A 144,179-nucleotide genomic window follows, 5' to 3' on the forward strand; every position below is an offset into this window, starting at 1 on the left:
CATCTAGATAATTTATAAATTTTCTCGTTTTGCGAAAAATGATTTTTCCGGGCCCCATTGGGTGTCAAAAACCCCACAAAAATCACATTTTTATTTTTATAAAATTATAGTACTTTCATTTATATTATTTCTTTGCATTTTTGCATTATTCACAATTTTTGGGAATTTTTGGCATATATATTGCATATATAAAATATTTATAAATTAAATTTTAATACTCAAAAATTATAAAAATTAGGGCCCAATATTTTTATTTAATGTATAATTAGCCCCTTAATTTTAATTAGGAGTATTATTTTTTTTACTATAAATAGCCTAATTTTTATTTAATTAATTATAATTAATCATTAAAATCTGCAAAATTACCAAAAATTCTCTGAAATCGGGTCGGGAAGAATAGGTTCGGGTCGAAGAATCAAGTCGTGATTTCTCACTAATTACAGCATCTAATCGTGTGATTCAAGTACTCAAATCGAAGGTTTTGATCCGTTCTTTCTGTTTCTTGCATCAATTTCACGTTTTATTGCATCGTTTTTATTTTTGATTTCTAGGGTTTATGTTCGAATTAGGGCTTTTTTATTCTGGGGTTATTATGATATTTTGATGATTGATATAGCTTTGTTAGATGATTTACAGTCGATTCATGGTATTTAATTGATCAGACGATACTCAGATAGCAAAGTACGATTTCTAGGGTTTATAGCGAATTTTCAAAACACAACTCGATGATTTCTGTGAATCTTTGGTTCCTGAAAGTTTAGGGCTTTGCTTGTATGTATTCATAGCTTTAATTTGCACTATTAAACGTTAAGTTTCATGTACAAATGAATGATTTCATATTTTGGCCGGAGTTGAAGTCGGTTTTGACCGGAGATGGTGATTCCGTGATGTTTGTGGTTTGTTTTGGCCTGAGTCAGATTGGGGAAGTTGTTTTGAGTTGAAACCCTGTAAAAATCAGTACAAACGGTACTGATTTTGGCCTGAATCGTGGTTGCCGGAGTCCGGGGAACCCACCGGAATCTGGAAAATTTCCGGTGTGTTCATCCCGACCCGGATTGTTCTTGGCAACCCGGTTTCTGACCCAAGTTTAACCCGCCTTTCATCCGTTTCTGACAGATTCTGGTTTCTGACAAATGTTTATGTAATTTATTTTATTTTATTTTTTATTTTAATTCTAAAAATCAGATTTATTTATTTTATAAATTGATTAAATAATTGTTTAATTAATTAATTTATATTATAAATAATTCTGAATTATTTTCTAAAAATCAGATTGAATTATTTTCTTAATTATTTATTATTTATTTATTACTTATTAATTATTTAAAAGTGATTAATTATTTGATAATTATTCAAATAATTTTCAGTAAATCACAATAAATTCATTTTAATTTCAAAAATTATAGAAAAAATATTTTTAATTCTGATTTTCTTAAATAATGATTTAAAAATTATTTTTGGGTTTTAAAAATTAGTAATAATTATTTATAATGATTAATAAATGGAATTTTTAGTATTTAATTAATAATAATTCAACCGTTAGTCCGTTTTGCGTGAAACGAAAGCCTGTTAACTCAGAAAAATGAATCATTTTCATTAAAAATAATATCAAAGCTTAATGTCTTTTAGAAGTTAGTTGATTTTGTGACTTGTTTGATTATCAGTCAAGTTACGTGCCGAGACAAGTCCGAAAAATTCCGGAAAAATGGGAAACGAGTCAGATAACGATCAGTTGAGCGATCAGCGAGTCGATTTTGGTTTTAAAAATTATTTTAACCATAAAAATGATTATGTGCTTATGTGCTTATGTGTATTACGTGGTCAATCGAGTCTTACTTGCTTATATGTAATACATGAGTCAGTCATAAGCGCATGGGTAGATGTTAGGATCAGTTTGAAGTCGATTCAAGATGCAAATGAAGTACAACGTGACTTAACCAGTTTGTTTTGCCAACAGAAGCTAAGCCAGCCAGGCCAGCTGAGTCGGTAATAGTCCAAGGTGATAGACATAAGTGATTTAATTGCAGTAAGTCGCGCAGAAGGCAAGTTTTTCCTCTATTCTACTTTCAGAATAGTGATATTGATTCAAATATTTATCACATTTACATTCTCTTGATTATTGTCCTTGATCACTAATATACAATCCCTATTCCTTTGTTCATATTTTATTTCAATTCTTGATTCATATTCTGTTGGTAACACATGGAGATTGATATATTCTAGTGTTTGGAATATATCAAAGCATACCGATTGTCCCGGTTGCTAAGCGATAGACTGGATAATGATATTTTGGGATTGAGTGTGTCTTAATCCTGAGGACCGGGATGACTGGTGCCTCGACGTGGGTCGTAGTGCCTGGGTACCCGACTGGATCTATATACTGAGATATGGATCTGCATTATATTCTGACTGATCAGCATAATATAGATGCGAACTTGTGTTCAGTTTAGTTTATTTGTACTCGCCAGTAATGGCCTTCTTTCTATTCTCGTGAGGTTATATCTTGACAGATATACCTGGGATGGCGGATTCATTTAAAATGCTTTAACACTGTTTATATGTTGTGGACTTGTTGAGCACTTTTTGGCTCACTCCTTTTGTTGTTATTCACCTTATTGTTTTCAGTTAAGAAGGAATATGAAACCAATCAGGACTCGAGTGGTAAAGAAGCGAGTCAAGCCTCGGGATCCTCTTATACCCAAGGTGGTGATCCCAATCCAGGAAGAAAGCATTGAGTTTCCCGAACAGGTGGAGTGTTGATATATAGTAGGTGTGTGTATTTGAATAAAAGTTGAACTTAGCTTAAAATGAATTAGGCAATGGTTTATAATAAAGAGAGTTCGTGAAACTTTGAATGTTGGGTTGTAATAAAAGTAGTTAGTGGTTTTTGTTTTCATACTTCAACCTAAAAAGATCCTGGTTAGTGTTAAAGGGGTTTAATTTCATTTCTTTATTAATTGTTAATCAGATTGTGTAGGTTTGGTGATTATCTAGTAACCCCCAGACTTATACCCCGGGTCTGGAGGGCGTTACAGGTTTGACATCAGAGCTGTAGGTTTGGTCCCTGAAAACAAGAACATTAGGATTAAGATTGGATAAGGAGATCACATAAGATAGGGATAGTCAAATTAGGATGAATAGTGTTAGGATTTAGATCAGATTAGAATAGGGAAATAATCTTAGGATTGTTAATGACCTTTTCTTTTCTTTGGTATATTATCAGATGGCATCTTCTGGTTATTCTGCATCTTCCGAGATGACAATCATTGGGCCAGTAGCACCAGCCATACCTCCAGTATCTGAGCATATGTTTCCTCCTCTACCACCTCCACCACCATTACCACAGGAGTCGGTACCACCAGTAAAGGGGATAGTTCATGACCCCATAGAGATGTTTGACCCATTTGAGTTCTTCGAGCCGATGGTTCCTTTACCTATTGAGCACCAGTTTATACTAGGTATTGAGCAGGAATTACCACCACCACCATTGTTACCTCCTATACCAGTGCATGCCTCAGAGCCGGACATAGTTCAGATAATTCCAGTAGAGGGGATGGGAGAGCATGATGTGGATCTATAGTTAGGTTTACCCCAGTAGGGTGCAGGTATTCCGAGGGTTCCTTCTCAGGAGTCAGTAGGTCGGATTGCTCAGCCGCATATGGTACCATACCATGAGTATAGAGTTATGAGGGATGATGTGGAGTATTGGCGGGCACAGTGTCGGGAGATTATGCATCTGTTTGATCAGAGGGATAGAGGACCGTTAACGGCCCTACAGCCGGATTATTATATGAGACAGCGATTACAGTCAGTATTGATGAGTGCTACTTGGGAGCTGGATGATTTGACTCATGATGGACCTCCTTCTTTTGCAGAGTTCTACAGGGTTTTTCGCTTGGCACAGACTTTGGTCCAGGCACTTAGAGAGGAGCTTAGGCGTACTCCGCCTGGGTTCTGAGAGGGTTTGAGACGGTGACTCCAGAATGCATGTGTATATAGAGGCAACATAGTATAACCTAGTGAGTAGTGTGTATGTGTGTATCAGTAGTTTAACTTGTAGTAGTAGTTTAACTTGTAGCGATATTGTGACTTGTAGCCGTAGTGATGACTAGTAGCCCGAGACTTTTTGTATCAAGCATTTACACCTGAAGCTGGTGTCACATATATATAAGATGAACTTTTTCAAATTTTTTTTATTTAAATTTCAGTCTTTACAGTTTTATAGCATTTACTTTCACTTTACAGTTTTTCATATTATAATTCATGTTGAAAAAAAAACAATTATTTTATTTAACTGTTTACATTTCCAGTCTGTATACTCAGCAACTGTTTTCTTTAAATAAACCATGTTATGAATACAGGATAAATTGTTTTCCATACATATTGTCGATTGTTTATTAAACTGTTAAATAAATATCACCTGTTTTATTATCAGAAGAAGATGGCACCAAAAAGAAAGACTAGGGCTGAGACCTCTAACAGCAATTCTGAAAATCAGACTAATGAGACCATGAACCAAATGTTCCATCTGATGCAATAACAGATGGTAATGATGCAGCAGCAGATGCAACATCAGCAACAATAGATACAACAACAAATATTACAACAGCCACCTCGTCCTGAGCTTCAATTACCACCAGTATTACCTGTTGTTACTTTTAAGCAGTTTCAGTCAGTTAAACCTCCAGAGTTTGAAGGGACTACTGATCCTATTAAAGCTACCACCTGGTTAAAAGAAGTAGAGAAAGCGTTCGCACTAGTGAAGGTAGGTGAGGACCAGAAAACTGATTTTGCTAGTTACTTGTTGAAAGGAGAGGCGAATTATTGGTGGGAATCTAAAAAGGCCTTAGAGGGTGAAAAAGTTATTGCATGGGATAGATTTAAAGAGTTATTTTTAGAAAAGCATTTTCCTCACTATGTGAAGAATCAAATGCATATTAAGTTTCTAGAACTGAAGCAGGGAAATATGTCTGTGGCAGAATATGAAGCCAAATTTACTGAGTTGGCTAGGTTTGTTCCAGAACAGGTTGACACTGAAGAAAAACTAGTTCAAAGATTTCAAGAAGGATTACGACCATGAATTCGTGGCCCAGTTGCAGTTTTCGAATTAACGACGTATACCGCCGTAGTTCAGAAAGCTTTGATTATAGAAGGGGAAAGTGAAAGATCTCAGCAAGACAAGGGACAGGGAAGTTTCCAAGATCGCTCCAACAGAAAGCCGGGATTCCAAGCCCGGGCAAATTTGAATTTTAAAAGGATAGGACAAGGTTCACAGAAGGCAGGTAATCGTTTCCAAACCTCCAGTCAGCAGGGAATGGTCAGAGTTCCAGTGCCGTACTGCAAGACATGTAATCGAAAGCATACTGGTGTATGTATCAAAAGGGATGTAACGTGTTATCGGTGTAAGCAGAAAGGGCATTATTCTAACGAATGTCCAACAGGTAGAACAGCAGAAATGACTTGTTTCCAGTGTGGAAATAAAGGGCATATCGCCAGAAATTTCAAAGGATCAGCTATGGCAGCCAGTGTTCCGAGAATGTTAGCATTACCTCCGCCGCCGCCTAATCAACCCAAAGCAAGAACTTTTAACATGACCATGAAAGAAGCGGTGCAGAGTCCGAGTGTTATTGCAGGTACACTTTTGGTGAATTCTGTAATTTCAAAAGTACTAATTGATTCTGGAGCTACTCGTTCATTTGTTTCTGAAGAATTTCTTGATAAGTTACATTGTGAAATCGAATGGTTGGGCGAAATGTTAATTATTAAATTAGCGAATGACGACCAAGTTCCGGTAGATCGAGTATGTCCTGCGTGTGATATAGAAATAGCCGGACATCATTTTTCGGTAGATTTAATTCCTTTTAAGCTAGGAGAATTCGATATTATCTTGGGAATGGATTGGTTAGCATGTCATAACGCTCAGATAGATTGCGCGAATAAGAGAGTCAAATTGCGAACTGCGGAGAATGCTACAGTAATATTCAAAGGCGAAAAATAGCAGAAGAAATTTCTTACTGTGATGCAGACTAAACGATTGCTTCGACAAGGATGTGAGGCGTACATAGCTTACGTGTTAGATACTGAAAGAGGAAGTCCTAGAATAGAAGACATTCCAATTGTGTGCGAGTTTCCAGACGTCTTTCCAGACGAGCTTCCAGGGTTACCACCAGATCGAGAAATTGAGTTCACAATTGATCTAGCACCAGGTACAGAACCAGTTTCGAAAGCTCCATATCGGATGGCTCCAGTCGAAATGAAGGAATTGTCAATGCAACTGCAAGATCTTCTAGACCGAGGCATCATACGACCTAGTGTATCCCCATGGGGTGCACCGGTGTTATTTGTGAAGAAGAAGGACGGCAGCATGCGATTATGCATTGACTATAGGGAATTGAATAAACTCACTATCAAGAACAAGTATCCCTTACCGAGAATCGACGATTTGTTCGATCAGCTAAAAGGAACATCATGGTTTTCAAAGATAGATTTACGATCAGGCTATCATCAATTCAAGATTAAAGCTGAAGATATTCCAAAGACTGTGTTTCGTACAAGATATGGGCATTACGAGTTTTTGGTAATGGCATTCGATCTGACAAACGCGCCAGCAGCATTCATGGATTTGATGAACAGAGTATTCAAGAAATATTTGGATAAATTTGTGATTGTATTCATTGATGACATCTTGATTTACTCCAAGTCAGAAGAAGAGCATGCAGAACACTTGAGAATAACTTTGGAAATTCTGAGGAAAGAGCAACTATACGCAAAATTTTCGAAATGTGAATTCTGGTTAAGAGAAGTACAATTTCTAGGACATATTATCAGTAGAGAAGGCATCCAAGTCGATCCAGCGAAGATTGAAGCTGTGTTAAATTGGGAAAGACCAAGGATGCCGACAGAAGTTCGAAGTTTCTTGGGATTGGCAGGATATTATCGAAGGTTTGTCAAAGATTTTGCGAAAATAGCAACGCCGCTGACCAAGTTAACTCGAAAAAGTGAAAAGTTTGAATGGAGTGATAAGTGTGAAGAGAGTTTTCAAGAGCTGAAAAATCGGTTAGTAACCGCACCAGTACTTGTATTGCCAGACGAGCTAGGAAATTTCATCATTTTCAGTGACGCTTCATATCGCGGGTTAGGATGTGTACTGATGCAGCACGGTAACGTCATTGCATATGCTTCGAGACAACTTAAACCTCATGAACAAAAATATCCCACTCATGATCTGGAATTGGCAGCGATCGTATTTGCGTTGAAGCTTTGGAGACATTATCTCTACGGTGAAAAATGTGAAATTTACACAGATCATAAAAGTCTAAAGTATATCTTTACACAAAAGGAGCTGAACATACGACAACGGCGATGGCTGGAATTGATAAAGGATTACGAAGTCATGATTAGTTATCATCCAGGGAAAGCAAATGTTGTAGCAGATGTGCTGAGCAGGAAAGAAAGATTGAATCGGTTAACTTCGTGTGAAGACGTAATTAAGGAATTCGACAAATTGGAAATTGAGATTCGTATTCCCAATGAATCTGCAGAAGCTATCTATACTATGACTTTCCAACCGGAATTGTTAGAAAAGATTCGCTGCTGCCAAAATGAAGTAATGAGTCAAGATGACGACCTGACGGGAGAAGAAATCACAACTCAGAAAGATAATGAAGGAATTTTACGCTTTGCGTCGAGAATCTGTATCCCTAACATAGTAGAATTAAAAGAAGAAATAATGCGAGATGCACACAATTCGAAGTATTCCATTCATCCAGGAAGTACAAAAATGTATCGTGATCTGAAAGAAAACTTCTGGTGGCCGAACATGAAGAAGGAAATAGCTGAATGGATAAGTAAGTGCTACACATGCCAGCGAGTTAAAGCAGAACATCAACGTCCGAGTGGATTATTGCAACCATTAGACATTCCAGAATGGAAATGGGAACATCTAGCGATGGATTTTGTGGTAGGACTACCAAGGACAAAGGCAAATCATGATGCAATATGGGTAATCATTGACAGACTCACGAAGTCGGCACATTTTCTACTAATCAATGAAAGATTTTCACTCGACAAGCTAGTGCACATATATCTCAAAGAAATTGTGATGCGATATGGAGTTCCAGTATCTATCGTGTCTGATCGAGATCCTCGTTTCAACTCAAGATTTTGGAGACAATTTCAAGAATGTCTTGGAACTAAATTGAACATGAGTACCGCTTATCATCCGCAAACCGACGGGCAAAGTGAAAGAACTATCCAAACGATTGAAGACATGCTACGAGTTTGTGCGATCGATTTTGAAGGCAGTTGGGATGAACATCTACCCCTAGTGGAATTTTCTTATAATAACAGTTATCACGCCAGCATTGGAATGCCACCGTATGAAGCATTGTACGGGAGAAAATGCAGATCACCAGTATATTGGGATGAAGTTGGAGAACGCAAAATTTTGGGTCCAGAACTAATTCAACAGATGAAAGAAAAGATTGAACTCATTCAAAAACGACTCGATGCAGCGCAAAACAGGCAACGCAAATATGCAGATCAAGCCAGGAAAGATATAGACTATCAGGAAGGAGAAAAGGTACTACTCAAAATATCGCCATGGAAAGGATTAACCAGATTTAGCAATAAGGGTAAATTGAAACCACGTTACGTTGGACCGTTTGAAATTTTGAAGAAAGTGGGAAAAGTTACATACGAATTAGCTTTACCGCCTCATATGCAGCATATTCACAATGTGTTTCACGTGTCCATGCTTAAGCGATATAATCCTGATTCTAGGCATGTAATCGAGTATGAGCCGATAGAAATCCAACCTGATTTGTCTTTTATAGAACAACCGGTAAGAATTTTAGATCGGCGAGAAAAAGTGTTGAGAAATAAGTCTGTATATTTAGTGCGAGTGTTGTGGAGAAATCCTATGGTTGAAGAATCAACCTGGGAACTCGAAAGTGAAATATTAGAAAAATACCCTCATTTGTTTTCATAAAAGATTCTGAGGACAGAATCCTTTTAAGGGGGGGAGGATGTAACGACTGGGAACTTTACGTGTATATTATATCATGATTATAATAAAATATGTGAATTAATGTGTCATTTATGTGTGATTATCTGATAAACCCTAACTGTTACGTGATATGTGTATTCCATGTCATTTCTGTATTTTTAAGGTATTTTTCAGATATTTTATTATGCATTTATAGGTTTTATTTCAAACATTTTATGACCCAAATGATGATTTTAAAGCCAGTATTTCAAATAAAATAATGGGCCTTATTTTTCATCAAATGGCTTTTACAATCGCCTTGTTCTGAACATCTAGATAATTTATAAATTTTCTCGTTTTGCGAAAAATGATTTTTCCGAGCCCCATTGGGTGTCAAAACCCCCACAAAAATCACATTTTTATTTTTATAAAATTATAGTACTTTCATTTATATTATTTCTTTGCATTTTTGCATTATTCACAATTTTTGGGAATTTTTGGCATATATATTGCATATATAAAATATTTATAAATTAAATTTTAATACTCAAAAATTATAAAAATTAGGGCCCAATATTTTTATTTAATGTATAATTAGCCCCTTAATTTTAATTAGGAGTATTATTTTTACTACTATAAATAGCCTAATTTTTATTTAATTAATTATAATTAATCATTAAAATCTGCAAAATTACCAAAAATTCTCTGAAATCGGGTCGGGAAGAACAGGTTCGGGTCGAAGAATCAAGTCGTGATTTCTCACTGATTACAGCATCTAATCGTGTGATTCAAGTACTCAAATCGAAGGTTTTGATCCGTTCTTTCTGTTTCTTGCATCAATTTCACGTTTTATTGCATCGTTTTTTATTTTTGATTTCTAGGGTTTATGTTCGAATTAGGGCTTTTTGATTCTGGGGTTATTATGATATTTTGATGATTGATATAGCTTTGTTAGATGATTTACAGTCGATTCATGGTATTTAATTGATCAGACGATACTCAGATAGCAAAGTACGATTTCTAGGGTTTATAGCGAATTTTCAAAACACAACTCGATGATTTCTGTGAATCTTTGGTTCCTGAAAGTTTAGGGCTTTGCTTGTATGTATTCATAGCTTTAATTTGCACTATTAAACGTTAAGTTTCATGTACAAATGAATGATTTCATATTTTGGCCGGAGTTGAAGTCGGTTTTGACCGGAGATGGTGATTCCGTGATGTTTGTGGTTTGTTTTGGCCTGAGTCAGATTGGGGAAGTTGTTTTGAGTTGAAACCCTGTAAAAATCAGTACAAACGGTACTGATTTTGGCCTGAATCGTGGTTGCCGGAGTCCGGGGAACCCACCGGAATCTGGAAAATTTCCGGTGTGTTCATCCCGACCCGGATTGTTCTTGGCAACCCGGTTTCTGACCCAAGTTTAACTCGTCTTTCATCCGTTTCTGACAGATTCTGGTTTCTGACAAATGTTTCTGTAATTTATTTTATTTTTATTTTTTATTTTAATTCTAAAAATCAGATTTATTTATTTTATAAATTGATTAAATAATTGTTTAATTAATTGATTTATATTATAAATAATTCTGAATTATTTTCTAAAAATCAGATTGAATTATTTTCTTAATTATTTATTATTTATTTATTACTTATTAATTATTTAAAAGTGATTAATTATTTTGATAATTAATCAAATAATTTTCAGTAAATCACAATAAATTCATTTTAATTTCAAAAATTATAGAAAAATTATTTTTAATTCTGATTTTCTTAAATAATGATTTAAAAATTATTTTTGGGTTTTAAAAATTAGTAGTAATTATTTATAATGATTAATAAATGGAATTTTCAGTATTTAATTAATAATAATTCAACCGTTATTCCGTTTTGCGTGAAACGAAAGCCTGTTAACTCAGAAAAATGAATCATTTTCATTAAAAATAATATCAAAGCTTAATGTCTTTTAGAAGTTAGTTGATTTTGTGACTTGTTTGATTATCAGTCAAGTTACGTGCCGAGACGAGTCCGAAAAATTCCGGAAAAATGGGAAACGAGTCAGATAACGATCAGTTGAGCGATCAGCGAGTCGATTTTGGTTTTAAAAATTATTTTAACCATAAAAATGATTATGTGCTTATGTGCTTATGTGTATTACGTGGTCAATCGAGTCTTACTTGCTTATATGTAATACATGAGTCAGTCATAAGCGCATGGGTAGATGTTAGGATCAGTTTGAAGTCGATTCAAGATGCAAATGAAGTACAACGTGACTTAACCAGTTTGTTTTGCCAATAGAAGCTAAGCCAGTCAGGCCAGCTGAGTCGGTAATAGTCCAAGGTGATAGACATAAGTGATTCAATTACAGTAAGTCGCGCAGAAGGCAAGTTTTTCCTCTATTCTACTTTCAGAATAGTGATATTGATTCAAATATTTATCACATTTACATTCTCTTGATTATTGTCCTTGATCACTAATATACAATCCCTATTCCTTTGTTCATATTTCATTTCAATTCTTGATTCATATTCTGTTGGTAACACATGGAGATTGATATATTCTAGTGTTTGGAATATATCAAAGCATACTGATTGTCCCGGTTGCTAAGCGATAGACTGGATAATGATATTTTGGGATTGAGTGTGTCTTAATCCTGAGGACCGGGATGACTGGTGCCTCGACGTGGGCCGTAGTGCCTGGGTACCCGACTGGATCTATATACTGAGATATGGATCTGCATTATATTCTGACTGATCAGCAGAATATAGATGCGAACTTGTGTCCAGTTTAGTTTATTTATACTCGCCAGTAATGGCCTTCTTTCTATTCTCGTGAGGTTATATCTTGACAGATATACCTGGGATGGCGGATTCATTTAAAATGCTTTAACACTGTTTATATGTTGTGGACTTGTTGAGCACTTTTTGGCTCACTCCTTTTGTTGTTATTCACCTTATTGTTTTCAGTTAAGAAGGAATATGAAGCCAATCAGGACTCGAGTGGTAAAGAAGCGAGTCAAGCCTCGGGATCCTCTTATACCCAAGGTGTTGATCCCAATCCAGGAAGAAAGCATTGAGTTTCCCGAACATGTGGAGTGTTGATAGATAGTAGGTGTGTGTGTTTGAATGAAAGTTGAACTTAGCTTAAAATGAATTAGACAATGGTTTGTAATAAAGAGAGTTCGTGAAACTTTGAATGTTGGGTTGTAATAAAAGTAGTTAGTGGTTTTTGTTTTCATACTTCAACCTAAAAAGATCCTGGTTAGTGTTAAAGGGGTTTAATTTCATTTCTTTATTAATTGTTAATAAGATTGTGTAGGTTTGGTGATTAGCTAGTAACCCCCAGACTTATACCCCGGGTCTGGAGGGCGTTACATAGTAGGTGACGTTTTTGATATAGCCGAATTCGGCCCTGTTTTTCAAATAAATATTGTGTTTTTGATGTTGATTTTTAGATGTTAATGATATGAGTATTGGATTGTGACACCCTTGTACCTCATTATATTTATATAATTTAATCTAATTGAATATATACTAATAAAACTAAATAGATTCAAGCGCTCAAATTTTAAGTTCACAAAAAACATATGTATTAATATTACAAACCCAGATTCTTCCTTAAGTTATACAAACGGAGTTTGACGCAAAATATTACAAACAACTTCCCAAAAGACTTGGTTACATATAGTTATATATACAAGTGCGGAAGAGTAGGGAGTCTGGAGCGTTAGCTGGCCGACCTGCGACTTAAGCCTGTATTACTACTCCAAGCTTGATATTACACAAATGTCTAGTTTCTAGGATAACCTGTAAAGTATTTGCATTTGATATGAGTTGTAACTCAATGAGCATAAATCATTATAACTTTAATCTAACGGATTTAACAATATAATATAACAATAAAATACTTGTGCTAGGTACATGAATACATATGTGTTAATATTCCCTTGACTTTTATTATTGTGACCAATCAATATTTTAGTATCATTCCGGAATTCACATTATTTCACGTTATTTGCCTAAGCGGCTGTAATATCCCGTAATTTTTTAGAATTCGATTAATAAAAAAATAATAGAATAAAAAGGATAAAAATTAGATAAGGACTAGGATTTAAAACTGGGTTAGACTATTGGGCCTAAAATTTGGATCAGATTCTAATATGGATAACTTGTAAGTTAAGATATAGGATTTTGTATCGTTATAAATACATCATATTCGTTTTCCTCATTTTTAATATCAAAATTCGTAGGGGCTTTTCTTCATAAATCAGCAGTTTTGTAAAATTTGTAGTAAATTCATCGTGAGTCAGAATTCAGTAATTCTGGACTTTTCGGAAAGAACTTTTCGTTCTCTACAACTCTTTGTGTTTTCCAGGAAAACATCATTTAAAGGGTCAAAAAGGCTCAATAAGGATCTGATCAGAATTGGAGTCATGGAGAAGATTGAGATTTTAGATGTTTCATTTTTGATGGGTTGCTAAGGATTGATTGTGTATTCTAATATGAATTATCTGTTTGCGTGATTGAGGCAAGTAACTTTCGTTGCTCTGTATTATTTGTTGCTTACGTGTTCTGTAAGTGATTATTCGTTGTTCCGTATATTTTGAAACTTGAATTCTCTATTTGATTACGCAAGTGAATCTTTATTGCTCCGTATTATTGTGTAATGTATCTTATATTGTTTGATTCATGTGCTCAAATATTTGTTTTGATTTTCGTATGTATGAAATTAATATGTGATTGATAAGAAATGAATTCAAATAAATCCCCAGTCTTAATCACGTATAAGAATTAGAATCCGATCACTGGACAGTGTGATACTTAAAACTTAGAACTAGTTTGCGCACGTTCTGGAACACATCAATACCTTGTCAAGCTTTGGTTGCACTTGACGAGGGACGTGAACTAGCCCCCCCCCATCGAATAAGAATTAGAACCCGGTCACTTGGGAAGTGTGGCATAAAGTATAAGATGTCGGTCACTGGCAAAATGTGGCATAAGGTGTGATTTAGGACTGTGGGACTAAAGATAAGAATTTGTTATTAAGATTTATTGATTGATTAAGAATTTTGATTATGTGGATTATAGAATGTGTTTGATTATGATTATTAATTATATCGTGTGCATCTTTGTTCACCTTGTTATCGAATATATGTGTGATTTTGTGTGATCTGTGTTATGTGTCAAGCATGTTTAAATTCTGTTTTCGAAAAAGATTTAAAATATTATTTTGAGCCGTCAAATGGTAGTTGCTTGCTGGGCTTCACCACTCATTCTTTTAATATTTCAGGTTTCGTCTAAAAGACTCGAGTTGGTTAGTATTGGAGTTCGAGGACCTTAGAATTAGAGTAGATTGACTTTTGGACTCCGCTTTTAGCTGTGCGTTTGTAATAGTCACCTTTGCAATTGAATTTCGATTAGTATATTATAGTTTGTATTAGTTTTGATTTATAACTAATGGTCCGGAAGTGCGGGCTGTTACAGTTGGATCAGAGCAGGCTGTCCTTCGGAGTGTATTAGGTATGAGACTAGTACATTCCCTAGGATTCGATCTTGTGGACCATAGTTTAAGTTTGTCCTGTAGGAGATTAGCGAGAGTAGACGCATAGGTTTGTTGTGAATTTGGGGACCAAATTCTTTTTAAGGAGGGTTTTATGTAATATCCCGTAATTTTTTAGAAATCGATTATTAAAGGATAATAGAATAAAAAAGATTAAAATTAGATAAGGACAAGAATTTAAAATTGGGTTAGACTATTGGGCCTAAAAATTGGATCAGATTCTAATATGGATAACTTGTAGGTTAAGATATAGGGTTTTGTATCGCATCCTATTCGTTTTCCTCGTTTTTAATATCAAAATTCGTAGGGGCTTTTCTTCATAAATCAGCAGTCTTGTAAAATTCGTAGTAAATTCATTGTGAGTCGGAATTCAGTGATTCTGGACTTTTCGGAAAGTTCTTTTCGTTCTCTACAACTTTCGTGCTTTGTGTTTTCCAGGAAAACATCATTTAAAGGGTCAAAAAGGCTTAATAAGGATCTGATCAGAATTGGAGTCATGGAGAAGATCGAGATTTTAGATGTTTCATTTTTGATGGGTTGTTAAGGATTGATTGTGTATTCTAATGTGAATTATCTGTTTGCGTGATTGAGGCAAGTAACTTTCGTTGCTCTGTATTATTTGTTGCTTACGTGTTCTGTAAGTGATTATTCGTTGTTCCGTATATTTTGAAACTTGAATTATCTATTTGATTACGCAAATGAATCTTTATTGCTCCGTATTATTTTGTAATGTATCTTATATTGTTTGATTCATGTGCTCAAATATTTGTTTTGATTGTCGTATGTATAAAATTAATATGTGATTGATAAGAAACGAATTCAAATAAATCCTCAGTCTTAATCACGTATAACAATTAGAATCCGATCACTGGACAGTGTGGTACTTAAAACTTAGAACTAGTTTGCGCACGTTCCGGAACACATCGATACCTTGTCAAGCTTTGGTTGCACTTGACGAGGGACGTGAACTAGCCCCCATCGAATAAGAATTAGAACCCGGTCACTTGAGAAGTGTGGCATAAAGTATAAGATGCCGGTCACTGGCAAAGTGTGGCATAAGGTGTGATTTAGGACTGCGGGACTAAAGATAAGAATTTGTTATTAAGATTTATTGATTGATTAAGAATTTTGATTATGTGGATTATAGAATGTGTTTGATTATGATTATTGATTATATCGTGTGCATCTTTGTTCACCTTGTTATCGAATATATGTGTGATTTTGTGTGATCTGTGTTATGTGTCAAGCATGATTAAATTCTGTTTTCGAAAAAGATTAAAAATATTATTTTTAGCCGTCAAATGGTAGTTGCTTGCTGATCTTCACCACTCATTCTTTTAATATTTCAGGTTTTGTCTAAAAGACTCGAGTTGGTTAGTATTGGAGTTCGAGGACCTTAGAATTGGAGTAGATAGACTTTTGGACTCCGCTTTTAGCTGCGCGTTTGTAATAGTCACCTTTGTAATTGAATTTCGATTAGTATATTATAGTTCGTATTATTTTTAATTTATAACTAATGGTCCGAAAGTGCGGGCTGTTACAGCGGCTCATAATTCACGTTGATAGCCAAAAAGGCTAGGAATTCACATTGATAGCCACAATGGCTAATAATTCAAGTTGAAGGCTAGCTAGGCCTATCTTTGATACTATAATATTGATGGTCACAACGCCTTTAGTTAATCCAAGTGCTTATGTATCTTTATAGCTTGTTAGAGAGAATTCAGGTAGCAGACTATACGATAATAAATAAATATAAAACAGTTCACAACCAGCACCAATATTAATACAGTTAATTTAAACAATATATCCAAGTAATATTTTTTATAATCAAGTAATTAAACGACTTAGAACACATAAGTATATTATATCAAGATTTCAATTTATACTCACCTGTATTGATTATAAACTAATTGGCTAATCTCGATTCTCTGAACCGGCGGCATGTAAGTTAACAGATGAAACCAACAGGATCAGTCCAAGTTTGCTTCGTCAAGTTTTAAATATTGGAGTTTGTTTCTCTCAGACAGTCTTAGCCCTCTCGCTTCAATAAGATGGTTTTTATGTTCAATTTCTCCCCCTTTTTTTTCCAGCCCCTTTCTATTTGGCACTTCTATTGTTATAAAAGTGAAAAAATGACAAAAATGCCTATTTTTTTAAACTTTGTGACAAGAATACCATTTTTTGAAATGTTTGACCAAAAATACTGTTAGGAATATGTGTATTAGTTTGATGATAAGTTCAGCAAAACACTTAAGTAGAAATCTAGTGTTTGTAGCCTCAACGGATAAGACCATCTTGGCTATCCGTTGAAGGAGTAGCCTTACTTAGCAATAAGTTTGGTATTGTAGCACATCTCACTCTCTGGTGTCAAGCTGTAATTTTTAGATGTTGTTAGGAGATAATCAGTCATGTTGACTACTAATGGATGTATAAGTAGGAGGGCTAATTGTAAATATTTCATGCCTTGTAATTTTGTATAAGTGAAGAAGTATCAACTGATATTGAAGATCTTCAACGGATAAGAAACTAAGCTTCAACGGATGTCTCTAACGCTTCAACGGATAAGTGCTTCAATGGATAAGTGCTTCAACGGATAAAGCTTCAACTGCTAGAGCATCAACGGATAAAGCCATCAATGGATGAAAGCTTCAACGGATGCACTGCTAGAGCATCAACGGATAAAGCCATCAACGGATGAAAGCTTCAACGGATGCTCAGTCTCATAGCAGTTGATAGTGACAGTTAACAAAGCTGACAGAGGCACATGGATTGACAGAGATGTGGTAGCCTATTTCAGGAACAGCAAAAAAAGCAGCCGTTTTTAGTCTGGTTCAAAATGGAAAGTCAACAGATAATTCCATATTACACTGGATAAAAATGGAACAGAAACAAGTGGAGAACTATTGTCTTATTGTACTTTATCTTTGTCTTCACTTGTAAACTTGGGATATATAAACCAAGCAGTAGCTAGTAATTAGACATGAATTTTCCCTGAGCTGTTTAGAAATATCAAGAGAGAAAATCATCTAGTTTGTACTAGGAAGCAGCTGTGATTTAATTTTGAATCACAGATTTTCTGAAATAACACATCTCTGGTGGAACAACAAATCCACCAGAAAAGTTTTTAAGTTCTTTGTGTTCATTTCATTTGTGTTTGAATATATATCTGTCTGCATCAGCTCCAAGCAATTCACACACATTTGATCACTCAAACACTTAGTCTTACAAATTGCTCAAAACTTGAAAAAGTTTTGAGATTTACATTCAACCCCCCCTTCTGTAAATCTCATTGTTAGTCCACTGGGAATAACAATTGGTATCAGAGCAAGCTCTTAACATACAGAGAGTTTAAAGATCTATTCTGCAAACATCATGAGTAAGAAGGATATTGGTATAAAGATTCCAATCCTGGAAAGAGATAACTATCATCACTGGAAGGTGAAGATGTATTTACATCTTCTCTCTCAAGATGAAAGCTACATCAACTGCATTGAGAATGGTCCTCACATCCCACATAAGGTGGCCACAGCTGCTACTGCTACAGTTGCTGTTGGACAGTCTATTCCCAAGCCAAAGGCAGAATGGACTGTTGAAGATATTGAAGAGGTCCACAAGGACAAGAAAGTCATGAACATTTTGTTTAATGGCCTGGATCAAGATATGTTTGACAATGTCATCAATAGCCAAACTGCTAAGGAAATTTGGGATACTGTGCAGCTTATCTGAGAAGGCACGGAGCAAGTTAGAGAAAACAAAATGCAGCTTCTCATTCAACAATATGAATATTTCCACTTTGAAGAAGGAGAATCATTGAATGATACATTCAACAGATTTCAGAAACTATTGAATGGATTAAAGCTGTATGGGAGAATGTACCAAGTCAAGGACTCCAATCTAAAATTTCTAAGGTCTCTACCAAAGGAATGGAAGCCTATGACTGTTTCTCTAAGAAATTCTCAAGATTATAAGGACTTCACACTTGAAAGATTATATGGAATTTTGAAGACTTATGAACTTGAGATGGAGCAAGATGAGCTGTTGGAAAAGGGAAAGAGAAAAGGAGGATCAGTTGCACTTGTAGCTGACAGTGAAAAAGTTGAAGCCAGAAATGAGGAAAAGACAATGCCAAGTCTCAAAATTGGCACAAGCAAATCAGAATCAAGCAAGGGTAAAGAGCAAGTTGCTGAGGATGAAGACAATTCCAGTCAGGATGAATCTGATGATATTGATGAACATCTAGCCTTTCTGTCCAGGAGGTTTGCAAAGATGAAGTTCAGGAAAAACACAAAGTTCACTAAGCCAAACAAAAACATGGTGGACAAATCAAAGTTCAAATGTTACAACTGTGGCATTAGTGGACACTTTGCAAGTGAGTGTAGGAAGCCAAATTCTGAGAAAAAGAAATTTGAGCAAGTTGATTACAAAAGGAAGTATTTTGATTTGCTCAAACAAAAGGAAAGAGCTTTTCTCACTCAAGATGATTGGGCAGCAGATGAGGTAAATGAAGATGATGATGTGGAATATGTCAACCTAGCCCTGATGGCTAATTCTGATGAAAATGAAACTAGTTCATCAAGCAACCAGGTAATTACTACTGATCTCTCTCAGCTTTCTAAACATGAATGCAATGAAGCCATAAATGATATGTCCAATGAATTATATCATTTGTGTGTTTCTCTTAAATCACTAACTAAAGAAAACACTAGGATCAAAGAAAATAATGTGTTTTTAAGTGATAGGAATGCTGTGTTAGAGAGTCAGGTAATTGAGCTTGAAAAGATTAAACTTAAATGCTTGACTGTCGAGAGTGAACTAGAAGAAGCTGTTAAGAAAGTAGAAATTCTTTCTAAACAGTTAGAAAGTGAGCAAGAGGTAATCAAGGCCTGGAAAACATCTAGGGATGTTGGTGTTCAAATTGCCAAGGTTCAGGGAATTGAATCATTCTGTGAGGATGCCTGGAAGAAAAACAAAAAGAAGTTAGAATTAATTGATGGATTGTCAACGGATGTGGAATCAACGGATGATGAAAGTTATCCGTTGAAGGAAGAAAAGGAGCATCCGTTGAAGGCTCATCAATTAAAACAGGCAAGTTCTTTTAAAAATAAAAAGAATGATTCAACTCTCAAGAACTTTGTCAGAGAAGGAGCTAGTACATCCAGAGATGTCAGTAAGGTGAATATAGGACACATGACTTTAGATCAGTTGAAAGATAGGCTTAAGTTGGTTGAGGATAAGAAGGAAAGTAAAAGAAAATCTAAAAGAAATGGGAAGGTAGGGATTAATAAACATAACAACTACACACCTGATAGGTATGCTCCTAGAAAAAGCTGTGTACATTGTAAAAGTGTTAATCACCTATCTGATAATTGCAAATCTGTTAAAAATGCTCCCATGCCTTCAAATCCCTCCATGCCTAACATGTCTATGTCACCTCTGCATGCTATGCCTGTTATGTCTCACCAGAATCTCCATGCACATTTTGCAAACATGCCATACATTAACAATCCTGACTTTACTGCATTTAGTATGCCTCAAATACCATACAATATGCCTATATGGAATAACATGTTTGCACAACCTATGCCTTATCAAATTCAATCAAATGTGTTAAATGATTCTGTGACTAACCCTACACTTCAACCAACCACATCTGAGACCAAGGTTGACCCAAAGTTACCTAAGTCAAAAGATGCAGGAGGAATGAAGTCTAGGAAAAAGACTAACAAGGCTGGACCCAAGGAAACTTGGGTACCAAAATCAACTTGATTGATTTTGTTGTGTGCAGGGACAAAGAAGGAATCTATGGTACTTGGACAGTGGTTGTTCAAGACACATGACAGGAGATTTCACCCTGCTCACAGAATTTAAGGAGAGAGCTGGCCCTAGCATAACCTTTGGAGATGACAGCAAAGGATTCACTATGGGATATGGCTTGATTTCAAAAGAAAATGTCATCATTGATGAAGTTGCATTGGTTGATGGTCTCAAACACAATTTATTGAGCATCAGTCAACTATGTGACAGAGGGAATACTGTTTCCTTCAATTCTGAAGCCTGTATTGTCACAAGTAAAAAGGACAATAAAGTGGTTCTAACTGGAGTTAGAAAAGGAAATGTGTACTTAGCTGATTTCAACTCTACAGATGCAGAATCCATTACTTGTCTTCTCAGCAAAACAAGTCCAGTTGAAAGTTGGCTATGGCATAAGAAGCTGTCCCATTTGAATTTCAAGACAATGAATGATCTGGTCAAAAAGGACTTAGTTAGAGGAATGCCTCTAGTGGAATTCACAAGGGATGGACTGTGTGATGCTTGTCAGAAAGGAAAGCAAAAGAAAGTATCATTCAGTAAGAAGCTTGAATCTGCAATTGATGAACCACTGCAACTTCTACACATGGATCTCTTTGGACCAGTCAATGTATTGTCAATTTCAAGGAAAAGATACTGCCTAGTGATTGTAGATGATTTCTCAAAGTTTTCATGGGTTTATTTTCTTGGATCAAAGGATGAAGCTAGTGAAATCATCATCAATCATATCAAACAAGTCAACAATCATCCTGATTTCAAAGTAAGGAATATTAGGAGTGACAATGGAACTGAGTTCAAGAATTCAACCATGAAGATGTTATGTGGAGTAAATGGGATCATGCATGAGTTCTCAGCTCCAAGAACTCCACAACAAAATGGTGTGGTGGAAAGGAAGAACAGATCACTAATTGAAGCTGCAAGGACAATGCTTGAGGAGTCAAAGCTCCCAACTTATTTTTGGGCTGAGGCTGTTAATTGTGCATGTTACACTCAAAATATTTCTCTAATCAATCAAGCAAAATGCATGACTCCCTATCAATTATTCAAGAGAAGAAAACCAACTTTAAACTTTCTACATGTCTTTGGTTGCAAATGTTACATCTTAAGGAATCAATCTGATCACAAAGGAAAGTTTGATGTAAAGGCTGATGAAGGAATATTTGTTGGTTATTCTGCTGGAAAATCTTATAGGGTCTACAATCTAAGAACCAACATTGTCATGGAATCTGTACATTTTGTGTTTGATGATAAGAAGATTAATAGACTAACAGATGAGGGACATCATGAAGGACTCAAATTTGAAAATAATGAGATATATTGTGATGATAGTGAAGATGAGAATGATGAAAAAGACATCTCAAGAAGAAACCAGAGTCTGTCTTTGGATAATGCACAGAATGCTGCATCCGTTGAAAGTCAAAATTCAGCTTCCGTTGAAAGAAGCAATGCAGCATCCGTTGAAAGACAAAGTGCATCATCCGTTGAAGTTCATAACGAAGCATTCGTTGATCACAGTCTGTCAACGGATAATCACTTAACCTCATCAGTTGATAGAACTCCCATTTCCTTTCAAAGGATCAGCAACTCAGGGGGAGTTTCAACAAATCAACATTCTATCTCACACCATGACAATACTGAGGCAACCTCATTAAGGGCTAATCTACCACCTCAAAGGAAATGGACCAAGAATCACCCTTTTGAACTGATCATTGGTAATGTTACATCAAAAGTACAAACTAGAAGGGCTACTCAAGATGAATGTCTGTATAGTAGCTTTCTATCACAGGAGGAACCTAAGAGAGTGGAAGAAGCTCTATTGGATCCAGATTGGATTTTAGCAATGCAAGAGGAGCTAAACCAATTTGAGAGGAACAAAGTATGGAAGCTGGTACCCAAGCCAAAGAACAAGAGTTCTATTGACACAAAATGGGTATTCAGAAACAAGATGGATGAAAATGGCATTATCATAAGGAATAAAGCCAGATTGGTTGCCAAAGGCTATTCTCAACAAGAGGGAATAGATTTTGATGAAACATTTGCTCCAGTTGCAAGACTTGAAGCCATCAGAATCTTTCTAGCCTATGCAGCTAATGCCAATTTCAAAGTCTATCAGATGGATGTCAAGAGTGCATTTCTAAATGGGGAATTGGAGGAAGAAGTTTATGTAACCCAACCTCCTGGTTTTGAAGATCCAAATTTTCCAGACAATGTGTATTATTTGTTGAAAGCACTCTATGGACTAAAGCAAGCACCTAGAGCCTGGTATGAGACTTTATCAAAGTTCCTTCTAGATAATCACTTCACAAGAGGTACTGTTGACAAAACTCTCTTCTTTAGAAATGTTAATGGCTCTAAGATACTTGTACAAATTTATGTAGATGATATTATATTTGGATCTACAGATGATAAACTTTGTAAAAAGTTTGCTAAATTAATGCAAAGTAAATATGAAATGAGCATGATGGGAGAGCTAACTTACTTTCTTGGTTTACAAGTTAAACAAGTTAGTGGTGGAATTTTCATTAGTCAAACTAAATATATTTATGATCTTTTAAAGAAGTTTGACTTAATGGATTGTTCACCTGCAAAAACTCCCATGGCCACTGCCACCAAGCTTGAATTAAACAAGGCTGAAAAGTCTGTGGATATTACAAGTTATAGAGGCATGGTTGGCTCACTTTTATATTTAACTGCCAGTAGACCTGATATTATGTTTTCTACATGTCTCTGTGCTAGATTTCAAGCTGACCCTAAAGAATCTCACTTCGTGGCTATTAAAAGAATTTTCAGATATCTCAAAGGGACTCCAAATCTAGGAATTTGGTACCCTAGAGAGTCTGGTTATGATCTAATTGGCTACTCAGATGCAGATTATGCAGGTTGCAAATTAGACAGGAAAAGCACAACAGGCACCTGTCAATTTCTAGGAAACAAGCTTGTATCATGGTTCAGCAAGAAGCAGAATTCTGTTTCCACATCAACAGCTGAAGCTGAATACATTGCAGCTGGTAGTTGCTGTGCACAAATACTGTGGATGAGGAATCAGTTATTTGACTATGGTATAACTGTTGACAAAATTCCAATATTTTGTGACAACACAAGTGCCATTGCCATTACTGAAAATCCAGTGCAACACTCAAGAACCAAGCACATTGATATCAAGTACCACTTCATTAGGGAACATGTGATGAAAGGTACAGTGGAACTTCATTTTGTTCCAAGTGAAAAGCAGATTGCAGACATATTTACCAAGCCACTTGATGAATCAACATTCACAAGATTAGTAAGTGAGTTAGGTATGCTTAACTATTCATAATCTATGTCATCTATGTAATCCGTCTTGTAGCCTGAAATGAATTTGCTACAAGAACAAAGTTGGCTTTAATCAAGACTTATCCTATCAACGGATATTCCCTATCCGTTGAAAGCCAAAATTGTTCTATCAACGGATATTCATTATCCGTTGAAAGACAAATACATTTCTGGTAATTTTATCCTTCAACGGATAAAATAGTGTTGTTCATCAACGGATAACTATTTACCTTATCCGTTGATGTGTCACGTTAGTGAGTCACAGCCGTTGATTCTTTTACTCAACCGTTGATACAGATATACAGTGTTGTATGTATTTGTATTTACGGTAATTTTCAGAATTTCTACAGTTTCTTTTATTCCTGAACGGCTTTCACTTACTTAAAAGTATCATTTAATTGTTTTAATTTGTGTTTTAATTCAAGAAAGTATAAAAGCCCAATTGAATTCTTATTTTCACTTTACGCTTTCTTGCAATTATCATTCTCTTTTTCTCTCAATTCTCAAGTTCTTCTCTGCAACCTCTACTCACAAAAATGGCACCAGTAGTCAAAATTATGTCTCAAACAGGATTTGTTTATGAAAAGAATAATTTCATAGTCTTGGTTGAAAAGAAGGAAGCCCATTCTGATTATCACAAGATGATGGACTTCATCAAGAACTGCAAACTGAGCTATGCAATGCTGGAAGCCCCAACCATCTACTGTGAAGTGATTGAGGAGATTTGGACAACTGCAGAGTTCAACTCCACATATATGACTATTGCCTTCTCTCTCAAAGGTAAGGACTATTGCATTAATTGTGATGATTTACAATCTTGCTTTAAGTTGCCTGAGAATAATGCCATGACACCACACACTGATAAAGATGTCTCTGCTATGCTAGATTCCATAGGCTATGCTTTTGATTCTACTAGTTTAGGTAGTATTAGAAGGAAAGGCCTTAGGAAAGAATGGAGTTTTCTTGGAGATGCCTTTATTAAGATTTTCTCTGGGAAGATTAGCAATTTTGATGCTATCACTTCATCTCTTGTTAATATGCTCTATATGCTAGTTTCTGATAGGTACTTTAATTTTAGCAACTGTGTTATGCTAGAATTAGGTTTCAGATTAGGTAACAAAGCTAATAGACCACATAACATCTACTTTGCTAGATTCTTTATGTTATTGGCTAACCATGTTGCTGAAGGTTTGGTTATATCCAATGAGAATAATAAACTCAAATGCTGGGCACAAGAGAAAAGGGTCCTTGCAGACCTTTTGAGAATGAACCTCAACAGCCAGGTGCCATTGGTATACTTTCCAATCATGAATGCACCACAGGTAAGTGAGGTAAATGTTTCTATAACTCCTACTATTTCCAACCCCAATGTTTCTTTGCCTTCTAGTATGGCTATGGAACCTGTGTCATTGTCCAAACAGGCTCCTACCAAAGCCACCAAATCTAAAATCTCCAAAGTCAAGTCAAAGAAACCTACCTCTGTTGTTTCTCAAAAGACAACAGTTGTAACAACTACCATAAACCCTAAAGGGAGTGAACAGGGTGTGAGTGGTGAGGGGAGGGGTGAACATCAAAAAGCCCCCCAGGATAAGGTGGGAGCGGTGAGTGGTACCCATTCTAGCCAAGCCACAGTCTCTCAAAAGACTGTAGTGGTTCAAAAGGAGTCCAGCACATCCCTAGTTGCATCCTCCCAAAAGGATGTAACTATTGAAAATAGTCCCCATCCAGGGACACAGAACAAAAGAGGGAGGGACACTGAAGCTACACATTCACCAATTCAAGCCTTTTCAAGGAAGAAGAAGGCCAAAACCCTAGTTTCCACACAAGGGGCACACACAGCACAGATACACCAACCAGTATATGTGCCTTCTCAAATTCAGCTTGATGTGATTCCAGCAAATGTGGAATCACAACCCCATTCTCTCAATATAGACACACACCATTCCTCAAACTCTCCTACACCCTCTCTGGATGTGGATATGATATTCACATCAATTCCTGATTCTCCCTCATTAAAACTCAGGGAGGAGCCCCACTCAAAACCTGGTGATCATCATCTTTTAGATGATTTGTTGGATCATCAGCCAATTCTTTCAGATGTAGTTACAGAATCTGTGTCACCTCACTTAAAATCAATCCACACAGATTCAACAATTATATCACTTTCTATCTCTACATCATTTCCTTCTTCAACGGATATCTCTCATCCGTTGACAAGTGGTTGTTCTTCAACGGATAAGCTTAACAGCAGTTATCCGTTGCTACCATCAGTTTCCACTTCAACGGATACGCCCTATCCGTTGATGGCCTCTACACACTTAACAGAAACAACTCCAACTGTAGAGGACATGGCAACTGTACAATCACTTTTAGGCTTGAGGGAAGGGAGTGATTTTTTGAGTGAGAGGCTGGGTTGCTCCCAGGCAAAAGGAGAGGTTGAGAGTCACCAAATGCATGCTATTTCTTCCAGCATGACAAAAGTAAGTGAGAGGAGTGCCACCTTAGAAGGTGAAGGTGAGGGTGTGAGGGTGTGTGTGAGCCAGGGGGAGCCCCTGATGCAAGAAAAGAGAGAAATTGAGAGAAAGGCAGGTATAGAAGCTATAAGGGTGGATCCAGCCATTGCTAGTGAGTTAATGAAAGTGGATGATGCAGATAAGGGAAGACAATTTCAGCAACACTACAAAGCTGTCATTGATAACATTTCCTTGGATGCTGACACTTTTACTCACCCTGTTTCAGCCTATCAATTATTGGCTGCACAGGGCAATGTGGAGGCAGAACAGACACTACACATTGTACACACTTCAGAATCTCTTCTAAGAGACAAAGCTGTTGTCAACAGGCTGCCTTCTCAAGCTGGTGAGCCATCTGAAGAATTTGGAGTAAATTCTAATGATGATGACTCTAATTCTTTGAATGAGAGCATGAACTTAGGGGGAGTAGCAGGCCCAAGTTCTGTTCCTAATCTTCCTGCATGGGCATGGGCCAAACCATCAACACCAGGAGAGTTTGGTGTCACTTTGGTCAAACAAGTCATGACAATTCAGCAAGCCATTCAGGAGAATCAGGATGCTGGCACCAAGGCAATTCTTCAAGCTCATCTGGAATCTCTGCATCTCTTGCAGTTGCAGCATTACCAGCACAATCTAAGTGTGGATGAGCTCAAGCTGGACATTGCTGATCTGAAATCCTACAATGCTGAGAAATTGGATTCAGTTATACCCTATGGTACTATGCAAGATTTGTTGGGGAGACTAAGGAAGGCCTCTGATGCTGATAAAAGGTTGGCCAGATTGGAAGATAGGGTTCAAATAATTGAAGACTCTATGGTCACCATTCTTCAGAATCAACAAACTCAAACAAATCTCCTCATGCAGCTGGCACAAGCACAAGGCTTGACCCCTACCCTTGATGATAACAAAAAGGGGGAGAATAAAGGGGAAGGGGAAGGAGAGCCATCTACAACAGTTCAGATTTCTCAAGTGCTAGTTCCTGTCATCACAACTTCTCCACCAATTCAAGTCAAAGGAAAGCTAGATGGCATTGATCTAATCCAGATAGCAGCAGCTGAATTGCAAGTCAAAGAGCAAAGGAAGAAGATTGATGAAAAGATGCAACTAATATTTGGTTCTACAACTTCTCAATCACAATCTGTGAAGCATAGCACAAAAGTGGAATCAATTATTATGGAACTCAAGCCAGTAGGGAGGCATAAGGATGGAGAAACTTCTTCCAAAGATTTGCAACCTATGGTTCTCAAGCCCAACAACAGATCCAATAAGGACTCTACAAAGAATCCTCTAAAAGAGGTGGATTTTCCTCTTCCAAAAGCAGATGAGGACAAGCTTTTAGGAAGAAGTATTGCATATCTCAAAGAGACCATGGATGAGGTTGTAAGGAGAAACATGGCTATTATTTTCAGAGAGGGAAAGAGCATATGTGTGATGCAAGGACATCCCAAATTCTCAATAGCCAAGAAGGAAGAAACCAAAAGGTTGAAGGAAGAAGCCAAACAGCTAAAGGCTGACAAAAGAGCACAAGCAAAGCTTGAAAAACAGCTAGAGTCAAGTCAGGCTGAAGATTAGAAAGTAATTGAAGACAAAGGTGAAGATGAAGCTATGGGGGACATGGTTGGTACTAAGATGGAGGAAAGAAGTAAGGAAGAATGGCAGAAAGGGAAAAGAAAGAAGGTCAATGCAAAGAGAAAGAAGGTAGATAAGACTGAAGAAACCCAATCAATATCCAAACCACTACCCTCCATTCCTGAACCCATTGTACCTGACCCCTTCATGAACATTCATGGTGAAATAATCATTCCCAAGGAGGAACCAATTGATTGGGACACCATCAAATTGCCCACATTCCTAACCTCTTCTCCATCATCAAAGAAGCAGAAAAGAAGAATCAAATCAACACCCTCTAAAGCCTCAATCAAATTCACACAGAAGCCTAAGTCCAAACCTCAAAACTCTAAAGATGATTATGTTCACATCTGTGACATAAAAGAATTTTCAGACATTGAACTCTATCTGGATGAGCTGGAGGATGTAAGGGGAATAACTGCCTACATACAACTACCAGAAAGACTAGTGTTCAAATACAAAGGAGCTGGGGAAAGAACATGGCCTCTTCACAGAATTCTGAATGAAGGCTACACTACCTTGATTAGAGTCTACTCAGCCATACATAAGGATTCTGGCTTTACCAGAACTGCCAGGACTGAGATTCTCAACAAGATTGCCAACATAAGGAAAACTTGGAGGGAGCCCAATGCTTTGCCTAGAACTTTACTCATTCAAGAGAGAGGTATCACAATTCACAAATCACCTCATTGGTTGATGGAGTTCAGAGACAACAAAGGAGTCAGAAGATTTTTCAGAATTGAAGATCAGCTAAAGATTGCCAGTAATGAAACTCTCAAGGATATGCAATCTAAGTTAGATATCAATGAAGAAGATGAAGCTGAATTCTACAGACAACTTCAACTTCAAATGGAGGAAAATGACAGGAGGCTAGGAAAGAAAACCAGGGATCAAAGAAAAAGAAATTAATTTGCTCAAGCTAAAGGAGCACCCTTGGAAACAATGTATTTCTTCAATTTCATCTCAGCATATACACTTTTGCAGCACTTTTGAATTTCTGCTTAGTTACAGTTTATATATTTGTTAAGTGTTTTGTTATCATCAAGCTAAACCCAAATTTATGCCTACAGTTATAGTAGACATAAATAGGGGGAGATTGTTAGGAATATGTGTATTAGTTTGATGATAAGTTCAGCAAAACACTTAAGTAGAAATCTAGTGTTTGTAGCCTCAACGGATAAGACCATCTTGGCTATCCGTTGAAGGAGTAGCCTTACTTAGCAATAAGTTTGGTATTGTAGCACATCTCACTCTCTGGTTTCAAGCTGTAATTCTTAGATGTTGTTAGGAGATAATCAGTCATGTTGACTACTAATGGATGTACAAGTAGGAGGGCTAATTGTAAATATTTCATGCCTTGTAATTTTGTATAAGTGAAGAAGTATCAATTGATATTGAAGATCTTCAACGGATAAGAAACTAAGCTTCAACGGATGTCTCTAACGCTTCAACGGATAAGTGCTTCAACGGATAAGTGCTTCAACGGATAAAGCTTCAACTGCTAGAGCATCAACGGATAAAGCCATCAATGGATGAAAGCTTCAACGGATGCACTGCTAGAGCATCAACGGATAAAGCCATCAACGGATGAAAGCTTCAACGGATGCTCAGTCTCATAGCAGTTGATAGTGACAGTTAACAAAGCTGACAGAGGCACATGGATTGACAGAGATGTGGTAGCCTATTTCAGGAACAGCAGAAAAAGCAGCCGTTTTTAGTCTGGTTCAAAATGGAAAGTCAACAGATAATTCCATATTACACTGGATAAAAATGGAACAGAAACAAGTGGAGAACTATTGTCTTATTGTACTTTATCTTTGTCTTCACTTGTAAACTTGGGATATATAAACCAAGCAGTAGCTAGTAATTAGACATGAATTTTCCCTGAGCTGTTTAGAAATATCAAGAGAGAAAATCATCTAGTTTGTACTAGGAAGCAGCTGTGATTTAATTTTGAATCACAGATTTTCTGAAATAACACATCTCTGGTGGAACAACAAATCCACCAGAAAAGTTTTTAAGTTCTTTGTGTTCATTTCATTTGTGTTTGAATATATATCTGTCTGCATCAGCTCCAAGCAATTCACACACATTTGATCACTCAAACATTTAGTCTTACAAATTGCTCAAAACTTGAAAAAGTTTTGAGATTTACATTCAACCCCCCCTTCTATAAATCTCATTGTTAGTCCACTGGGAATAACAAATACCTACCTATTACACATTTTAAAATTGGGTATTAGTAATACGCATTTTAGAAATGGGTAACTTGTGTAAAAAAAATAAAAAATAATTAAAAAAAAATAATAATTTTGGATACACATTCGTGAGATGTGTATCATGACTTTGCAAAGCATGATACGCATGTCAGGAATGCGTATCATGATTATATTTTTTTTTGGTTTTTTTAAATAATACTCATATATAAATAATACTCATATATAAATATTTTAAATAATACTCATATATAAATATTTTGCACATTTAATACTAAATTCCACCAACTCATTGTTAACAATAACAAGTAACACAATTAAAATTTAATAAAATATAAATGGCTTATTATTATATATTAAATGCATGCGCGTGTGTGCCTCTCGAATAGAGATGTTACATGGATTATAAATTTTCTCAGCTTTAAATTCGTATATGGATTGTTGGTTTTAGTTAAGAAACGAAGGAATTAGTGATTCGCCGAAATTGGTGTTCGTGGTCACCGGCTTTAATGGAGTTATGAACGGAATTCCATCTTCGATGACTGATTCTTATAGTTATTGTTGTGGTTGTAATAACGAGATGATGTACGTTAATGTCGGACTGAAATCAGGGGGAAAGGGGAGTATTTCGGGGAGGTTCGGGCTCGCCGGAGTTCGGCTAGAACCGCCGAAAACTGGGTTTAATCCCAGAATCAGGTGTGTTCATGCCCGACCCGGATGGGTCATGAACGACCCGGTTATAACCCATTCCCCTAACCCGCCTTTGATCCCCTTCAAACCCAAAACCTAATTTCATACTTGTTTGTGACATTTCTTTTTTTACTTTTAATTGAAAAATTCCTTTTGTTTTTCTAAAAAAATCATTTATTTTAATTTTAAAAATCATTTACTTATTATTTTAAATTTTAAAATTATTTATTTATTTATTTTAAATTCCTAAAATTATTTTCTTTTATTATTTTCAAAAATATAATTTGATTTAATTATTTAGAATTTATTTTAGTTAAATATTTATGAATTTAATTAATTGATTAATTCATTTAATCAATTAATTGTATTTATAAATAGTTAAATAAATGTAAATTATTTATAATTAATTCAGTTAATTCCTAAAATTTATTTTTAAACTTTTAAAAATTATATTTTGGTATTTAAAAATCAATTAATATTATTATTAATTGATTTAATTCTCTTTATTTCTTATTTTACTCGTAATAAAACCGTTCGTCTGTTTAATATGAAAGAAACGCGTATAGACTCAGAAAAATATTACGCTTTCAATAAAAATACCTTTGAGACCTAATTTGTTTCGTATTGCAATGTCATTTGATTGGTGAGTTATTCTGAGTCGGTATCTGATCGATAAACACTGTTAATGACCCGATTTCAATTCTGAACGTATTAAAACATATCTTTTAATGATCTGACTTATATGTTACATGAAATATGTGATTATGTTTTATGTGAATACCATGATTACTTTCTATGTGATATGCATGCTATCTATTTACAAGTTTTTAATGCTATGATTAGTTATAAATGATCGGATAGATGTTAAGACGTATAGTTACGTCGATTGAGTTTGCTTCTGTCAGTTAAGATAGTCCTTTTATTTATAGAATCGAGTCGCAAGGAGTGCGGTCAAGTGTTAGATGGAGTTAGTAGCCATCAGCTATAAGCAGAGTTATAGTAAGAGGTTATCAAGCATACCAGGCAAGTATATCTACCTTCACTTATTGTTCAAGTGATTCTATTATGAAGTCTATTCTGCAAGTATCTATACCTTCACTTATCGTTCAAGTGATGATTATTATGACTCTATTATTCAATTTCTATACTATTCTAAGTTCAGAATAGTTAAATGTTTATACATTTCGCTATAAATTACTCTATACAGTGAAACTTTGAATTGAGATTAGTGAGTAACTAATTGTTTTGGTTATTTCGCCATCGGTTGTTGAGATAGCTCTGGACCATGAGAAATAGGGAGTTATTTTGTTAAGGATGTCATTTGTTTCGGCTCCTTTGATCAAAATGTTTTATGGATTGGATGAATGCGTAAGTGACTGGGACGAACGGTCCAATGGAGTGTTATTTCTAAGTGTTATATGAAATGTTATGACACAATTTGTGCCACAGGTAGATATATTGCCTTTTATTTGAGTACTCATGTTTGGGGATATGTTTATATGAATCATGACCTTGTGCTATCACACGGGTTGATCAGCATGTGATAGTACGTCCGTCGGAGTTAGATTACAATCTAAAAATTATCTTTTATTGTTGATAGCTAGTTCGGCTTTTATTGATTGATCAAATATCACTGATTTTATCCTGTAATTCAATTATTATTAAAATATGGTTTATCATTTCAAGCCCACTTTATACTACTTGCTGAGCATTTCTTTCGCTCATACTTTTTTATTATTCTAATCTTTCAGCTAAGCCAGAGCAGGATTGAGTTCCAGGTTTGATCAGAAGTCGAGTGCTTGTAAATAGTTTGGTGTGTTTTCCAGGTAGACAATTTGGGATGCTTGAATAGTCTAAAGGTTTGTAATAAAATTTGAATAAGTTGTAAAACTAATTAGACTTATGGTTTGTAATAATACATGGTTTATTTTAGTGTTTGTTTCATAATATAACTTGTGATCGATCCAGTTGCATGCAAGGGGTCATATTTAAAATTTTATTCCTCTGTGACTATTATATTATGATTTAGTGTATAGTGACCCCCAAATCTAGACCCGGGTTTGGAGGGCGTCACAGGTTGGTATTACAGCTGCAGGTTATGGTCACTAAAACAGGCTTAGGGTTGTCATAAATGAGTCATAGGAAGATCACATAAGATAAGCGTGTGTAGTTTAGCTCTTATAGGGTTAAATTTAGGTTATTGGGCTGGGTTATAGTTAAGTTGTTCAGGTTTCCTATTTTCTAGTTTAGCTTTTGGCTTTTGTGCCATTGCTTTGCTATTTTGCTAGTTTATGAGGATAATAAGAAGTGATGAAAAAGAGGTTGGAAGGTTGTGTTGCAATCCTATCCATCGTTTATTGGTTTATTTGAGATTTTGAGCAAGGGTTTAAAAGGTTTGGATAATTCTTCATTAATTTTTCTTTGTGTTATTATTCTCAAGACAATAAACAGGAGTATGTGATAATCATGTAGCATGTGTTAATATGGTAGCAAGTTTATGATATTTTGAAAAGAGATCATTCTTGAGCATTTTGATATGCTAAAGGATTGCTACATATTTGACACAATGCTTGACAGATTATTATATATGTTGCTTATTTCTAACCAGAATAATGGCACCAAAGAGGAGGAATATTTCAGGGGAGGATCGTACCGAGAGCCATACAGATCCAGCGATTATCCAGATGTTGGGACTGATGCAGCAGAAGGTGTTGCATCTTACACAACAACAATAAGAGCGGAAACAACAAGCAGCAGCACCACCTGCAGTGAATTTTAAGTAGTTTCAAGCTGTGAAGCCACCTGATTTCAAGGGAAGTGCTGACCCCGTGGAAGCCAATGCATGGCTCAAAGAGATTGAGAAGGATTTTGACTTAGTCGGAGCAGGAGCTGAGCAGAAGAACAAATTCTCCAATTACTTTCTAAAGGGCGAGGTGAACTATTGGTGGGAATCCACACGAGCATTGGAAGGAGATGAGTTTGTGACTTGGGAAAGGTTTACCGAGCTGTTCTTGGAGAAGTATCTCCCAAGGTATATGAAGAATCAAATGGATGTCAAGTTCTTGAACTGAAATAGGGTGATCTTACTATCGCGGAGTATGAAGCTAAGTTAACTGAATTGGCGAGGTTCGTGCCAGACCAGGTCGATATAGATGAAAATAAAGCAAGAAGGTTTGAACAGGGATTGGAGTTTTGCATTCAGAATAGAGTGGCCATGTTTGAGTTGACTTCATATGTTGAAGTGGTTCAGAAAGAAATGGTGATCGAAAGTAGAAGCGACATGTCTCAGAAAGGAAAGCATGGGAAGGAAAGGAAAATTGAAACCTCAGAAGGAGGTCAGCAGCAAGGTAATTTTCTGGGCTGTTTCAATAGAAGGCCAGAGTTTCAGGGTAATAGGAATGTGGGATTCAGGAGACCAAAACCAGGGAATGGAGGCCAAGGCAGCCGTTTTCAGAATTCAAATCAGCTAAGGTCCAATCGTCCACCAGTACCGGATTGCCAGTTTTATGGTAGAAAGCACTTTGGGAATTGTAATGCTAATGTGACGTGTTTTAAGTGTGGCAAGAAAGGACACTTTGCTAATATGTGTCAGAATCCGATCCAAGGCCAGAATTTGAGAGCTGTTTGTTATAAGTGCAGAAAGCCAGGGCAAATCGCCAGAAATTGCCCAACACAAGGTACAATGAGTAACACACCAAACATTATAGGTACTCCATCTCAGAGTGTGCCAAGGATTGAAGGACCACCAGCTCAACCCAAATCCAGAACATTTAACATGACAATGAAGGATGCTGTTTAGAGTTTAGACGTGGTTGCAGGTACGCTTCCAGTCAACTCCGTAGATGCTAAAGTTTTAATTGATTCTGGAGCTACAAGGTCATTTATTTCTCAAGATTTTGTCGATAAACTGCATTGTGAAGTTGAATTGTTAGAACAAGCGTTAATGATAGAAATAGCTAATAAGAACCAAGTTCCCATCGATCGAGTGTGCCCAAGGTGTGATATTGCGATAGGAGGACATCACTTTTATGCCAACTTAATACCTTTTAAGTTGGGAGAATTTGATGTTATCTTAGGAATGAATTGGTTGTTAGAGAATAACACTCAGATTGATTGTAAGAATAGGAAAGTGAGACTTAGACCTTGGATAATAAAAAGAAGGTGATATTTCAAGGAAATAAGCAAGAGAAAAAGTTCTTAACGATAACTCAAGTGAAGAAGTTATTGCGTCAGAATTGCGAGGCGTATTTGGCCCATATGGTAGACACTAGCAAAGAAGTTCCCGTACTCAAAGCAATTCCAGTTGTCAATGAGTTTCCAGATGTCTTTCCAGACGATCTTCCAGGATTACCTCCCGATAGAGAAATTGAATTTGCAATTTATTTAGCACCCGGAACAGAACCAGTTTCTAAAGCTCCGTATCGGATGGCACCAGTGGAGATGAAAGAATTGGCAACTCAGCTGCAAGATCTTTTGGAAAATGGAGTTATAAGACCCAGTGTATCTCCGTGGGGCGCATCAGTGTTGTTTGTCAAGAAGAAAGATGGGAGTATGCGACTGTGTATCAATTATCGGGAATTGAATAAGCTAACCATCAAGAACAAGTATCTGTTACCAAGAATCGATGATTTGTTTGATCAACTGAGAGGCGCTGTATGGTTTTCTAAGATTGATTTAAGATCTGGATATAAACAACTGAAGATCAAGCCAGAAGACATTCCGAAGACCACATTCAGAACCATATATGGGCATTATGAGTTTCTAGTGATGGCATTCGGATTAACCAACGCACCGGCAGCTTTCATGGATCTGATGAATCGAGTATTCAAGAAGTATTTGGATAAATTCATGATCGTGTTCATAGATGACATTCTGATATATTCCAAGACAGAAAAAGAACATGCAGAGCATTTAAGGATAGTATTGGAGACACTGTGACAGGAGAAATTGTACGCGAAGTTTTCCAAGTGTGAATTTTGGTTAAAAGAAGTACGATTTCTTGGGCACGTGATTAGCAATAAAGGAGTTGAAGTGGATCCGGCAAAGATTGAAGCCATAATCAACTGGGAGAGACCAAAGACACAAACGGAAGTAAGAAGTTTCATGGGATTAGCAGGTTAATACAGAAGATTCGTGCAAGATTTTGCGAAGATAGCTACGCCGTTGACGAAGCTCACCAGAAAGAACCAGAAGTTCGAATGGGATGAGAAGTGCGAGGAGAGTTTCCAAGATTTAAAAAATAGATTAGTATCTTCACCAGTGCTAGTTTTGCCAGATGGTCAAGGCAATTTTGTGATCTACAGTGACGCGTCGTATGAAGGATTGAGATGTGTTTTGATGCAGCACGATAAAGTAATAGCCAACGCTTCAAGATAGCTGAACCACATGAAGAGAAGTATCCAACTCATGATCTTGAATTGGCAGCTATAGTGTTTGCATTAAAGATATGGAGACATTATCTGTATGGAGAAAAGTGTGAGATCTACACGGACCACAAGTGTTTGAAGTATATCTTCACCTAGAAGGAATTGAACATGAGGCAAAGAAGATGGTTAGAACTGATCAAGGACTACGACTGTACCATCAACTATCATCCAGGCAAAGCAAATATGGTGGAAGACACTCTGAGCAGGAAAGAAAGGTTAAATATGATCATTTCATTTGAGGAATTGATCAAGGAATTTGAAAAGCTTGAAATAGAGATCAGTACCCCAAGTATGTCTACAGATGTGTTTTGTGCAATATCTTTTCAACCAGAACTATTAGAGAAGATAAGAAGATGTCAGGAAGAAGTAATGAGTCATGAATGAGACAGTCTGACAGGAGAAGAGATAGGGATTCAAAAGGATGATAAAGGAATCTTAAGATTTTCTTCCAGAATATGGATACCCAACATAGCCGAGCTAAAAGATGAAATTCTTCGAGACGCTCACAACTCCAGATATTCAATTCATCCCGGGAGTACGAAGATGTATAGAGACTTAAGAGAAAACTTTTAGTGGCCGAGCATGAAGAAAGAGATTGCTGAATGGGTGAGTAAATGTTACATTTGCCAGCGAGTCAAAACGGAACTTCAAAGGCCTAATGGACTGATACAACTATTGGACATTCCAGAATGGAATTGGCAGCATATTGCGATGGATTTCGTAGTTATATTACCAAGGACCAAGGTAAATTATGACGCTATTTGGGTTATTATAGATAGATTGACGAAGTCAGCGCATTTTCTTCCTATCAATGAAAGGTTCTCATTGGATAAATTGGTTCAGCTATACCTGAAGGAAATTGTGGTTCAACATGGAGTTCCAGTATCCATAGTTGGAGACAGAGATCCTCGGTTTAATTCAAGATTTTGGAGAAGTTTTGAAGATTATCTCGGGATGAAGCTGAACATGAGTACCGCGTACCATCCGCAGACAGACAGTCAAAGTGAGAGGACAATTCAGACTATTGAAGATATGCTAAGGGTATGTGCGCTAGATTTTGAAGGAAGTTGGGATGAATATTTGCCATTAGTTGAATTCTCCTACAATAACAGTTATCATGCCAGCATTGATATGCCACCTTACGAAGCTCTATACGGGAGAAGATGCAGATCTGCAATATATTGGGAAGAAGTTGGTGAGAGAAAGATTTTGGGTCCAGAATTAATCCAGCAGACAAAAGAGAAAGTAGAACTCATTCGGGAAAGATTAGTGGGAGCTCAAGATCGTCAACACAAGTATTCTGATCCTGCCAGAAAAGATATGGAATTTGAAGTCGGAGAAGCAGTGCTATTAAAGATTTCACCTTGGAAAGGTTTATCCAGATTTGGAAAGAAAAGAAAGCTGAGTTCGCGTTATGTTGGCCCTTTTGAGATCTTGAGGCGTGTGGGAAAGGTTGCTTACGAGCTAGCTTTACCACCTCACATGCAGCATATTCACAATGTGTTCCATATGTCGATGTTGAAGTGTTATTTTCCTGATTTCAATCATGTAATAGAATACGAGCCAATCGAGATTCAACCAGATTTGTCTTTTGTAGAGCGACCAGTGCAGATTTTAGATAAGAAAGAAAGAGTGCTTAAGAATAAGTCTGTGTCTTTAGTGCGATTCTTGTGAAGGAATCCTAAGGTTGAAGAGTCGACTTGGGAGTTGGAAAGTGAAATGCGATCCAAGTATCCTCACTTGTTTTTCTAGGCTGATTCTGAGGACATAATCCTGTTAAGGGGGGAAGGATGTAATATCCGGGAAAATTATATGAATATTATATGTTAAATGAATAAATATTATGTGTTTATGTAAGTTAAAATATTTATTGTCATGATATTACGTGTTTTAAATGCTATTTATGTTTCTGTGCTAACCGGAAATTTTTTTGAGTAATTAATATGTGTTTAAACTGTATTTATATGAATCGATTTGCAATCCGGACGCGTATTTTTTGCGTTTTATCGAGATACTCGCTTTATCTCATTTTATGTGCACTTGAATGTATTTTAAGTATTTTCGGGGTTTATTTTAAAATTTAGAAAATATTTTGGTTTCACAAAAGTTAACGGACCGGGACCCGACCGGGACGTAAAAGCCCACAAAATCTGTACATTTATTTTTATAAAATCGAGGACTTTGTGAATAGCCCATATTTTGTATTTTTAAAGTGTACCTGATTTTTAGGGAATTTTGATATAAAGAGTGTAAGTATATATAAAATATATTTTAAAAACATTTTCCCCGTAAAGTATTATTTTGGGCTTGTGATTTTAAATTACGAAATAAAAACCGTATCAATTTATGATTTATCGGGATAAAATACTGCGTATAAAAAAAGCCTCAAGGTTTATCTGTATCATTTTATAAAAATCAAAAACTAAGCAGATAAACACAATTTCTTCTTATCTGATAAACCTCAAGAACCGATTTCAAAGATTCAATCCTATCCGATGAACCAGTCATCCGTTTTCACTGATTTTAATCTTAATATTCAACCTGCAATTTCCCGATCATTTTGGCACCAAGATCACGAACTAAGGTTCGATATTCTGCTTATTCCGTATTCGTCAAAATCGATGAAAACCGGGACTTCTAATTTCGTGATTGTTTGAGTATTTTGATGATTCCATAAGCTTCCTTGTTTGATTTGGAATGATTTTGTATATTTACTTGTAGTAATCGAGTACCAGGAGCCATAGGTCGAATTCGACTTATGCGTTCTTCGTTTGTTCTTCGATTTCTGAGATCCTGATTCATTGTTTGTTAGTATAATCGATAGTTTTAGATTATAGAAAGCATGAGGATCGTTTTGGTATACGATTTGTATATAGTAGGTGACGTTTTTGATATAGCCGAATTCGGCCCTATTCTTCAAATGAATATTCTGTTTTTGATGTTGACTTTTAGATGTTAATGATATGAGTATTGGATTATAAATTTTTTCAGCTTTAAATTCGTATATGGATTGATGGTTTTACTTAAGAAATGAAGGAATTAGTGATTCGCCGGAATTGGTGTTCGTGGTCACCGGCTTTAATGGAGTTATGAACGGTATTCCAGCTACGATGACTGATTCTTATAGTTATTGTTGTGGTTGTAACACCGAGATGTTGTACGTTAATGTTGGACTGAAATTAGGGGGAAAGGGGAGTATTTCGGGGAGGTTCCGGGCTTGCCGGAGTTCAGCTAGAACCGCCGGAAACTGGGTTTAATCCCATAATCCGGTGTGTTCATGCCCGACCCGGATGGGTCATGAACGACCCGGTTTTAACCCATTCCCCTAACCCGCCTTTGATCCCCTTAAAACCCTAAACCTAATTTCATACCTGTTTGTGACATTTCTATTTTACTTTTAATTCAAAAATTCATTTTTTTTCTAAAAAAATCATTTATTTTAATTTTAAAAATCATTTACTTATTATTTTAAATTCCAGAAATTATTTACTTAATTATTTTAAATTCCTTAAACTATTTTCTTTTATTATTTTTAAAAATACAATTTGATTTAAATATTTAGGATTTATTTTATTTAATTATTTATGGATTTAATTAATTGATTAATTCATTTAATCAATTAATTGTATTTATAAATAGTTAAATAAATGTAAATTATTTATAATTAATTCAGCTAATTCCTAAAAATTATTTTTAAACTTTTAAAAATTATATTTTGGTAATTAAAAATCAATTAATATTATTATTAATTGATTTAATTCTCTTTATTTTTTATTGAGTTTATAGTTTGGTTCTGTCAGTTATGATAGTCCTTTTGTTTATAGAATCGAGTCGCAAGGAGTGCGGTCAAGTGTTAGACGGAGATAGTAGGAAGCAACTATAAGTAGAGTTATAGTAAGAGGTTATCAAGCATACCAGACAAGTATACCTACCTTCACTTATTGTTCAAGTGATTCTATTATGAAGTCTATTGTGCAAGTATCTATATCTTCACTTATCGGTCAAGTGATGATTATTCTGACTCTATTATTCAATTTCTATACTATTCTAAGTTCAGAATAGTTAAATGTTTTTACATTTCGCTACAAATTACTCTATACAGTGAAACTTTGAATTGAGATTAGCGAGTAAATAATTGTTCTGGTTATTTCGCCATCGGTTGTTGAGATAGCTCTGGACCATGAGAAATGGGGAGTTATATTGTTAAGGATGTCGTTTGTTTTGGCTCATTTGATAAAAATGTTTTATGAATTGGATGAATGCTTAAGTGACCGGGACGGACGGTCCAGCGGAGGGCTATTTCTAAGTGTTAAATGAAATATTATGACACAATTTGTGCCACAGGCAGATATATTTCCTTTTTATTTGAGTACTCGTGTTTGGGGGCATGTTTCTATGAATCATGACATTGTGCTATCACACAGATTGATCAGCATGTGATAGTACGTACGTCGGAGTTAGATTCTAATCTAAAAATTATCTTTTATTGCTGATAGCTGGTTCGGTTTTTATTGAGTCAAATATCACTGATTTTATCTTGTTATTCAATTATTATCAAAATGTGGTTTATCATTTCAAGCACACTTTATATTGCTTGCTGAGCATTTCTTTCGCTCATACTTGTTTATTATTCTAATCTTTCAGCTAAGCCAGAGCAGGCTTGAGTTCCAGGTTTGATCAGAAGTTGAGTGCTTATAAATAGTTTGGTGTGTTTTCTAGGTAGACAATTTGGGACGCTTGAATAGTCTAAATGTTTGTAATAAAATTTGAATAAGTTGTAAAACTAATTAGACTTATGGCATGGTTTGTTTTAGTGCCTGTTTCATACTATAATCTGTGATCGATCCAGTTACATGTAAGGGGTCATATTTAATATTTTATTCTGCTGTGACTATTATATTGTGATTTAGTGTATAGTGACCCCCAAATCTAGACCCGGGTTTGGAGGGCGTAACAGGGCAAGAGTTGAGTGAAATTTTTTTTTTATTAAAAGACATTTCAATTTTTGTTTAGGAAAATGTTTTACGTTAGGAAACAAATTACTGAACTATAAAATATATTTTTCCAGTTACTAACATTACATTTGAAATTTGATTATTAACATTCTGTTAAGTTGCCATTAGGAGAGCATACATCGTGTATATATCTTGACGACGTGCCTGAACTAGTGTATCTTTATATCATTATATATAACCAGAATTTTATATAGCAATAATGAGTATGCTGTTCAAATTTCGGGGAGAAAATTAGGGTTCATCATCATCAAATAATAATTTTTAAGCAAGATACAATACATATTGTATCATTGTTGGTGGACTAAAAAGGTTGAACTTATGTACGTGTTGAAGAAACATTTTTTATTAGAGTAAATAAGGTATGGTTCCATAACTTATTTTTAAAATTTTCTATGACTATATATGAACATTATAATGCGTGTCGATCAATGTCTTTCAAATATAAACAATTTAGGGGGACGGGGGGGGGGGGTTTATATATGATATGTCCTGGTCACAAAATTAGATGACTGGGTACCAAGAATGAAAGGCTTTTATAACAAGTATTGGAAGACTTGTACAGTATGTATGTGTGTTTTGCTGGTTAAATTTGTGGTGAAATACACACACACAGACATTGTATCACCGAGAGCAGATGCTTAAGTATTATTTGATTTAGACATCCTTAATTGATTAGATTAAGATTAATAATACAAGTCGTGATACGATTTTTTTCACATCGTATAATTTGTATGTTTATGCTCAGTATTAGTTGACTGAATCTCGTATTTTTTTATATTTCTCTCTACATTATTAATTATCATTATTAAAAAAATTTAAAGTGATAAGCTCACTTCCAACTCAAGTAGCAAAAAAGTTAAAAACTGTTGTGCAAGACATGTATGTACAATAAGAAGACTAAGTCACATTGACAACCCTAAGATTAGGTTGTTTGATAATCAATTTTGTATTAAGTATTGTATTTCTTGAGTCTGTAGAAATGGTTAGAAGATTAGAGTGGATGAATTTTCTGTGAACATATTCAAGCTAAGAAATAAACTCTGGAAGAAGATCAAGCCATGATCATGCCTCAGAGAAAAGTGTAGAAGCTTGGAGTTGAATAAAGCTGTTTTATGAAAAATGTTCTAAGTCAAGATATCGACAAGTCACATATCAAGTTATATCAAGAAGTCATTCGAGAAGTCCAAAATGGCTTATAGAGAAGTCTCAGAGATATCGATAAGTCAAATAAAGATGTAGAGAATTGGAGATATCGACAAATCATTTATGTACGTAGAGAACTCAGAGATATCGACAAGTCAAATGAAGATATTAAGAATTGGATATATTGATAAGTTAATTTCTCATATAGAGATCTCGGAGATATCGACAAGTAATTTCTACATGTAGAGATCTCAGACATATCGACAAGTCATTTCATATGCAAGGATCTAGAGACCTCGACAAGTCAAGTATACCTATAGAGAACACATAGATCTTGACAAGTCATTATACTTATCAAGATGTCACTTCTCTATAGAACAAACTGGAGATCTCGACATACTTCTCAAATACAGCATGCAGAAAAGTTCAAGATTCAAGATTATCATTCAATAAATGATCTATCCATTAGATTGAAAAGTCTACAAAGTAGCTTGGAGAATACAAGATCAAGGGCCAAGATTAACTGAACAAAGGATGGTCACAGACCTGCAAGATTCTGCACAGTTTTGCTAAGATAGAAATGGAAATAGAAAAAGATTACTTTAGAAAGTAGTTTAGTACATTTTAGTGCAAGTCTTGTAAACCCGTGCTGCTAGTCTATAAAGCATGCACTGGTCTTTATTTCAGAAGTAACAAACAAATCTATATTTTCTTGTATTCTCTCAAGAAAGAAGCTGAGTTCCTATTTTCTTAAGAACGCAGAATTTGTAGCAATACCAACTTAATTAATACAAATTAAGTGAGTTCTGCAAAATCTAAACTGCTTTGTTCACCTAATCCAAACAAGTTCAAAAAGGTTAAAAATCTAAGAAACAGATTCACTCCCTCTGTGTTGCATTATATATATAACAAGTCATATCAGAGCAAAATCTGAAAGTAAACAGATAAAAATCTTGGAAGTATGAGTCCATTACAGATAAGGAGTATCAAGATACCAGCCTCTGATAAAATCAACTATACACTTTGGAAGAAAAAGATGGTTTTCTTCATAAGGATGGCTAATCCCATGTATATCCAGATTCTCAAGAATGGCCCCTTTATACCCATGGAAAGGTTTGATGAATCTACTGATGGAGACATGGTCATTCTAGCTTATTTTTCCCCTAAAGACCCTTCAAAATATACAGAGCCTGAAAAGGAAAAGGTTTCCCTGGACAGTGGCCTGCAACTAATACTAATAGAGTCACTTGATAATGTTATGTATAACAATATTGTCAAATGTGACACAGCCAAACAATTTTGGGAGAAGATTGAAATTCTGTGTGAAGGTACGGAGGAAGTAAGGTCTAATCAAAAGAGAATACCGGTGTCTCAGTATGAGGGTTTCATAGCAAAGCCTAAAGACGGAATTACTAAAGTTTTTGAAAGATTCAATAAATTAATAAATGACTTACAACTTCATGATAAATATATGAAGCTGAGGAGGTTAACCTAAAGTTTTTGCTAGCCCAACCTGACCATCTTGAACAGAAGATATCAGCTATTAGAGAAGGAAGAGACTAGAGTAGAATGACACTGGAAGTCTTGTATAGAATCTTGAAAATATATGAACTTGAGATGTTACAAAGAAAAACATTAAAGGCAAACCAAGGACATGTGATTGATGGATCCAGTGCCTTAGTAGATAATGACAGTGAAGAAAGTGAAGATGAACAAAATGCTCAAGTTCCAGTCATTCATGCTGCTGAGCAAAAGAATAAGGGACCTCATAAATAAGTTGTATTGGAGATGGAGGAAGATGAATTCTACACCCTTGATGAGCTAGATGAGATGGATCAATCAATGGCTTACCTGGCTAGAAAATTCTCTAACAAGGGGTTAAAAAGCCAAGGTTCTTCAAGAACAAGGGACAGTCTTCAAATAGAAACAACTGGAAACCAAAAACTCAGTTTAACTCAGCTAGCAAAGGTGACTACAAAACTAGATCTGTTGACAGATAAAAAATAAGGTGCTTTAATTATGATGAGTTGGGCCACTTTGCAACTGAGTGCAGGAAGCCAAAGAAAGTGAAGAAGGATAAAGCCTGTTAGATATATTTAAAATGTCATGTCTAATATGTTTCATGTTTAGTTTTCAGATCTTAACAAACAGGAAATATCAGTACTTACTGGAATCAGTACTTACTGGAAGTCAGAACTTAAGGATATCAGAACTTAGGTTATCAGAAGATAGATATCATAACTTAAGTACGGGAGGACTTACAGTTAAGGAAGGAAGCTGACTTACAGGATAGAAGATCGAGACTAATACAAAAGAAGATATGCATGGAAATAGTTAGAAGATAAGAAGTCTTGTATAAGATATCTGATTGATATATTTTAGGAGAAAGAATTATATTCCATATTAATTAGAAGTTATCTTGTAACTGTGTACTATATAAACACAGACATAGGTTTACACTGTATGTGTTATCATTATCGAGAAGATCATACATTATAACCTAGAAGCTCTCGTGATATTTGTTCATCACTGAGAGAGAACAGTTCCATTGTAACAGAGTTTATTATATTGCATAAATCTGTTTACTGTTACTTGTGTTTGAAATCAATTTGATTGTCTTAAAACTATATTCAACCCCCTTCTACAGTGTTGTGTGACGTAACAATTGGTATAAGAGCTTACCTGTTAACACACATACAGTAAAGATCCAAACAATCATGTCTGAAGAAGCAGAAAATCTAACCAAGCCCGCCAAAACTGAAGAAACTAAAAATACTCAAATCCATAGTCGATATGAGACTATTAGGGTTCCCATACTGAGACCTTCTGAGTATCCCATATGGAAAGTGAAGATGGCTATATTTCTGGAAGCTACAGATCTAGAATACCTTGACAGAATTAATGAAAGACCGCATAAGCCAACCAAGCTCTCTGTTGTAGTTGCAGATCAGCCAGCAAAGACCATACCAAAGGAGAAAAGTGAGTATACATCTGAAGATATATCATCCATTGCCAAGGGTGCAAAGTTAAGGCATTTGCTACATAATGACATTGATAATGTCATGTCAAACAGGGTAATTCATTGCAAGACTGCAAAGGAGATATGGGATGCTTTAGAGACAAGATGTCAGGGAACTGATGTAATCAAGAAAAACAAGAGGACTATACTCACTCAAGAGTATGAGCACTTTGACTCAAAAGGTGATGAGTCATTAACTGACTTATATGATAGGTTTGTCAAACTCTTGAATGATCTGTCACTGGTGGACAAGGAATATGATCTTGAAGATTCAAATATAAAACTCCTTTTAGCTCTTCCTGAAAGTTGGGATTTGAAGTCTACTACTATAAGAGACAACTATGCTCTTGATGAAACTAGTATTGATGAAATTTATGGTATGCTCAAGACTTATGAACTTGAGATGGATCAAAGGAGCAAGAGGCATGGGCGAAAGTCAAGGACGGTTGCTCTTAAAGCTGAGGAGGAATCCCCTAAAGTGGCTGTCTCAAAGAAAGGCAAAGTAAAGGCTCTCATCATAAAGTCTGATTCAAAATCATCAAGTTCTGATCATGATGATTCAGAAACTGAAAGTTTACCTGAAATAGATGCTGATGAAAAGATGATGAAATTGTGTGCTCTTATGGTGAAGGGTATCACAAAGATAGCCTACAGGAAATTCAGAAGGGGAAAGAAGTTTTCCAGGAAAAGTGTAAGTGCTGATAAGAAAGGGTTCAGAAAGTCTGAAGGCAAAAGTGCAAAGTCTGACAGAGGAGATAACTCAAATGTCAAATATTACAATTATGGTGAAAGAAACCACAAATCTTCTGACTGTAAGAAAGGAAAGAATGACAAAGGCAAGGCACCTGTCACAAAGAAGAAAAGCTGGACAGACTCTTCAGATTCAGAAGATGAGGTGAATTATGCTTTAATGGCAACTGCGGATGGCAGCCCTGAAACTGCTGAATTGAAGGTACCTCAAACAACTTATGCTTTTCATACTGATGATATTACTGAGTTGAGATTATATCTTAAAACCATGTTTATTAGCTACAGAGATCTAACCTTAACATGTGAAAGATTAACTTCTAAAAATCTTGCTTATAAGAAAAGGAATGATTATTTAGAAAAAGAGTTAGTTATGTTCCATCAAACTCAGAAAGAAAGAGATGATGCTTTTATGTTAGAGATGAATTGCTAAAATTGAATAAATCTCTAAAAACTGAGTTAGAAAAAGAAAAAGAGATTATCAGGACTTGGACTAACTCTAGCAGAACAACTCAGAATTTATTAAGTAGTGGAAACTGGAAAGAGGTCTTAGGTTATGAAGATGATAAAAGTGAAAAAGGAACTGAACAAATTGAGCCAATTGTTGTTAAACAAACTGCTATGCCAAAGGTAAATCATGTTAAGTTTGTAGCTAAAACTGTAAAGTCTGATTCTGAAAAGATGAAAGAGTCTGTGACAGAAGTTATGGAGAAGTCAACTTCTGACAAATTAGAACTGGATAAACCAGCTGAAGTCAACATAGGCTTAATGATAAAGAAGCAGCTTAAGCATAAGCTGAAAGAAATAAGGAATGTCAACAAGGTAAAGGCAGCTAGGAAAAATAGGAATGGAAAGGAAGGTGTGAATAAAAGCAATAATTATATGCATGTTCCTAATGCTCCTAGAAAGAAATGTTATAATTTTGGAAACTCTAACCATCTTGCTTCGTTTTGCAGGAAGAATAAGAATATAAAATCTTTACCTCCTAAGTCAGGAGTTAAGAGTCAGTCTGTTAGGTTTAAGACACAAAATCCTTGTTTTCATTGTGGTAGTTTATGGCATTCCATTTATACTTGTAAGGAATATCATAGTTTGTACTATGATTATTATCAAATAAAACCTTCTTTGAAGAAAGTTGCTTTAATTCCTTCTAGTATAAAGTCTGATGCAAAGTCTGATATAAGTTCTGATAAACAGAATGTTAGCATAAACTCTGATATTAAATCCGCTGCAAATGCTAACTTAAAAAGGGCAAAGGATCCAAGAAAGTCCGGGTCCTTAAAACTAACCATTAGTGGTCTTTGTGATTGCAGGGAAATAGGAAAAACATCCTAGTACTGGATAGTGGATGTTCAGGACATATGACTGGAAATAAAGCCCTGCTCTCAGACTTTGTGGAGAAAGCTGGCCCAGGAATTTCTTATGGAGATGGCAACATGGGAAAAACTCTGGGATATGGCAATATTAATCTTGGCAATGTCATCATTGAATCAGTAGCTCTTGTCTCAGGACTTAAACACAATCTGCTGAGTGTGAGTCAAATCTGTGACAGAGGTTATCATGTGGATTTCTTTGAAGAAGACTGTGAAGTTCTAATCAATTCTACAGGAAAAGTGGTTCTGAAAGGTCACAGGCATGGTAACATTTATGAAGCCAGACTTTCAACAAGTTTTGATGGTTCTGCAATCTGTCTGTTGAGTAGAGCATCAATTGAAGAAAGCTGGAATTGGCACAAAAGACTCTCTCATTTAAACTTCAACAACATAAATGAGCTTATAAAGAAAGATCTTGTGAGAGGACTGCCAAAATCAGTATTTGCTCCTGATGGCCTTTGTGATTCATGTCAAAAGGCAAAACAAAGAAAATCTTCTTTCAAGAGCAAAACTGAGTCATCAATTCTTGAGCCTTATCACCTACTGCATGTTGATCTATTTGGTCCAATCAATGTCATGTCTATTGTAAAGAAGAAATATGCTATGGTTATAGTGGATGAGTTCACAAGGTACACTTGGGTGTATTTCTTGCACAAGAAGAATGAAACTGCATCTACTCTAACAGATCATGTCAGACAGCTGGATAAGTTGGTCAAAGATTCTATTAAAATTATAAGAAGTGATAATGGCACTGGGTTCAAGAATTCAATCATAGAAGAGTTCTGCAAAGAGCATGGAATCAAACAGGAATTTTCTACACCTGGAACTCCACAGCAAAATGGAGTTGTAGAAAGAAAGAACATGACTCTCATTGAAGCTGCATGAACTATGCTTGATGAAGCATAGCGGCCTGCTAGGAACCACGGACTTAGGGTGTTACTACATTTTACAATAAAGATTATGAAAAGAGGATTACCTTGTTAATGGTTGATTCTACGCTCTTCTATTGTATTCCCAAATTCCCTTGAGCGAAGTGTGGCCTCCGTCTTCTCAAGTTATCCTCTCTTCTTGCTCCTTGGTCGCTATAATATGTTTTCACACAATCCCAGGCAAGAAGAGAATAAGAATATATATAGGCTACAATAGGGACCATGGATAATTAGGTTGGGCCTTCTAATTACATCTTGAGCCTAGCCCAATGTAATTAAATATTAATTCAATCCACTAAAGAATTAATATTTGCACTACCTTTCCTAATACCGTAATTTAATTAATTCGGTTCCAATATTATTTGCTTATTAAATTCCCCATGTTTAAAATATCATATGTCCATTAATTAAATAAATTACTGATAATTTATTTAATTAATATCTTTTATCCTTGATCATCCACTCAACCTTTATTTAATTATGCCAGAATAAATTCCACCTGCAGGGTTTCACATAATTAAATCTTTTTGAGCTTTCAAGGGGACATCACTAACCCGAATATTATCAGGACATGGATTCCTTCAATAAATAATATCCACCATGTATATAATTCCATCACCCAAAATATAATGATATAATTCAAAAGAATTATTTCATATATAAATCAAGGCATGTAAATAATATACACGTGTCAATTACTATTTCCGGATTAAGAACCTAAGCATTAATAATAACATAGAATCTTAGTTCTCCTTTTTAATCAGTATTAAGGGAACAATTCTAAATTTGATCATGTTCAATATACACAAAGTATACTAGCATTATTTATTAGTCAATATAAACTAATCTAAATAATACTACAGCCATACCAGTGGATTGTCCAACACCACATGTGCTGTGAACCTTATTATATTATATAACCATATTTAACAATCTAATATTCTGTATCCCATTTGATACAAGATTGTTCACAATATATAATATTAGACAACATGTAAACATTCAAATGATTCTCAAATAATCTGGCCAGAAATAAATGTACATACTTCAAATAAATATTTTTAGTATACACTAACACGGCCAACCTACTTTTGGGCTGAAGCTGTGCAGACTGCTTGTTTTACATAGAATGCTACACTTATAAACTAGCATAGAAAAACACCATATGAGATGGTGAAGAAAAAGAAGCCAAATCTGAAATACTTTCATGTATTTGGATGTAAGTGTTTTGTTCTTAAAACTCATCCTGAACAGCTGTCAAAATTTGATCTAAAAGTTGAAGAAGGAAGTTTTATTGGATATCCACTTTCCATAAAAGCCTTCAGAGTCTACAATTTAAGAACAAGGGTTGTCATGAAATCTATCAATGTATCTTTTGATGATAAGAAGATTACTGGACTTGAAGATTTCAATGATCACGGTCAGCTGAGATTTGAAAATGAAGACTTAAATTCTGATTCTGTAAATTCTGATAACTTAAACTTTAATCTTGTAAGTACTGATGTCATTGAATCTGTGGTAACAACTCCAAAGGAAAATGCACCTGTCCAGGGGGAGCAAGCTGAAGATCCTACCATATCTCAAGACTCTCAAGAAGCATCAGAACCTGTCACTAGCTCTTCAAGTTCTGATTCATCTAGTTCTGATGAGCCAAATTCTGATTATTCTGGAAACTTTGATACTTGAAATCCTGAAGGATCCAAGTCAAATTTTGAAGTCTCAAAGAGCATAACTACAGGGGGAGCATCAGAAAATGCTGATGGAGACAACATGGATCATGGGGGAGGATCCAGTTCTAGAAGTTAACTTCAATCTGCAAGGAAGTGGACCAAATCCCATACACCTGACTTAATAATTGGAGATCCTGAAGCAGGTGTCAGAACTAGAACTGCAACATCAAATGAATGTCTCTATCATTCTTTTATATCCCATACTGAACCAAAGAAAGTGGAAGAAGCTCTTCATGATGCTGATTGGGTGCAAGCAATGCAGGAGGAGTTAAATGAATTTGAAAGAAATAAAGTCTGGACCCTAGTGCCAATACCAAAGAACAGATCAGTAGTTGGCACAAAGTGGGTATTCAGGAATAAAACTGACAGTGATGGCATAATTATAAGGAACAAAGCAAGGTTGGTTGCTAAAGGCTACTCTCAACATGAGGGTATTGATTATGATAAAACATTTGCACCAGTTGCTAGATTGGAAGCCATAAGAATCTTTTTGGCTTATGCTGCTCACAAAAAGTTTAAAGTCTTTCAAATGGGGTGAAAAGTGCTTTTCTTAATGGAGAATTGGAAGAAGAGGTCTATGTTGAACAACCTCCAGGCTTTGTAGATTCAAAATTTCCAAACCATGTCTACAGGCTTGACAAAGCACTTTATGGCCTTAAACAAGCTCCCAGAGCATGGTATGAGACTTTAACTCAATTCCTTCTAGAAAGTGGATTTCACAGAGGTACAATTGATAAAACACTATTCTACCCCAACCATGGAAAGGACTTACTTTTGGTACAGATATATGTTGATGATATCGTATTTGGTTCTTCAAATGCCAAACTCTGTGAGAGGTTTGCAAAGCTAATGCAGTCAAGATATCAAATGAGTATGATGGGAGAACTTAGTTATTTTCTGGGCCTTCAAGTCAAGCAAAATGAAGAAGGTACTTTAATCTGTCAATCCAAGTATACCAAAAATTTACTCAAGAAGTTTGGAATGCAAGACAGTTCAACAACATCCACTCCCATGGCCACTGCAACCAAGTTAGATAAAGATACTGGTTCATCAGTTGATATTAATAACTACATAGGTATGATTGGCTCTTTACTCTATTTAACTGCAAGTAGACCTGATATCATATATGCTACCTGTCTTTGTGCAAGATTTTAGGTTGATCCAAGAGAACCTCACTTAATAGCTGTGAAAAGAATTTTCAAGTATCTTAAGGGTACAGCTGATCTGGGATTGTGGTATCCTAGAGAATCAGATTTTAAGATGATAGGTTACTCAGATGCAGATTTTGCAGGATGCAAAATAGACAGGAAAAACACTAGTGGAAGCTACCAATTTCTAGGAGGCAGACTGGTTTCTTGGTTTAGCAAGAAACAGAAGTCAATTTCCACATCAACTGCAGAAGCAGAATATATTGCTGTAGGAAGCTGTTGTGCACAGATTCTTTGGATGAAGAATCAGTTACTGGATTATGGGTTAGAATTTTCTAAAATCCCTATTTACTGTGATAATCAAAGTGCTATTACTATGAGAAGTAATCCAGTTCAACACTCAATGACAAAGCACATCAGCATTAGGTACCATTTCAGAAGGGAACATGTGATGGAAGGTACAACGGAATTACATTTTGTTCCAACAGATCAACAACTAGCAGATATCTTCACAAAACCACTATGTGAAGCTACTTTTACAATACTGGTAAATGAACTTGGAATGGTTTCAGGTTCTTTCTCTAAATCTGCTTAGTTTTTGTTCTCATGCATCATACTTTATGATCAGTGTTTACAAATTATTTTATTTTCATATAATTTGTGCTTTAATTAAAATTCATTAAATGTTGATTGTTATCTAATGTGGATCTATATACTGTGATAGTGTTTTGAATGTTATGTGACTATTCAATCTAATGAGGATAACCGTGTTAGATGCTGACCTAGTAGTCTTTAACATACTAGAAATCCCATGTTTGAATTAGTTGTTTATGTGGAAACTCGTTAACACAGGCAAATTCTGATTTTGAGCTTAGTTAAGTTTACTTTGTGTATCTTATTACTAAGTCAGAGACTAGATTCTTGCTTCTTATCTGTTAAATTCTGATGTCAGTAAATCATAAGGATGAACTAAATGCTGATAAGCCTCACTTATCAAAAGAAAAGAAAAAGAAAATAAAAGTCAGGTACTCCTTTGAGATTTAGAGTAAATATGTGGAAGGGAAGACCCAAGTGCATTGCTGGTATTAAGTAATATGCATTAGAAAAGCAAATAAATTTTTCTTAGTGACTTTTCACATTCTCTAATTACTAGAGAAATACTCTGATAACAACATAAATTCTGATAAGCATTCGTGACTCACTTACACTGAGAAGCCACTGTAAAAAGGAATTTCAAAAGATGCATAAAATGAGCACAAACAGTTGAGGCGGACTCTTGCATAAATTTGTTCTATAGTAGACTTCATGATTGATGACAGATTTTAAGCACTTTTCTTAGTTATGCCTTATTTCTAAGATGTACTGAAGTTTATCAGACTTTAATCTTTATCTGATATTCTGCTGAATGCACACACTTTCACTCCATATGACTGATGAAAATTACTGTGGTGAAAAAGTTGTTTTTGACAAATAGTAAAGTGTTATTTGCATAAATTCTGAGGACAAGTTCTGATGAAAGTTCTGATGATTAAACTCTAAAGAATCAAGTCAGTATTTGTATGAAAAATCACATAAAAAGATATTCACTTTTTGAGTACAGAAGCCATATTCTGATGACTGTTAAAATCTGATATAAGTTAAAGTTCTGATATTAAATCCTGATGGAATCCTTGATGCTTACGTGGCATTATTCTTTACTTGACTTATTTATGGTAAAAACTGAAACAGTCATATTTAATCCGAATATATTTAGGTGAGATAAAAAAATCATAATCATTAAGGGTTAGTGGTAAACATGTAAGTCCTGAAAAACTGCATGTGCACGGTAATTATTGCTTATTTCCTGTGCCCATTAACTCCTGCTTTAACGTTTTACTGACTGTTCACACGTTGCCAGTTGTAATTTGTCTGCCATGCTTCAAATATTAAATGTTACCACATGGGCTGTATAAATAAGAGAGTTAAAAGATTTCTAATCTTTTACCTACTTTTCTTATTCTCTCATCTCTCTTATTTTCTCTCACCCACTAGTATTCACTGAAGCAGTTTTTCTTACAGGCATTTTCACAAACACCTTTCGAGCAATATATTTTCTCACTTAATTTCTTACAGAGATGGCACCAAAAGACTTGATTTTCAATGGAGCTAAGTTTATTCCTAACAACTACTTGTATATTCTTAGCAAGGCTGAAGCTCCATCGGAACTTCACTTTATTCAGGATTTCCTTGCTAATTCTGATATTGGGTATGCTTTGACCCAACCAGAAGTAATCTCTGGAACCCAAGTGCTGGAGTTTTGGAGAAGTGGAATCTATGATGATGGTGGTGCTCAAGGGTCCCCAAGTACAATCTTTATAACAGGGGAGGATGAGCATGTCGTGACTTTGGCTACAGTTCGCCAAGTATTGCAGTTGCCTGAGAACTGCGCTTATACAACTATTGAGGAGCCAGTTCTTCAAAATATGATGGCCAGACTGGGGTATGAAAAGACATTGGAAAATCTGGGTCAATTGAAGAGATCTTACATAAGGAGGGAATGAAGTTTCTTCTTTGACTGCATCACAAAGGCCTTTGCAAACAAATGTTCTAATTTCGATGCAATCCCTATATTCAGTCAACAAATCGGGTATGCTCTCATTAATCAAACTGATTTTGATTATGCAAGTGTTGTTTTAGGCTTTATTGGGGATAGGATGACATAAGATAGGACTACTGTTTATTTTGCTAGATTTTGTCAGCTTATTTATAGTTTTTGTTGTGCTGATAAGCCCCAATTAGCTAGTGAATCAATTTCACCATTTAGACTAGATAAAAGAGCTTTTAATGACGTATTATCTACTGATAATAAAAAGGCTGTGTTGAGACCCCTCCAAATTCCTTTATCTGTCAAACAAGCCTTAATAACCTATGATCCTGTTACATACACTGTACTATATCCTGATGTCCAATCATCTGAACCTCAACCATCAACACCTACCACCAATACCCAAACACCTCAAACTTCTCAACCACAACCAAAATTTACCATCAGGACATCTTTCAAACCATCAACTCATTCATCTCAACCTGAATCATCAGCACATACCATCAGATGTTCATCTTCCAGGCCAAAGAGGACAAAGTCTGTTCCTCAACCTCCACAAAAGAGAAGGAAGATGATTCTCAGAGATGAATCTGATAATGATGAAGAGGACATAGTTGAAGCACAGGTTTATGCATCAGAACCCGTGATAGTTGAAGCTGAGAATGTTACTTCTCAGAAAGAAACAGCAGCTCAAAGTTCTGATACTTTGAAGAGGAAATCCGTAAGTTCTGTTGCTGCTGAAGCAACTCCTTCATTGGCAAGGAGATTGAAGAAAATGAAGGCTAGGAGGTATTTGGCTAAGGCTCCATCAGAAGATATTGAAGAAGCTGAGGAAGGGGAACAGGAATCTCTGATCTCACAAGAACCAATTATCATTGAAGTCCTTCCAGCTCAAGCCAAAGTCACTGCTAATGATACAGTGGTTACCCCTCCTATCTCTCCTATTAAAGCTACAGATGATGCTAAAGAACAAACTGAAAACTCTGAGATAGATATTCACTGTAATAACTCGAATTTTTGAGACCTTGTAAAACGTTTAAATGAATAGTAACCCTGACGGACGGGAAAAACTTTTAAGCCCACACTATGTAGTGCATGAGAAAATGAGTTTCGGAGTTGATATTATGACTATACGTACCAAATAAGTGTATGTAAACGCTATTAGTTTTCGAAGAAAACGAACTTTGGAAAACGACCGTATTTACGACTTATCAAGGATTATGGGAATCACAATATAATTACGAGATTAAAATCATACGGACTTATATTCAAGTAAGATAAATAAAAATATAAGGAATAAATATGAAAGGAATTACTTCGCAAACCAATTACGAGTAAGTATTACGGAGAACGTTTAAGGAACCGAGCGAACGCGTAAACGATTAAATAAACGTAACGCACTAACTAAACCATGGTAAGGAAGTAACCATGGTTACTTCATCAAATAGTGAGCTAACCATAGGATGATCAAGCTAGCTAGCAAAATAGTGTGCTAAGGAAGCTAACCTTGTAGTTTAGCTTGTAACCTAGTAAGCTACAAAGATTTGTCCCTAAGATATGCAACCAAGAATCAACCTAGAATGCTATACTAGGAGAATAAAATCAATTGCAAGGATATCACCTCATCTTCCTAGAAGCAACATAACAAAGAATCCAAGAAAAGCAACCAAGAGGAGTATAAATACCCCCCCATCACATGTTCCATTCAGCCATATTGAAGAGAAAGGGGAAATCCAATTCAAAATCTCCAAGCTCTAGCTCTTGCAAAATCACCCAATTAATTCTAAAGCCTCCTAGAAACTAAACTAAGGTAAGAAAATTCTTTCATATCTTTTTTATCAAGGTTTGATGGGTGGAATAATTTCAAGAAACTCACTAGTGAATAGTGTGAATAATAACCTCTCTTTGGTTTCTTGATTTCAATGGTGGTTTTAGGTTCTAAAAATCATACCAAGCACTTCCAAGCCTCCACTATCCTCAAGAACACATCTCAAGCTTTCAATAAAGGTAAAAATCTTTGGCCCAACTTTATTTAAGATTCATTTTTAAGATCCATTTAGTATATGGTAGTAAACCTAGTGTAATGAGTGTTATTGATGAAATCTTGATGATTAAGTTAAGTAGATTTAAGGTTGGTTGTTTTTGCCACAAGAACATGATGTTCTTGAGAGGAGTTTGTGTATTGATGATTATATGATGATTGTTGGTGGTTGTGTAAAGAGTTAGGGCGTAAACGAAACCCCGTTCGTAAACGTAACTTTGTTAAAACCAACAAATCGTAACTTTAAGTTTCTGCAGAAAGTCCCGAAGTTGTAAACTGTAGATTCTTGAAAAATAAACTTTGTTTAGGATAGAAAATTTTATAAGGATCCTTTAGGCGCTTGAATCGCTTAATTCCGATTTAGGATCAAAAGTTATGGTCATTTTACTAAAAGTGATTTACGCGACAAAAACTGCTACGAATTATGAAATTTGAAAATATAAAGGATAGACTTAAATGTGTTCATAAATCATGAAATTTTTACAGAGAGTAACATATTGAGTTTCCTAATTTCCATAAAAATTTCAAGTGAAAATAATGATTTCTCAATTTTATAAAAATATCGGAGCTGAGACCACGCGAGTAGAAACCGTAAGAATCCATAAGCGGAGCCGACGGCGATAATAAGAATGAACTTAAGATACTTAGGAAAATGAAGCGACCATAGTGTGAATATGACTTAAAGGAATAATAAGGGTAGTATAAGTTGAGAGGGTGCATAATAAGTAGCGCGTGATTGCGAGTTACCGTAAATTAGAACCGAACCTAACGAAATGAAATGTGTTTATGGTTGTAGATTTCTGAGCGGAACCTAGAGCATCCTCCACCTCGAGATACCCAGGCAAGTTTATGAACCCAACTCCATTTTTTACTGTTGTGTTGTGAAAAGATTGTTTTACTATCATTGCATAAATACCATGATTGCCATGATACGTAGTTGTTGAAATTTCACATAATATAGCGATGTTGTACGATAAAGTATATATCGTAAAATGTTATTTCGCTTTAAGCGTTACGTATTATATAAGACCGAGAGTCGGTCGGGATTTAAGATAAAACCCGGGAATCATTTCGGTGATATTATAGGACGGTTATAAGTCCATAGTAGTATGTTTTAAAGGGAGTCATCGTCCACTTACGAAACATTAAAACACCTCGAACTTTTATTAAAATGATTTCCCAACGATCATATTCCATCAACTATATTTTATTGTTCAAATAATAAATATTATATACTTATTCCTTTATTATGGGAGTAGTATACTCCAACAATTATTTATTTCAAACCCGATTAACCATTATAGATTATTAATTATGTAGACACAAACTAGTTGAGGAATATTATTTTAAATATTCTTTTAGAGAGTAAACTCATTCGAGATTTAATTATTTATCGATTATCATGTAAATAATTATTATTCTTAAAGGGTTTATTATTGATTTAAAAATCATAGATCCTGATTTAAAATATACTTTCTGATTTCAGAATATCATTCGAATAATTTCAGATTGTCGGTGAATATTATCCCGACTTATTTACTATTTTGAATATAGTTTCAAGGAGAAACTTTCCCCCCTTATTAATTATCTATTGACAACGGTCAACTCACATCCTTAGTACTTCCTCCAAAATTCTCGGAAGTACGTATATACATATATACACTTATATCTTAGAGAGATAAGCTATTTCTATCAACAAGCAAAACGTTTGGGGAACTTCGATGTGGTTCTGGTTCTCGAGATTGACAGAATTCTTTTAAAGGACACAGGAGGGGTAGACTCTGGTACTAAGTGTGCTAGATGGACTACCAAAGGTATCACAGGCGAAGGTACTCAGTGTACTCAGGAACTTGTGAAGTATGTGTATACCCGAAAATGGGACACGTAGCCCGAATGCGGCAAGGGTGATAATCGGGATACGAAGGTGTCGTCCTTCTACTAGTAGAAAAGATTACTATTATCGTATTACGACTGATCATCGTATATGGTGGCTCCAACGAGTGTCCTAATTCTTCCAATTGGAATTCAAATGCAATACCATAACCCAAGCCTAGGTGCTGGGATTACTATTAAGGTATTCGCAAGATATTAAAATCCCTTAAAGAATTGTTTTCATAAGAAGGTGTGTATCACCAAGGAAAACTATTTTCGAATAAAACATAATTATCATATATGATGTTATCATACAGTCATTTTCATAATGTACATTATTATGTTGGGCATTATAGCTCACACTCGTTTTCTTAAATTGACACAACACAACAATGAATCAAGATGCCTGCCATGAGAACCACAGCCAGAAAACGGGTAGGAAATGGCCAGCTGTTCCGTAGATTGTTTGGTATTGTACCACAGGTAGTCAGAATAAGCTGGATTAGTTTTTAGTTATTTATAGTTCGGCTTATATATAAGTATGACTTATGTAAGGTAAGAAACAAGAAACGTATATTTGGCAAGCGGACTAGCCTTACCTAAAGGTCACTCCCCGGTAAGATTAATTACTTTTGGGTTGTAATAAATATCAATGGATGGTTAACAATTATTGTAGTTATGATGGTTCGTTTCCAAGACAATAACCTGTAAGTGTGTGTGTGTGTGTGTGTGATAAGTGTGGGGTCGTGAAGCGTGACTATTTATATATTATAGTGTGAGTTGTGTGGTTGTAAGAGTTTAGATGGCGTGGCTTCCGAAACTACTGACCCCGGGTTTTGGGGCGCCACAGAAATGGTATCAGAGCCTTAGGTTATCAAATCTTGGAAATGATAGGACATAAAATACGTAGACATAAGAATAATAAAATAATCAATTAGAGCTCAAGTCGAGTTCGTCGTCGGGCTACACGGGTAGTCTTGACCGTTTTACCCTCAAGGGAATTCCAACTCTAAGTTAGTAACACTTTGCCTATTATGTCAGGTACCAGTGGAGCCTAGGAGGGAGGTAGATCCTTGTTAGGTCTCAATATGTTTGTAGAAGGGGGTTGAATACAAACAATACCGTTTAATCGGATAAAATATGGAATAAAAAAGTGAAACAAGATTCAAGTTAAATAAATTATTATTAAACTTGAAAGGTGTTACAACAACGGTATCGTTTACAAGGGATTAATCTCAAATAAATTATCATAAATCTAGAATAAATTCGACATGAACTTTTTCTATTTTTGCAATAAAAAGATGAAATGCTAAAAGCGATTTGAGATTAAGTTCTAGGGATTTCAATCCGCTAGATAGTTACACAAGAACAAGAAAGGTATTTCTAGTGGATTGGATTTAAAAATAAATATTAGAAATAAATGATCTGTGAATTTGCAATAAATTCTCTGCAGGTTTCTTTTGTTTTGTGTTCTGCTGAATGATATTCAATACTCTGCTTTCTGTTAAATGATCTGCTTCTTTTTCTTTTTATCAATCAACCCGAGAGAAAAGAGCTGGCATGACAATCCAATTACCTCAGCAAGACTTTCGGTAGGACTATCCTTAGAACTAGCAAGACTTTTGGTAGGACTATCCTTAGAACTAGCAAGACAATCAGAATGAACTAGCAAGACTTTCGGTATGACTATTGATTGTCATACCGATTGTCATATTAGTACAAAAGATTGTCTTGCTGAATTAAAACAGATTTTTAATCAAATAATAATTCTGAATTAATTAATCAATTAATTCAATTAATCAATAAATTATTCTTTGCAGATTTAATTTATTTTCTTAATTAAATTATATGACTTAATTAATTAATAGAGAATTAATACCAATCTTGAGCAGCAACCATTCTTCTGAAAACCTTCTGAAAATCACTGTTAATTACGAATCAATTCCACCACTTCAATGTTGACACTCGATGTACTGTCTGGTTCATGAGTGACTAACTTCCGTGACGTTTCTTCATGCCTTGACCTTGATACTCTTGATTTTCTTCAGACTAAATCCTTGTAATTAATTGATACCCTGATGAGATCTCTGTCACTTGATTAAATCCACAATCTTGATTTATATCACTGAGGCTTGATCAATTTCTTGAGCTTCTTCCAGTGAATTAAGGCATCAAGTCTGTAGAAGAGCAATTTTACTTAATCCTTTGACTTATGTTACTCTGAGAGATCTCTCTGACGATAGAACCACTTTTTACTTGTTATATTCTTATTTGAGTTGAGTTAAATCCTCGAATAAACAAATAGGCTATGACATATGCCTTTCAATCTCCCCCTATTTGTTTGTTAGACAATAACAACAAATACCTAGAGGATAATTCAACTAAAAAATAAGAAAAAGATATAAACAATAATGCAAAGTAAATAGCAGAAAAGTTTTGGATAATATTTAACATTTTCTAGATTCCAAAAGAAATTTACAAGTGAATACAAGATAGATGTTCCTCTAGCCTGAACATATAACTACATTAGTCTATCTTGATTCATAAAGCTCTAATCATATTATATTGAGTTTTGAGCCAATTGAATTCAGTTGTCTTCCCTTCCGAATTCACCTTCTTCCAACTCTTCACCTTCTTCCAAATCTTGAAGCAACTCCTTGTCAAAGACACGATCCTTTTCTAAAGTGAAGTTGTCTAGCCTGACTGGTTGAACTCCAACTGTCTTTAGCTTATTCTTTAACTGATTATACCTTTTAATATTCTTTTCACAATAAGCTTGAATCAGATCAGCTGCTTGAGTTTTCAACATGGATGAATATCCAACAGTTCTTAAGTGATGTTCCATCCAGACCAGATGCTTAGCTGAGTAGTCTTTAAGAGATTGTGAATCGAGCTGGCAGATTTGAAGACAGCCGGACTTAAAGAATCTTACCTGATGAGGATTGTTGACCACTTGAGGACTAGCCCTGTTGGCAAACTCTTTGAGCCTTTCTCGAAGAACTTCATTCAATTATGAGCTTCTTTTGACTTTGTTGAGAAGAACCCAAATCTCTGACAAAGAACGATTCTCAAACAGATGAAGTGACACCATGAAAGATCCTTCGCTCTGACAATATACAAATATGCTCATCTCATTTAGGGATCTGTCAAAGGCAGCTGTGATCCTTGAGACTTCAGTCTTTATAGCATTCATGTACATATCATTGTTTGAATTAGAGATCTCCAGCTTGTCCAGAAGATATAGAAACTGCCTATCATTGTTTGTGCTCAGCTGAGGCATATCAAGTACTCTCCTAGCTTCATCCCATTTTTCACCAATCTTCAGTCTGACATCTCTTCTCCTTTCTTGAGCTTTAATGTCATGAAGACGTTGCTTTTGAAGAGTTTCTGTTCTTTGTATGTCTTTCCTCATGTCAATGATCTGGGATACCTTTTTAAGTTCAACGTCTTTTCTTTTCATCTCTGACTGTTGCTGCTGAAACTCTTTCTCAAACAGAGGATCCACTGGAGCTTCCTCTTCTCATTCTCCAAAATCACTTTCCTCCTCAGCTTCAAAGACACCATCTTTATCTCCCAAGACTGATTCAATGGGAACGTCACAAATATCAAAGTCATCATGTTCTCCACTATAGTAGATATCATCAGGCTTCCCTGTGCCTCGAGCAGTCGAATCTTTTTCTTTTCCCTTTTCACTTCTCCCTTTCTTCTCCCCCTTAGTTGAGGAATCCTCTACAGACTTTCCCTTAGATCCTCCATGACTTCCATCACCTCCCGAGCCTGAGCCTCCACCAGACGGCCCTTCAAAGAAAGTCCTTTGTTCTTCATTGGGACAGTGAGAATTTTTGATCATGAAGTACAAGTGCTTCATCCCTTCATTCAGATGTTCCATACCCGTCTCTATCTTCAGAAATCTGGAGGAATCCAGTGAATGATTCATTTCAACCAAGTCTTCAAGAGAAGTCATTCTTGTATGTAGAGAGCAGAAGTTTGAAATGTCGTCAGCTGATAACATTGGAGATGCCTGGATTGAGTTAAGCTTTGGTACAACAGATGTCTTCAAATCTGATATTTTAGTCCTGATGAGAGCCAGCTGATTATTGACAGAGGTGGAAGAAGAAGACCGTTCAACCACTTGTGCTTTGAATGATTGAGCTTCAGCCTGACTTTTTGCAAGTTGTTCCTTGAGATCAGCAATTTGAGCTAACAGATTTTCAGTGTTTGTGTCTGTGTGTGTGCTCACCCGAATATCTCTCCTATTTGATTCACTCAACTCACGTGCTTGTGTATCTCTCAATATAATTGCTCGTGAGGAGTCTTCCTGATGCTGATCTTCTGTACCTGCAGTTGAAAACACCCTAGCCTCTTCAAGAGAGGTCAGTGGTGGTGCAATGGGAATTCGCGAGTCCCGATCCTCAGTCAAACCTATCATTTCATGTGAAATAGATGTCTGAATTGCTTCAGGGATAGATTGACCGAGTTGCCCTCCACTTTCTCCAGATAAATCTGCGAGTGGAGAATCCCGTGAGGGAGCCAGAGGTGTTGGATCTGGGAAGGGAGAACTATTAAAGGTGGCTGAGAGTCAGATTTTCCCTCAGAAGCATGTGACTGCTCTTCTGCCGTAACTATGGCAGGCACTGTAACCGACTCTATGTGCACTCCTCGCTCTGTGTCCTGAGTATCATCTACTGGTCTGTATGCTTCCATTGTGACTAATGGAATTGTGCTTGACTCAGTACAGGATGCCATGGCCCTATGGCGAATTTCAATAGATTCAACCTGTTGAGAGAATGTTTCTAGTAACTGTTCAGTGGCCATTTCAAAGTCCATGTCCTGTTGGGAGGACAAGGATGGGCTTTCAGATGCCTCAGTAAATGTTCTCCTTTTCTTGGGTGGAGGCAGAGCTGAGGGTTCATTCACATCCACTAACAAACTACTTCCTACTAACCTTCTAGGCAACATTTTAGACAGTGGGGGAGAGGTTGCGATAGGTTATGACTCTGTGTTTGGCTCTATGACCTGGGATTGAAGCTGTGGTTCTACAACTTCATGGTCAGTCCTATCAACCACTGGGGGTCTTTCAACAGAAGTAGGAATAGGTTGAGTTTGAGGAACTATAACCTGTAGAGGAAGAGCATCTGATGTTTGAGCCTGGGTGGTTTGAACCACTGGAGGTTGAGCTTGCTGTTCATGACCGGGAAGATTGAAGATAGGTAAGGGAATATAAGTGGCCATGAAAGCAGATACAAGTACTGGAACTTGCATGAATTTGAAAGTTGTGTCTTGGCGGGTGTAAATCTTTTTGCTTACTGGAGGGGGTTCGGTTACTGAGGAGTTAGCAAAAAGGGCTTTATGCTCAGGTGAGAGAATATGTTCTGCTATGAGCATGAGAAAACAAGCATAGTAACACGAGACCCTACGATTTGTAGAATGATCACGTAAAGCAGTAGTGAGACGTCTCAAAAGAATGGGTAAAAGTAGTTTGCCAAAATTGATCCTTTGATTGAAAACAATCGCAAGACCAATATACTGCAGAGTGGAAGTGATATTGTGAAAGTTGGATTTAGTGCAGTTGGCAAACACTTTAGAAAGAGTATCGAAGAAAATGTCTCATTCAGAAACCAAATTGGATTTTGATAACTTGGTTAAATTAATTACCCCCTGATAGTGAATAGCATGGAAAAAGTTTGAAATATCATTTTCAGAGGGCAAATTACAGAAATTGTCCATAGGAAAATTTAACGCTCGATTGACAACTGTTTCATCAACCACATACTATGTGTTTGCCATGGTGAATGAAAAAGATTTAAAATCATCAGCCACAGTAGAGGTTGTGCAAATCAGTCTGAGCAGATCAACATTTAAAATCACATTTGATTTAATAGCAGAGCTAACAATCGAATGGTCATTTAAAAATCTAATCCACGGCTTAAATTTTTCTACATCACATTTATCTGGATTAAAATAACCAACAAGATTATGCGAAACAATTTGGAAATTGAGAGCCATTTTAAAAATAATAATAAGACACACACTTTCAGAATTTTAAGAGTAATATTAAGAAAATTTGAATTAATTAAATTAATTTAACAATTCGAATTAAATCAATTATATTCAAAAAATTTAGAAAGAAATGTATCTCGTTAAAGTTCTTAACTCACAAAAGTAGATTTGAAAAATGCACAAGACACCAAACAAAATTAAAATAAAAATACCCAAAATCAAACAAACATAAACTGATTTTTTTAAAAAAAAATCGACAGCACTTCTGTATGTATATACATGTATGTATATATCACAGAAGTGATGTTTTAGTTTGCTGAGTAAAAACTCAAGCAAGGAAGACAATGGAGATGGTTTTGAGTTTGATCGAATAGAGAGAGAGAGAGAGAGAGAGAGAGAGAGAGAGAGAGAGAGAGAGAGAGAGAGAGAGAGAGAGAGAGAGAGAGAGAGAGAGAGAGAGAGAGAGAGAGAGAGAGAGAGAAAACGAGAGAGAAAAAATGAAGACTGTTGAAATTTTGAAGAAAAACTGAACTGAATGATTTATAAAACAAAAAAAATGTTTAAGAAGACAACTGGTATGACAATCGAGGAAAGTCATACCGATTGTCTTCCCGATTGTCATACCAGGCAATTTGAGAAGACAAAAATAAAACAAAAACAAAAAAACAAAAACAAAAACAAAAAACAAACAAAAAAAACAAAAAAAAACAAAAATATTAATAATATATAACTGGTATGACAATCTGATAGTCATACCGATTGTCATACCAGTACAAAATAAAACATAAAATATCTGATATTAATTTTATTACTGGCATGACAATCAATAGTCATACCGATTGTCTTGCCAGTTATAAAATTAAACTGAATTAAAAACAAACATATATTTGTACTGGAATGACTTTCAGCAAGACAATTTCAATTGTCTTGCCGATTGTCATTCTAGTATAAAATAAATTAAGTATTTATATAAATATACTGAAAAATTAAAAATAAAAACTGTTAAACTGGAATGACTTTCAGCAAGACAATTGTAATAGTCTTGCCGATTGTCATTTCAGTTAAAAACACATAAAAACACAGAATATAGAAAATATTACAATTACAGTAAACTGAAATGAATATGGCAGAAAATATTTACATAATTAAAATATTTCAGAGATAATTATATTTTCAGTCCAAAAATAGATTTCTTTTGAATTTTAGCAAATAAAATTCATAGAAAAATATTTTTAGAGAAAATAAAATATTCTGAGACATTAAAATTAACAAATTGAGTAAATAAATGAGATAAGATAATAAAAATTATATAGAAATAAGCAAGAAATTTTGGAAAATGATAAAATAAATTTGCAAATGAATTTTTCATTTATGAAAAATTCATTTGTAAATTCACTCAAGAACATATTTCAGATATTCACACGTTTAATCACTAAAGCTATTCAACATACCCAATTTACCAACTAATTTGGTAAATGTGGATTCATCAAGAGGTTTAGTGAAAATATCTGTTATTTGTTCTTCTGTTGGAACAAAAAATAGTTCAACAGTACCATTCATGACGTGCTCTCTAATAAAATGATACCTGATGTCAATGTGCTTGGTCCTTGTATGCTGCACAGGGTTGTTGGTGATGGCTATTGCACTTGTATTGTCACATAGAATAGGTATTTTATTCAATACAGAGCCATAGTCCCGTAGCTGATTCCTAATCCACAAGATCTGAGCACAGCAGCTTCCAGCAGCAATATATTCAGCCTCGGCCGTTGAATTTGAAACTGTTTGCTGTTTCTTGCTGTACCATGAGACTAGTCTGCTACCTAGGAATTGACAACTCCCTGAGGTGCTTTTCCTATCAACAACACTTCCTGCATAATCTGAATCTGTATATCCAACAAGGTTAAAACCAGATTCTTTAGGGTACCAAATACCTAGATTTGGTGTTCCCTTAAGATATCTTAAGATTCGTTTAACAGCAACGAGATGAATATCTCTAGGATCCGCTTGGAACCTTGCACATAAGCATGTAGCATACATAATATCTGGTCTACTTGTAGTAAGATAGAGTAACGAGCCAATCATACCTTTGTAGCTTGTGACATCTACCTTAATGGAGTTTTCACATGGTCCAAGCTTGACAGCTGTAGTTGACGGAATCCTTGCTGATGCAGAATCCTCTAGATTGTATTTTTTGAGGAGTTCCTTGAGATACTTGGATTGACAAATAAAAGTTCCATCTAACCTTTGATTTACTTGTAATCCAAGAAAGAACTTCAGCTCTCCCATCATGCTCATTTCAAATTTGCTGTGCATTAACTTAGCAAATCTCTTACAGAGATTATCATTAGTAGACCCAAATATTATATCATCCACATAGACTTGGACTAATATTGTATCATTCTTATGCTTTTTAGAAAAGAGAGTTTTGTCTATGACACCTCTAATAAAGCTATTTTCAATAAGAAATTCAGAGAGAGTGTCATACCATTTTCTCGGAGACTGTTTGAGTCCATAGATAGCCTTGAAAAGAAAGTAGACAAAATCCAAATGATCTGGATCTTCAAAACCAGGAGGTTGCTCTACATATACCTCTTCATCCAGCTTTCTATTCAGAAAGGCACTCTTGACATCCATTTGATAAACTTTAAAGTTAGAGAATGCTGTAAATGCCAGAAATATCCTGATGGCCTCTAGTCTAGCCACTGGAGCATAGGTTTCATCATTATCAATGCCTTCAGCTTGAGAATACCCTTTAGCTACCAGTCTTGCTTTGTTTCTTGTAACCACACCATCTTCATCTAGTTTATTCCTGAATACCCACCGAGTACCAACAGCTTTCTTGTGTGTAGGTCTAGGTACCAGTTTCCAGACTTGTTGATGTTCAAACTGATTGAGTTCATCTTGCATAGCAATCACCCAATCTGGATCAGTCAGTGCTTCCTCAATATTCTTAGGTTCCATCTCAGAAATAAATCCTGAGAACATACACTCATTTTGAGTAGCACGTCTAGTTCTGACTCCAACATCTGGATCACCAATAATTAACTCAAAAGGATGAGCTTTATTCCAGACAGTCTGTCTTGGAAGATTTGATCTTGATGATTCACCTTGAAATTCATTGGGATGTTGTGTCTTACTAGTTGATCCTTCAGCATCTCCCCCTGAGTTGTTACCATGTTGACTTGAAGATTCTCCGCCAGTAGCAGTGGTATCTCCATTGTTGCCAAAATTTCCATCACCATTACCTTGAGTATCATCATGATTAACAGGTTCTTCACCAACAACAATCTCAGGTTCTTGACCATGTTCTGATTCTGAATCTGACATATCATCAAACTTCAGTTTCTCAGAAGGATCTTCAGTTTGGATACTAGGGAGTTTAGTGTCATCAAATGTAACATTAACACTTTCAGTTACTTTGTGTTGATCAATGATATACACTCTGTATGATCTTCTTCCATATCCAACAAAAATACCCTCATATGCCTTTTCCTCGAATTTACCACGACGATCATCTCCATCCTTGAGCATGAAACATCTGGCACCAAATACATGAAAGTATTTGATAGAAGGTTTCTGTTCATTCAAAATCTCATAAGGAGTTTTCATGAAGTTTTTGTTGATTAGAGTTCGATTCTGAGTATAACATGCAGTATTGACAGCTTCAGCCCAAAAGTACATTGGAAGACCTGATTCACTTAACATCGTTCTTGCAGCTTCAATCAATGTACGATTCTTCCTTTCTACCACTCCATTTTGCTGAGGGGTTCTAGGAGCTGAAAATTGTCTGGTAATCCCTTTGTCTGTACAGAATCCATTGAGAAGTGAATTCTTGAATTCTGTTCCATTATCTGACCTTATTGCTCTAACAGGGACGATGCCTTTGCATAGAAGCAATTGACTTCAGGATTGCTTCCAGAGTTCATGTCAGTTACGAATAGATTTCCTTTCCGGATTCCCATCAAGGAGGGTTTTTCATTTTTCTTGTGCAGAATCTGACACTTCAGCTTGTCGAATAAAACATTATAGCCGTTATCACAGAACTGACTAATGCTAAGCAGATTGTGTTCAAGTCCTTGCACAACATACACATTTTCAATGATAACATTTCCAGCTAGCAAACAGCCATATCCCTCCGTTAAACCTTTGCTGTTATCTCCAAAGGTAACCACTGGGCCAGCTTTCTCAACCACATTTGATAGCAGGGCTCTATCTCCGGTCATATGTCTTGACGATTCGCTGTCAAAAATCCACACTACCGGTTGTACCTGTTTAATTCCCTGCGATACAAATGGATTAGACCTTCTTCGGAACCCAAGCTTGGTTGGGTCCGGCATACTTGTAAAATTGGCCTTTATCAGGCAAAACAACATTCTTAATTTTAATGTTCTCAACTTTCTCAATGACTGGACATTTGACCTTGTGAACAGCCTTGACAAATTTCTGTTTAGGCTTAGGCACAAATATCTCCTTTCTAGCTTTAGGAGGACTAGCAGTCTTAGACCTATCATGCTTCCTATTATTCACATGCTGACGAGGAGTAGTCTTATCATTAGAAACATGCTTACCATTAAAATAAGCATACATCAAATTAAAAGCACAAGACATACAATCAGGAATACCACATGCTTTATGAGAGGGATTAACAATAGTCACTTATGCATGGTAGACATGGCATTTGTGTTATCCAACTCATGTGTGTCTGAGTTAGTCTCATTTGCTTTCACAACTTTGACTGGAACCTTTGACACACTTGACTTGAAGACAGCTTTCTCATTAGCATGATCTTCAGCACGGATTTCTTCTTGAATAATAAATGAGGTCTCATCAAATGGTTCAACAATTGATTCTTTATAGAGGGGTTCATCAACACCCTTAAGCACATGTGGTACTTCCCTGCCTTTAGCACAGACATGAGGAGGGGAGTTTATGCCTAATTTTCTAATAGCAACATTGTAATCATAACCTATTCCAGATGTTTGATTAACATCTTGCTTATTGTAAAACTCTTTGGACTTCGAACAAGAATTAAAGTAAGCTTTAACCTTAGCCTCAAGACCGGTGATCTTGTCTTTGAGAATAGTTTCGAGTTGTCTATAACAATCAACTCTATTCTCTAGAAAAGATACTTTTTCTTTTAATTTATCTTGATTAATGTGCACAAGTCTTAATTCATTGACCTCTTTCTCAAGGTCTTTGATTTGTTGATTTAACAATTCATTATCACGACGAGCACAATCTAAGGAACCTCCTAGATGATAAACTAATTCAGCATCAGTAAATTTTACCTCTTTTCTTGACGATGAGGTGTTTGCATCACTAGCCATGAGAGCAAGATTCCCAACTTCTTCATCTTCACTGTCAGTATCATCCCAGCTTCTTCCCTTTGCCAGGTAAGCCCTTTCAGATTTACTCTTCTGATTAGAATCGTAAGAGTTCTTCCTAACTTGTTTTGGCTTCCTGTATTCTGTGGCAAAGTGTCCCAACTCATTGCAGTTGAAGCATCGAATGGTGCTTCGATCAACCATCCCTGTTTTGTACCCACCACTGCTGGTGTTAGAGGATGAAGATCCACCTTTCTGGAATCTGTTGTAGTTGGACTTGTACTTGAACTTGGGATTCCTTTTGAATCTGACATTTGAGAATCTTTTGACAATCAGGGCCATTGACTCATCCTCCAATTTCTCCAGTTCTTCCAAGGAATAAAAATCATCTCCTGATTGATTTGTAGTAGGAGGATCAAATTCTGCTACTATCACATTTTCTTCAACCTTGGAAGACTGTACCATTCTTTCTGACTGTTGAGATTGTTGTTGATATTGTGGTTGTTGTTGTTGTTCATCAGCTACTAGAGCAGTAGACGTGCTGACCACTCTTCCTTTCCCGTAAACTTCCTTCTGCTGAATCTGCTCCAACTCATAAGTCTTTAACACACCATAGAGCCTTTCCAAAGAAATCTCACTCAGATCTCTTGCTTCTCTAATGGCAGTGATTCTATGATCGAGATGAGTTTGCAGTGTTAAAAGGAACTTTTTGTTGACCTCCCTGATGGAATAGTATTTACCATTAATGTTCAGGTTATTGATCAATGCATTGTACCTCTCAAACACTTCAGTGATTCCTTCTCCTGGATTGGATTTAAAGTATTCATACTCAGAGGTTAGGATTTCTAACTTGTTCTCCCTAACTTCCTCTGTGCCTTCATTAATAACCTCAATAGTTTCCCAGATATGTTTGGAATCTTTACAGTTCATCACATGTCTATTCATCAAGGGATCAAGGGAATCTACTAAAATTAATTAAAGGCTAGCATCCATGGAGGCTTCTTCTTTTTCAGCAGGAGAAAAATCCTCAGGATCTTTCACATAAGTTCTTGCTTTGGTAATCACCACATCATTTTCTATTTCCTCTGGTTCAATAACCATCGGAATTTTAGGACCCTTCTTTAACACTTCCAGATATTTGGAATTTGCAACTTGTAAAAACAATAGCATCTTCTTCTTCCACATAACATAATTTTCTTTATCGAATAGTGGAATTTTAACGGTTCCAACTTTTTGTGTAGTCATTATGAATTTTTTGAGTAAATAAAAATTCAAGGTGTGAAAGAAACACAAAAGTCTAGGATCTTGATTTGTTCATTAATCAGAAGGCTCTGATACCAATTGTTAGGTCTCAATATGTTTGTAGAAGGGGGTTGAATACAAACAATACCGTTTAATCGAATAAAATGCAGAATAAAAAAGTGAAACAAGATTCAAGTTAAATAAATTATTATTAAACTTGAAAGGTGTTACAACAACGGTATCGTTTACAAGGGATTAATCTCAAATCAATTATCACAAATCTAGAATAAATTCGACATGAACTTTTTCTATTTTTGCAATAAAAATATCAAATGCTAAAAGCGATTTGAGATTAAGTTCTAGGGATTTCGATCCGCTAGATAGTTACACAAGAACAGGAAAGGTATTTCTAGTGGATTGGATTTAACAATAAATACTAGAAATAAATGATCTGTGAATTTGCAATAAATTCTCTGCAGGTTTCTTTTGTTCTGTGTTCTGCTGAATGATATTCAATACTCTGCTTTCTGTTGAATGATCTGCTTCTTTTTCTTTTTATCAATCAACCCGAGAGAAAAGAGCTGGCATGACAATCCAATTATCTCAGCAAGACTTTCAGTAGGACTATCCTTAGAACTAGCAAGACTTTCAGTAGGACTATCCTTAGAACTAGCAAGACAATCAGAATGAACTAGCAAGACTTTCGGTATGACTATTGATTGTCATACCAATTGTCATATTAGTACAAAAGATTGTCTTGCTGAATTAAAATAGATTTTTAATCAAATAATAATTCTGAATTAATTAATCAATTAATTCAATTAATCAATAAATTAATCTTTGCAGATTTTATTTTTTTTCTTATTTAAATAATATGACTTAATTAATTAATTGAGAATTAATAACAATCTTGAGCAGCAACCATTCTTCTGAAAACCTTCTGAAAATCACTGTCAATTACGAATCAATTCCACCACTTCAATGTTGACACTCGATGTACTGTCTGGTTCATGAGTGACTAACTTCCGTGACGTTTCTTCATGCCTTGACCTTGATACTCTTGATTTTCTTCAGACTAAATCCTTGTAATTAATTGATACCCTGACGAGATCTCTGTCACTTGATTAAATCCACAATCTTGATTTATATCACTGAGGCTTGATCAATTTCTTGAGCTTCTTCCAGTGAATTAAGTCATCAAGTCTGTAGAAGAGCAATGTTACTTAATCCTTTGACATATGTTACTCTGAGAGATCTCTCTGACGATAGAACCACTATTTACTTGTTACATTCTTATTTGAGTTGAGTTAAATCCTCAAATAAACAAATAGGCTATGACATATGCCTTTCAATCCTGTTGATGATGTCATGATTCCTGAGCGTGACCCTATCCCGAGCCAGAGAGCCCACCCATTAATGATTCAGATGATGACCCTACTGAGGATGTCCTAGAGGAGGAGACTGAGCTTCCTGCCCCCATAGCTAATGGCGTAGTCTGGAGAGATGTAGAGATGTACCCTTACCAGGCTATTCGCTCTCCTACACCACCCCCATGGATCCAGAGCCCTATGCCTTATACTGATGATGATGAGGAGGCGATACGTGCACAGTTCCACGAGGTTCATAACATATCCTTTAGTGACCCAGATTCACCTCTACCACCATCGGCGACCATGCATGTAGCCGTACACGACTGGATAGTGGGTCAACTTAATGCTGAGATCACTACGGCATCTGCTCGCATTGCGGAGTTATGCCAGGCACTGACAGCTGAGAGAGCCACCCGACTAGGATACCCAGGAGATTTCAGAGCTGCTTCCCCAGCCATAGCCCGCAGAGAGATCAATGGGATCGAACTCCGTATCAGGGTTCAGATGAGGATGACATCAGTAGGAGGATACATCCTGGTAGTTGATGCAGAGCTGATGATTGCAGGAGCGATGAGGAGGGTGCGTGACCTCACTCGCATTGATAGTGACTGAGAGACTTGTGACTAGATATAAACCTTGAAGAAGGTTGGGTGACTTGTCACCAATTTTGATAGGATAGCTAGTAGTAGATAGCGTTCCTAGCCCTTCAGGGTACACGGCTTATATATTTTCATTTCAGTATTCAGAACTAGTAGTGATAGATTGTAATCAGGCATGTATGAACTCGGCTAGTTGTTTCATCCCTAAGATATAAGTGGGAGATCTTATTAATATATATCTAAGCAGTTATTAAGAAATTGATGTCTATATTATTGCGCTTTAAAAAAAACCTGCTAGATAATAAATGACATGCTTACATACGAATAAAATAATCTGACTATTATAATTACAACTATGTTGACCAATTTTCAATATCAGAACAATGCCACCCCGTAGAAGAGGAACCAGGGCACAGCCCGCAGAATCTGTTAACCAACAACGAGGTGAACCTGACCCTGTAGTGAATGAGGAAAGTGAAGAAGACCTAGACTATAATGAATATAATGAGGAAGAATATGTAGAAGAAGAGGCTGAGGATACCCATCAGGGAGGAAACCCCATGAATGAATTTATGGAACTGCTAAGAGCAAATCTGAACCAACAACCTATTCCACCACAGCCACATGCTGCCCAACAGACTACAGCTACTGCCTTTAGAGCCTTCAAATCTCTCAAACCCCAGAGTTTCTAGGATCTACCGAACCCATTGAAGCATGGGCCTGGCTCAAGGAGATAGAAAAGTCCTCCGAGATACTAGGTGTTGAGGAATGACATAAGACCATTTTCGCTTCTTACATGCTGAAAGGAGAAGCTAACTACTGGTGGGAGTCCAAACGAAACCTAGAAACTGATGTTGTGATCCCATGGGATACATTTACCCGACTGTTCTTAGACAAGTACTTCCCTAGGTTTATAGAAACCCAGATAGAGATTAGGTTTCTGGAGTTAAAACAGGATAAGATGACTGTGGCAGAATATGAGGCCAAATTTACTGAGTTGTCAGGATTTGTGCCTGAGTTTGTGAATACCGAAGAAAAGAAAGCGCGAAGGTTTCAGCTTGGTTTGAAACAGTGGATACAGAACTGAGTAGCAGTGTTAGAGCTGACAGACTATGCCACCTTAGCGCAAAAAACCTCGATTGTTGAAGCTGGGAGTGAGCAGAGTGTGAAGGAGAAGGAGAATATGAAGAGGAAGATAGGAAGCCAAGTAATAGGAACCGGGAACAGGAGCCTTCCGAGCAGGTTCATCAGGGGAGCAGTGTCCCAACCTGCACGAGGCCCCGGATTCAGAAAGGCCCCAAGTGAGAGCGTTGGCCAGGGCGGCGGACAATCTAGGGCAACATTTCATAGCCAACCACGTGCCCCAATACCAGAGTGTCAAATCTGTAAGAAGACACACCTTGAAGTGTGTACCCAGACAAGAGCCCATCTGAGATGTTACCGGTGTGACCAAATCGGACACCTTGCCAACAGCTGCACCCAGCCCAATATAACGTGTTTCCAATATGGAAAGATAGGACACATGAGAAAGGATTGTCCAACGTTGAAGCCCCCAGCCTCAGGGATGAGCAAAGCTGCATCCAACCGACCCCCAGCTGATAGGACCTTCAACATAACTGTTCAGGATGCTGTTCGAAACACTAACGTGATAGCAGGTACCCTTTTGTTAAATTCCGAACATGCAAATGTCCTATTTCATTCCGGAGCAACCAAGTCTTTTATATCTCTAAATTTTGCTAAAAAAGTTAAAACTTAATGCCATACCCTTACGTGAGATATTACGGGTGGAAATAACAAACAGAGAAATAATCCTGTAAATCAAGTACACACTAAGTAAAAGTTGAAATTAGAAGGGAAGATCTTCAAGGTTGACCTAATCCCATTTACGTTAGGAGAATTTGATGTAATCTTAGGAATGGATTGGTTATCCAGTAACGGAGCACAAATAGATTGTGAACGGAAGAAAGTAAAGATAAGAGTGCAGAATGAAAAAGAAGTAGTGTTTAAAGGTCAATAACAGAACCAGAAATTTCTAACCATGCTTCAGGCAAAAAGATTGTTAAGGAAAGGTAACGAGGCCTATTTAGCTTATGCGATAGATATCAAGAAGGAAGCCCCTAATATACAGGACATACCCGTAGTAAACGAATTCGAGGATGTATTTCCAGAAAACTTACTAGGATTACCACCTGACCGAGAAATAGAGTTCACTTTAGAATTAGCACCAGGAACGACACCAGTATCCAAGACCCCATATAGGCCAGCCCCAGTTGAGATGAAGGAACTAGCTTCTCAACTGCAAGAGTTATTAGATAATGGAATGATAAGGCCCAGTATATCGCCATGGGGAGCGTCAGTATTGTTCGTAAAGAAAAATGACAGCAGTATGAGGTTATGCATAGACTATCGAGAGCTGAATAAGCTGACTATTAAGAATAGGTACCCTCTCCCTGGGATTGATGACCTATTCGACCAACTCAAAGGAGCTGTACATTTTTCTAAAATAGATTTAAGAACAGGATATCACCAATTGAAAATCAAACCGGAAGATATACCGAAGATTGCTTTTTGCACTAGGTATTGACACTATGAGTTCTTAGTTCTGTCGTTTGGGTTAACCAATGCACCCGCAGCTTTTATGGATTTGATGAACAGAGTGTTCAAAAAGTACCTGGATATATGTGTGATAGTTTTTATAAACGATATTTTGATCTACTCAAAGACAGATCAAGAACACGCAGAACATTTGAGGATAGTCTTAGAAATTTTGAAGAATGAGAAATTGTATGCCAAGTTCTCGAAGTGCGAGTTTTGGTAGAGAGAAGTTCAGTTTTTAGGACATGTGGTGAGTAGAAAAGGAGTTTTAGTTGACCCTGCCAAGATAGAGGCGGTATCCAATTGGGAAAGACCAACTACCCCAACGGAGATTAGGAGTTTTATGGGTTTAGTAGGATATTACCGAAGATTTGTGCAAGACTTTTCTAAGATAGCCGGTCCACTGACTAGACTTACCCGGAAGGCAGAAAAGTTTGTAGGGACAGAGAAATGTGAGGAGAGTTTTCAAGAACTGAAAAGGAGGCTGGTATCAGCACCAGTGCTCGCTCTTCCCGATGGAAAGGGAGAGTTTGTGATATACAGCGACGCATCACTTAAAGGATTAGGATGTGTACTGATGCAGCACGACAAAGTTATAGCGCATGCCTCTCGGCAATTAAAGGAATATGAGAGCAGATTCCCTACACATGATCTAGAATTAGAAGCCATAGTGTTTGCCCTAAAAATTTGGAGACACTACCTATACAGTGAGAAATTTGAGATCTACACTGACCATAAAAGCCTCAAATATATTTTCACTCAAAAGGAACTGAACATGAGACAGAGGAGATGGTTAGAGTTGATAAAAGACTATGACTGTGAAATTTTGTATCACCCGGGTAAAGCCAATGTGGTGGCTGACGCCCTTAGTAGGAAGGAAAGACTCAAGATGTTAATGACATCGGAGGAGTTGATTAAGGAATTTGAGAAGATGGAAATTGACGTAAGGATGACTGGTAGGGGAACGGAAGGATTATTTGAGCTTAAGCTATTGCCAGAGCTGACTGAAAAGATACGAGTATATCAGGAAAAGAAGATGAGTGAGGAAAGAGGAACATTGACCGGTGAAGAAGTGAGATGCGAGAAGGATGAGAAAGGGATCATGAGGTATGCGTCCCGAATTTGGATTCCAAATGTGCAAGAGTTAAAGGATGAGCTATTGCACGAAGGGTACAGCTCTAGATATTCAATCCACCCAGGAAGTACGAAAATGTACCGTGACCTTAAGGAATATTGATAGGGATAAATAAGTCCTGATTTTATAAATAATGGGCTGATAGGCCCAATAAGAAGATGTATGATATTCAGACCAGAAAGGTTAAGCCTGATGGACCAGATCAGGTCTGATGGAATAAAAGAGGCCCAAAAGCCCTGATTATTAATTAATTTCGTAATTAATTAATAAGGGAAAAATCAGCTATTGAGAAGAGTCCTGATAAGGATATAAATCCTTATAGATTATCCTCAAGGGGACCTAAAAGGATAAGGAATCAGTTTCCTACTATCTAGGACTCCAAAGTTGTAATAACCCCAATTTTTGGAAATTTTTGAAACCCTTATGAATAGTGTTTTTGCTGAATGAGAAAACTTTTCATGCCACACTATGTAGGGGTTCTGATATGGATATTCTGAGATTTTATTAGTACTTTATATGGGATATAAGTGTATGTAAAGATCGTCAGAATCCAAATCCGAACACTTTGATTTTTCCCGGAAATCCACTAGATACGGAAAGAATTGAGAAAAAGGTAACAGGATAAAAAGGATTTAAATTAAAGGATTATAAGAGAGGATCATAGAAGGAATACAATATATTGAGAAAGGTTAAGGGAACCTAAGTAATAAGATCCCGGGTATGATCCCTCAAACGATAAACGAAAACGAAAGTTAAGCGAACCGTATAACAGATCAGCGGTCATTAGGCAAACAATTAAAAGCTAATCAAAGGGATTAGAGAGGATGATGTCACCCAACCAATGAGAAGAGGACAAGGAGGGGAGGATGACATCATGAGGATGACACAAGCATGACATGGGAAGGAAGGAGATGTGGTGGCTTTTTAACCACACAAAATCAAGGGAAACTAGGTAATTTACTAAAACAAACACAAAAATCAAACCAACCAAGCCAAGCAAATCATTTTTCATCAAAATCAAAAAGAAACCAAGGCATTGTTCTTCATGCTCTCGGCCAAAACAGAACCAGCACACTAAAACTGCTGTATATCCTTCATTTCTCACTCAAATATTGTGTTCTATAGCTCATTTGAAAGGTATTGAGATGACCTACAACTCTTGTTCACAAGTCTCGTCCAAATAATCATGGTAAGACCCTCATTTTTATAGTTCTTTAAATCGGACTTTTAGAAACTTCAAAGCCTAACTTTGTGTTCTTGATTTCTTTGGAAAGATCAAGCTTGTAGGAGGCTCCCTAAGGCTTCCTAGCAACTTAACACCTCCCAAGGAAGGTATAAACTTCAAACCCTAGCCTTTACTTTATTTGTTAGTAAGTTTAATGGTTGGTTTTGTGAAATGAGAAGCATGGATTGTGATTATTAGTAGTTTGGGTTGAAAACCTTGGAGATTATGGACTGATGTGGTATGGTTTCGGTGAAGTTTTGTTGTATTGATGGTTATGAGTTGGTTAGTGGTTAATTGGAGTAGTTTAAACATTGGTAATCGCGTAAACATAGCCGTCGTAACGTCCGATTTTCTTTGGACTGTTTTTGTGCATAGCATTAGGACCCGAGAACCCCCTGCTAGATTATGACCACTGCCATGTTTAGATAGCTCATGTTACGAGCTTCGCTTTGATATATAGTTCGTTCGATTCCGATGCACGGTTTAGGAGAAACGACCGTTTCAAGTAACGGCGTTTCGCGAACGAAACTTTTCCCTTCGCCTTACTTTGAAACATAGGTTAAAGACCGAAAAGGGTTAATTAATGTATGAAACATTTATGGTAAGTGTGTTAGGCAGTTGGTAAGACACTCGCGAAGGAATCGCCTTAAAACTCGTAAAGGTTAAATTATTAAAAATGGTGGAGCCGAGGGTACCCGGGTGACTTAAGCGAATCAGTGAGCGCAAAACAAGCGTTAGAGTCTAAGTTAGTTAAAGTATAGATTTACAAGTGACTTTGGTTTAATTCCAACTTACTTGTTGCTTATAGGTTACCAGACTCGTCCCGAGCCATTCGTAACCCCCAGTCGCTCAGGCAAGTTTTCTACCCGATATACTGTTGTTGTGATGTAAATATATGTATATGCATTATCTTGTGATAGTGCATGATTGTTATTAGCAAATTTTGCGATATATTGGAGCATGCTGATATGGTATATATGCATATCTATTTCGTAATCTGGTTATCTATCTGTTGATTTCAATGCTTATAGTTGCATAATACCTATGCTAGAAATAAGCAAGTAGTTGCGTATACCCTTAGTATAGGGGATAAAAGGTGAACATATTTCTAAACCGGGAGTCGATGTTCCCGAGTATATTATATATATATATTTATATATATATGGATATAGTTTTTAAAACTATGGATCGAACAAGGTTTATTCGATACCTTTATTTTACTTAATTGAATATTAATTTGAGTATTCATTCGAGGGCTTATGACTCAGTTTATTTTATTATTTGAATATTATTTGAATATTCATTCGAGGGCTTATGACTCAGTTTATTTTATTATTTGAATATTATTTGAATATTCATTCGAGGGCTTATGACTCAGTTTATTTTATTATTTGAATATTATTTGAATATTCATTCGAGGGCTTATGACTCAGTTTATATTATTATTGAATATTACTTGGATATTAATTTGAGGATGTATGACTCCTTTATTTTATGAATATTATTTATAGTATTCATTCGAGGTATTATGACTCCGCTTATTACTTAATAATATTCTTTATTGTATTAAAGAATAAGGTGTCGATAATCAAACTTATTTTTGATTATTCAAATAAAGATATTACTTTTGTATAAGTATATCTTTGATTATTTGCTATTCATTCAAGTATAAGTTTTCCAACTTCTACCTCAATTATTCTTATGGGAATATTATTTAAATAATAATATTCAGATATTTCTTTCATATCGGGACTGATTTATTTTAATAAATCAGTATTACTCAAAACATTCTTAAAAATGTTTTCGAGTCTTCAAAATGATTTTTAAAAGTTAGAGCGGATCCCAAAACTCATTTTTATATTTAAGATCTTCCTTTCAAAGGGGATTAAAATATTCGCTCAAAACCTGGGGAATCCGGCTCAGTGGTGTATTTTATATTCGCAACGAGGTTGTTGTTTTGGTAAATGAATTGATTACTTACCCAACGTTCGGGAAGTAAGTCCATCTAATGAGTCGGCATAAGCAACATGGGCTCAGTGGGCGTCCATGATAGTGTAAGTGGCTCAGTGGGAGTCCATCAAATGCATAAGTGGCTGAGTGGCAGTCCAGCATAAGGTCCTATTGCGACCAGGGTGATGACCAGTGGGGAATTCGTCCATCTACTAGTAGAAAAGGTTACTTATTGGTATCTTTGCCTGATCAGCAAGATATCAGGTTTATGCCAAAATTCTTTTCCTTCCAAATTCATTGGATATTGCAACTCTATTCATACTTTACATGACAGAGGTTTTCAGGAAATGTATGGGAGATATATATGAATATATTTATATATCGGGACTTAATGAAGTATCTCGTAACTTCATTATTTATAATGATATTCAAAGATTGAATCTATTCAAATCTTGTCTTGTAGTCTCATCTATATGATGAACCTTTGAAACTGATTATAACTTGAACGGGGGTAGTTCAAGTAGTATTTGGGAAAGATATAAGTATTTTGGGGTATCTTGTAACTTCATCTTTTAAACTTATATCTAGTTAATGATTGTCTTATGAATGACAAAGATTTTCGGAAAAACGTTGAGACAAGGTTAGATATATGAGATCACCTTGCAACGATATTTTTTATATATACAGTTATAAACTGGAACTCTGTGTGTATTATGCATGGAAGAGGACTTCCCATATTTTGAAAAGTATATATGTATATATATATACTGAATATTTTGCGACTTCATCGCATTAAGATATCAACTTGGTTCATTTCTTTTGACCAAGACTTTCATGAGTACTATGAGAAGGCTCATATATTGTTAATCATTATACATATTATTTTGGTGGGCTTGCTGCTCACCCTTGCTTTATTTCTTCATCACACAACAACAGTTAGGAAAGATGGCCAGACTCCAGCAGACCCAGCGCAAGCGCGTGGGAAGCGTCCCGCGTCTTCCCGTTGATGTTGTAGCTGCTATAGCTGCAGAGGTAGATCTATTGTAGATCAGACCATCTACTTTTGAGAATCAATTATGTATAATTATAACTTGTGGCAGATAATGGCAATTAACTGTAAATTTATCAAGTAATCATTTTGGGTTGTAATAACTTTTAAATTGTGGATTCAAAGACTTGTACTTATTTAAATTTCATCTCTGAGACTATAACGGGTTGTGGTGTGTGTTAGTGTGGGGTCACAGCATAAGGTTATTTATTATTAATTAAGTGAAGTGATATTATGGAAAGAAAGACCGTGACGACCCGGATCCCCGACCCCGGATCTGGGGGGTGTTACAGAAATGGTATCAGAGCTAAGCGTTATAAACCTCAGAGATGATGTGACGTTAAGATAATAAGTTCACAAAGATAATAAGAACTCTTGCCAAGTTCAAAGTCGGGCTACCTAACGTAGTACTGACAGTTAAAACCCTTATGGGAAACCTTATAAATATCGTGATAGGAGCGTAGTTCGTTATCGTATATGGTAGCGGGACTCCGAACCCTGAGGTTGAGGAGCAACATCGCGATGATGTTTTATTACTAATTGGAGATCGGATTGTGGATCCGATAGAGTGTCCTAATGCAGGACCGAATGATGTTGATATTGAGGATGTAGTGGTTGAGGATGTTGTCCTAGAGGGATAGTTGTTGAGGAGGATCCCATGGAGGATCCCGACAAGATTGGATAAAGGACCACTGATGAATTGATGACCATGGTTAGGTCGACTACCAGAGGTAGGATTGGCCGGTCACTACCGGAGGTTCGTTCAAGTTTGTAAAGATAGTAACCCCTTTAACGCGGCTTACTCGTAAGACTGAGAAGTTCGAATGGACAGAGAAATGCGAGAACAGCTTTCAAGAACTGAAGCAGAGGTTGGTGATGGCCCCTATGCTGGCATTGCCGGATGGAAAAGGAGATTTTGTGAAGTGTAGTGACGCTTCGCACAAGGGCTTAGGGTGCGTGCTTATGCAGCACGGTAAGGTAATCGCGTACATGTCAAGACAATTAAGGTAATATGAAATTCGATATCCCCGCCCATGAGCTTAGGCTCGTGGCAATAGTTTTACCCTAAAGATTGGAGGCACTACTTGTATGGAGAGAAGTGCGAGAATTACCTAAGCCATAAGTGCTCTAGTACATTTTCACGTAGAAAGAGCTCAACATATGCCAGAGGAGGCAGTTAGAGCTAATCAAGAATAATGATTGGGAGATTCTTTATCATTCGGGGAAAGTCAATGTGGTGGCTGATGCCCTTAGTAAAAAGGAGAGACTCAAGATGATAATGTCTTTGGGAGAGTTTATAAGAGATTTTGGAAATAGTAGTGAAGGTAACCGGAGCCGGTATCGAAAAGCTGTTTGAGATTGCAATAGAGACCGAATTATTGGAAAAGAGCATATGGTGCCAGAGAAAGATGATAAGGGAATAATGAGGTATTCCTATAGAATTTGGGTTCCGAAAGTTCAAGAGCGTAAGGATGAGAACTTAGATGAGAGCCATAGTTTGAGGAATAAGATTTAGAGCAAACCCTAAACGTGATAGTCAGGGAGGTCGCCATCAAGATAGAAGGAACCCATGACATAATGGAGTGGAAAATGAGGATTTTAAATTAAAAGATGACCCCAATTATGGGGAGTAGGATGAAACATTTCATACTAAGGAAACAGAAAGTCGAGTAAGGAAAGGAGACCCGAGACGGTACTCCTATACGGTAATTCATGGACCTGTCTAGACAGAACTTAGACTATTATCCCCAACCACCACCTTGAGGAAACAATGCGATAGGAAATTCTTTCAGGACCTTTAAGTCTCTAAGCTCTCAGAGTTCCAAGGAACAGGTTGACCTAGTCGAGGCAAGAGCCTGGCTAAAGGAAATAGAGGAATCATTTGAGATTCTGAATGATTGACGAACCACAAAAGACTGTTTTTGTCACTTACCCTCCTAAGAGAGAGACCACCCGCTGGTGAAAGACCAAGAAAGGCACGGAGCCAGAGGTTAGAATAAACTGATTTAAGTTTAGTCAATTATTTTCGGGAAAGTAATTCCCAAAGATAAGGAGATAGTGTAAAAGCTTTGGAGCTAGAACAAAAGTGGATGAGTATGATGAATTATGAATCTAAGTTGTAAAAGTTATCAAGATTCGTTCTGAGGACACTCGTTCTGAGGACACGAATCCAGAATGACGGGATGTTTGGAATCAATACTTATGTTGTGTTAGTTCATGAAATAATTATAAGAGAAAGGAAAATAAAAAGAAACTGAAGTGGAAAGGAATATAAAGGCAATAGAGTTTAAGGTATGATAAGGAAGTGGGTATGAGGAAACCCTAAAGACTCGTAGCAATAGAAATAGAAAAGTATGTAATCGTCAGGATGAGGGTGATTCATCATGAGTTAAAATTGCTGGGTGAAGGCATAAGAGATACATATATTTTATCCCTAGTAAGTTGGGAGGATTCAAGGAAACCTTGAGATAGTTCGAAGGATAAATAATAAGACGCGGATAGACTAAGGAGACAAGAAAGTAAGAAGGTAGGAAAATTGGATGAAGGAAGTGACCTTCAAGAATGTGAAGTGTAAGACCGGTGGCTTGATACCCAGAAAGGGAGACGCCATGTATGAAAGATATCCCAACATTGAGGTGACTGTTGAGATAAACAACAAAAGTAAACACGGAATTATTAAGAAGAAGTTCACGTTGAACACGACCAATATCTTCCAGAACATCCTTGTTATCGTTACCAAATTAGGCAAGAAAAGCGGATAACCGTTGTTATCTTTTGGGAGGCCATATTGATTGACCTCATGTTGTATACAGATGTTATTGTGAAATTAGGCATATACTATCGAGGTGGGAATGATTGAATAAGACACCCTTATCAGGGATATATGACTTGATTTATCCATGGAAGGATGCAGGTACCTTTTAAAGGTGGAATTAAGGATAGAACATCGGTAACTTAAAATGAATCCTAGGGGAATGCATAAAGGTTGGCATTTCACCCTTAATAGGGACAGTATGAGTTTTGACAGGATGAATTGGAAAGGGTTAAGGTAACAACAACCTTTAAGGATCAGTGGAGAAATTTTTCAGAAGTATATAGACAATGGTTCTAGTAATAGTGAATGGTATTTTGATATGCCCTGTATCTAGGGAATACAGGAGGAACGATTGAAGGATAACCTTAGAGGTTTTACAAGGAGAAAGGTAATATTCAAAATTCTCAAGAATAAAAATGTTGATAAAAGAAATATGACGTAATTATAATGGTGCCAAGTGGGGCACGTGTTAAACCACGAGAAAGTATGGATCGAACCAGTAAAGGTCGAAATTGTTCAGGGCAATTAGGACCTAAGACAAAAGATGTTCTAAGTACGATCGAGAGTCAGTCGCGACAGTGATTAACCTCTAAAGACTGAGGCAATAACTTATGGAAAAATGGTGATTTTTTTTTACTCATCAGATTTTAAGGAAAGCATTTTCACATAAGCTGTGATTGAAATAAGGTAGAAAATTTATTTGGAGGTGGTTAATGTGACATTGACTGTAAGGAAATTTTACTATCAGGAAAGGCCAAAGAGGTGGCCGACACTTTAAAGGTAAGAGGATAATTATAGGCGCTTGTGCCAAAAGAATACAGTGATGATGGTTAAAACTGTGAAGGTTGTATTATGGTTTGGAGGATTGACATTCCTTCTGATGACTGTGCAATACCCAACCGTAATAGTAGTTGGTAAAAGTTTAATTCGTGTAATCGCCATGAGCGGGCTATCTATCTCAGAAGATACTATCTTGAGATAAGCCAGGACTATATTTCAAAAAGGACTAAACAAACCTTTGAGTTAAGTCTTCTATTGAAGGCATATGATTAAGAATGGTATTAACCTGCTATCGTTGCTTTGAGCGAAACTCTTCTGCAAATTTTATCTGCTTCATGTCATGTATGTATGTCAGAATCAGGAGTGTACTCCATGAATCATGAATGGTGATTATGTTACCTCCTTAGAAGGATTTGATACGACATGTATGGACTCCGTATGGTTAGCTATTAAGACTTCATGGAAAATGAATGACTACAGTAGGTCAGTGGTGGACCATGGTAAGGCAGCAATGATTATGCGAGTATTAAGCTGATTACAACCGTGAGAGTTGTATTGGAATGGGTGTTGAGATTGAGTACCACTAATCGGGTCGTGGTAGTGTATAAGTTATCATTGATAGACTAATTAAGTAGAGTATCTACCTAGTGAATAATTATTCTTTCTTATCAATAGAGAGTCGTATTATTATACGAGGAAGGTTGCGGTGCAAGCATAGAATTCTAGTAACGATGATGTATAGAATGAGATCCCAGATTCGATTTTCGATGTCGAGGGAGTTTCAAAGGTGATTGTGTATAAGCTCGAGGAAGAGCATGGATCCATAGAATGATGGACGGAATAGCAAAAATATTTAGGCATGGGAAATACGAGGCTATAATGCTTAATGTTGATTTATATACGTATATGATTTGTTCTCCTATGACAAACCTCTATAGTTCAGAGGTAGGTTCCAAGCCAGATATTTTGTGGCAGTATATTTTTTTTTCATATATACAATTCTCTTCAATTCGTTCTTTTCTCTTCTTTTCATTTCATGTAAGCTGAGAAGAACAACCCTTCCAAAAAGGGGAGGTATTGTTGAATGACTATCTATCTGTGTGATAGAAGCCTAGTAGGATACCAGCTATTGTTTAATTGCTTGTCAAGTACTAAAGGCTGGCCACCTTCTGTAATAACTAAGCGATATAACAAGTGTTCATGATCATAGTGATCTCTCAACAAATTCCTTTACTTCTATTTGATTGATCAAATTTTGGAAAATAGAAACAACTGAAAAAGGAGTAATAAAGTGGTGGTAGTATGCGGAATGGGAACACATTCGTGATACTAAGGTTCACGTGGTTATTAAAAGGTTATAGAACGCTAACGAGCAAAAGTATAACCAGTATAATATTAGGAACGGAAGGTAGTAGCGATTACGAACTGGAAAAGAATGGGTATTGAGAAGCAAAAGCTCTAATGCTAAAAGCTATAATGAGAGTCTGTGCAATAGACTTGAAAGAAATTGGAATGATCACTTAACACGGATTGAGTTTTTTTACGACAATAGATCATATGTCAGTATTGAGATATCACCTTATGAGATCCTTGAGGGAAGACAATATCGATCTCCCTTATGTTAGGATGAAGTTGTAGAGCGCAAGATGCTCGGACCAGCAGTGGTCTAAAGGACCAAGGATATGATAGATCTAATCAGAGCACGGCTGGTAGTAGCCCAAGATGGACATGATAAGTATGTTGATTTGACACGAAAGGATAAAGAGTACGAAATAGGGGACCTAGTAATGTTATAGGTATCCCTTGGAAAGGATTGATGAGGTTCGGAAAGAAAGGAAAGCTAAGTCTACAATTTGTTGGACCCTCGGATATATTAAGACGTTTGGGAAGTTAGCATATGAGCTAGCCCTACCCCCGAACCTGTAGCAAGTTCATAACGTGTTCCACGTATCAATGTTAAGGAAGTGTAATTTGGATGCCAGACAAATAGGGGCATATGAGCGCATAGACATGCAACCCGACGTAATCTGTATGGAGCAACCAGGAAGGGTTATAGAGTGAAAAGGAACAAGTGCTTAGGGGAAGGATTATCAAACTAGGCAGAGTTTGGTGGCAGGACCACAATATGGGAAAATTTACTCGAGAGTTAGAAAGTGTAATGCTAAGAAAGTATCCCCATTTGTTTTCTATTTGATTCCGGGACGGAATCCTTTTAAGGAGGGGAGACTGTAATAACCCCAATTTTTGGAAATTTTTGAAACCCTTATGAATAGTGTTTTTGCTGAATGAGAAAACTTTTCATGCCACACTATGTAGGGGTTCTGATATGGATATTCTGAGATTTTATTAGTACTTTATATGGGATATAAGTGTATGTAAAGATCGTCAGAATCCAAATCCGAACACTTTGATTTTTCCCGGAAATCCACTAGATACGGAAAGAATTGAGAAAAAGGTAACAGGATAAAAAGGATTTAAATTAAAGGATTATAAGAGAGGATCATAGAAGGAATACAATATATTGAGAAAGGTTAAGGGAACCTAAGTAATAAGATCCCGGGTATGATCCTTCAAACGATACGAAAACGAAAGTTAAGCGAACCGTATAACAGATCAGCGGTCATTAGGCAAACAATTAAAAGCTAATCAAAGGGATTAGAGAGGATGATGTCACCCAACCAATGAGAAGAGGACAAGGAGGGGAGGATGACATCATGAGGATGACACAAGCATGACATGGAAAGGAAGGAGATGTGGTGACTTTTTAACCACACAAAATCAAGGGAAACTAGGTAATTTACTAAAACAAACACAAAAATCAAACCAACCAAGCCAAGCAAATCATTTTTCATCAAAATCAAAAAGAAACCAAGGCATTGTTCTTCATGCTCTCGGCCAAAACAGAACCAGCACACTAAAACTGCTGTATATCCTTCATTTCTCACTCAAATATTGTGTTCTATAGCTCATTGGAAAGGTATTGAGATGACCTACAACTCTTGTTCACAAGTCTCGTCCAAATAATCATGGTAAGACCCTCATTTTTATAGTTCTTTAAATCGGACTTTTAGAAACTTCAAAGCCTAACTTTGTGTTCTTGATTTCTTTGGAAAGATCAAGCTTGTAGGAGGCTCCCTAAGGCTTCCTAGCAACTTAACACCTCCCAAGGAAGGTATAAACTTCAAACCCTAGCCTTTACTTTATTTGTTAGTAAGTTTAATGGTTGGTTTTGTGAAATGAGAAGCATGGATTGTGATTATTAGTAGTTTGGTTTGATTTGGAAGTGTTTTGGTAATTGAAGCTTGATTATAGTTCATAGGTCTTGATTGTGGTTGTTTGAGTTGAAAACCTTGGAGATTATGGACTGATGTGGTATGGTTTCGGTGAAGTTTTGTTGTATTGATGGTTATGAGTTGGTTGGTGGTTAATTGGAGTAGTTTAAACATTGGTAATCGCGTAAACATAGCCGTCGTAACGTCCGATTTTCTTTGGACTATTTTTGTGCATAGCATTAGGACCCGAGAACCCCCTGCTAGATTATTACCACTGCCATGTTTAGATAGCTCATGTTACGAGCTTCGCTTTGATATATAGTTCGTTCGATTCCGATGCACGGTTTAGGAGAAACGACCGTTTCAAGTAACGGTGTTTCGCGAACGAAACTTTTCCCCTCGCCTTACTTTGAAACATAGGTTAAAGGCCGAAAAGGATTAATTAATGTATGAAACATTTATGGTAAGTGTGTTAGGCAGTTGGTAAGACACTCGCGAAGGAATCGCCTTAAAACTCGTAAAGGTTAAATTATTAAAAATGGTGGAGCCGAGGGTACCCGGGTGACTTAAGCGAATCAGTGAGCGCAAAACAAGCGTTAGAGTCTAAGTTAGTTAAAGTATAGATTTACAAGTGACTTTGGTTTAATTCCAACTTACTTGTTGCTTATAGGTTACCAGACTCGTCCCGAGCCATTCGTAACCCCCGTCGCTCAGGCAAGTTTTCTACCCGATATACTGTTGTTGTGATGTAAATATATGTATATGCATTATCTTGTGATAGTGCATGATTGTTATTAGCAAATTTTGCGATATATTGGAGCATGCTGATATGGTATATATGCATATCTATTTCGTAATCTGGTTATCTATCTGTTGATTTCAATGCTTATAGTTGCATAATACCTATGCTAGAAATAAGCAAGTAGTTGCGTATACCCTTAGTATAGGGGATAAAAGGTGAACATATTTCTAAACCGGGAGTCGATGTTCCCGAGTATATTATATATATATATATTTATATATATATGGATATAGTTTTTAAAACTATGGATCGAATAAGGTTTATTCGATACCTTTATTTTACTTAATTGAATATTAATTTGAGTATTCATTCGAGGGCTTATGACTCAGTTTATTTTATTATTTGAATATTATTTGAATATTCATTCGAGGGCTTATGACTCAGTTTATTTTATTATTTGAATATTATTTGAATATTCATTCGAGGGCTTATGACTCAGTTTATTTTATTATTTGAATATTATTTGAATATTCATTCGAGGGCTTATGACTCAGTTTATATTATTATTGAATATTACTTGGATATTAATTTGAGGATGTATGACTCCTTTATTTTATGAATATTATTTATAGTATTCATTCGAGGTATTATGACTCCGCTTATTACTTAATAATATTCTTTATTGTATTAAAGAATAAGGTGTCGATAATCAAACTTATTTTTGATTATTCAAATAAAGATATTACTTTCGTATAAGTATATCTTTGATTATTTGCTATTCATTCAAGTATAAGTTTTCCAACTTCTACCTCAATTATTCTTATGGGAATATTATTTAAATAATAATATTCAGATATTTCTTTCATATCGGGACTGATTTATTTTAATAAATCAGTATTACTCCAAACATTCTTAAAAATGTTTTCGAGTCTTCAAAATGATTTTTAAAAGTTAGAGCGGATCCCAAAACTCATTTTTATATTTAAGATCTTCCTTTCAAAGGGGATTAAAATATTCGCTCAAAACCTGGGGAATCCGGCTCAGTGGTGTATTTTATATTCGCAACGAGGTTGTTGTTTTGGTAAATGAATTGATTACTTACCCAACGTTCGGGAAGTAAGTCCATCTAATGAGTCGGCATAAGCAACATGGGCTCAGTGGGCGTCCATAATAGTGTAAGTGGCTCAGTGGGAGTCCATCAAATGCATAAGTGGCTGAGTGGCAGTCCAGCATAAGGTCCTATTGCGACCAGGGTGATGACCAGTGGGGAATTCGTCCATCTACTAGTAGAAAAGGTTACTTATTGGTATCTTTTCCTGATCAGCAAGATATCAGGTTTATGCCAAAATTCTTTTCCTTCCAAATTCATTGGATATTGCAACTCTGTTCATACTTTACATGACAGAGGTTTTCAGGAAATGTATGGGAGATATATATGAATATATTTATATATCGGGACTTAATGAAGTATCTCGTAACTTCATTATTTATAATGATATTCAAAGATTGAATCTATTCAAATCTTGTCTTGTAGTCTCATCTATATGATGAACCTTTGAAACTGATTATAACTTGAATGGGGGTAGTTCAAGTAGTATTTGGGAAAGATATAAGTATTTTGGGGTATCTTGTAACTTCATCTTTTAAACTTATATCTAGTTAATGATTGTCTTATGAATGACAAAGATTTTCGGAAAAACGTTGAGACAAGGTTAGATATATGAGATCACCTTGCAACGATATTTTTTATATATACAGTTATAAACTGGAACTCTGTGTGTATTATGCATGGAAGAGGACTTCCCATATTTTGAAAAGTATATATGTATATATATATACTGAATATTTTGCGACTTCATCGCATTAAGATATCAACTTGGTTCATTTCTTTTGACCAAGACTTTCATGAGTACTATGAGAAGGCTCATATATTGTTAATCATTATACATATTATTTTGGTGGGCTTGCTGCTCACCCTTGCTTTATTTCTTCATCACACAACAACAGTTAGGAAAGATGGCCAGACTCCAGCAGACCCAGCGCAAGCGCGTGGGAAGCGTCCCGCGTCTTCCCGTTGATGTTGTAGCTGCTATAGCTGCAGAGGTAGATCTATTGTAGATCAGACCATCTACTTTTGAGAATCAATTATGTATAATTATAACTTGTGGCAGATAATGGCAATTAACTGTAAATTTATCAAGTAATCATTTTGGGTTGTAATAACTTTTAAATTGTGGATTCAAAGACTTGTACTTATTTAAATTTCATCTCTGAGACTATACCGGGTTGTGGTGTGTGTTAGTGTGGGGTCACAGCATAAGGTTATTTATTATTAATTAAGTGAAGTGATATTATGGAAAGAAAGACCGTGACGACCCGGATCCCCGACCCCGGATCTGGGGGGTGTTACAAAAGTCCATTCTAATTATGAGACTTGCCCACCAAGTCTCTTATACCAAGTCCAATTCAAGGACCACCAACATCTATATAAGGGGCCTCACCCCACAAATCAGAACTACGTTTTTTGGCTTGATTATCTAATTCACAGAGATACGTAGGCATCTCGTAAAGGCAGATTGAGTCACGAAGCACGAGAGCAGCCATTAAAGGCCTTGAGCTCCCGAATCTTAGTATTAAATACAGCAAATAATAACCTTAGCTTTTTATCCATAACATTTGGCGCCGTCTGTGGGAAAAACAACAACCATGGCGAGAACACGGAGAACAATTGGAGCTCTAGAGGAAGGAACACCATCAGAGACAACCCAGGTGATTTCATCAACCGTGGAGGTTCCTCCCCATTCAACTTATGCATCTACTCAGGGGGAAGCCCAGACAGGGGCAACTCAACCTCAGCCATAAGGGACAACTCCCTCGACTATTCAAGGTACGAATCCTCAAGTTCAACAAGTACATATACCTGTGAATTCTCGACCCGTCGGGTATGAATATTCAACTGTTGTTACTACTAACCCCCCTTATGGGATGCCCCTTCACCCTGAGGTTGGAGGAAGCGGATATGCTGGGCGAAGTGAATCACGAGGGCGGTCGCCCCCCTATATACGAGGTTTGGATCCTATCCCTGAGGATCGGGAATTTTCTGGTCCATACACTGAGAGAGACTCCGAATCTTCGGATGATGAAGTGGCCCCGAGAAGGAGGCGTCCTGGAAAAGAGCCAATGGCCGATGGAAGGCAACGCCCCCAAAGCACCCCAGGGGTGAATCCCCAAGAAGTGCAGGAAAAGATCAGGGCTCATGAGGCTGAAATCCAAAGGCTGAGGCGTGATTTGGAGGCTCACCAAGCCACCAGACCCCACATACCTCCTAGGGGGAGAAATCCTCCTCCTATCATAGACCTGGATGGTCCGGTAAGAAGAAGGGCTGCTGTCCCAAGAACTGATCCAAGCAATCTCCTTCCCCTTGGAGATCCTGACGATCCAACTCCACCCTTCACAGAAGAGATAATGAATGCCCATATCTCAAGGAAATTCAAGATGCCCACTATCAAAGCCTATGATGGCACGGGAGACCCCGCTAATCATGTTAGGACATTCTCTAATGCACTGTTGCTGCAACCCGTGAATGATGCTATAAAATGTCGGGCCTTCCCTCAAACCCTGTCGGGTATGGCTCAAAGATGGTACAGTCGCCTACCCCCAAATTCTATTGGATCATTCAGAGAATTAAGTCAGGCTTTTATTAAGCAATTCATCAGTGGAAGAGTCCATGAAAAAAGTTCAGCATCTCTTATGAGTCTTGTGCAGGGAGCTAAGGAATCCTTAAGAGATTACCTGAATCGTTTTACAAAGGAAGCTTTAAAAGTCCCAGACCTTGATGATAAGGTAGCCATGATAGCACTGCAACAAGGAACTAGGGATGAGTTTTTCAAGATGTCTTTGGCCAAACGACCCCCTGAGAGCATGTTGCAGCTCCAAGAGAGGGCAGGGAAGTATATCAAGGTTGAAGAAAGTATGAGGAAGACCGTAGTAAGTAATGAGCCCACTGGAGGCAAGAAACGAAAAACTGATTTGGAGTATATCGCTAAGGACAAATATCCTAGAACCGAACAAAACCCTGATTCAACCCCCAAGAAGGGAGGACCTGGGCAAAAGTTCACTGAATACGCTAAGCTGAATGCTCCCAGAAGTCAGATTTTGATGGAGATTGAGAAAGACAGAGATATTCGCTGGCCTAAGCCCTTGAAGGCTGATCCCGCCAAGCTAGATAAGGGCAAGTATTGCAGGTTTCACAAAGATGTTGGCCATGACACCGATGAGTGTAGGCAATTGAAAGATGAAATTGAGTTTTTGATTCGAAAAGGAAGATTGAACAAGTATACTGGAGATGGAGGGGACAGAAATAATAATGGAAGGAAGAACTTTGAAGATCGTAGGAGGGACCAAGACGATCAGGGGCGAAACCCCCAGCCTAGAGGACCAGTTATAAACACCATTTATGGAGGGCCGAGACCTCGAGGGCCTGTGATAAACACGATCTTTGGAGGTCCAACTGCTGCTGGATTGTCCAAAAATTCCAGAAAGGCATATACTAGAGAGGTTATGCATATTGTTGGAGAAGCCCCGAAGAGGGCCAGGACAGAAGTAACATTGGCTTTTGATGATTCCGACCTAGAGGGTGTGAAGTTTCCCCATGACGACCCGCTGGTCATAACACCAATAATAGGAAATAGCCCGGTTAAGAGGGTCCTTGTGGATAATGGTGCTTCTGTGGATATCTTGCTCCACGACACCTTTCTAAGGATGGGGTATAACGACTCCCAGTTAACACCAACCGACATGCCGATATATGGATTTGCTGGAGTAGAATGTCCTGTGGAAGGGATAATCAAATTGCCAACCACCATAGGTACGGAGCCAAGGCAAGCAACGCAGATGCTGGATTTCGTGGTGGTAAAGGCTAGTTCGACTTATAATGCTATCATGGGAAGAACAGGGATACATGCCTTCAAGGCAGTTCCCTCTTCCTACCACTCAGTCATGAAGTTTCCCACCCGAAACGGGATTGGAGAAGAAAGAGGAGATCAAAAAATGGCTAGAAGCTGTTATGTGGCCTCTTTGAGGGCAGATGGAGTCGGGGGGCAGGTTCTTCCTATTGAAGATATGGATGTTCGAGAAAATGATGAGAATAGAGGAAGGCCAGCAGAAGAATTGGTCTCGGTTCCTTTAGACCCCGAGAATCCTGAGAGGACGACTTTCATTGGAGCCACATTAGAGGAGCCCCTTAGAGGGAAGTTAGTGAAATTTTTGCAAGAAAATAGTGATGTGTTTGCATGGTCAGCAGCTGATATGCCAGGCATAGACCCGGAGTTGATTACTCACAAGCTAAACGTAGATCCAAGCCGGAAGACAGTGAAACAAAAGAAAAGAAATTTTGCCCCGGAAAGACAAGAGGCTATAAAGCAGGAAGTGGAAAAGCTCTTAGAGGCCGGTTTCATTGAGGAGATTCAATTTCCGGAGTGGTTAGCAAACCCTGTAATGGTGAAGAAGGCTAATGGAAAGTGGAGGATGTGTATAGACTTCACCGATCTGAATGATGCATGCCCCAAAGACTGTTTTCCGCTGCCTAGAATTGATACTTTGATTGATGCCACCGCTGGACATGAGATGCTGAGTTTCATGGATGGGTTTAGCGGATACAACCAGATCAAAATGCATAAGAATGACATTCCAAAGGTATCATTTATCACTGACTTTGGTGTTTATTGTTATCTTGTTATGGCGTTTGGTCTCAAAAATGCAGGAGCCACCTATCAGAGGTTGGTGAATAAAATTTTTAAGGATCTTATTGGGAAGACTATGGAAGTCTATGTTGATGACATGCTAGTCAAGAGTCTAGTAAAGACTGATCATATAACCCATTTGAGGGAAGCTTTTGAGGTCCTGAGGTACCACAAGATGATGTTGAATCCTACGAAGTGTGCTTTCGGAGTAGGATCTGGAAAATTCTTGGGATTGATGGTCTCAAAGAGGGGAATTGAGGCTAACCCCGATAAAATAAAGGCAATCCTGGACATGGAACCCCCAAAAACTGTCAAGGATGTTCAGAAACTCACAGGAAGGGTTGCTGCGCTAGGACGATTCATCTCCAAGTCAGGAGACAAGTGCTTGTCATTCTTCAAGTCATTAAAGAACATTAAAGACTTTGTATGGAGTGAGGAAAATCAGAAGGCATTTGAAGAGTTAAAGAAGTATATGGGCCAGGCCCCGTTGTTGGCCAAGCCAGTTCTGAGTGAAGTTTTATTCTTGTACTTGGCTGTTTCAGAAAGCGCCTTGAGCGCGGTGTTGGTTAAGGAGGAACTGAAAGTCCAGAAACCCGTATACTATGTCAGCAAAATTTTGCATGGTGCTGAGTTGAATTATTCAGCCATTGAGAAATTCGCTTTAGCCTTGGTAATGGCTTCAAGAAAGCTGCGTCCTTATTTTCAAGCTCACCAAATTGAAGTGCTAACAAATCAGCCACTGAGAAATATCATTCACAGTCCCAAGGCAAGTGGGAGACTGATTAAGTGGGCAATAGAGTTGGGAGAGTTCGATCTCAAGTATAAGCCACGTACGGCCATAAAAGCCCAGGCACTAGCTGACTTCGTGGTGGAATGTACCATACCCAACCAAGAAGTCGGGGGGCAGGAAGATACCATACCTCAAGACAAGAGAGTCGACAATGGGGACAGGGAGAAGAATGACAAGGAGAAAGAATATTGGGTTCTCTATTTTGATGGAGCATCAAAAACAAATTCCAGTGGAGCAGGGTTGGTTTTGCAAAGCCCTGATGGGTTCTTAATTGAGTATGATATGAAGTTAGATTTTCCAACCACAAACAATGAGGCAGAGTATGAAGCCCTGATAGCTGGCCTTGGTCTAGCTGGGACACTTAGAGTCAAAAACTTAAAGGTCCGTGGAGACTCGAAGCTGATCATATCCCAGGTAAAGGGAGAATTTGAGGCAAGGGATGATACGATGGCTAAGTATGTCCGCCTAGTAAGGGTTGTGATGACCCAATTTAATGAATGCCATGTTGAACACATTCCGAGGGAAGAAAATGTTAAGGCAGATGCGCTATCAAAGTTCGCTTCGTCTGAGATTGAAGAAAGTTCAGGAAGTGTGTACTTCCGTGTTTTGAAGACACGGAGCATAGATGTTAAGCTAGTGGCTCCCATAGGCTTGGGGACGTCATGGATTGATCCCATCAAGGCTCACATTCAGACCGGTTGGTTGCCAAGTGATGCAACTGAAGCACGGAAGTTAACTGTTCGGGCACTAAGATACTCTTTGATAGATGGGATTCTTTACAAAAGATCTTTCGTGGTTCCCTACTTGAGGTGTCTCAGGCCCGATGAAGCACGCTTGGCTCTTGAAGAAGTGCATGAAGGTATTTGTGGACAACACTTGGGGGGCAGGGCCTTGGCTCATAAGATAACTCGTTTAGGCTTCTATTGGCCAGAAATGATGGCTGATGCCAAAGAATATGTAAAGAAGTGTGACCGCTGTCAGAAGCATGCACCAATTGTTAGACAACCCCCTGAGATGCTGACCTCTATCAACTCGCCTATTCCCTTTGCCATGTGGGGGATGGATATTCTAGGGCCTTTTCCTATGGCCACGGCACAAAGGAAATTTCTGATTGTAGCCATTGATTATTTCACCAAGTGGATCGAAGCCAAACCCTTGGCCAAAATCACTACTAAGCAGGTTGCACAATTCCTGTGGGAAAACATTATGTGCCGATATGGAATTCCCCATATCCTTGTCACTGACAATGGAACACAATTCAACAATGAGGAATTCAAGAAGTATTGTGAAGAAAATGAAATTGAGTTACGATTCACCTCTGTGGCTCACCCGCAAGCCAATGGACAAGCAGAGGTAGCAAATCGGATAATCCTGGATGGACTAAAGAAGAGGATCGAGAAGTCAAGAAATAATTGGGTAGATGAGATACTTCCAATATTATGGGCCTACAGGACTACTTGTAGAGTCACGACAGATGCAACTCCTTTCATGTTGGCATATGGGGCGGAAGCAGTAGTTCCCGTGGAGATATCACATTCCTCTCCAAGGATTCAGGCTTTCGATGAGAAAGAAAATGAGGAAGGGCAGAGATTAGCCCTGGATTTAATTGATGAAGTGCGAGATAAAGCACATGCAAAGATAGTAGAATATCAGAAAAAAGCTTCATTCTACTACAACCTAAGGGTTAAAGAAAGGTTTTTTAAACAAGGCGATCTAATCTTGAGGAAGATAGAAGCATCTGGTGTAGGACAAAAAGGGAAGCTTGCCCCGAATTGGGAAGGGCCGTACAGAGTCAAGAGTGTTCAAGGTAGAGGAACCTACAAGCTAGAGACTATGGATGGTTTTGAAGTCCCGAGAACTTGGCATGCACAAAACCTGAAGGTTTACTATGTGTAGGGAAGCCGGATACGATTCTCACTCGTCAGGATGGCGAGTAGGTTGAAAAGCACCTTGAAGCTTTGCTTGCTTAGGATTTATATGTTTTAGTTTTATTACGAAGTTTATTAAGACTTGTGTAAGGGACGAATCCCAGACAATTTTATGAAATTCATGAGTTCTTCAAAGTATGTTTGTGGCCTAACAAATAAAAATCAAATGCATGGATGCAAGCATAAAAGGTGATAAATGAAATAGATCTGATAGATGTTACAAAAGTTTGATAAATAAAGTCTCGAAAATAAAAAAAAAACAAGCCACGCAGGGCTGAAAAAGCTCTAAGGAGCTGAAGTACCCTCGGCATCCATATCATCGTCCTCTCCACTCTCGCTGGATGTCTCTGTCATCTCGGAGGAGGAGGAAGAGCTGTCGTCCTCAGCAGGTCTGGAAGAAGACTCGGGAGGAGGAAGGAGTGGATCCTGAGGAACATGGTCCGAGACAACTACTCGGGTACGAAACCTCTGTAGCAAAGCCTCGTCATCAGGGCAGATATAGTCCGCCGGGTTAATATCAGGACAAGCCTCGTTCACGGTCCCAAGGGCCGTGTCCCAACCAGTCCTAAAAAACCCAGGAAAGACTGAATCATCCCTAATCCTCATGGATTGGGCAAACTCTTCCGAGTCCAGATAGTTGTCTATAGCTTTATCCTTCTCCGCCCGAAGTACCACCAGCTCGGCGTTAGACTCTCCGAGTTCTTCCTCCTTGCGCTTGAGCTTCTTCTCCAGGGTAGCGTACTTCTTCTGTTGCCTCCTGAGGGCATTATCGGCCTTATCAGAAGCCCGCTTCCATGATTCGGCTTGCCTCACAGCGCCTTGAAAATAGGCGTTAGACTGAAACAAAGCAATTAACAAAGTATAAGGCAAGAAAATGCTACAAAAACGAAAAATAAGTTCAAAAAAGAGAAGGCATACCGAAGCCAGAGACTGAGCTCCCATGAGCTTGATCCTCTCAAGATCAGGGGTGGCCACCACATCAGTAAAATCCTTGGGGGTCACGCTATGGTAAGACCAATCCCAAGCATGTTTCGTGGAACCAACTACGGTGTCCCCTCGGCGGAATCCCCAGAGAGGCTGAAAGGCGCCTGTGGCAGCAGCAGTAGGGGCAGCAGCAGTGATAGGAGTACCATGGCCTCCAGCTCCTTCAGTTGAGGCCTCCCCTATAGGCTCTTTGTGCTTCTTCAAAAAGATAGGCTCCGTGGCCTTTCCCCGGGTGTCTAGGCCTGCGAGCCGAGCTTTCTTCATCCTAGCTGTTTCCTCAACCAAAGGAACATTGTCCTTGTTAATCTCCTTAGCAGCTGAAACAAAGCAAAGGACAAAATAAGTGAAGTTAATAATGCATGAAATGAAGTAAAATTGAGAAGGGAAGAAAAATACCCTGTTGAGAAACAGAGGATAGTCCCACATGAATCAGGGAAAACTCCTCTAAGAGAGTCCAGCTGGTGGTCGAGCCATCATCCTGAGTAAGCCCATTATAAATAATAGTTTCTTCAGGAGTTAAGTGAATGGATTTGAGGCTACCATCACTGACCTTCCCAAAAGAAGATCGAAAAAGTGTGCCCCAGTCACCATTCTCCCAACGTAACCCGACGAAACTATTCCTCCAATTTTGATTATTATCAGGAATAGAGGCGCTGTTAAAGATATGTTTGCTTTTGGGCCTTTGCTTGACATAGACCCTGCCGCAGATATTGGAAGAACTATTGTAACACTGAAAGACTTTCCTAAAAACAGCTACGGAAAGAGGAAAGCCCTCCCTAAGACAGCAGACCATAAAACATAGAATATTCCTCCAGGCGTTTGGAGGAAGCTGACACGGGTTGATTTGTAAATCAGCCAAAAGATGAGGAATAAAGGGGTGAAAAGGAAACCTAAGCCCAGCATTAAGGGCATCTGTGTAAATGAAAAGAGTATCGGGTCTCCAGTGGCAAGTACGATCACCACCAGAGACTGGAACTAATCTAAGAGGAGGAAGGACGTTATAACGAGCATTTAGTTTATTGAAGTCTATGTTGTGCCAAGTATTACAATGATTAAAAGAGTCGAGATGTGCAGTGGAGGGATATTCATCCCCCCTAGTGTTAATCATATCGATTAAAGACATATACGAAGAACGAATATCGATATCCTTACCTCGTTTTGAAGCCGAGGCTATCTTTGCCGCCCTCTCAGAATTCTTGTCAGCCATTAGTAAGCTAGAAAAAGCCTGAAGGAGAGGTTGGAAAACTAAGGGAGGGGATTTGAGAGAGGAAAGGTTAGAAAGTTGGAGGAAGGATGAGGAGAAGTTGTAGAATGAGTAGAGAGGTGAAATGAGAGGTGTGGAGAAATCAAACTCCCACCCCACCTTTATATAGCCAAGGAAGGGGGATAATGGGCCTTAAAAAGCCCATTTGGGCCCAAAACTTAGAAGGTTCTGGAATTATCCAGGAAATTCCTGGAAAATTCAAGAGAATTCTAGCAAAAATCAGAAGAAAACTTGATTTTTTGAAGAATCTGGAAGGATCCAGAAACACCCCAGAAGAATTTGGAGCCTATAAATAAGAGCCCAGTAAGAGGTTTGACCCGAAGAGAGCCCAGTGAAAGGTTTGACCCAAAATAAAAGCCCAGTTCAGGAAAAATAATGAAATTAAATATTATTGGGCCTAAAAAAAATATCAAGCCCAGATAAGGGCCCAAATATTCAAATCAAAGCCCTGCACCAGGGTCCAAAATCTGGAAGAAAATATATGTGAGTATTATCTTCAAAAAACCAGGAAAAACTAGGGGCCCAATTAACAAGGCCTGTGGAAAAGATGCCCAATAAGAAACAAGCCCAGAAAAGGGCCCAGATAATTGAAGTTGGAGGCCCAGGGATAAGGCCCACTATATTTAAGAAAGGGGTTATATCAGGCCCATGAGCCAAAGCCCTGTTGAAAAAATAAGCCCAAAGATCAGTCCAACAAATTCAGCCCAGGGTTAAGGGCCCAAATCCAAGTGTATGCAAATAAATAAATAAATAATATATATATAAATATGTATATATTCCTGACCTGTTCGACCAGAAAACACGAAGAAATCCTGGTCGAATGGCCTGAGGTCGAAACCCTGTCGATCAGGGGTAAAAAACGGCCTTAATTCGACCAGGACCAGGACTAATTCGACCAGAAATAATGAAGAATTCCTGATCGAAATCCTCGAGCCCGAATTGGCGTCGACCTGGGCAACCAAAAGGGGGTTAATTCGGTCAAAAATGGAGATCCTGACCGAAAATTCTGATCGAAATTGAATCATGACCGAAAGAAGAAAATCCTGATCGAAATAGAATCCTGACCGAAGGGAGGAAATCCTGGCCGAAATTCGACCAGGATTCCTGATCGAAAGCATCCTGCCCGAAACCCTGTCGACAAGGTTAATTCGACCAGGATCCTGGTCGAATGGATTCCTGGTCGAAATTTTTATATAAAAAAAAAAATCTGAAAAATTACAGAAAAAATAAGGAAATAATTTCTGAAAAATGTTAATATTTTCAGAAATAAGGAATAAATCCATAAAATTAAAGGATAAATCCCAGAAATTAGGGAAAAAATCCAGAAAATAAGGAAATTCCTTAAATAATTTCTGAAAAATGTTAATATTTTCAGAAATAAGGAATAAATCCAGAAAATTAAAGGATAAATCCCAGAAATTTAGGGAAAAAATCCAGAAATTAAGGATAAATCCCAGAAATTAAGGGAAAAATCCAGAAATTAAGGATAAATCCCAGAAATTAAGGGAAAAATCCAGAAATTTAGGGAAAAAATCCAGAAATTAAGGATAAATCCCAGAAAATTAGGGAAAATCCCAGAAAATTAGGGGAAAATCCCAGAAAATTAGGGAAAATCCCAGAAAATTAGGAAAAAATTCCTGGAAATTAAGATAATTTCTGAACAAAAGGAAGATTCATTGTAAATGTGTAGGTCGCTCCACACTTTACGCAAAGACGAAACCCTGAAAGGGAACGAATAGATTTAACTTCTGCGAAACCTAATCAATGTTTCCCAAAAGTTGGGGGGCAAATGATAGGGATAAATAAGTCCTGATTTTATAAATAATGGGCTGATAGGCCCAATAAGAAGATGTATGATATTCAGACCAGAAAGGTTAAGCCTGATGGACCAGATCAGGTCTGATGGAATAAAAGAGGCCCAAAAGCCCTGATTATTAATTAATTTCGTAATTAATTAATAAGGGAAAAATCAGCTATTGAGAAGAGTCCTGATAAGGATATAAATCCTTATAGATTATCCTCAAGGGGACCTAAAAGGATAAGGAATCAGTATCCTACTATCTAGGACTCCAAAGTCCATTCTAATTATGAGACTTGCCCACCAAGTCTCCTATACCAAGTCCAATTCAAGGACCACCAACATCTATATAAGGGGCCTCACCCCACAAATCAGAACTACGTTTTTTGGCTTGATTCTCTAATTCACAGAGATACGTAGGCATCTCGTAAAGGCAGATTGAGTCACGAAGCACGAGAGCAGCCATTAAAGGCCTTGAGCTCCCGAATCTTAGTAATAAATACAGCAAATAATAACCTTAGCTTTTTATCCATAACAAATATTATTGGTGGCCTAACATGAAGAGAGAAGTAGCAGAGTGGGTCAGCAAGTGCTTGACATGCCAGAGAGTGAAGGCTGAACATCAATGACTTAGTGGACTATTACGACCCCTAGAGATTCCGGAATGGAAATGGGAGCATATGGCCATGGATTTTGTGACAGGCTTACCAAGGACAAAGACCAATCACGATGATATATGGGTTATCATAGATAGATTGACCAAGTTCGCACACTTCCTACCAATCAACGAAAGATACACTGTAGACAAGTTGGTGGATATTTACTTGAAGGAAATAGTAGTTAGACACGGTGTTCCTGTAGCCATAGTGCCAGATAGAGACCCAAGGTTTAATTCCCAATTTTGGAGAAGCTTCCAGGAATGCGTAGGCACCAGACTAAACATGAGTACCGCTTACCACCCCCAGACTGATGGACAAAGTGAAAGGACTATTCAGACCCTAGAAGATATGCTACGAGTATGTGCCATTGACTTCAAAGGAAATTGGGATGACCACTTACCCCTGATCGAATTTTCTTACAACAATAGCTATCACGCTAGCATAGGAATGCCCCATATGAAGCTCTTTACGGAAGAAGATGTCGCTCTCCCCTTTGTTGGGATGAAGTTGGAAAACATAAGATATTTGGACCAGAGTTAGTCCAGCAGACCAGAGAAATAGTAGGACTCATCAGGAAAAGACTGGTAGCAGCCCATGACAGACAAAAGAAGTACGCCGACCAGACTAGGAAGGATAGGGAATATGAAGTAGGAGATTTTATGCTATTGAAGGTATCTCCGTGGAAAGGAGTGATGAGATTTGGAAAAAAAGGGAAGCTGAGTCCCAGATTCATAGGACCCTTTGAAATTTTGAGGAGAATAGGACCTCTAGCTTACGAGCTCGCCTTGCCTCCTAATTTGTAACAAGTGCACAACGTGTTTTACGTGTCCATGTTAAGAAAGTACCATGCAGATGCACGACATGTAATAGAGTACGAGCAGGTAGATTTACAACCAGACCTGACCTACATCGAGCAGCCAGTAAGGATAATGGACCAGAAAGAACAAGTGTTTAGGAACAAAATTGTGAAGCTGGTTAGGATCTTATGGCGAAATCAAAATGTCGAGGAATCAACTTGGGAACTTCAAGACACAATGAGGAATAGGTATCCCCGCTTATTTTCTAATTAATTCCGGGACGGAATCCTTGTTAGAGGGGAAGACTGTAATAACTCGAATTTTTGAGACCTTGTAAAATGTTTAAATGAATAGTAACCCTGACGGATGAGAAAAACTTTTGAGCCCACACTATGTAGTGCATGAGAAAATGAGTTTCGGAGTTGATATTACGACAATACGTACCAAAAGAGTGTATGTAAACGCTATTTGTTTTCGAAGAAAACGAACTTTGAAAAATGACCGTATTTACGACTTATCGAGGATTACGGGAATCACAATATAAATATGATATTAAAATCCTACGGACTTATATTCAAGTAGGATAAATAAAAATATAAGGAATAAATACGAAAGGAATTACTTCGCAAACCAATTACGAGTAAGTATTACGGAGAACGTTTAAGTAACCGAGCGAACGCGTAAATGATTAAATAAATGTAACACACTGACTAAACCATGGTAAGGAAGTAACCATGGTTACTTTATTAAATAGTGAGCTAACCAAAGGATGATCAAGCTAGCTACCAAAATAGTATGCTAAGGAAGCTAACCTTGTAGTTTAGCTTGTAACCTAGTAAGCTACAAAGATTTGTCCCTAAGATATGTAACCAAGAATCAACCTAGAATGCTATACTAGGAAAATAAAATCAATTACAGAGATATCACCTCATCTTCCTAGAAGCAACCTAACAAAGCATCCAAGAGAAGCAACCAAGAGGAGTATAAATACCCCCCCTCATCACTTTATTCCATTCGGCCATATTGAAGAAAAAGGGGAAATCCAATTCAAAAACTCCAAGCTCTAGCTCTTGTAAAATCACCCAATTAATTCTCAAGCCTCCTAGAAACTAAAATAAGGTAAGAAAATTCTTTCATCTCTTTTTATCAAGGTTTGATGGGTGGAATAAATTCAAGAAACTCACTAGTGAATAGTGTGAATAGTAACCTCTCTTTGGTTTCTTGATTTCAATGATGGTTTTAGGTTCTAAAAATCATACCAAGCACTTACAAGCCTTCACCATCCTCAAGAACACATCTCAAGATTTCAAGAAAGGTAAAAATCTTTGGTCCAACTTTATTTAAGATTCATTTTTAAGATCCATTTAGTATGTGGTAGTAAACCTAGTGTAATGAGTGTTATTGATGAAATCTTGATGATTAAGTTAAGTAGATTTAAGGTTGGTTGTTGTTGCCTCAATAAAATGATGTTCTTGAGAGGAGTTTGTGTGTTGATGATGATATGATGATTGTTGGTGGTTGTGTAAAGAGTTAGGGCGTAAACGAAACCCCGATCGTAAACGTAACTTCGTTAAAACCTACAAATCGTAACTTTAAGCTTCTGCAGAAAGTCCCGAAGTTGTAAACTGTAGATTCATGAAAAATAACCTTTGTTTAGAATATAAAATGTTATAAGGATCGTTTAGGCACTGGAATCGCTTGATTCCGATTTACGGATCAAAAGTTATGGTCGTTTTACTAAAAATGATTTATGCGACAAAAACTGCTACGAATTACAAAGTTTGAAAATATAAAGGATAGACCTAAAAGTATTCATAAATCATGAAATTTTGACAGAGATTAAAATATTGAGTTTCCTAACTGCCATAAAAATTTTAAGTGAAAATAATGATTTCTCAATTTTATAAAAATATTGGAGCCGAGACCGCGCGAGTAGAAACCGTAAGAATCCATAAGTGGAGCCGACGGCGATAATAAGAATGAACTAAGATACTTAGAAAAATGAAGTGTCCATAATGTGAATATGACTTAAAGGAATAATAAGGGTAGTATAATTTGAGAGGGTGCATAATAAGTAGTGCGTGAGTGCGAGTTGCCGTAAATTAGAACGGAACCTAACGAAATGAAATGTGTTTATGGTTATAGATTTCTGAGCGGAACCTAGAGCATCCTCCACCTCGAGATACCCAGGCAAGTTTACGAACCCAACTCCATTTTTTCCTGTTGTGTTGTGAAAGGATTGTTTTACTATCTTTGCATAAATACCATGCTTTCCATGATACGTAGTTGTTGAAATTTCGCATAATATAGCGATGTTGTACGATAAAGTATATATCGTAAAATGTTATTTCGCTTTAAGCGTTACGTATTATATAAGACCGAGAGTCGGTCGGGATTTAAGATAAAACCCAGGAATCATTCCGGTGATATTATAGGACGGTTATAAGTCCATAGTAGTACGTTTTAAAGGGAGTCATCGTCCACTTACGAAGCATTAAAACACCTCGAACTTTTATTAAAACGATTTCCCAACGATCATATTCCCTTAACTATATTTTGTTGTTCGAATAATAAATATTATATACTTATTCCTTTATTATGGGAGTAGTATACTCCAACGATTATTTATTTCAAGCTCGATTAATCATTATAGATTATTAATTATGTAGACACAAACTAGTTGAGGAATATTATTTTAAATATTCTTTTAGAGAGTAAACTCATTCGAGGTTTAATTATTTATCGATTATCATGTAATTAATTATTATTCTTAAAGGGTTTATTATTGATTTAAAAATCATAGATCCTGATTTAAAATATACTTTCTGATTTCAGAATATCATTCGAATAATTTCAGATCGTCGGTGAATATTATCCCGACTTATTTACTATTTTGAATATAGTTTCAAGGAGAAACTTTTCCCCGTTATTAATTATCTGTTGATAACGGTCAAATCACATCCTTAGCACTTCCTCCGAAATTCTCGGAAATACGTATATACATATATACACTTATATCTTAGAGAGATAAGCTATTTCTATCAACAAGCAAAACACTTGGGGAACTTCGATGTGGTTCGAGTTCTCGAGATTGATAGAATTCTTTTAAAGGACAAGGGAGGGGTAGACTCTGGTACTATGTGTGCTAGATGGACTACCAAAGGTACCGCATGCTAAGGTACTCAGTGTACTCAGGAACTTGTGAAGTATGTGTATACCCGAAAATGGGACACGTAGCCCGAATGCGGCAAGGGTGATAACCGGGATACGAAGGTGTCGTCCTTCTACTAGTAGAAAAGGTTACTATTATCGTATTACGACTGATCATCGTATACGGTAGCTCCAATGAGTGTCCTAATTCTTCCAATTGGAATTGAAATGCAATACCGTAACCCAAGCCTAGGTGTTGGGATAACTATTAAGGTATTCACAGGATATTAAAATCCCTTAAAGAATTGTTTTCAAAAGAAGGTGTGTATCACCAAGGAAAACTATTTTCGAATAAAACATAATTATCATATATGATGTTATCATACAGTCATTTTCATAATGTATATTATTATGCTGGGCATTATAGCCCACACTTATTTTCTTAAATTGACACAACACAACAGTGAATCAAGATGTCTGCCATGAGAACCACAGCCAGGAAACGGGTAGGAAATGGCCAGCTGTTCCGTAGATTATTTGGTGTTGTACCACAGGTAGTTAGAATAAGCTGGATTAGTTTTCAGTTATTTATAGTTAGGCTTATATATAAGTATGACTTATGTAAGGTAAGAAACAAGAAACGTATATTTGGCCGACGGACTAGCCTTACCGAAAGGTCACTCCCCGGTAAGATTAATTACTTTTGGGTTGTAATAAATATCACTTGATGGTTAACAATTACTCTAGTAATGATGGTTCGTTTCCAAGATAATAACCTATAAGTGTGTGTGTGTGATAAGTGTGGGGTCGTGAAGCGTGAGTATTTACATATTGTAGTGTGAGTTATATGGTTGTAAGAGTTTAGATGGCGTGGCTTCCGAGACTCCTGACCCCGGGTTTTGGGGCGCCACATTCACAATTTGAATATACCAAATGTTCTTTATCTGGAAGCTCCATCTACACCAGCTTAACAATCTCCAACTTATTTTCCAATTTTAAATGCTGAGATACCATTTACACCAACCACACTAGCTCTGGAGATAAATTTTGATGCTCAGAATTTAAATGAAGTTGTTCCTGAATCTCCAGTTGCTTCACACACTATTGTTCTGTCAGAACATAATGAGTCTTCCCCAAGTTCTGAAGACAGTGTTTATGTTGAGACTCCAGTTCCCATACTAGGCAAGGAAGCATTGGTGAAGAAATTTATTGAAAAGGAAACACTTATTCATTGGGAGGATACTCACAGAGGTGTGGAGTGGACCAAGAAGTGGAATGAATCAGATTTTATTCCAAGCCCTAAAATTCTGACAGAGCATATTGCTAAAGCTGATGAGTTGCTCACAAATGCTAATTTAAAGACACAACTCAAGATCACTACTCTATCTACCAAACATCTTTAAGGTCTACATTCTTCTACTCATGAAAAGGTTGATACACTAAAGGAAACAGCTGATAAGCTAGATCTACATATCAAGCTTGACAAGCATAGATATATCAGACCTATTCTTGAGAAAGTTGAAGCCATTGAGAAGATTCAAGAGAAGCAACAGGCCCAAATTGATGAGGTCCTGGCTAACCAAGTTTCAAAGAAAGCTCAAATGGATGAAATCCAATCTTCAGTTGAACTTCTTCTCTCTCTCTCTCTTACTTCCTGATGATGCCAAAAAAGGGGAGAAGGTAGTTAAGTCCAAATGCTCACCTACTGAAATACTGAAGAAAAAGGATGATAAAGGTGATGAGCAGGGAAACTCTAATAAGAGCAGAGGTCAAGGAAAAGTTTAAGGAAAATCTTCTACACTGAACAAGTCAAGTTCTGATGCTGTGAATGCTAAAAGTATGAAGTCAAATTCTGATAAACGTAGTCTGATGTCAAGTTCTGATATTCTGATTCAGTCAGGATCTAAAGACTCACAGAAGTTTTTATAAACTCTGAAGCTAAAGGGGAAGCAGACTACTGTTTATTACAAAAATCCTAAAATCCAGACACTTGATGAGGAGATATCTAGAAGATTATTTCTGAAATAAAATCTAGGAATGGATTTGGAAACTCTCAAGGAGGAAGAAGCTAGATTTGTAGCTGAGAAGACAAATCTTAAGTCTAAAGCTTCTGATGCAAAGAAACCTCCAAGGCCTAAGGAAAAAGGCATTGTGATCAGGGAAAAGTCAAATTCTGAGACTTCAAAGTCCAAGACTAGATCACAAACTGATATTGATTTTAAGTCAAAAGGAAAAGAAAAGGTTGGTGAACCTTTAAAGATTGAGAAAAAGATAAGTTCTTCTGTTCCAGTCTATTAAACTACAATGCATGATGATGATTTGATAGAAGATGAAACTGTTCAAATTCTGAAGAGAAGAAAGATAATTGAAGAATCTAAAACAATCTCTGACACTGCTCAAGTTGTTCAGAATGAAGAACAGTAAGTTATAGAAGAAACAACAAATTCTGATCAAGTTAATTTGAAAAAGATGACAATTGCTGATAAGAAGAAGCCGTTATGGAAGAAAGCTACTCCAGTTGAACCAAAATTCAATCTTATGATTAATCAACTCGCAACATTTGGGTTGAGAGCCAAGAAACCTAGAGATAGAGCTGGATTAGGTTCCGATGAAGAGAAGATACAAACAGGAGTAGAAGTTACTCTTAGAGATCATTTCATATTGACAGACAAACCATATGAATAAATCAAACAAAAGCACCTTGACAAAATGTTGTCTGCTCAAATTGTGATAGATGCACATGATAAGGATAATCTAAAGGAGAAATTAATTTTATTTCTCAATGATGGACTAACTTACAGACTAGCTGATACTGATGTGCTAAAGAAGTCTGTCAGAGAACTTCAACATATTCACTATCTTCTGGAAGTAAAATATGATGTTACGAGAAGATGGTCAGAATACATTTTGAAGGCTATAAGAGATATATTTAGAATCTCTGGTACAAAGGCTTCTCAGTATATACCAATGATTAATGAAGGTGATGGAAGAGAAATTCCTATGCTGAAGAACTCTGATAAAGTGGAAGTTATTCTGAAAGGAAGATGCTTATGTTATAATGAAAACTCTTCACATCCTAGAGTTATCATACTTGGTGATGGACTTGAAAGAACATCAATTCAAGCTCTCAGACAGCCATTTATCAAATTGGTGATAATAAAGATGAAGAACTGATGCAGGTCAAAGCACAGTTAGTTGAAATTCTGAGAAAAGCTGAAGATAAGCTGGTAAAAGTTTTTGTTAAGAATTAGTATGGATTCAGATTGATCCATTGATGTTGGTAAAACTACAAGGACTGTAAGTTGTAGTCAATAGTCTTATTAAACTCCTATTGCATTTGAACTTAAATGTTTTTGACAACATCAAATCTATTAACTTGTATATTTTTGCACAATTTACAAGTTGGGGGAGATTGTTATATATATTTGGTTCATGTCTAATATGTTTCATATTTAGTTTTCAGATTTTAACAAATAGGAAATATCAGTACTTACTGAAATCAGTACTTACTGAAAGTCAGAACTTAAGGATATCAGAATTTAGGTTATCAGAAGATAGATATCAGAACTTAAGTACGGGATGACTTACAGTTAAGGAAGGAAGCTGATTTATAGGATACAAGATCGAGACTAATACAAAAGAAGATATGCATGGAATAGTTAGAAGATAAGAAGACTTGTATAAGATATCTGATTGATATATTTTAGGAGACAGAATATATTGCATATCAATTAGAAGTAATCTTGTAACTGTGTACTATATAAACACAGACATAGGTTTACACTATATGTGTTATCATTATCGAGAAGATCATATATTGTAACCTAGCAGCTCTCGTGATATTTGTTCATCACTGAGAGAGAACAGTTCCATTGTAACAGAGTTTATTATATTGAATATATCTGTTTACTGTTACTTGTGTTCGAAATCGATTTGATTATATTAAACATTGTATTCAACCCCCTTCTACAGTGTTGTGTGACCTAACAAAGCCTATCTGGAATTGGAAGCAAAGTATGAAGCTCTCTTGAAAAAACAATAGGGAAAGGCTTCCATAGCTGAAGGAAAGAGTTGGGATAATACTGATTAAGATGATGGGAATGAATAATTTGGAAATTATGCACTTATGGCTCATGAGCAAGGAGAATCATCCTCATCAAAATCAGAGGTACCAACTCTAACTACCATTTATTTAAATACAATCCAATATTAAGAAACTGTCAAAAAGATGAGTGTAAAGATGTTTCATATCCACACAAGCATGGTGACATCTACTGAGGAGGTTAGTTGACTGTCAAAGACAAATCAGAAGCTTGAGATTGAAAAGCAAGAATTGGAGCTGCAGCTTGTTGAGCTTGAAATAGTCAAGCAAGAAAATGAATATCTGAAAAATAAGCTCAAGTGTGTAAGTGAAATTGAAGCCGTGTAGAGGGAAAATTGGAGAAGAATGAGGTGAAATTGAAGCCTTTCAGAAATGCATCTCAGTTGGTTGGATAATACCATGAGAAGAATAAACCATGTGCTAGTATAGCTATTGGTTTGGACTATGATGCCTTCAACAGTAAAAAGTAAAATGAAGATAACAAAGGTAAGGCAATTGTAGATCAAGATGTTCCAGTTATGCTAAGAAAAGTTGATGCACCTTTGTTCAAGGCATGTGAAGTTAATTTCAGATAAGTTGAGTTGGTCATCAAGCAAGAACTTCCATATTAAGATAGTGAAAAGAAAAAAAATGAAGAAACCACTCCTACTGTTGAAATTAAAAAGAAGCCCATGGCCAATCAAGTTTCTAAGACATCAATCAAGGAAGTCAAGACTGAGAATATAGGAAAGAAGAAGAAGAACAGGATTGGGAAAATTGGAGTAAACAAGAGAAATAACTTTGCATTTGTTGCGGATGCTCCAATGATACAATGTCAAAATTGTGGCTCAACCAATCACCTAACTCACCTTTGTAAAAAGGCTACTAGTGAGCCAAAAGTGGGAGCATGCGAATACAATGAAGCAAAGGCGGAAGATCCATATTTCTTATATGACAAATTTGATTACATTCCTTGCAATATGAAAGTGATGACAAGCTGTCATAAACTGAGAATAGATCTCAAAGAAGTTAAACTTGGATCTATAGCTAAAAAGGAAAATGCAAATCAATCATTGAACATTGTTCTTTCTGAATCATCAAATTCTACTTCTGCAACTTCTGTTTAAAAGAAGAAAGTACCTAACACTGTTTGGGTAGCTAAATACACTTAATCCTTATTGTGTGCAGGGAAAAATGAAGAGAGTTATATGGATCATTGATAGTGGATGTTCCAAAAATATGACAGGTGATAAGGCCCTGCTATCATAATTTGAGGAGATGGCTGGCCCATTGGTGACTTTTGGAGATAATAGCAAAGGGTACATAATGGGATATGACAAGTTAATTTACGGGAATGATATCATTAAAGATGTAGCACTGGTAGCTGGTCTTGAGGTGAATCTACCAAGTGTCAGCCAACTCACAGATAAAGGATTTAAGGTTTCATTTGATAAAGGACACTGCTCAATTATCAGCAAAAAGACTGGTGAAGTTGCTTTGAAAGGAGTAAGGAAAGGAAGCTTGTTTGTTGCAGATCTATACTCAGCAAATAAGGATGGTATATATTGCTTCTATACCAAGGCATCTATTGGGCAGAGCAAACTATGGTACAAGAAACTCTTTCACCTGAATTCCAAAGCAATTAATACCTTGGTGAAAAAGGAATTAGTGAGAGACACGACGAATCTGAAATTTGCTCAAGATAAAGTTTATGAGGCTTATCAAAAAGGCAAAATGAAAAGGTCCAGTCAAGAAAGCAAAACTGTGAATTCCATAAGTGCACCACTGCAACTTATTCACATGGACCTGTTTGAACCAGTTAATGTCTTATCTATTTCTAGAAAGAAATATGCACTTGTGATGGAGGATGACTACTCAAGGTACATATGTGTAGAGTTTATGCATTTAAAGGATGAAACTCTATACATCATTATTGAACACATCATTATTGAACACACCAAGAAGATTGAGAAGCAGGCTGAATATCAAAATTGTGTGAAAAGATTGAGGAGTGACAATGGCACAGAATTTAGGAATACAATTTTAAATGAATTCTACAAAGATAAGGGTATTGTTAAAGAGTTCTCAACTGCAAGGACACCTCAGAAAAAGGGGGCAGTTAAAAGGAAGAATAGAACTCTAGTTAAGACTGCTAGAATAATGCTACAAAATGCCAATTTGCTAACAAGTTTTTGGGAAGAAGCTGCCAATATTGCAAGCTATAATCAAAACAGATATCTCATCAACAAAAATCTTGGCAAGTCACCTTACTCAATTTTGTCAAAAAGGAAGCATACTTTCAAGCATCTACATGTGTTTGGAAGCAAGTGCTTTGTGCTAAAAGACAACTCTGAATATGTGGGAAAATTTGACTCTAAGGTTTTTGAAGTAATTTTTCTGGGATATTCATTGGAAAGAACTGCCTATAAATTCTGTGTGCTTGAACAAAAGAAAATTATAGAAAGCACAGATGTGACTTTTGATGATGACAAGTGTCCAGGCTTGGAGTGCCTTGATGAGAATGAAGCTGAAGCCCTTAAGTTTGAAAATTTAAACATTGATAATGATTCCGAAGATGGAGTTGAGATCAACATAAATAACAAAAATAATGAAGAGTGAACTGAACAAGTGAATCGTGAGGACAAAAACTCATCTCATACACCTGAATTTGATGGCACAAACTCAGGGGGATAAAAAGGAGAAAGTTTTGCAAGTCATGCCAATAGTGACGAAAATGCTAAAAATTCAAGTCAACAAAATCACACTAGGAAAAGGGATATGAGTCACACTAGAGATGCAATTATTGGTGATCCAAATGCTGGAGTGAGGTATAGAAGTGCCATTACAAATAAATGTCTGCTTGCATGCTTTCTTTCATAAATTGAGCCTAAGAAAACAGAGGAAGCTCTACTTGATCCTGACTGGATATCTTCCATGCAAGAAGAGCTGAATCAATTTGAGAGAAATAAAGTTTGAAAGTTGGTTCCTGCCCCAAAAAATAGAAGCATAATTAGAACAAAGTAGGTGTACATGAACAAAATGGATGAAAATGAAATTGTAAAAAGGAACAAAGCAGGGTTGGTTGCAAAAGGTTACTCACAAGAAGAAGGAATTGATTATGATGAAACTTTTGCTCCAGTTGCAAGACTTAAAAAAATAAGGATCTTTCTTGTAACACCCTCCAGACCCGGGGCATAAGTTTGGGGGTTACTAGCTAATCACCAAACCTATACAATCTGATTAACAAATAATAAAGAAATGAATCTAAACCCCTTTAACACTAACCAGGATCTTTTTAGGTTGAAGTATGAAAACAAGAACCACTAACTAATTTATTACAAACCAAATCCAAAATCTCACAAACTCTTTTTATTAAAAATTATTGTCTAATCAGTTTTAAACTAAGTCCATCTTTTATTCAAACACACACACTAACTATCTACACACCACCTGTTCGGGAAACTCAAAGCTTTCTTCCTGGATTGGGATCAACACCTTGGGTATGAGAGGATCCCGAGGCTTGACCTGCTTCTTTACAACTCGAGTCCTGATGGGTTTCATATTCCTTCTTAACTGAAAATAATAAGGTGGATAATAACAAAGAGCGTGAACCAAAAATTGCTCAACAAGTCCGTAAAATATAAACAGTGTTAAAGTAATTTAAATGAATCCGTAACCCGGGTACATCTGCAAAGATATAACCCCGCAAGAATAGAAAGAAGGCCATTACTGGCGAATACAAATGAACTAAACTGGACACAAGTTCGCATCTATACCCTGCTGATCAGCCTGGATATAGTGCAGATCTATATCTCACTATATAGATCCCATCGGGCACCCAGGCACTACGGCCCATCTCAAGGATCCGGTTATGTCCTGGTCCTTAGGATTAAGTAAACTTAATCCCCAAAGTATTATTATCCAGTCCCTGGAATAGCAACCGGAACAATCGGTATGCTTTGATATATTCTAATCACTAGAATATATCTATAATTGTGAGTAACAATTGGAATATGAACAATGAATTTAAATGAAAAAGGATAAGCAAGAATCAAAATGAAATATGAACAAGAGAATCAAAAGAGTACAAGCGTAATAAGAATCTGAAGAAATATCACTATTCTGAAAGTAGAATAGGGGAAAAACTTGCCTTCTGTGCGACTGACTGCAATTAAGTCACCTTCGTCTATCACCTACTCGACCTGCCTTGCTGGCTTAGCTTCTGTTAGAAAAATAGACTGGTTAAGTCATTTCGTACTCCAATTGCATCTTGAATCGACTTCACATCATTCCTATTATCTATCCATGCGCTTAGGACTAACTTGTACATTACATATTAGCAATTAAGACTCGATTAACCACATAATACACATAAGCATATAATCATTTTTATAGTTAAAATAATTTTTAGAATTAAAATCGACTCGCTGATCGCTCCACTGATCATCATCTGCCTCTTTTCCCATTTTTTCAGAATTTTTCGGACTCGTCTCGGCACGCACTTCGACTGACAATCAATCAAATACAAAGTCAACTAATTTCTAGAAGAAATTAGGTCTTAATATTATTTTTAATGAAAAGAATTCATTTTTCTGAGTCAAAGGGCTTTCGTTTCACCCAAATCGGACTAACGGTCTAATTAATATCAATTAAATACTGATAATTCAATTTATTATTCAATATAAATAATTATTACTAATTTTTAAACCCTAAAATAATTTTTAAATAATTATTTAAGAAAATCAGAGTAAAAAAAATGATGTTTCTATAATTTTTGGAATTAAAATGAGTTTATTATGATTTATTGAAAATTATTTGATTAATTATCGAAATAATTAATCATTTTTAAATAATTAATAAATATTAAATAACTAATAAAAAATTAATAAGTAATTATTTAATATTTATTGCATTATAATAATTAATCCCTAATTATTAGGATTAATTACAATTTATTACAAATATTTACAATTTATTATTACTTATTCGATTAGATCGATTATTTACAAATAAATAATCGATACAACTAGTTGTTTCGCTATTTATCGAATAAATAATTTATTATTCAAATCAAATTCCAACTCAACGATCAATTACTCGTATAATTACGAGTTACTCGCATTCCTCGTATAATTATTGAATTATTACGGTTATTGTTACGACTTGTACGATTTAATCGATTATTTGTACTTAATTATTCTTTACGAATAATTATTCTGATATTCTTTGTATAACTCACTATCGCTCGAATAATAATAATCTAATTCATCGTTCAATTACTCGTATAGATACGAGTTACTCATTTTATTTAACTAATTATTGAATCTTTAATCATAATATTCAATTATTTTTAATCCTTAATTATTAATTAATTACTTAATTACTAAATAATAAGTAAATAGATAAATAATTACATAAATAATTAAATAATTAATTAATTAACTAAATTCGAATTTCTAAGTTAATAAAATAATTTAGGAATTATTAATAATAATTTTCAGAATTTAAATCTAATTTTTATTAGATTTTTAGAATTATAAAAACTGATTTTTAACTTTAAAAAAATACAAATAATTAATTAGTAAATCAGAAACATAAACAGGGTATGGACTTCTCGGTTTTCAGAATCGAACCCGGGTTTAAAAACCGGGTCAAACGGGTTGGGGAAGAACATCCCGGGTCGGGATGAACTTGCTGGAATCAACCCAGAATCTGGCGAGTCCCCGGACTCCGACGATGCTCCGACACTACGCCATAGATTGGATTCCGCAACCCCAAGAAACTGTAAATAAAGACCAAAAAAGCGTTGCTAAAGGCCAAAAAAGGCTATGGCGACTCTTTTTCGGGGTTGCAATTTTAGGCGTTGCCATAGAGTTTTTTGCAACCCCGATGACATCCTATTGCAACCCTTGTTTATCCGTTACAGAAACGTGCTATTGCAACACCAATGGGGTTACAATAGGTCTTGAAAAGTGTTACAGTAGGGTTTGGGCTATTAGTACAATATTTGTGGGCCCCATAATGAGGCCCACATGTGGGGTATCGATGCAACCTTTTTGTAACGCTTTTTAGTATTTTTTGCAACGCTTTTTAGTGTTTTTTGCAACATTTTACACTGATTATTAGCAACACTATAAAGACATATTGCAACGCTTTTACAAAAAAAAAATGCCAGAAACTGTTTGTAAATTAGCATGCCCATAAATAAGACATTGTCTTAAAACCAACACAATCCAGAAATCATAACATCAATCCACCAACCATAATATCAGTTACCCCATAATACATCTACCTTCACAATCACCATACTACCATCCTTATATAAATAAACTTGAACCAATAAGACTACATTTTGCCTTTTGATAGAATTATTACAATGTTATATGAATATTCTCATGCAGCTGTTTACTAATGCTACGAAATTACATGGTGTTTGTTGGCCGTTATTTGTCAATGATTCTTCTTCCGTGTGCTTGTTTCACTCCATGGTGAGCCACATTAATATTTGCTTGAATTCCAGTATAATATTTTCTGTCATTTAGCTTGAGCATGCCTGCAATACAGATGAAGAGATAATTAGGATTTACATATGATTAAGAGGGTGGAACTGAATATCATGCATCACTAAAAAATAAAAATCTAACATAACATACGTACAACTTACTACTTATTGTTAAAGTAGTCGAAAAAACCTACAACTTTCTAATAGATTATGTTTTTGAACATATTTAAGAAATTGAAATTATGGGTGAGGCCTATGTTGTCATGTTTTGACACTAAAGTTGAATATGCTAACAACATTATATCTAATATATCTACTATCATACAGAGTATCCTTGTTAGGTACATCTTCACTTTTTAACCTTTTCACGAACAGAAAATATACATATTTCTTACAGGATAGATGTAAATTTCAAGTAAGTTTTAAACCTTCAATAGATTAAATATGAGAAATGGGTAAAGATACTGCAACCCACAAGAAAAATACATGTCTTTGGGATATTAATAGAACACCGGGAAGTAAGGTTAATAAAGACAGAAGATAGTATATCAGGTTCAAAACACAACAGCCTTAATACAACTGAAATTTCTAACAGCTTTTGCTTTAAAATAAGAATATATGTAACACCCCCAAATCCGGGGTCGGGGATCCGGGTTGTCACGAGTTCCATTTCCCTTAATAACACCCAATCTTAATAAACAATCTACTACTCTGTACTGTGACCCCACAATAAACACACACACCATAAGTTATAGTCTCAGAGATGAATATCCAAAAATAACACGAGTCATTTTATTCCACAATTATATGCCATTACACCTTAAATGGTTTCTGAATAAATTTACATTTCTTTGCCATTATTACAATTCATAAAGATACATAAGTCTGGTACATCAAAAGTTGAAAGCCTAGCCTATTGGTAGTTCCTACCTCAGCTACAACGACATCAACGCCTATAGGAAACTGCGGAACGTTTCTATCCGCTCGCGAATTGGGAGCTTGGTCATGTTCATCTTGTCTATCTGATGTTGTGTGATGAAAGAAGAAAGCAAGGGTGAGCAACAAGCCCACCAAAATAATATGTATAATGATTTACAATATATGAGCATTCTCATAGTACTCATGAAAGTCTTGGTCAAGAAGAAATGAACCAAGTTGATACCTTACCGCGACCAAGTCACAAAATATTCAGTATATATATACATATATACTTTTTACAATCTTTGAAATCCTCTGACATGTATAATATACACAGAGTTCCAGTTTATAACTGTATAAAAATATCGTTGCAAGGTGATCTCATATATCTAACCTTGTCTCAACATTTTTCTGAAAATCTTTGACATGCATAAGATAATCATTTACTAGATATAAGTTTAAAAGATGAAGTTACAAGATACTCCAATATACTTATATCTTTTCCAAATACTACTTGAACTACCACCGTTCAAGTTATAATCAGTTTCAAAAGTTGATCACACTGATGAGACTACAAGATAAGACTTGAATATATTCAATCCTTGAAATATCATTTGAAAGAAATGAAGTTACGAGATACTTCATTAAGTCCCGATATATATATACACCTATATATATACATTTCATACACTCCTTAAAAACCTCTGTTATGAAAATTATAAACAGAGTTGCAATATCCAATGAATTTGGAAAGGAGAAAACCTTGGCATAAACCTGATATCTTGCTGATCAGGGAAAGATACTAATAAGTAATCTTTTCTACTAGTAGATGGACGAATTCCCCACTGGTCATCACCCTGGCCGCATTAGGACCTATGCTGGACTGCCACTCAGCCACTTACGCATTGATGGACTCCCACTGAGCCACTTACACTTTCATGGACGCCCACTGAGCCCATGTTGCTTATGCCGACTCAAATAGATGGACTTACTTCCCGAACGTTGGGTAAGTAATCAATTTATTTAACAAAACAGCAACCTCGTTGCGAATATAAAATACACCACAGAACCGGATACCTTAGATTTTTGAGCGAGTATTAAAGTTCCCTTCAAAAAGGAAGATCTTAAATTTGAAAACGAGTTTTGGGATCCGCTCTAACCTTTAAAAATCATTTTGAAGACTCGAAAACATTTTTAAGAATGTTTGGAGTAATGCTAATTTAATGAAATAAATCAGTCCCGGTATATTAGAAAATATCTGAATATTATTATTTAAATAATATTCCCATAAGGATAATCTTTATAAAAATAATTGAAGTAGAAGTTTTAAAACTCATACTTGAAATGAATAATAAATAACCAAAGATATACTTATATGAAAGTACGATCTTTATTTGAATAATCGAAAATAAGTTTGATTATCAAAACGTTATTCTTTAATAAAATAAAGAATATTATTTAATAAAATAAGCAGAGTGATAATTCCTCGAATGAATATTCAAAATAATATTCATTAAATAAAACAAAGGGAGTCATAAGTCCTCGAATGAATATTTAAACTAATATTCATTAATTAAAATAAAGTTATCGAATAAACCTTATTCGATTAATAGTTTTGAAAACTATATCTATATATATATATAAATATATATATATATATATATATATATATATATATAATATACTCGGGAACATCGACTCCCGGTTTAGAAAATGTTCACCTTTGGGTCCCCTACACTAAGGGTATACGCAACTACTGCTTATCTCTAGCATAGGTATTATGCAACTTATAAGCATTTGAATCAACAGTTAGATATCAATATTATGAAACAGGCATGCATATAAACCATATCAGCATGCTCCAATATATCGCAAGATTTGCTAATAACAATCATGCATCTATCACAGAATAATGCATATACATATATACATCACCACAACAGTATAACGGGTAGAAAACTTGCCTGAGTGTTCCCGGAATAGATTTAAGCTTAGACTGGGTCTGGTAACCTATGAACAATAACATAATCTGGAATTAGACCACGGTCGCTTAAGAAACTTGTTTTTAACCACTTAGACCCTAACGTTCGCTTTTGCGCTTAGCAATTTACATAAGTCGCTCGAGTACCCTCGGCTCCACCATTTTTAATAAATTAATCGTTACGAATTTTAAGGCGATTCTTTCGCGAGTACTCTACCAACTGCCTAATCCACTTTAAATAATTGTTTCATACTCCAATTAGTCATTTAAGGGCCTCAACCAAGGTTTCAAAGTAGGGCGAGGGGTAATGGTTCGTTCCCGAAATGCCGTTACTTAAAACGGTCGTTTCTCCTAAACCGTACATCGGATTCAAGTGAACCACATATCAAAATGAAGCTTACAACATAATCTAACTAAACATGGAAAAGTTACAGATTCAATAGTTAGCTCTCTGTCCCGAACACTAAGAACAAGCAGTTGTATGAAATTGGGCATTACGACGGCTATGTTTACGCGATTACCAAGTTTTAAACCACTCCAAACAACCACCATTCAACTCACAACCAACAATACAACCAACCCTCATCTAAACCTTACTACATCAGTCCCTAAACCTCAATATTTTCCAATTTATACAACCCCACACATGAACTACTAGCTATACTTAAGTTTCATTAACTATAAACAAGATTTCAACATCCGAATCACTACAAACCCAATCCAAACTCTAAACATACATGCATCATGCTTCTCATTTATTATAACCATCAAAACCATCGTAATACTCAAAGTAAAGTTAGGTTTTGGAGGTGTTATACCTTCCTTGGAGTTATTATAGTAGCTAGGAAGTCTTAGGGAGCCTCCTACAAGCTTGATCTTTCTAAAGAAATGAAGAACACAAAGTTAGGTTTTAAAGTTTCTAAAAGTCAGATTGAAAGAACTGTCAAAACGAGGGTATTACCATTCTTATTTGGACGAGACTTGTGAACAAGAGTTGTAGGCCATCTCAATACCTTTCCAAAGAGCTATAGAACATACTATTTGAGTGAGTATTGAAGGAGATATGGTAGTTTCAAGTTGCTGCTCTGGTTTTGGCCGAGAGCTTGCTTCTTTAAAATGAAAAGTCAAGTTTGTGTTATGATTTTTTTTGTTTTGTTTCTTTATTTATGGATTGGCTAATTTTGAGGATTTACCATGGTAAAAAATGAATGGCTCACAATCAACCAACAACACACTTCTTTTTGTCTTGCTTAGGTAATCATTCTTATGTCATCCAATTGCCACATGTCTCTTCCTTGTGGTTTGATGATATCACAATCCTTGGCTTCTTGTACAAGCTTGTCTCTTGGTCGCTTATTTGTTTTACGGTTCGCTTAACTTTCGTTCTCGTTCGTCGTTTGAGGGATCATATCCGGGATCTTATTACTTGGGTTCCCCTAAACCTTTCTCAATATTTTATATTCCTTTTTATGATCCCCTCTTAAAATCCTTGAATTTAAATTCTTTTTATCCTGTCACCTTATACTCAATTCTTTCGGTATCTGGTGGATTTTCGGGAAAAAATCAAAGTGTTCGGATTTGGATTCTAACGATCTTTACATACACGTATTTACTTTATGGAGTACTAATACGATCTTAGAATTTCCATAACAGTACTCCTATATAGCGTGGTCTGATAATTTTCCTTAATCAGCATCATCAGCAAAAGTTACTATTCATCCATGTTTCAAAATTTTCCAAAAATTGGGGTTATTACAGTCTCCCCTCCTTAAAAGGATTCCGTCCCGGAATCAGATAGAAAATGAATAGGGATGTTCTCTTAGCATTGCACTTTCTAAGTCTCAAGTAAATTTTCCCACATTGTGGTTCTACCACCAAACTCTGCCTAGTTTGATAATCCTTCTCCTAAGCACTTGTTCCTTTTCGATCTATAACCCTTTCCGGTTGCTCTATATAGGTTACGTCTGGTTGCATGCCTATGCGCTCATGTGCCCCTATTTGTCGGGCATCCAAATTATACTTCCTTAACATTGATACGTGGAACACGTTATGAACTTGCTACAGGTTCGGGGGTAGGGCTAGCTCATATGCTAACTTCCCAATACGTCTTAATATCTCTAAGGGTCCAACACTTCGTGGGCTTAGCTTTCCTTTCTTTCCGAACCACATCCATTTTTTCCAAGGGAATACCTATAACAGCACTAGGTCCCCTACTTCCTATTCCTTGTCCTTTCGTGTCAATTCAACATACTTCTCATGTCCATCTTGGGCTACTACCAGCCGTCTTCTGATTAGATCTATTATATCCCTAGTCCTTTGGACCACTGCTGGTCCGAGCATCTTACGCTCTGCAACTTCATCCTAACATAAGGGAGATCGACATTGTCTTCACTCAAGGATCTCATAAGGCGACATCTTGATAATGACATATGATCTATTATCGTAAGAAAACTCAATTTACGTTAAGTGATCATTCCAAATTTCTTTCAAGTCTATTGTACAGACTCTCATTATCTCATCTGGATCTACAACTTTTGCTTCTCAATACCCACTCTTTTCCAGTTCGTAATCGTTACTATCTTTCGTACCAAATTTTATACTGATTAGACTTTTGCTCGTTAGCGTTCTATAACCTTTTAATAATCGCGTCAACCTTAGTATCACGAACACGTTAGAATTGGAATACCACCATACTTGGTACCACTTCATCTCTAGCTGCCTCCATCTTCGGAAGCTTGGTCCTTTATATAGAAGTAAAAGAATTTATTGAGAGATCACTATGATCATGAACACTTGTTACATTGCATAGTTAGTACAGAAGGTGGCCAGCCTTTAGTACTTGACAAGCAATTTAACAATAGATGGTATCCTACTAGGCTTCTATCACACAGATAGATAGTCATTCGGCAATACCTCCCCTTCTGGAAGGGTTGTTCTTCTCAGGTTATATGAAATGAAAAGGAGAGAAAAGAACGAATTGAAGAGAATTGTATATATATAAAATATACTGCCACAAAATATCTGGCTTGGAATCTACCTCTGAACTATAGAGGTTTGTCATAGGAGAACAAAACATATACGTATATATATTAACATAAAGTATTATAGCATCGTATTTCACGTGTCTGAATATTTACTATTTCGTCCATCATTCTATGGACCCATGCTCTTGCTCGAGCTTATAAACAATTACCTTTGAAACTCCCTCGACATTGAAAATCGAATCTGGGATTTCATTCTAGACGTCATCGTTATTAGAATTCTATGCTTGCATCACAACCTTCCTCGTATAGTAATACGACTCTCTATTGATAAAAAGGAATAAGTATTCAATAGGTAGATAATCGACTTAATTAGCCTATCAATGATAACTTATACACCACCACGACCCGATTAGTGGTACTCACTCTCAACATCCATTCCCATACAACTCTCACGGTTGTAAGTAATCGGCTCATTACTCGCAGAATCATTCCTGCATTACTATGGCCCACCGTTGACCTACTGTAGTCATTCGTTTTCCCCGAAGTTTTAATAGCTAACCATACGGAGTCCATTCATATCATATCGGATCCTTCTAAGGAGGTAACATAATCACCATTCATGATTCGTGAAGAACATTCCTGATCCTGACGTACTTTCATGACATGAAGCAGATAAAATTTCAGAAGAGTTTCAATGAAAGCAACGATAGCAGGTTAATACTATTATTAACCATATGTCTTTATTAGGAACATGAAGATCAAAGGTTCATTTAGTCCTCTCGTAACATGGTCCTGGTTAATCTTAAGATAGGACCTTCTAAAATAGATAGCCCACTCACAGTGCTAACATGAATTAAATCTTTACCAAACTACTATTACGGTTGAGTATCGTACAATCATCAGAAGAAATGTCAATCTTTCAAACCATAATACAACCTTCACGGCTTTAACCATCATCACTATATTCCTCTGGCACGTGTGCTTATAATTGTCCTCTTACACTTAAAGTGTCGGCCACCTCTTTGACCTTTCCTAATAGTAAAATTTCCTTACAATCAATGTCATTTTTTAACCACCTCCAAATAAATTTTCTACCTCATTTCAATCACTGCTTATGTGAAAATACTTTTCTTATGTCCTGGTGAGAAGAAAAAAAATCACCATTTTTTTCCATAAGTCATTGCCTTAGTCTTTAGATGTGAATATTGTCACGACTGACTCTCGATCATACTTAGGACGTCTCTTATCTTGGGTCCTTCTCGTTTTCACCAATCTCGACCTTCATTGGGTCGATCTATACTTTCTTATGGTTCAACACGTGCACACCTGGCATTATTATAATTATGTCATATTTCCTTATCAAAATTTCTATTCTTGAGAAATTTGAATATTACCTTTTTCCTTGTAAAACCTCTAAGGTTATCCTTAAATTCTTCATCCGGTACTCCCTAGGTACAGGGCGTATCAAGATACCATTTACCAATACTAGAACCATTGTTTAAGTACTTCTGAAAAATTTCTCTACTGATCTTTAAAGGTTGTTGTTACCTTAGTCCTTCGTTCCATACTACCCAACTCATAATGTCCCTATTAAGGGTGAAATGCCAACCTTATGCATTCCTCTATGGTTCATCTCAAGTTATCGAGGTTCCATCCTTAATTCCACCTTTTTTAAAAAGGTACTTGCATCCTTCTATAGATAAATCAAGTCATGTATACCTGATAAGGGTGTCTTATTCAATCATTCCCATCTCGATAGTATATGCCTAATTTCACAATAACATCTGTATTCAAAATGAGGTCAATCAATATGGCCTCCAAAAGATAACAACGGTTATCCGCTTTTCTTGCCTGATTTAGTAATTATAACAGGGATGTTCTAGAAGATATTGGTCGTGTTCAACGTGAACTTCTTCTTAATAAATCCTTATTTACTTTTGTTGTTTATCTCAACAGTCATCTCAATATTGGGATATCTTTCATACCTGGCGTCTCCCTTTCTGGGTATCATGCCCCCGGTCTTATACTTCACTTTCTTGAAGGTCACTTCCTTCATCCAATTTTCCTAATTTCTTACTTTCTTATCTCCTAAGTCTATCTGCGTCTCCTTGTTTATCCTTCGGACTATCTCAAGGTTTCCTCGAATCCTCCCAACTTAAAGGGGATAAAATATATGTATCTTTCATGCCTTCATCCATCAGCTTTAACTTATGGTGAATCACTCTCATCCTGACGATTATATACTTTTCTATTTCTATTGCTACGAGTCTTTAGGGTTTCCTCGTATCTAACTCCCTTATCATTCCTCCAACTCTATTGCCTTTATATTGCTTTCCACTTCAGTTTCTTTTTTATCTACCTCTCTCTTGCAATCATTTCACGAACCCACTAATCATTGACTTCAAACATCATGTCGTTCTGGGATTCTAGTCCTCAGAACAAATCTTGACAACTTTTACAATCTTAGATTCATAATTTATCATACTCGTCCGCCTTTGTTTCAGCTCTAAAGCTTCTACACTATTTCCATAAACTTGGGAAGTACTTTCCCAAAACAATTGACTGAACTTTTATCAGTTTATTATAACCTCTGGCTCCGTGCCTTTCTTGGTATTTCACCGGCGGGTGGCCTCTCTCTTAGGAGGGTAAGTGACAAAAACAGTCTTTTATGATTCGTCAATCATTTAGAATCTCAAATGATTCCTATATTTCCTTTAGCCAGGCTCTTGCCTCGACTGGGTCAGCTTGTTCCTTGGAAATCTGAGAGCTTAGTGACTTAAAGGTCCTGAAAGAATTTCTCACTGCATTGTTTCCTCAGGGTGGTGGTTGGGAATAAAAGTATAAGTTTTGTTTAGGCAGGTCCATGAATTGCCCCATAGGAGTACCGTCCTGGTGCTCCCTTCCTTGCTCGACTTTTGTTTTCTCAGTCTAAAATATTTCATCCAACTCCCCATAATCGGGGTCATCTTATACGTTAAAATCCTTGTTTTCCATTTCATTATGTTATGAGTTCCTTCTTTCTTGGTATTAATCTCTTCTCTATTCATTGGCTCTATGCCTTCATTCATCACTTTTTCTTGGTACAATATGATCTTTTCCGATAATTTGGGCTGTATTGCAATCTCAAACAGCGTTTCGGTATCGGCTCCGGTTACCTTCACTTCTATTTCCATTTTCTCAAAATCTCTTATCAACTCTCCCAAAGACATTTTCATCTTGAGTCTCTCCTTTATACTAAGGGCATTAGCCACCATTTTGGCTTTCCCTAGATGATAAAGAATCTCATAATCGTAATCCTTGATTAGCTCTAACCACCTCCTCTGGCGCATGTTGAGCTCTTTCTGCGTGAAAATGCACTAGAGCACTTATGGCTTGTGTAAATCTCGCACTTCTCTTCATACAAGTAGTGCATCCAATCTTTAGGGCAAAACTATTGCCACGAGCCCAAGCTCATGGGTGGGGATATCGAATTTTATATTTCCTTAATTGTCTTAACGCGTACGCGATTAACTTGTTTTGCTGTATAAGAAGCACCCTAATTCCTTATGCGAAGCGTCACTACAAATCACAAAATCTCCTTTTCCATCCGGCAACGCGAACATAGGAGCCGTCACCAACCTTTGCTTCAGTTCTTGAAAGCTGTTCTCGTATTTCTCTGTCCATTCGAACTTCTCAGTCTTATGAGTAAGCCGCGTTAAAGGGGCTACTATCTTTACGAACTTGAACGAACCTCCGGTAGTGACCGACCAATCCTACCTCTGGTAGTTTCCCTAACCATGGTTATCAATTCCTTAGTGGTCCTTTATTCATTCTTTTCAGGATCCCCTACGGGATCCTCCTCAGCAACAATCCCTTCTAGGACAACATCCTCAACCGCTACATCCTCAATATGAACACCATCCGGTCCTGCGTTAGGACGCTCTATCGGATCTACAATCTGATCTCCAATAAGTAATAAAACATCATCGCGCTGTTGCTCCTCAACCTCAGGGTTCGGAGTTCCATTACCATATACGATAACGAACTACGCTTCTATCACGATATTTATAAGGGTTCCCATAAGGGTTTTAACTGTCAGTACTACGTTAGGTAGTCCGACTATGAACTTGGCAAGAGTTCTTATTATCTTAGTGAACTTATTATTTTAACGTCATATCACCTCTGAGGTTTATAAAGCTTAGCTCTGATACAATTTCTGTAACACCCCCAAATCCGGGGTCGGGGATCCGGGTTGTCACGATTTCCATTTCCCTTAATAACACCCAATCTTAATAAACAATCTACTACTTTGTACTGTGACCCCACAATAAACACACACACCACAAGTTATAGTCTCAGAGATGAATATCCAAAAATAACACGAGTCATTTTATTCCACAATTATATGCCATTACACCTTAAAGGGTTTCTGAATAAATTTACATTTCTTTGCCATTATTACAATTCATAAAGATACATAAGTCTGGTACATCAAAAGTTGAAAGCCTAGCTTATTGGTAGTTCCTACCTCAGCTACAGCGACATCAACGCCTATAGGAAACTGCAGAACGTTTCTATCCGCTCGCGAATTGGGAGCTTGGTCCTGTTCATCTTGTCTATCTGATGTTGTGTGATGAATGAAGAAAGCAAGGGTGAGCAACATGCCCACCAAAATAATATGTATAATGATTTACAATATATGAGCATTCTCATAGTACTCATGAAAGTCTTGGTCAAGAAGAAATGAACCAAGTTGATACCTTACCGCGACCAAGTCACAAAATATTCAGTATATATATATACATATATACTTTTCACAATCTTTGAAATCCTCTTACATGTATAATATACACAGAGTTCCAGTTTATAACTGCATAAAAATATCGTTGCAAGGTGATCTCATATATCTAACCTTGTCTCAACGTTTTTCTGAAAATCTTTGACATGCATAAGATAATCACTTACTAGATATAAGTTTAAAAGATGAAGTTACAAGATACTCCAATATACTTATATCTTTTCCAAATACTACTTGAACTACCACCGTTCAAGTTATAATCAGTTTCAAAAGTTGATCACATTGATGAGACTACAAGATAAGACTTGAATAGAATCAATCTTTGAAATATCATTTGAAAGAAATGAAGTTACGAGATACTTCATTAAGTCCCGATATATATATACACCTATATATATACATTTCATACACTCCTTGAAAACCTCTGTTATGAAAATTATAAACAGAGTTGCAATATCCAATGAATTTGGAAAGGAGAAAACCTTGGCATAAACCTGATATCTTGCTGATCAGGCAAAGATACCAATAAGTAATCTTTTCTACTAGTAGATGGATGAATTCCCCACTGGTCATCACCCTGGCCGTATTAGGACCTATGCTGGACTGCCACTCAGCCACTTACGCATTGATGGACTCCCACTGAGCCACTTACACTTTCATGGACGCCCACTGAGCGCATGTTGCTTATGCCGACTCAAATAGATGGACTTACTTCCCGAACGTTGAGTAAGTAATCAATTCATTTATCAAAACAGCAACCTCGTTGCGAATATAAAATACACCACAGAACCGGATCCCTTAGATTTTTGAGCAAGTATTCAAGTCCCCTTCAAAAAGGAAGATCTTAAATTTGAAAACGAGTTTTGGGATCCGCTCTAACCTTTAAAAATCATTTTGAAGACTCGAAAGTATTTTTAAGAATGTTTGGAGTAATGCTAATTTAATGAAATAAATAAGTCCCAATATATTAGAAAATATCTGAATATTATTATTTAAATAATATTCCCATAAGGATAATCTTTATGAAAATAATTGAAGTACAAGTTTTAAAACTCATACTTGAAATGAATAATAAATAACCAAAGATATACTTATACGAAAGTACGATCTTTATTTGAATAATCGAAAATAAGTTTGATTATCGAAACGTTATTCTTTAATAAAATAAAGAATATTATTTAATAAAATAAGCAGAGTGATAATTCCTCGAATGAATATTCAAAATAATATTCATTAAATAAAACAAAGGGAGTCATAAGTCCTCGAATGAATATTCAAACTAATATTCATTAATTAAAATAAAGTTATCGAATAAACCTTATTCGATTAATAGTTTTGAAAACTATATCTATATATATATATAAATATATATATATAATATACTCGGGGACATCGACTCCCGGTTTAGAAAATGTTCACCTTTGGGTCCCCTACACTAAAGGTATATGCAACTACTACTTATCTCTAGCATAGGTATTATGCAACTTATAAGCATTTGAATCAACAGTTAGATATCAATATTATGAAATAGGCATGCATATAAACCATATCAGCATGCTCCAATATATCACAAGATTTGCTAATAACAATCATGCATCTATCACAAGATAATGCATATACATATATACGTCACCACAACAGTAAAACGGGTAGAAAACTTGCCTGAGTGTTCCCAGAATAGATTTAAGCTTAGACTGGGTCCGATAACCTATGAACAATAACATAATCTGGAATTAGACCACGGTCGCTTAAGAAACTAGTTTTTAACCACTTAGACCCTAACGTTCGCTTTTGCGCTTAGCAATTTACATAAGTCGCTCGAGTACCCTCAGCTCGATCATTTTTAATAAATTAACCGGTACGAATTTTAAGGCGATTCTTTCGCGAGTACTCTACGAACTGCCTAATCCACTTTACATAATTGTTTCATACTCCAATTAGTCATTTAAGGGACTTAACCAAGGTTTCAAAGTAAGGTGAGGGGTAATGGTTCGTTCGTGAAATATCGTTACTTAAAACGGTCGTTTCTCCTAAACCGTACATCGGAATCAAGTGAACCACATATCAAAATGAAGCTTACGACATAATCTAACTAAACATGGAAAAGTTACAGATTCAATAGTTAGCCCTCTATCCCGAACACTAAGAACAAGCAGTTGTATGAAATTGGGTATTACGACGGCTATGTTTACGCGATTACCAAGTTTTAAACCACTCCAAACAACCACCATTCAACTCACAACCAACAATACAACCAACCCTCATCCAAACCTTACTACATCAGTCCCCAAACCTCAAGATTTTCCAATTTATACAACCCCGCACATGAACTACTAGCTATACTTAAGTTTCATTAACTATAAACAAGATTTCAACATCCAAATCACTACAAACGCAATCCAAACTCTAAACACACATGCATCATGCGTCTCATTTATTATAACCATCAAAACCATCATAATACTCAAAGTAAAGTTAGGTTTTGGAGGTGTTATACCTTCCTTGGAGTGATTAGAGTAGCTAGGAAGTCTTAGGGAGCCACCTACAAGCTTGATCTTTCCAAAGAAATCAAGAACACAAAGTTAGGTTTTGAAGTTTCTAAAAGTCAGATTGAAAGAACTGTCAAAACGAGGGTATTACCTTGCTTATTTGGATGAGACTTGTGAACAAGAGTTCTAGGCCATCTTAATACCTTTCCAAAGAGCTATAAAACATACTATTTGAGTGAGTATTGAAGGAGATATGGTAGTTTGAAGTTGCTGCTCTGGTTTTGGCCGAGAGCTTGCTTCTTTAAAATGAAAAGTCAAGTTTGTGTTATGATTTTTTTGTTTTGTTTCTTTGTTTATGGATTGGCTAATTTTGAGGATTTACCATGGTAAAAAATGAATGGCTCACAATCAACCAACAACACACTTCTTTTTGTCATGCTTAGGTCATCATTCTTATGTCATCCAATTGCCACATGTCTCTTTCTTATGGTTTGATGATGTCACAATCCTTGGCTTCTTGTACAAGCTTGTCTCTTGGTCGCTTATTTATTTTACGGTTCGCTTAACTTTCGTTCTCGTTCATCGTTTGAGGGATCATATCCGGGATCTTATTACCTGGGTTCCCCTAAACCTTTCTCAATATTTTATATTCCTTTTTATGATCCCCTCTTAAACTCCTTGAATTTAAATTCTTTTTATCCTGTCACCTTATGCTCAATTCTTTCAGTATCTGGTGGATTTTCGGGAAAAAATCAAAGTGTTCGGATTTGGATTCTGACGATCTTTACATACACTTATTTACTTTATGGAGTACTAATACGATCTTAGAATTTTCATAACAGTACTCCTATATAGCGTGGTCTGATAATTTTCCTTAATCAGTATCATCAGCAAAAGTTACTATTCATCCGTGTTTCAAAATTTTCCAAAAATTGGGGTTATTACAATATAAGATTGAGCAACTTATACAGTTTACACAAGTATGATATTAGTATGAAGTCAACTTCACACATGACCCAACAATATCATATACATTCGATTATTTCCGAAATGAACTCAATTCAAAAAGTTTGCACATTTGAATAAAGTATTAAACCCATATACTTAACCCCATCGGTCACTGTTTTTAAGTGCATAAGATAGTTAAAGACAGTCCTACATTTTATTACAATCCACCTGATAATGCAGATTTAACATAGCCTAAAAATTAAAAAGGACAGAACATGAGAATCTAACTCCCATATTTATGAATCGAGCATACATCAAACCAACACAACATTGATCTATAAAAAGCAAACATAAAACATAAAGAGTGTGAAGAACATATACTAAATTAAACCTCCCGAAGAACCGGGCCAACTAATTCACTAGGAAACTGCTGAACCTTCTCAGTCACCTTCTGTTCCGAAACCAGCGCCTCTTCATACGTCAAATTACTCTTCCCAGTAACTTTATAAGTCCAAACTCTATGTCGATACAGATTAATCCATATACCCTGCAGTCAAGGCTAGAACAACATCGGGGGCAAGAAATGGGTTACCTTTGAGAGAGACGTGAAAATTAAATTACAGAGGTTGCTTCTTGTCAGCAGCTTTACACAGTCTGCAGTCTTAAGATCAGATTAGAATATTCCGCTGTAATAAAAGAAACAAGATAAAAGCATTTGGCAACAATGAAAATCATACATGAATAAAAAAACAGCACGGAAGACCTTACTCATTGGGATATACACCAATAAACAAAACAATACGAAAACCTCATATATGCTCATCCCTTATTTCATAGCAAAAAATACAATAAAAAACTACATGCTTACCATTATATCATATGATATTGAAATATACACATTGGGATAGATAGTTGTGCTGAAACAAGGTGAAACCATTTCTTACCCAAGTGGTATGTCTTTGTTGCAGGCAAGATAGAAGATGCATGTTCTGCAAGAGCAAGACTAGCTCTCAAGATGGGAACCATCTGCAAAACAAAATTAATTGATAGAACTATAAACCAGTCACACTATCAATAAGCAGCATAAACAAGTATAACGTTTAAATCAAACTATACAAGCTAATTACAGTTAAGCTAACAAAGAGAAACCTAAAAACTTTAACAATCACATTTTTTACGGACTAATTAACAAAATGTGTGAATATAAAACAACGACTACAAACTAGTTACATTATCGAGAACTTTGCTACTCTTATTTTTACAGACTAATTAATAAAATGTGCTAACATAACACAACGACTTACAAACTAATTACATTATCGAGAACTATCCAAAAACACATAAAATCGAGTAATCATTACCTTTTATCTGCACAAATTGGACATATAGATTACACCAATTGAGACTATATTATGTCCTAGAAAATTTAATTAACATACCAAAGCATAAACGAGAGTACTGTTCATCTGTGGTAACATTGTCAGCAAGTATCTGTTGTAAAACGTGGATAACCTGCCACAGTAGTTCCAATTGAGTGCCCAACCAATTGAATTGGGTATTCTTCATCCAACTTATGATAGTGCCCTGCATTCCAATTACATTATCTTAAATCCAAGTAAATAATCAATCACTACAATACAAACTTAACTCACCTCAATCGAAAATCACAAACAAACAGTTAAACTTCAAACAATTACTCAACTAATTAAAAAAATTAGGGTTTCAAATTAAAATCCCAAATTCTAAAATAAGGTTTTAAAGCTTACCCAATTTAAGATTTGACCTCCGACTTGGCTTTAAACTCAAACTTGAGCTTTAAACGCCAACTTGAGGTTCAAACTCCGACCTGAACAACCTCTGACAATTTTTTCAAACTTTAACGAGAGAGAGGGGGAGAGAGAGGAAGAGAGAGAGAGATAGAGAGAGAGAGAGAGATTGAGAGAGAGAGAGAGGTTGAGAGAGAGATGCGTGAGGTGAAAGAGAGAGATGAGAGCAGTTCTTCGGTCGAGTATAGAGAGAGAGAGATGAGTTTTTGTTTTTTTTGGTTTTATGTTATATGTTAGATGGGTTTAATTTTGAATGTTAATTTAATTTTGATTTTATTTTTGAAGAGGGGAAAATCAGGACTTGAAATTTTGCTAAGGAAAAAAATGATGGGGAACTTTTAAGAGGGGGTGAAATATTTGGCTAGGGGGGAAATAGATGAGGTGCGCTGGATCAATAAATTTTCACTTCCCGCTTGCTGAAAAACTTAGCGGGTCAAAGTTTAATGGCCCAACCCAACTATTTCAGCAGCCTGGTCATTGCCAATTTATTTATATATTTATTTTATAAATTTTATTAAATTAAACACATCCTATTCATTACATTTAATTGATTACTTTAATTTATTTATAAAATTTTAAAACTATTACAAGATGTTATGTTTTATACTCAGTTCATTTAGTGATTTTAATTAAAAATAATTCATATACTAATATTATTAACTTGTAAAAATAAATAAAATATACATTTCAATTACTATTTCATTTCTATGTAAAAAATTACTAATTAGTTAAATTCAAAAAAATCATCTTTAATTATATATGTCATTTTGGTAACACATTTTGACTCTACCGCAACATCAAAAAAGAGGGGTTGCGGTAAACATTGGTTTTGAAGGCTATTATTACACTTTTTTTTGCAACCCCACTGTGAAGGGTTGCGGAATCCAATCTATGGCGTAGTGCGATATTGACTAAACAGGTACCGTTTGATAGGGTTTCCGATGCCAAATCATTTCTTATCACTTCACCGTTCTAATTCTGGAAACCACAACTCATAATCATCCCGAGATCAAAATCTCCGGCCAAACTTCTAGGTTTTCCGATCAAAAGTCGAAATCACAGATTTGTACATCAAAAATTATAATCTATAGCTTAAAATAAAGCTTGAAACATACACAATCAAACCCCTATATCACTATATACCTCAGCTATCTGTATAATAAAAAACGATCAATTAAAAAAATACATAAACCCTAGATATAGTACAATCAATTCAAGCAATCGTCAGTAAGATTAACTAACAGGAATTGATTAGAAATCACTAAACAAAGCTATTCATAACTTCAATTTCAAGAAATAATCTCAGAATCAAAAAGTACCAAATCGGGTATAAACCCTAAAAATCGAAATTGAAAATTAACACATCAAAACATGATTTTGATACTAGAAACCGAAAGAACAGATCGAGAGGATTGATTTGGATACTCACATCGATCGATTTGATGCTCAGAAACGTTCAAAATCAATGATTGATTTCTGACCCGAATTCCAACCCGAATTGTTCTTCAGAGAATTTCCAGAAAATTTGCAGAATTTTAATGATTAATAATTATAATTAAATAATAATTAGGCTATTTATAGTGGTAAAATTAATACTCCTAAATAAAATTAAGGGGCTAATTACACATCTAATAAAAATATTTGGCCCCAATTTTTATAATTTTTGAGTATTAAAATTTAATTTATAATTATTTTATATATGCAATATATATGCCAAAATTTCCCAAAAATTGTGAATAATGCAAAAATACAAAGAAATGGTATAAATAAAGTCCTATAATTTTATAAATAATAAAAATGTGATTTTTGTGGGGTTTTTAACACCCAATGGAGCCCAGAAAAGTCATTTTTCGCAAAACGAGAAATTTATAAAATGCCTAGATGTTCATAATAATGCATTGGTAAAAGCCGTTTGATGAAAAATAAGGCCCATTATTTTATTCAAAATACTTGCTTTAAAATCATGGTTTGGGTCGTAAAACGTTTGAAATGAAAGCGATAAATGAAAAATAAAGTATCTGAAAAATATTTTAAAAATACCGGAATGACACAGAATGCACATAACACGTAGTAATTAGGGTTTGACAGATAATTACACGTAATGACACATTAATACACATAATTTATTATAAATATTATATAATACAGACGTAAATTTTCCAGACGTTACATTTCTTGTATTTTCTGCACACTCAAACTTTAAAGTGTATCAAATGGATATGAAGAGTGTATTCCTTAATGGTGAGTTGGAAGAAAAAGTTTATGTGCAACAGCCACCTGGCTTTAAAGATCCAGAATTTCCAGATTTTGTTTATCAACTGCTAAAGGCTCTCTATGGATTGAAGCAAGTACCTAAAGTTTGGTATGACACACTGTCAGAATTTTTGCTTAAAAATAGATTCACTAGAGGAACAGTTGACAAGACTCTATTCTACAAGCAGCATGGTAGTCATATGATCATAGTTCAAATCTATGTGGATGATATCATTTTTGGTTCTATAAATGAAAAATTATGTTAAAGAGTTTCAAGACTTATGCAGAGTGAATATGAGATGAGCATGATGGGAGAATTAAGTTACTTTCTTGGACTCTATGCCAGCCAAAGAAGTGATGGAATCTTCATCAACCAAACCAAGTATGTTAAAGATTTATTGAAGAAATTTGGAATAGTTGATTGTTCACCTGCATCAACACCTACGTCTACAACTACAAAGTTGGATGAAGATAAGAAAAGAAAAAGTGTAGACATTTCAGGTTATAGAGGAATGATTGGATCTTTGTTGTATTTATTTGCTAGTAGACCATACATCATATTTGCAACATGTTTGTGTGCTAGATTTCAAGCCAATCCTAAGGAATCACATTTAACGGTTGTGAAGAGAATTTTCAAATATTAAAGGGAACACCAAACTTGGGATTATGGTATCTTAAGGGAACTGGATTTGAAGTTGTTGGATACACAGATGCAGATTTTGCTGGATGCAGGGTTGATAGAAAGAGTACTAGTGGAAGCTGTCAATTTCTTGGTCAAAGACTTGTATCTTGGTACAATAAGAAACAACAATCCGTGTCAACTTCCACAGCTGAGGCTGAATACATAGCTACAGGAAGTTGTTGTGCTCAAGTGCTTTGGATTAGAAATCAACTAATGGACTATGGCCTAGTGTTACACAAAATTCCAATCATGTGTGACAATACTAGTGCCATATATATTGTTGCTAATCCAGTTAATAATTTTCTAGAACTAAGCACATTGATGTAAGGTACTATTTTATTAGAAAACATGCTGCAAATGGTACTATTGAGCTCATCTTTATTCCAACAGAAAAATAATTAGCTGAAATTTTCACTAAACCTTTGAATGAAGCAACTTGCACTAGACTTGTTGGTGAAATTGAAATGTTAAATTTTTCATTCTAAAGGCAAGAACTCAGCTAATATGTTGCAGCAGATTAATTTCTAATAAATCAAAATTAATTTGATTTAATTGGAAACTAACTAGAATATGATTTATAAATATTTCAGAATTCTCTATATATTTGTTTTTCAAAATTCAAAATTCAACTTGGAATTTTTCAAATTCTAAAAGAAACTGTCCAACTGTTAATTTATATTTTCAATATATAAAATTAATATAAGATAGAACTGAAAAGAACAAAAGTATATAGAGAACTGAGTTTTCGATAAGTCTAAATGACTTCTCGACAAGTCATTTTGAGACTTCTCGATAGAGTTCTCGATAAGTCTTTCTCTTGACTTCTCGAAGGACTTCTCGACAAGCCTCATTATGACTTCTCTATAAGTCTTGTAGAGATCTCGACATATCTTAATTCATAGAGTTCTCTACAAGTATACATTTTAGACTTCTTGATAACTTAGAACTGAAATAATATAATTTAGTAATATTTTAGTAAAATACTTTTGATATAAACTATTCTAATTTATTTTGATTTATTCAAATAAAAATTGGAAAAATTCAGTACACTCAGGACAAACTGGGTATTTATTTGACATCTCGATACATCACTATCTAGTTCTCGATAAGTGTCAGAAAAGTGACATATCGATATGTATCTATTTTTTCACGTGACTTCTCAATAAGGAAATCCCAAACCTTTATTCCTACTTCTCGACAAGTCACTTACCTTTTTTCTATAAATACCCAGACATCTCGACATGTCTCAATAAGGAAATCCCAAACGTTTAGCTGTCTTGTGTGCTTTAGGTCTTCTCTATGTTCTCCCTGTCTTCTTTTTTTAAAAAAACATCTTCTTTTCTTTATATATATGTCCCTGGTTGACCTGGACTCTCGCAATAACCAAATTATAATCAAATCAGGATTCTGCAGAATTGGTTGGCGCGGGCGTGCTTGATATGGGCACGGGCGCACTCTGTCTGACAAATAGGGAGCGGGCACGCCTACTTTCTATAAAATTTCTGCAGGTTTCTTCTTTTTGCGCTCCGTCCTTTGTACAAACTTCCACGACTCCTTCCCTGATCTCTTATCAACATATAATCATTTAAAAGGTCATTTCCACCTCTGACTAGTGCCCTGCAATGACTCAACACAAAACACATCAAAAACACCAAATACTTGAGTCCAAAACACCAACTTAAGTCGATATGAAGCGTTCCAAGTAGTTATAAAATCCACTTATCACACCCCCAAACTTAAATCGATGCTTGTCCTCAAGTATAAACAGACTCGACACTAACAACAAAACTACTGCATGAATGCAACTACGTGAAAATTGAACTAAATGATAATGCAACGATCCCCTCGGAATAACCATAACCAAATCAATAAGCAATGTCTTTAAGAATGCAATGACTTTAAACAGAGTTCAACTAAATCTCATAAACCAATATACAAACCAGAAATGTGCGTGTGTGAGATACTTATCAGATATACTCTCAACACTAGATCAATAACCATATCCTATCCTTCGCCAAAATAATCACAATTTATAAATAGAATAGACGTTGAACACATAATGACTTACAATACCTCAATTTTACTGGAGTTATATAAGGATCATGCTATAATAACGAAACATATCAAACACAAATACTTATTTGACCGTGTAATTAATAGGGTCCCAAAAGACTTATACAATAATACCCATGTAGCGAGCGTTAGGTTAGAGGATCTCAAACTATACAAGCCTTAGGTCACTAGGCACAAAGTCCCCTAGAACTTAATTGCTCGAGTATTAAAGAGCTCACCCTTGGTCAATTCTGCATATACTAACACAAATTTTTTTCTTTACTTTTTTCTTTTTTTTACTTCGTTTATTTTTCAATGATTCTGAATGAGTGTGTTTCGCTCCATCTCATTCAACCCTAAACTACTCATAAAAATATGAGCCGGCTACTAGCCATTTAACGCCTAATTTTATTCACAACTAGAAATGATATCCATGTTTTTCCCTAGTTTAAAAATTTAGTGTTCCTTCGTCATTACGAGAATAGAAAAAATTCTAAATATAACCAAGTGATCAAATTCCAACAAACAAATAAGTATGATCATGATCTAGTTCAAAAGCAACCTATAAGACTTGTGAAAAAACTTTATTTCTGGGCATACAAATCAATTTATTAGGACTTAATCATACCTCTATTCGACATCACTACACTCAAATCAACACCAACCTACCAATCAGAAACAACTCATCCTACGGGATCATGTTATATGCATGCAAATGCAACTACATGGACTCACATAATAACATGAACAAATATGTAAACAAAATATGACCTATATGAACAATCATGTAAAAATAATGAACGAACTACAACTAAACATTCAATATGAATCTATATGAACACGACACACAACTAATCCTTACATTATCACCCCCAAACTTAAAATATTCAATGTCCTCATTGAAGGTAATAATAAGGATATAAGGCATACCTAGTCGTCGGTGGGATAACCCTCCTCGGGTGGAGAATCAGGTGGCGGGTAAACAGTGCTCGCTCCAAATACAGGCCAATCGACCTCGACACCAGTGGCTCTAAAAGTAGTACTCAAAGCCTGTGTCAAATCCTGAGCAAAATGGCTGTGAATGTCATGCATGACATCCATACGCCTAGGCAATCTTCTGTACTGAGCATCTCCAAGTCCAGTCTTATCCCCTGTCTGCTGTGCACGAGAAGATCTAGCGGCTGCACGAGAGGATCTAGTAGCTACCTGCCATGCCTGAGAAGAACCCCCTGCATACGTCTGGTCAGCTGGCTGGTCACGCCGTAGATGATCATATGTATAACCTAATCCCTTCTCATGGGCTTTACTGCCATACCTCTCCTGCATCACCGAAATTGTTGAGCTATCAATGAGAGCACTCCGTATCTGCAGCTGCTCATGCTCGATCCACCTAACAGCAACTGAAGGACACAACTTTGTAATAATAGAGGCATGAGGAATCGCCCCCGTGGTTCCCCCTCGCATAAAACGTAGCATACTCTGATGAATCACATAGCTGAGATTACCATATTCTTCATTCAAAATCCCCCACAGCAGAATAGCCCGATCCACAATAACCTCGTGTGAATGTGAAGATGTCATGATATTAGCACACACAAATAGGTTCCAAGCCCTAGCATACTTGTTTATACAAGAAGCAGGAAAAGTAAGCAGCTCAATGGTGCTTGCTTTGTACTTCCACTTTGTGCTTGGGACACACAACTCTGCCAAAATATAATCCAAGTCCAAATCCTCCCTAGTCTTCTGCACCCAATCATCAGCAGTCATAGGCCTTGTGGGTTGATTTATAACCCGATGAATAACAGCCAGATGATAATCAACCGTCAACCCACGAATAACAAAATACCCATTTTTGTCCTCCTTAGCATTGACGTAAAATTCCCGCACAATTCTCATTGGAACCGCAGCGAGTGTCTCATAAAAAGTCTACTAACCCTTCTCAACAATCATCTCCAATAGCTTCCCATCCTTAGCCATGGGAAAAGTCCCCTTTCCTTAGCAATCGGCTTAGACATCAACCTAGTGAACTCCGCCTGAGCCTCTGGTGAAGTAAATCTGTTCTTCGTGCCACCCACACTAGAATCCTCGGTAAACAGGGATGGGTTCTACTACTCCCCGTGGTTCGTGCTCTGTTGGGTGCCATAATCATAAGTGATAGCGATTTGGGTGTAAGTATTGTATGTAGGAGAGGCTAGGGTTTGTGGGTATAGGAGATGTATTTGAATATATGTAGATGTATATATATATATGATAGAGATAGGAGGGGTGGGGAGTTGTTTATGATGTATAAATAGGGTTAGAATTAGGGTAAAATTCGGGTTTGGGCTTGAGTTAATCGGATTTTATGTTTTTTTCACTCTTTTTTTTTCTTTTCCAAAAACCTCGCGCGGGCGCGCCGTGTAGAGCGCGGGTGTGCCGTGTAAAGTGCGGGCGCGCCGTACTTCTGGAAAAATTTTCCGTTTTGATTTTTTTTATTTTTTTCTTTAGGAAAAATACAACAAATGCATGGGTTACCTCACATGATGCGCTTGTTTTACGTCTTTAGCTTGACGTGAAACTTCGAAATCAAGTTGTCGCAAGAACGACGCTCACCACCTAACGGTTCGCCATATCCCCATAATAATGCTTCAACCTATGACCATTTACTTTGAATGCTTGGTCCAGATGCTTATCAAAAATTTCCACAGCTCCATGTGGAAACATAGTTTTGATAATGAACGGACCTGACCACCATGACTTAAGCTTTCTTGGAAAAAGTCGGAGACGAGAGTTGAACAATAGAACTTGATGACCAGGCATAAATGTCTTGTGCACTAACCTCCTATCATGTTATCTCTTGACCTTCTCCTTGTATAACTTGTTGTTTTCATAAGCCTGTAGACGAAATTCGTTGAGTTCATTAAGTTGGAGTATTCTCTTTTCTCCAGCAGCTTTCATGTCAAGATTCAGCTTCTTCAAAGCCCAATATGCTTTATATTCTAGCTCCACAGGCAAATGACATGCTTCACCAAATACTAACTGGAAAGGAGATATGCCTAGAGGAGTCTTGAATGTTGTTCTGTAGGCCCAAATAGCTTCATCTAGCTTCAAAGACCAATCTTTCCTTGACGGACTCACAACCTTCTCCAAGATTCGCTTGATCTCTCGATTAAAGACTTTAGCTTTCCCATTAGTTTGAGGATGATAAGTTATGGCCACACGATGATTTACATGATATCTTTCCATTAATACAGTAAATTTGCGATTGCAGAATTGCGATCCCTCATCACTAATTATGACCCTTGGAGTACCGAAACGTGTGAATATCTGCTTATGAAGAAAATTGATCACCACCTTAGCATCGTTGGTTGGAAAAGCTTTAACCTCAACCCATTTAGACATATAATCCACCGCCAAAAGAATATATTGATTATTGCATGACAAGAAAAATGGCCCTATGAAGTCGATTCCCCAAACATCAAAAATCTCAACTTCGAGAAGCACATTGAGAGGCATCTCGTCTCTCTTGGACATATTTCCAACTCATTGGCAGCGATCACATCTTAACACGAACTGATGAGCATCTTTAAAAAAAGTAGGCAAGAAATATCTCGCTTGAAGGATATGGGCAGCTGTCTTCTCTCCACCATAATGGCCACCATACACAGTAGAATGACAGTCTCGCAAGATACCCTCCATCTCACTATAAGGAATACACCTCCTAATAATCTGATTTGCCCCCTATCTAAACTAGAATGACTCATCTCATCGATACCACTTCACCTCATGTAGAAACTTCTTCCTTTGAGCATAAGAGAGTTCTGGGGGAATAATATTACTCACAAGATAGTTCATAATATCTGTAAACCATTGTTCTTCATCTTGCACCCCCAAAAAGTTGCTCATCTGGAAAAGATTCATTGATCAACGTCTTATCCTGTGAAGCTTTGCCTTGATCTTCCAAACTTGAGAGATGATCTGTTACCTGATTTTCTATACTTTTCCTGTCTTTGATTTCCAGCTAGAATTTCTGTAACAAGAGAATCTGTTAAATCAATCGAGGTTTTGAATCTTTCTTCGAGACCAGATATCGAATAGCAACATGATCAGTGTAAACCGTCATTTTTGTCCTAAGCAAATAAGATCAAAATTTCTCGAAACCGTAGACAATTGCGAAAAGCTCATTCTCTGTAGTAGTGTAATTCAGCTGAGCATCACTAAGGGTTTTACTAGCATAGTAAACCACACAAAAAATGTTCTTCTTTCTCTGGCCAAGAATAGCTCCAACTGCAAAATTACTAGCATCACACATCATCTCGAAGGGCTCATTCCAATCAGGTGCAGTAATAACAGGTGTTGTAGCCAATCTCTTTTTCAAACTCTCGAAAGAAGCCAAACATTCTTCATCAAATTTGAAGGGAACATCCTTCTCCGACAGATTACACAAGGGTTTAAAGATTTTGGAGAACTCTTTGATGAATCGCTGATAAAAACCCGCATACCAAGAAAACTGCGGATTCCTTTAACAGAGATTGGTGGAGGAAGATTTTCAATAACCCCCGCCTTGGCTTTATCCACTTCAAGACCTTTGCTAGATACCTTGTGCCCAAGAATGATACCCTGTTGCACCATGAAGTGACATTTTTCCCAGTTGAGCACCAGATTGGTCTCAACGCATCTTTTCAGCACCAAGCCAAGATTATGCAAACACTCATCATAAAAAGTCCTGAACATAGAAAAGTCATCCATGAACACCTCCACATTAGTAGCAATCATGTCTTAGAATATGGTCATCATGCATCTCTGAAAAGTAGCAGGTGCACCACAAAGTCCGAAAGAAACTTGACGAAAATGACAAGTAAAAGTGGTATTCTCTTGGTCTTCTGGGGCAATGCAAATCTGATTATAGCCCGAATACCCATGCAGAAGACAATAATATTCATGGCCAACCAACATGTCAAGCATTTGATCAATGAATGGAAGAAGGAAATGATCCTTCCTGGTGGCCTTATTCAGCTTCCGATAATCCATGCATACTTTCTATAATGTGACTCTCCGAGTAGGAATGAGCTCATTCTTTTCATTAGCAACAACTGTAATGCCTCCTTTCTTAGGCACACACTGCACTAGGCTCACCCATGAACTATCAGAAATAGGATAGATGATCCATGCATCCAGCTATTTAAGAATTTCTTTCTTCACTACCTTCTTCATGATAGGAATGAGACTCCTCTGTTGTTCAACGGTTGGTTCTTACTTCCTCAAGCAGAATTTTATGCATGCAATAAGAAGGGTTGATTCCTTTGATATCTACTATAGCCCATCTGATTGTTGATTTATGTTACGACCGACATTTTATGTAATATTATTTGTGGATTGGGTATAATATTAAAGTCAAATGAAAATATATTCAATGATTGTACGCTAGTGTGAGTGAAAGTTTCTGCATTATAAATTTGCTTTGTGTAGTATATGATTTTTCAAAGCAAGAGTTTATTTAATTTCTTTATATTTGATTTATAAGGAATATTCTAAGCTTTGGAAAATTTTTCTTTTAAAAGGTATTTTGTTCACAAATTTTGAAAATGATTTTATAAAGTCTCTAAAAATCCAAGTTATTTTATGATATAAATTTTATAATTTTTGAACTTGCATTTTATTTTATAAAAAAAATTCATTATAAATTTTAGTTGTCATATTTATCAAATTACATAAGAGACCATGCATGCAAATCACCCATCTATTCTCTCAAAGGGCAAACAAGACTTTTTCAACCCCACTAACTCATTTGATTATTACCAAATTACTACCTTAGCCTTGCATGCAAAATGGCCTAACTTTAACCAAGGGACATTTTTGTAAGTTCTCACTTCCACTCATCATTTGTAAACCAAATAGCATAAAACAAAGAAATCAAAGTGGGAGAAGTCATTCTCATTCCACACTCCAACACACCACAAATTTCTCTCCTTTTCCCCCCTCCCACCTTGCTCTCGGCCGAAGGCCAAAATCCCCCACCCCCTTCCATTTTTCAATTCATTCTTCATCTTCCCAAGTATAAATCTTTTACCTACATTCATCTTATATACTTTCCAAGTGTTTTGTGACTTGGAAGTTGAAGTTCCATGGACGCATGTGTAGTTCTTATGTGATCTCCAAAGAGAAACTCTTGATTCTTGTGAATTCAAGAGCTCTCTATGAGATATATTATGTATATGTGCTAACTAAGTGTTTTATGGAGATATCATGCTTTAAAATCCTTTGCATGCTACTGAAATTTTATTATATATTTATGCTTAGCCATGCATGCTAGTTTTAAGACATTAAAATGATGATCAACCATGTTTTGCATGCTACTCTTTTCGAAATCATGTAGTTATGTTTAAAAATCTATAAATTCGAAATATGTGTGCTTAAAATAGATTGTTTCCATGATAAATTTCTTATTAATACTTAAAGGAAGTTATATTTCATGATTATTAAGGATGAATATTAGGTGCAAGTCGATTTTGCAAGCATTTAAAACTTTATGCCTAGCCGAAATCTTGTTATGTGCTTTCCATGAGTTGCATGTTATATATTTAGTTGCATGTTGTTGTTTTTGGGAATGGATGATCTCACCCAAGTTTATTTTGAGAATAAGGGAGTTAGCTCAGTAGATTACCATGTATAAGTCTTGGTTTAAGTATTGAGTTGTTGTTAGTTGAGTTTGTCAAGTCAAAACCTTGGAAAATGAGAGTTATAGTTTCTGCAGAAAAATCAGTATAGCACCCTGAGGTTTAGAGTGAGTTTTGACCATGTCATTGGTGTGCACTTTGAGGCCCAAGCTACCAGAAGTTAGTATTGGGAGTATATAAAAGGTTTTAGGAGTTGGTTGGAGGTTTGCATGTCATTTGGTTAGGTGCACAAGTAAAATCACAAAATCTGTCCAGCAGGGGACAGTTTTGTTGCAACTTAGAAATAGGGAGATTTGACCATGTCATGGGTAGGCCCTCATTAGGCCCAATTGGGCCTTAGTTAGAGGGTATGTCAGAGAAGTTTTTCCAACCATAGTTCATAGGATATGAGCTAGAACCATGTGTCACAAGTTAATTCAAGTCAGGGCATTTTCTGCCCAGAAAAACAGGGGATCCTTGGACTTTTAGCTTAGGCCCAAGAAGGCCCAAGCCAGGACCTTGAGCCACATCAAGTTTATGAGATGCCCTTAGGTCAGGAGAGTCTTGTGTAAAAGTTTTGAAGGAAAACTTGTAGTTTAAGAGTGTCTAATATACTCAAGAAACCATTGTTGTCATTCTGAAATTTGCACCAGTGAGCACTATCACTTATCATATAGTTTTAGAACACTTAGAAGTGAGTATTAGGTCGACCACCATAGTTGTAAGATATTATAAGGTCAGTAGAGCAAAAGGCACAAGTGAGGGTCAATAGGTTTTGGATAATTTAGGAAAGGCACATCGAGTTAGGAAGCCAAAATTAGAAGACCTTGTCTAGTTTAGCGACCAAGTGACTTAAGTGGTGAGTCGAGATCATCCAAGCCTAGTGTTGCATTATGGTATATATGGTGTTATTTGGTGTTAATATATGATATGTGAATATGTGGCTATGTGTGTGCAATTATAATTTAAAGGAGAATATAAATTAAGTGCATATAGGCCTAAGTGCCATCCGTTTTTAATTTCGGGTTGTAAATAGGTTAAGATGGTAAGAATATATTATAATGAGGATTATTATTATTTATGTAGGATCTTGAGACAAGGGAAAACTTGCC

The 144,179-nt window shown here is 36.4% G+C and overlaps 1 protein-coding gene across 1 annotated transcript; it reads right to left on the bottom strand.

The window, feature by feature from the left end:
• Positions 1-44,135: 44,135 nt before the first annotated feature.
• Positions 44,136-97,535, bottom strand: LOC141699857 (uncharacterized). Its single transcript, XM_074503666.1, has 3 exons — positions 97,206-97,535; positions 96,862-97,124; positions 44,136-44,202 (listed from the first exon to the last, which is right to left on the bottom strand). The coding sequence occupies exons 1-3, from the start codon at positions 97,533-97,535 to the stop codon at positions 44,136-44,138; spliced, it is 660 nt and encodes a 219-aa protein (XP_074359767.1).
• Between the last annotated feature and the right edge of the window lie 46,644 nt (positions 97,536-144,179).

This window comes from Apium graveolens, chromosome 2 (genome assembly GCF_009905375.1).
Source record: "Apium graveolens cultivar Ventura chromosome 2, ASM990537v1, whole genome shotgun sequence".
Taxonomy (NCBI): domain Eukaryota; kingdom Viridiplantae; phylum Streptophyta; class Magnoliopsida; order Apiales; family Apiaceae; genus Apium; species Apium graveolens.

Excerpts from the sequence above, each read along its gene's own strand:
- LOC141699857 (XM_074503666.1), bottom strand. The coding sequence starts at position 97,535 with ATGAAGAAAGCTCGGCTCGCAGGCCTAGACACCCGGGGAAAGGCCACG. Across the intron at positions 97,125-97,205 it reads GAGCTCAGTCTCTGGCTTCG|TCTAACGCCTATTTTCAAGG; the intron begins GTATGCCTTCTC and ends GCTTTGTTTCAG. Across the intron at positions 44,203-96,861 it reads GATGATTCAGTCTTTCCTGG|ACTGTCCCTTGTTCTTGAAG; the intron begins GTTTTTTAGGAC and ends TTCTATTTGAAG.